At 42.1% G+C, this 144,179-nt stretch overlaps 3 protein-coding genes across 3 annotated transcripts; 1 reads left to right on the top strand and 2 right to left on the bottom strand.

The window, feature by feature from the left end:
* Positions 1-53,026: 53,026 nt before the first annotated feature.
* Positions 53,027-61,627, bottom strand: slc26a2 (solute carrier family 26 member 2). Its single transcript, XM_072663995.1, has 4 exons — positions 61,495-61,627; positions 59,263-59,876; positions 57,466-58,205; positions 53,027-56,875 (listed from the first exon to the last, which is right to left on the bottom strand). The coding sequence occupies exons 2-4, from the start codon at positions 59,854-59,856 to the stop codon at positions 56,098-56,100; spliced, it is 2,112 nt and encodes a 703-aa protein (XP_072520096.1). The 5' UTR covers positions 59,857-59,876; positions 61,495-61,627; the 3' UTR covers positions 53,027-56,097.
* A 2,404-nt stretch (positions 61,628-64,031) lies between these two features.
* pde6a (phosphodiesterase 6A, cGMP-specific, rod, alpha) lies at positions 64,032-86,681 on the top strand. The gene is made up of 22 exons (XM_072663412.1): positions 64,032-64,508; positions 68,270-68,422; positions 68,667-68,756; positions 69,925-70,065; positions 70,379-70,453; positions 70,572-70,636; positions 70,871-70,937; positions 71,160-71,207; positions 72,114-72,263; positions 72,511-72,654; positions 72,887-72,952; positions 73,064-73,210; positions 73,990-74,097; positions 74,905-75,014; positions 75,927-76,014; positions 76,203-76,303; positions 76,458-76,565; positions 77,955-78,018; positions 79,863-79,937; positions 80,352-80,435; positions 86,117-86,285; positions 86,635-86,681. Exons 1-22 carry the CDS (start codon positions 64,032-64,034, stop codon positions 86,679-86,681), a joined length of 2,577 nt encoding a protein of 858 aa, XP_072519513.1.
* A 3,152-nt stretch (positions 86,682-89,833) lies between these two features.
* On the bottom strand, positions 89,834-139,754 carry ppargc1b (peroxisome proliferator-activated receptor gamma, coactivator 1 beta). The gene is made up of 12 exons (XM_072663493.1): positions 139,638-139,754; positions 108,651-108,836; positions 106,723-106,932; positions 103,622-103,735; positions 101,576-102,533; positions 99,822-99,867; positions 99,249-99,313; positions 97,864-98,332; positions 96,512-96,581; positions 96,265-96,383; positions 96,037-96,161; positions 89,834-94,356 (listed from the first exon to the last, which is right to left on the bottom strand). Exons 1-12 carry the CDS (start codon positions 139,716-139,718, stop codon positions 94,265-94,267), a joined length of 2,535 nt encoding a protein of 844 aa, XP_072519594.1. The 5' UTR covers positions 139,719-139,754; the 3' UTR covers positions 89,834-94,264.
* Between the last annotated feature and the right edge of the window lie 4,425 nt (positions 139,755-144,179).

The raw sequence follows: 144,179 nt of genomic DNA, 5'->3' as shown, positions 1-144,179 counted from the left end.
GGGAGACATGCGCTCTATGAAACACTCCACGGTTGTGGCACACTGACATGATGATGCGAGAGGCCTGTTGTCAGTTTGAAGGCCTGTTCAGGGGAGTAACAAGAATTTTGTGGATCACTGTACAAAAATAAAAATACAAATAGGGAGTTCCATGTGAATATTTGACCCAGGCTTTGCCCTCAAACATGGCCTATTGTTGCAATTGTTGCAAAGTTAGATAGGCTTTACATAACACTGGCAAACATCCAATTCAACCTAATGAGAAAATATAATCCTAATTAGAAACTGAAATCAATTTCATATGGTGTCTATTTTACCTTAGGGGTGTACAGCAATGCAATGATCTGTATCTGTATTTGTTTGTGCTCAAAATATCTATCTGTATTCGGATTTGAGCTGCTTGAGGGCGTAGGTTGAAGACCTATTCACACCAAGAACAAATTTTTCAGACCAAATAAATGAATGAGTTTTTGCATTGTGGAACCTTCACAACACATATTATGTGTATTTCGTCTTCTGTGCTCTGTTAACAAGCTAGAAGCTCTAAATTCTGCTCATTAGCATGAGAAGCTATAGTCTGCGGGTCTCTGTGGACATGAACAGACTAAGATGCACCTAGACAAACGTAAAAAAAAAAAGAATGGCTACAAAAAAAGGCTGTTCTGTTGCCATCTTGATTCTTATCTGTTGGGCTTTCAACAATGATAACAGTGCTCTGATTAGTCAGCCTGTTTTAAAGGCCTAAAATAGGCTTGAAAAATGTACACAGCGACACAGTCTGTGGGTTTTGGACTCGATGTGTAAGACATCATTCATATGTTTGTTTATATGCAAACCTTGTGTGTGTTTTTTTGTTTGTGACAAAATGGATTCTGTGTGAATAGACCTTAAACCTGAAGTTTCCTTGTCTTCCTAAGTCTTTTAGGAGGCATTTCATTATGCCTGTATGATTGGACACACAGATGCATCACAGCTTTGAGCAAACATAGTTTTTTCGATGAATGTTATATATAAAATGTATTTTTTTAATGAACACGCTAGAAGAAATCTGCTATGTTTAGCACATGAGTTCTGCTGAGGAATGAAACTGGGTGTTAAATTAAAATTGTATTTTATGTGCTACATATTTCAAATGAGAATAAATGCGTATTTTTGTCCGTTTGTGTAGAAATATGATTCTGTCTTGGATCTCTGTCCGGAAGTATGTAGGTCAGGCAACTGGAGCAAACCAATAAAGGCCAGCTACATCCGAATACTTTACTGAAACATCCTTTCCTAAATCGTGCCTGATATGGTTACCATGTGGATCCTTATCCTAGTCAGCTCTGTCAGTATGTTTTCTGAAGCCACGTGATACAGATCATGCAAAAAAAATGAGAACAGAATTTCAGAAGAAGTTTCAGTAAACCATTTAGACACAGGGGAGTTTACAGTGAATCTCACAGTCATGTCTGGTGTGGAGTGGGATTGCATTACTTCTTTATATATCACACAGAATATATTGTGTCTAGTTTTGTTGTTATTTCATCGAGCTGACATTACCATGGTGGCAAATCTGATGTCATTTCTAACCTACCTTGTTTTGATTATGCTGGAAACTCAACATTAGCAGAGCATGGATAGGTCCCATTTTCAATATACCAGACAAATTGATGTAACTTGCTTGGTCGGTGCTCCATTGTGTGCTAATAGTTGACTTATCATAGTTACACTGATGTATACACTTGCATGAGAAGCACTATAAGGAGCTCAATAAAGACTCTGGGAAACCTGGGCACTATGGACCCACCTGTGTGATACCAGTGTGATTGCTTTGCCTGCTGCTGGTAGCTACTGGATGTGCTTGACTAAGTGTGCTCTAAAGAGAACTCAGCCTCTTTCAAGAGCTCCAGGGGAGGCCCTGTTATTGCCACCCACAGATGTGTCACAGCACCTTGACATTTCTAAGAGGGGCTTTGGGTAAAGCCCTATGCTGTTCACCACACGTTAGGTGCCAAATCTTCAGCGCAAGGAGAGAAACCTAGAAGTCAAGGGTCTCACTTTAAAGACTCTTCAGCAGCCCAGTACAACTGGCCCCACTTAGGGACAATTTGCATTACTCCAGTGGGGGAGGAACTTGGCACAGGGTCCTGTTAGCATCCAGTCTGACAGGCCAGGCCTGAACACTCATATCCAAGATCCAACCCTTTTGTTTGTCTTTGAGGGAAAAAAGAGGGAATACAGAGAAGACAATGGGGGCTGTGACAAGCGGTGGGTCTGAAAGGAGCGTTCATGAATTTACATGGTGTCCTGCAGTGCTACAGAGATGGGAACATAATTCGATTGCCAGAAGAACAATATAGCCACAGCTACAGGGAGGGGAGGGACTTGGCATGGGTGGCCCACTCATGTTTCAGACCTTTTACCCAGCCTGAAACAGCAACAGTGCTAAATAGATAGGAGGCTAGAACAGGAGGCTGTTAATTTGCCAGGAGCTAAGCAAACATGTTTCACTGGCTTTTAAATGTTGTGTTTAACTTCCTCGACCACTAAATACAGACATGGCTAAGCAAGCCAAGCGCTGTCAAATAAACAACGCATCTATGGTTGACCACATGATTGCTCTTAAAGCTGTTCCTGTATCAAAAATGGCGCCTAATTTGCCTCCTCTTAACCTTCTTCCCATGCTAGCTGAAGTGCAGTCTCCAGTGGGATGATGGAGCCTCTGTTGTCAGCTGAGGGTCAGGATAGTGGGAAGGTTCGCATCATTATACTAAGTGATTTACATACAAGAGTATGATCATTAGACTGTTGTCACAACTAAATGTTTGGCTGCCTGTCAAAGAGCTGCTGGTGGATCGTAACGGGAAGAGAATGGCTAATGTGGTTGCTAAATTTAAAGCTGCTGCACACTGTGTTAGGGATGGTTCACCACATTAATCATTTGTCTGGCCAAGCCTTCTGCAGCATGTTGACATGAAAGCGGCATGGCTAAGGCAATTAGGGGCGAACTTCAATTATGCTCGGGGATAACAGGTGGCGTAGTCAACAGATTATACTGTGTCATTTTTTTAATAAAGTTTAAAATTGGGAAAAATCCAATTTATTTTGTTCACTTATACGTCCTGATTGCAACATGATAATGTTAAGCATAGAAGCAGTTATTATAGAAGTGGGTTTAACAGTTCCGTTATGGCCTTAAAATGCATAAATGAAGAAATATAGGCCAAATCACAACAGGCAAAACAAGTAAACTACAACGAGTTTGAATAATCAAAAAGAAAAGCTTTAACCCAGCATGAAACCATGAAATCAGGGAAGTTTTAAGCTTTGCTTCGAGTGTTCAGTGTTATTATGGTCAGGCTGTAGTCGCATGTGCTCACATATCCACATTGTTTGCCTGTAATGACGCACACATAACTACACAAGCAAAGTGTCACATTTATGAGCTTAGATTGTGACGTCTGCCCTTACTTAATGACCTAATGATAACTAGCCAACAGAACAATCTAACACCACTGAACTTTTTTATCAACCATGAAAAGCCCCTAATAAGCCCATCTCAATCTAAGCAAGCATATACTTCAAAAGATATTTATACAATTTATTTAAATAATAATGACATAATGAACAGAGACGATGAAAACTCTAGACTGGGCTTAAATGAGCTTGATTGTGTTCCTAATAAGCCCACTTGTTGTTTTAGTCAGAATCCTTTTTTATTTGAATCATTTATAAGCTCATAAATAACAGATGTTCTCTTTTAAGAATGATTTACAGCATATATTTCAGCTTGGAACCATTATTTATAATCATTATCCACATTGTTTGGCATTTAAACTTGGGTTTTTTTACCCAATAAGTGACTTGCTGGCTACTTATAATCCTTTTAGTTGACTAAGATTTCCAGGATACCTCTAGCATAATCATATTTATTTTTATTTTATTTATCTATATTATATTATTGTGTTCATTTATTTGTTTAACCTCTTAATACAGTAAGGCTTCTTACACACCAATGTGTATTACTCAGTATCTACAGGGACTTCTGTACAAATGGATGGGCTTCTAGGAATTAAAAAGAACTTTGGACAATGTAGTTTGATCATCAGTTTATCTACACTGATCAGCCATAACATTGAAGCCATCTGCCTAATGTTGTGCAGGTCTCCTTCATGCCACCAAAACAGCTCTGACCTCTTGAGGTATGTACAGTTGCTTTAAAAGTGCTATACAAATAAATTTGACTTGACTTGACTTGACTCCAAAAGTGTCCGGTGTTATTTACCACCAAGACATTGGCAGCAGATCCTTTAAGTCCTGTAAGTTGTGAGGTGGAGCCTCCATGGATCACATGCATGAGCCTTGGCCACCCATGACCCTGTCACCAGTTCACCGATTGTCCTTTCTTGGACTACGTTTGGTGGGTACTGATCACTGCATACTGGGAACATCCCCCAATGCTCTGAGAGAGATGCTCTGACACAGTCTTCTAACCATCCCACAACTTGTCACTCAGATCTTTAAACTTCTTTGATCTTTAATTTAATGTGGTTTGTTGCCATTCAGTGGCATTCAGACCTAAGATAGTCTGTTCTGCTCAATTTAGATATGTTGAAAGATCTGTCTGAACAAAGCCCTAGTTAAACACAAAAGGTACATCATTCAAACCTGCACTGTGACTACAATACTTTATCCTTCAGAAGACAATTTTTTTTATTTGATCTGTGATTAAAATACCTTTTCATAGAATTTGATGCCACATAGATTTTGTTAAGCATAACCTATCCTCAATCTTATTTGTACTAAATTTGAGATAGAGTATCTGGCTTCTCACACAGACACATACAGCTCACCCTTTCTCCAAAAATATAGCCTCTTTCCACTGTTGCTGAAGGCTTCCTTGGGGAGCCTGCAAACTCGGCAAAACTTAAAAGCCGATGGCTGAGCAGCCGAACGAAATCAGTAGACAGCGTTTAGATGCCCCTGGGGCCTGATGCTTTCCGGATGTCTGCAGTCCCTAGCTTTGTTGACCTGGAATAGCTATGACAGCACTGTCTATAAGTCTATAACTCACTGGGCAGAGAAAAGGTAATATAAGCAGCTTTATGAGTATATGAGACGAGTTAATTTTCAGTGACCCTATGGCCAATATGTGCGGGTGCGTTTGCACATGAAACAACAAGGTGCTTGAGTGTGATTTTCTGCCCTGCTATCGCATGCATGACATGACTGAATGAAATCCAACCTGACTTCAAAACAGATAACAAGGCTAGCGAGGGGCTTAGGGATCACTGGGCCTGTTTGAAAGTGCAAGGAGGCCCTTTGAACATTCCTGCTGAGACAGAAGTACACAGAAAGATGTTTGCAGCGATCGCATTAATGTGCACTCATCCAGGTCCAAGCCTTCAGAAATTAGGCCACGGGTGACTTGTGATCAGGGTCTCATCATGCCATAAAACTTTAAATAAAATTTCCACTCCTGTGAAGCTTTGTTCAGTTCTGCACCAAGACACAGCGGTATAATCTTGTTACTATTATTATTATTATTATTATTAACAATCAGACCTCACTTGTTCTTGCTGCAATTAATCACAGCCCACTTATGGTCAAGTATTCAATACAGTCTGCAATAATTTAACTGAATGCCACAACTAATAGGACAGAAAACCTTGGGTGGATGTCAGGGGGACTAGTGAACAGTCCATCACTTTCTTTTCTATGGACTGTTTGTGTCGGCTGACCCCTGTTCAGTCTAACTGAAAGTATTCCATTCTACACCTGTATATCACTAACTAACTATATATATCTATAAGTAGGTGTATAGGTGTTGGCTGTAGAATCAGAATCAAAATTAATGTGGAAAATGTGATCTTAGTAATTTAGAGAGTGGCATGATTGTTGGTGCCAGAAGGCATAGTTGGAGTATTTCTAGAAAGTTCTACCAGGAGACACTAATGTTACGTCACCTTTACCTCGACCACTCACCAGCTTCAACCTGACTTTAAAAGTTTTCAGATGCTGAGTTTCATCTTTTCATCAGCGAGGTCCCATCTGGTTACCCGTGGGGCTTGGCTTTCCCTTGCTTTCCGTGTGTGGCAGGATCTGCGAGGGTCCAGATGTTACAGGACATATTTGCGTCTGGGGTCTTCTGGTAGAACTGCTGATTTCCTGCACAACAGACAGTCTTTAGAGTCAGAATGGTGCAATAAAGAAAAACATCCAGTGATTGGCAGTTCTACAGACAGTAACACCTTTGTTGATGAGAGAGGTCAATGGAGAACGGCTGACCTCCCCAACATCATCTGCTTTCAGTTATGTCATTACTTAAAGCCTCTCATTGTAATGCCAGCATAGTTATCAAAATGTGCAGTGATGTGACCAGAGGTAGTGACCCATAGGCCATTGCCTCCCACTGTTTCTGCCAATTGATTAAGTTTCCTTCATATTTTCTTTATTCATTATTTATTATACATAATCAATGTCCTGTATTTTGTTATTGCTCAGGTCGTAATTTTTCCTTTGCTATCCAATGTTCAACAGAGGAGGTTGGGTTTCAATTCTGAGTTATGCTCTGAGCGGGGGTTCCTTCTTGCCAATCTCAACCTTGGACTGCTCATTAGGGGCCTGGACCCAGATTTCTGTGAAGATATTGATGAGGGCTGAGGTCCAGATATTGACAAGAAGGGCAGGGGAACCTGGGCAAACAGTGGGCAAGGGCTCATTGGGCTCATTTTCAAACTAATTAAAAAATACCCAACTGTCAGTCAGAATTAATCAATACTGGCACACAGGGCATTACCTACGCAGAAAAAATAGCAAATGCCATTATATTAGAATTGGCTTCAGACTATCCTAAATTAACCCAGCTCAGGAGAATAGTCCAGACCCTGTAACATACGCACATTTGCTCATTCACATAGCCAACTATAACAGCACTAGCATTCAATAAGCTTAAGCGCAACTGAGGGCTGGGTTTTTTTCTGTGATTTTTTAAAGGCCTACAGTATGTTGCATCATCTTCAGCTGAGTTGCTTTATTAGTCCATTAGGTAAGTTCACTAATTCCACCTAAACTCATGTGGTATCCAGTAGCTGTGGTCTTTTATCTTTTAAAGCCTATAAATGCATGATGGCTTAGTAATAATGCTTAGCTAATAGGCCACCCTGCACAAACCAGTAGGGTAAAACATCCCTAAGATACAGTCAAAGAACACAGTGGTCCCAAATTATTAAAGAAATACATCAATACAGCTACTACTGCCAAATGTAAGTTACAGTGAAGACAAAACTGCACTGAAAGACTTTTTAAGGATTTCGCTGCAAAATGCATTAAAAGCCATAAATGATTTTTTTCACTAAAAACATTCTTAGGTGTTTAGTGTTTGTTTTATTTTAATTTATATGCAATAATCAATAACCATAATAAGAATTGTTCAGAATGTCCCTATCCAGGGATTTGGAATAAAACACTTCACACTGAAAAAAATCTGGTGTTTTAACTGAAAAGTGCCAAAAAATATATTGAGTATTTTAAGTTTTTCTTTGATGTATGAATAGTAATTGTCACACAATCATCACTGTCCAAAGAAAAACATTTGTCTCTGAAAGCACAACTTTACAGGAGAAGGTAAAAGCCTTCTTAACTTCCAAAGGAATTTAATGCAAAAAGATTGTATGTCAAGTCAATTTAAAGCATTTCTATTGATCCACTCATCCAGAATTATTCACACAGAGTACAGAGCAGCTACAGGGTTCAAAGCAATGAACAAACTTTAAAATGTACATACATGTTTTTCTTTGGACAGCAGTGCTATGCAGTTTCATTTTACATGCTGATTTTTATTTTATGGAGGGCTTGTAGAAAGCTCTACTTTTGTTGGCTGATTTATAGAATAGTCTAGCATGGTTTTCATTTTTATTTTTTTTTTTGTTCTTAATTGTGTGCATTTAGCTAGCTAAAGAGATTGTAGTAGAGTCTGGTATGGTTAAACTTCCTTCAGTCAGCTCTTCTCCCACTGGTGCCTCACACAGTCGGCTAGTGTTAGCTTTTAGCCTTTTTTAGCCTTGCTTCCATATTGTCCTGAAATAGCCATTGTGTTTAGCCTTGAAGGGATTTTACTAGGCAGCTGGATGTATGTAAATTATATAGTAATTATATAGTATATATATAAAATAGTCAAGACCTGAAAACACTCTGTTTTCCTAGCAGTGTTTGCAACTTCTATTTTTCAAACTCTCATTATTCAACTGTGACAAATTCTATTCCATTCTATGGCCCATTTTTCACTGAAGTTAAAGGGCACATTTTCTATATTTTTATTGTATTTCACTAATGATATTTAAATAGATTTATACACCAAACAAGATTCTATAATTTAGTTTAGATGAACATTATCCAACCTCTGTTCATCATTCACAAAGGTGTCTGGCGCAAAACACTGCATATAACGTCTGCATATAGCATATACGACAGCATATATAGATGGAGATAAACTGCAGTAGACTGTAGTACATTTTACATTTAATAGGGCATTTTGAACCCTTAACAACATTTACGTACTACATCAAACTCTCTTCTGATGAAAAAAAGTGTGGATGTTGTTTCTTGAAATAAGCTAGACCTGTAACAGGACATTGATCTCAGTGTTACGTTCTGTCTTGAACATATTCTTTGAATTTCAGCGAATTTCTCAGCCTGATTAGCGTAATAAGTGTATTAGGTTGAAACACCTCATTTGTACTGCGCAGTGTGTATTTCACATGGAACCAGTGTGCACATAACATACGACTTCAAAGCACCCCCCCTCTCCTCCTCGTGTTCCCTGAAGAGTTTAAGCCCAGCTCTAATCTAATACACCTGACTGACCCAAAGAAAGAGGTCAGAGGGAAGTGTGTTGAGCTAGAAGTAAACACTAGGACAAAAGGTCAACTGCTCTGCAATACAGTACATTACACTGCATTTTGGTCTTCAGTCAGCTGGCAAAACAAGGTTGGGCACTGAAATATCTAATCGCATCGTATAGTTGGCCCCAACAGCCAGATTGGAGAGTCAGACTGAATGCTAGCCATCATTTGGGTGCTCAACAGCAGCATGGCAGGTGTAATGAACTAGAAAGTAAAAATCTGCAGCTAAGACATTTATGTAAATAAGATGCTGCGCCGCTGAATTTCCATAATGTGATATAGATACTCATGACATTGAACAAATCGCAAGTAAATAACATATCCACTGTTGCATGCATTTTGTGCTGTTATATCCCACGTGTGTGTGTGTGTGTGTGTGTGTGTGTGTGTGTGTTTGTGTGTGCCGGTTCACTCATCCTCGAAAGCAAGCCATTTGGCTTACTTATCCAGGCCCTTGCTTTATAGATTGAATCCAGTCAAGGATGAACCAGTGCTCTGCAGCCTGGGGCAAGAAAAGAACCTGCTCTCTATCACAGAAACAACATCACAGTGAATTTTTCTATTACATTTAAAGCAACATTATTCAGCAATTTGACCTTAAAATAACAGCTTCAAATTCATGCTGATGGTATTCTCCTGTAATAGGGTGAATGGTGTCCCTTGCATTTCCGATATGTGCGGGACTGCTGCTACTGCAGGGTAACTTGCATGCTTGAGACATCTCACGAGAACCGAGCAACACTGCATAGTCATAGTGTGGTTGTATGTACGACAGTGGTGAAAAAGTGAATTACAGGAGTTAAAAAAAATCAATTCTCATATAATGATGCTTTAAATGGTGCATAATTGAAGATGAAGCCTATTATTAACAAAGCATGAACAACATTGATTTACAAATGATATCAATACATTTAATTAGTAAATATTGATATGGCATTTGCAATATCAATGACTTAATGGCATGAATAAATGAGTCCTGGTAGCACCCACAGGCTTAACAGTAAAGGTTTGATTAAATTTTTCATCTGATCTTTATCCTGCCCAGCTAACATGCTCATGTGGGGCTCACATGGGTGGAACGTGGTCTAGTTACAACCCACCTTAATCGCATATAGGTCCCATCTAGGCCTCATGTGCAGTGACCCTGATGGGCATCTATATGTGGGGTCAACATGAAGTGTTCTAGGCACCAGTTGGGTTACCCATACAGGCCTCACATGGACATGCCGCCTTGTATTGTGCATCATGATATGCACCTGACATTTGGAATTTATATATATAATTTCTTAATTTTCCCATATCAGTGTTTCTTAGTGCAGTCTTTGAGGCCCATCAGTTGGTTCCACCATTTTTACACTATACCAGTCCTCAAACTACTAGGTACGAGGGAAAATGTGAACTCTCTGGTGGGGTCCCGTTGAGGAATACTGTCCTGTGTGATTTGTACTTGGGTTTCCAGAACATGCACACAATGTAAGTCGATAATATGCAGCTCAATGTCATGCAGTGACAACATCTGGTTTTGCAACGTGACCACTTCTTATAGACCTGCCTTAGCAGCAAATAGGCTTTACAAGTGTGCTCAGAGTCCCTGGTGATGGTCCAATGCGTATTTGGAAGTTAATGAGTCAAATCTAGTGAAGTCAGGAAGCAAACAAGTTCATGCACTGGGTCGTGTTCTTCCAGTAAGACCACTGTACGCAAAGCCCGCAGCCCCCCAGACATGACCTTCTATTTGTTTGTTGCGAATGCGGGTATTTGCTCGAGCATCTTACTGAACCATAGATCACAAAGCTCTTTTGCACTGTTGCACTCGATATTTAACTAACCTTGTAGCATTTTTTTTCAGTCTCAGTCTTTTTCAGGGTAGCAGAGCAAGGACAAGCGAAGAGCTGACTAAAAAGCCATCAGGACTAAACTACTCTGCCTGAGTGGAAAAGGTTGTACACAGGCATCACATGGGACTGCATAAACGCTGGTGAGAAACACTGATGGACAATGTAGGATGGGGCGTAGGGACATGTTGCGGTCATGCTTCGCAGGTCATTAAGCCTAAGTATGTTTCCCATGTATTTCTGTGGATGATTTTCCGCAATGCGTGGTGCAGCTCTGCTCCGAGGCTGGTCTCTGAATGATGACTGCATGTGAGTCTGTAGGAGATCACAAGAGAATGGGGATCTGAGCGAGATTCTTTTTTTTTTTATGCACACAAACCACTATCTGTGCTACTTAATGAAAATGTAAACTCTGTTTCCAGCTCCTATCGACTGTAAACAACTCAGCCCAAAGCAGAGCGAGTGCAGATGTTACAGCTTATCCCATCAGCCATTAGTGAAAAGAAGCAAACATGGCAAATTATAATTTTCAACCATCTATAGTTTACCATTGACAAATCAGGGCATAAAAACATTCAAAATAATATTTAATAATACTAAAAATAATTTATTTGGAGGAATATTGACTTCTCCCATTGCAAATGCTTTTATTGGGAAGCATTGTTGCAACACTGCTGTAAAACTAACCTCGTCACGTGGAAGCTGTACTTTATCCTGGCTCGCTCTGAGCTGAACTGTGGCTGGCACAATGGTGCAGTGGGACTCCAGATATGCTAAATCAAACTGTTCTCAGTTGTTTCTGCATTAGAATGAATAACTGAACAATATGTCTTGGGTTCAAGACGTTAAACTATTGTTGCAGGAAAAACAGCAGTTCATACAAATGGAGTTACCATCACACCATTACACATGCAATTGCATGAGTGGAAATCTGCTTGTACACTTATAGCGATACACTTGTGCACTTACATGAGTATGAACTGAAGTTGATACACAGATGCTGTACTCACTAATCCATCTATAATGTCAAATACATCACCAGTGGTTACACTGTTGTTGCATGTATTGTTAATAAGTAACTGCAATTATTAGAGAATCTTAATGTAAATAAAGCTGGACCTGTTATCAGTCCTATACAGTTCCATAGGTCCTACAGTTTGCATTTAATGATAATTTGCATATTTGCAATATTTGCATATAATCTGTCATAAGGATATGATCTGGTGGATTGCTAGCAGCGCTCAAGAACCCTTTCCACCCTTTCCTAACAACTTGTCAACGCGCAGAATCTTGTGGGCTTCCATAAACATGATCACTGTTTACAAGTTTCTGCCTCTCCATAACGACAGAAGCGTCCACCAGTTTGCAAAGAGCTGGTCAAGGACTGCACAACATTGCTGCCTTCTCAGAATGCAGAGGGAGGATTAGCACAGTCAGCCTTGCAGACCTCGGCCTCATGCTGCTCATCCGAGCTTCTTCCTTCCTGTTATCTTTCAAGCACAGAGAAAGAACACGGTTTCTGGCAGGGCTAAATCCGACTCTGGGTGGGGAGAACACAGGAGAATGCGATTTGAAAAGCGGGTAGGTATTATTTTGCTTTGGACTGAACTTCACATCCAGACACTAGCGGTGGCTTGCAGTAACAGATAATCAAGTTGCGCGCTCACTTGTCGCTATGCAAATTCGTGCCGGCCGCCTCTTGACTCCTTCCTGCTGCGACGAGCGCTTGGACAGCCAGTGTGAGGCACTGATTGCATTATTATTGCTGGGCTGCTAATGGCATGAGTCACACGTGGTTAATGTGCTGAGTGGGTGTGCTAAGAGTCTCCCACAGTGGCTGTGCCGAATGAGAGGGAGAGAGGGACATAGAGAGAGAGAAAAGGAAAGAGAGAGAGAGAGAGAGAGAGAGAGAGAGAGAGAGAGAGAGAGAGAGAGAGAAAGAGACGGCACTGACGTGTTGTGAGGTCTCTGTTCCACCGTACTGGCCTGGTTAGCATCAGCCCACAGGCTGCCCCTTCGACGTCCTCTTCAATCACCGCCTCCTGCAAGACAGCTCGGGCTGCAGTGACAGCTGTCCTTGCTGGGGAGGAAGAGGAGGGACGAAGGAGGAAGAAGAGGGAGGAAAGAGAAGAGGGTTGAGTCCCGGCACTCTACGCACAGTCCCAGGCGGCTCCGCTCTGTCTGACTGGAGTCTGATGTCAGCTGTTAGGAACCCTCACACACCCCGCTCGCTGGTAGTCCCCTGGGAGCAGACCTCAAGATAAACCAGAGAGTCCTGGAGTAGCTTCATTAGGAAATTACCTGGTATAGAGATGAACAGGGTGGCTTGTAGCGCATGCCCTGTTCTGTCGACAATAAAGAGATTCTTTTCAGTAGGACATTTCTCCAGTCGTTCCCATGCGCTTCTGAGCAGAGCTTCCTTTTTACGTAACCTCCGCTCTTCCAAGTGTCACAACATCCTTGTGGTGATTTAGGGTTCAAGATAGTGAAAGAAAGCAAATACACCTCACACAACTCCGACTGTCAACTGAGTAAGGCCAACAGTGCTTAGAGATTCCTCACAGGCTGTCCATGAGCAAAGAATGGAGACAAGCTCATGGGGACTTAAAGGTTTTTCCAGGCTTCTGCATAATTAAAAAGCTTTCATCAAAGTCATTCGCTGTGATTTGAGGTGAAACTTCAGTCAGTCCGAGTAAAAGTCAGCTAAAACATACATAATTCTGAACTGCTTATGAATACATTACCTGATGCTTTAGATGTGATGTGAGACTCGAGACAGCAGTGAGATATTTAAATTAATAATTGCCTTTAAAAATGATGAAATACTATCTAAATAATAAAAACCTATAACAAATGAAATAAATTATAATTAGTTGCACAGATAAGACAATGAAATCATATACATTTTCAGCAGTTTTTTTTAATATTGGGATTAATTGGGCGGAGATCTTTGCTAAACTTTGAACATGATGCAACAATCAGTTTTTATTGCACTAATTCATCTGACCTGCCTCTCCCCCAACCCACAGCATAAAAATAAACCACACCAACACCTGTGATAATCAAGGTAAATTTGCCAGTCATACAGACCTAATGCTAGTTTAAGCTCCGTGTGCTCATTTAAACTCTAGTGTGCTAGTTTAAGATCTGTGTTCATTTAAACTCTGTGCCTACTTAAGCTATATGCTTGTTTAATCTCAGCGTGCTGGTTTAAACTCTGTGCTCATTTTAACTCTGTGCCCATTTAAGCTCTGTGCTTGTTTAATCTCAGTGTGCTAGTTTAAGCTCTGTGCTTGTTTAATCTCAGTGTGTTAGTTTAAGCTCTGTGCTTGTTTAATCTCAGTGTGTTAGTTTAAGCTCTGTGCTTGTTTAATCTCAGTGTGCTAGTTTAAGCTCTGTGCTTGTTTAATCTCAGTGTGCTAGTTTAAGCTCTGTGCTTGTTTAATCTCAGTGTGTTAGTTTAAGCTCTGTGCTTGTTTAATCTCAGTGTGTTAGTTTAAGCTCTGTGCTTGTTTAATCTCAGTGTGTTAGTTTAAGCTCTGTGCTTGTTTAATCTCAGTGTGTTAGTTTAAACTCTGTGCTTGTTTAATCTCAGTGTGTTAGTTTAAACTCTGTGCTTGTTTAATCTCAGTGTGTTAGTTTAAACTCTGTGCTTGTTTAATCTCAGTGTGTTAGTTTAAGATCTGTGCTTGTTTAATCTCAGTGTGTTAGTTTAAGCTCTGTGCTTGTTTATTCTCAGTGTGTTAGTTTAAGCTCTGTGCTTGTTTAATCTCAGTGTGTTAGTTTAAGCTCTGTGCTTGTTTATTCTCAGTGTGTTAGTTTAAACTCTGTGCTTGTTTATTCTCAGTGTGCTAGTTTAAGCTCTGTGCTTGTTTAATCTCAGTGTGTTAGTTTAAGCTCTGTGCTTGTGTATTCTCAGTGTGTTAGTTTAAACTCTGTGCTTGTTTAATCTCAGTGTGTTAGTTTAAGATCTGTGCTTGTTTAATCTCAGTGTGTTAGTTTAAGCTCTGTGCTTGTTTAATCTCAGTGTGCTAGTTTAAGCTCTGTGCTTGTTTAATCTCAGTGTGTTAGTTTAAGATCTGTGCTTGTTTAATCCTAGTGTGTTAGTTTAAGCTCTGTGCTTGTTTAAACTCTGTGCCTGTTAAAGATCTGTAAGCTCATTTAAACTCTTTACTCAGTATACACTACTGTGATGTCTTTGGCTTGTTATTTGCTAAAACAGCACAAAAATGTTTAGATGTTAACATTTCTACAAGCACAGATGCACCAACAAGGCTGGAATTATTCCCCAGCTTCTTACTAAAATGTTTATTTCCCTCATATATATATATAGTTGATTAATATTTCAAGCTTTAGATGATCTAAGGTCAAGAAGTTTCTTAAATAAATGTAGTAATAGATAGATAGATTCAACTTTTTTGTCATTGCTCTGGACAAGTGCAAAACAACGAAATCCAGTTTGGTACTGACCCAAGCAGGTTACCAGCCAACACTCTTCCTCGCTGGGGTAGGGGGGTACCTCCAGAGGCTTGACCTCAGAACTTTAAATTAGGGAACAGAACTGTGTCTTGGTCCTTTGCAGTTATAGTGCTTGGTCCTCTGTAGTTATATAAGTTGCTCCATATGCTCTATCCTGACTTCACTTTCCCCCCTTAAGGGTCATGCTGTACCTTTGAGGGTATGTATACATTGTACCTTGCGAGACAAACAATGTATCTGTACAGTACCTTTTTCTGACAGCGCAGTACATCAAGCCACTCTCAACAATTGAATCAGGATAAATGTTAAAAAAAGCATTAGATCCTTTACGGTAGTTCCTTAATTCTGCTCTAGCCAACACACAATACTCACTGAGGAAATGAATGACTGAAATAAAAGCCCTTTCACTTCATAATGAAGTCTTTTTGGCTGACAGGCTGTTATGACAGCAGGTGTCAGTCCTACCCCTTATTAATACGTGATTTTGAAAGAATTGAAAGAAACTTTGTGAAGCTTTAGAAATCGATGTGCGTGCCTTGCCTATAAATAAGATGAAAATTTTTTCTTGTGATATTACAAAAAATAAAGAGCATATCCAAAGAGTAGATCCGTCTCCTAGAACCCCTATATCTCACAAATCTCAATGGCCTGGTCATTATTAACTGTGCGTGATAAGGTCTGGGCATGCAGCATTGATAAATGAGGGCTACAGTTATTCTATACGCTATTGGACTGGAAATGTTTTTATTTTTTGTTCAGGCAGAAAACTCCCCCAACCACCACACAATGATGGAATTTGATAAAGAATGTAATGGACATTTTCCAGAGACCTTTGTGTGCCCTTGTGTATTAATTATGCATTCACAAAGAAACAGCAAAAGCTATCATTTGGTCAAAGCAGTGGTGTCACTCTGTAATGTTCACATGCTTCTCTGTTTAAAGATACTTTATATTTGAAACTATATATTTGTGGACATTCTGGCAGCTGAGAAATAGTACAACTTGATACTGGCCAACAAATATCTTAACCCCTAGAGGCAGCGGTGGCAATAAATAATCTCCTGAGAAAGAATAAGAAGAAACCCTAAAAGAAACCAAGCCTCCCAAAACAGACATGTGGTTCTAAGACAGTGAGCTCCAGAGTTGACAGAAAACCTTTCATACAGAAAAATGCAATTTAAAATGTTTTAAACACAGGATAAAAACCAGCCATCAGCAGCTGGAGCCCGAGAGAGCACAATTGGCTTTGCTCTCCAGGTGGGTCGATGGCACTCCCCACATCATCTCACTGTGTGCCGGCCAGTGTGATGCTCCAAACACATATGTCCTTATCATCCCAGTGTTGGTAGCAAGTGATAGGGGGACCAGTAAGCCTTAGGTGCCCATGACCCTGTTGCAAGTAGACTTTTCTTGGACCACTTCTGGTAGATGCTGACTACTGCGTACCAGAAAAAAACACAAGACCTGCTTGATGTTTTGGAAATGCTTGTCAGTCATCTAGTCATTACAATATAGCCCTTGTCAAAGTGTCTCAGATTCTTCTGCTTGCCCATTTTTTCCTATGTTTAACACATCAACTTTATGTCCACCCTGTGACAGATGCCACTGTAGATGAAGATAATGAATATTTTTCACTCCAATCCATAAACACTACTAATTATGAATGATACCCTGGTCCATTCATCTGAACACACTGTTATCAATGATGCCCACACACAGAGGGGGAAAATATATTGCATATATAAATATACATATACGTAAAATCTCAAAACTGAGCACTGAAGGAACAAGAACTTACATCCTTAAAGAAAACACATCCACATTGTTAACTTTTATTTTTTAAGACACACACTTTTGGGGGACAAAGTACCCACACCAGGTCCTACAGATATAATATATTCTTTAGACAGAAATGAAACCGGGTAGATCTATTGTACCACAGCGTTCTGTCTGTGGGCTGGGACCAAACTACTTCATCTACATCACATACAATATCTTTCCCAGCAAAACGATGCCTACAGTCTCCTGATGTGGTGGAAAGATAGTCTTCCACCACACATAGTTTTCAATTCGTTTCAAATTTATTTGTATAGCGCTTTTCACTACAGGCGTTGTCACCAACCAGCTTTACAGAAATCTTGGTCCAAGCCTCTATTTCATCCTTTATTTTACCTACTTTCTCTTACCTGCACTCATCATCTGGACCTTGCTTGTTGTTTGGCTTCTGTTTCACCACAAATACCATAGTATAGTGCTGAGAAGACCCGAAATAGCAGAAGCAGAATTTCACCATAGATAGTGCTGTTTGAATCATATTTTTGCATTACAGTTTTCTTATTGGTTGATTAACATCTTGTGTAACATTTACGGCTAACTGTGCGATGGAAGAGTGTTTAGAGCAATGGCTGTAGAAAACATGTACAGCACAACAGCTTTTTAGCAACTGTAGCAAGTGTAGCAACCACTGGTCTAGCGCCTCTGCTGGCTGGTTGCAGTATGATTTGTAGCTAAATTCTAAATTCCTCTAAATAGGACCTCAGGACCCATAGGGTGGGTCTACCAAATGAGTAGACGAGCCTGACTCTGCTACTGATGGCTACCGAGTAGACTCTGAGTAGACAGTTTTGGCTTACTTTTGCTTAATTGTTACACAAGCGAGACAAACCTAGGTAAGTAGGTATATGGTAGGCAGGTGCTAGGCTAACAGCTAACTTGGCTACTGTCTCTTCAGCTAGCAAACCACACACTGTGCTGAGAGGACACTGATGGTATACCAAGAAGATAAGAAGCCACATTATCTAAGACTCGAGAACCAAAAACAATTACAATGCTCTTGTTACTGGGTTAACAATAAGCTATGCTATGCTATGACACTCAATATCAATAAAACCAAAATTCCTAACTTTATCTTTCATTTGTGAAGCCAGATTTTCCAGTTTAGTTATGACCAATCAATGCTAAAGACAACCAATGATTATTGGCTGCTGGTAATTATGGAGGAAACTGATGAGATTGAGCTGATGCGTTAACTTGCGTTTAAATGGACTTGAAACCATTAATAACATGTGAAATGAACCCAGAGTATGTTTGGACGAATGAAGATGTAAGGTCAGCGGTCACCTTTGTTAGACATGGCCAGGAGGAAAGGAGGTAGTATACAAGCTCACACAGAGGTTCTAAGGTCATTGAAAAGTGAAGGCTGGCTACAGCAGGTTATTTGTCAGGGCTGCGTATCTGGACCCCGGGACAGGAACTGGGCTTGGGCTGGGAGACAATTAGAGATGAGACCTTAGTAATAGAAGGACAAAGTCAGGACATGGTAATGAGATGCAAATGGCAGAAGTTTAGTAAAGAGAGAAAGAGAGAGAGAGAGAACTTGCACGGTATGATGTAAGAGGCTCAGTGTGACCAGGGTGGTGTGGGTGTGCAAGTAGCTAAAACAAGATATTATCGCTGTCATAGGAAAGGAGGAGGACAATAAGAAATGTAAATGCTTTTTTAAAAAGTAGGTTATGCATATAATCAGCACCAAACCACCTCTCTAAACACTAAACAGACCTCCTGCAGCGCATCCACCGTCACAGGTAATTGGGAACACCAGATCTGTGAAAACCTTACAGAAAGGACAGATATATTTCACAATGGAAACGGGCTAAAAACCTCTGTCTAAAAACCAACCGATCACAGATAAACACACTAAAATCATGTTTATTATGTTTATTATCATCTCTTAGCTGGTGTAGCTCATGTATGTATTACAGGTGTGTCTGTGCGTGTATGTCACTGTGTGTGTGTGTGTGTGTGTGTGTGTAGGTTGGGTGTGTTTGTTACTTCTGTAATGTCAGTTATCGTGCACTGTGAGCTACTGTAACCAAAAACAAATTCCTCGTATGTGTAAGCATACTTGGCCAATAAAGTCAGATTCTGATTCTGATTCTGATGTGTTTTAATGTGATCATATAATTACATTTTCACATGCAAGCACACAATCACGGTTTTCGACACTATCACGATTTTCTACATGATCAAATTTTTTCTTAAGATCACATATTTTTCCATATGATCACGTTTTTCCACATGATCACTTTTTTAATATCATCATGTTTTTCTACAGAATCACATTTTTCGATATGATCACGTTTTCCTCAAGATCACACATTTTTCCACATGATCACGTCTTCCTCAAGATCACATGCTTTTCCACATGATCACGTTTTCCTCAAGATCACACACTTTTCCATATGATCATGTTTTCCTCAAGATCACACATTTTTCCACATGATCACGTCTTCCTCAAGATCACACACTTTTCCATATGATCATGTTTTCCTCAAGATCACACATTTTTCCACATGATCACGTCTTCCTCAAGATCACACGCTTTTCCACATGATCACGTTTTCCTCAAGATCACACGCTTTTTCACATGATCACCTTTTTTTCTCATTATCACATGATTTTCCACATGATCACGTTTTCCTCAAGATCACACACTTTTCCACATGATTATCTTTTTTTGTTTATCCACACAATCACGTTTTTTACATGGTCACATGCTTTCCCTCATGACATGTTATTATCATGTGTTTTCTTAGTGTGATCGTGCATTTTTTCATGATTGCATGTTTTTCTACAATTGTCTCTCAGGTGATCAGGTGTTTTCCCACTGTGATCATTTTTCACATGAGCACACACTTTTCACAGTTTGAGTTATAGCCAGATTGACATCCACAATATTTTTTACATCTAGTAATTATTGAAAAAAAATTAAAGAGGGATGCTTTTGAAGATTTTAGTTTCAACTGCTTAAAGTGTTTAAATAATGTAAAAGGCAACACCCCCCCCCCCCCCCACTCCACTCCACCCCAAAACAGTTAATTACAGAGTTTTATTTTGACCACAACAATATGCCCAAGCTTGAATGAACAAAGTGACACACGGGAAAGGCAGGGGTAAGTGAGCAGGCTTATGCACAGGCTTTGTGACAGGCTGTATAGGGTAGTAGATTCATGACAGATTCATTGTAGTTTGGTCCAGTGGACAGGACGTTGCAGACTTTGGAGCTAATGGCGCTTGTTAAACCTGGAATGAGTTGAGGCGCCTTTGTGAGCCAGACGTGTGCTGTTGCTATGACAGCAGGGACTGTCCCAAGAAGGTATCAAGGCTTCATGGGGGCCAGAAGGTCATTCTGTCCGGCCTGTGTCTACTGATTCAACCCACCTAGCATCACATCATGACACAGATTACACTCCTGGTTGCCCCCGGGAACATGGCGCTCTGAGGCGTATAACCCCCACACCCCCCCCATTACATGCGGCCAGTTGTTCTGATCTCCGCACCACCAGAGGTCCTGATCCCTCAGACGCCCCTGCAGGGAACTCTTAAGCGTGAATGCTCAGGCCTAACTGCTCAGCACATTGTCCAGCGTGATTCATCTTTCACACTCCACTCTCCACTGCGGCACATGACACACATCTGCGGCATGCAGTGAAATTAGAAAGCAGTGGTTTTGTGACCCTTCTTTAAAAGGATGTTCTCCTAGCATGAGGCATTCAGTGGGGAGGAGGCGATCGTGTTTGAGATAAACATTCAGCCCTTACTTGTGGAGATGCTTACAGTATTTCTCAGGGATGGTTAATTAAAATTCTGCTTCTGCTATTTCGGGTCTTTTCAAGTGGGCGTCATCAATCTCATAGTCGTATGACCGAACCACACCAAGCATATATTTTAAGCATTCCTCACTGCTGGATATTTTGTCTGGAGAAAGGCATCCAATTGTTCCTCAGTTAAAGAACCTGGATGAGAACTGCATGGCCCTCATATTAAGTGTTGACAGATGTCACCACTCAACAATAGGCTCTCAGCACAAATGTACATTCATCAAGTCAATCCAGCCGTGTGTACGTCTCTTTAGAGACAATTTTTACGAGGGGAAGAGCTATCTCACACTTTCCCAGAAATATCCTCAAGACAGGACATTACGTACTAGTAATCTCTCTCTGTGGAATGGCTTGCCTACAATAGTTCACTGCTGGAGAACATTTATCACTACAAAACTGCAGTTATTTTAATGATACTACACCAAGAGTTGGGTTGGGACATGTGTTGACTCACGTAAATGAATGAATGAATTAGTTACATTTAAAATTTCTAAAATATTTAAATAACAACATTCAATTATTCTAATCAAATCCTAATTCAATTCAAACCTGCACTTTTTAGTCCAGTTAAATCAGACTCTGGTGTATTTTCACCCTTGGTGCGATTCGTTTGGGCAGGTGTGATAACAGTAATCACACTCAGATGTGAACCAAAACAACCACCCCGACACCCTTGAGAAGAGATGGACTCAGTCTGGTTCTAAATGAACTTTTGCTCGGTTCGTTTGTGGTGAGAACATAATCTGACCTCGATCCGACCCAACCATCAGGTGTACTCCACCTGTTTAAGCTAAACCGTAGTTTAACCTTGTCTGTCCAGACATTTACTACAGCTATGAAAACATGCCATCTATGCTGTTACTCACATTCTTGCACTCAGCCTAGACAGGTTTGACCAATACGTGGAGAGAATGTTCTTATGTGATTTGTTGAGGCATATTTTAGTGCATTTGATTTTTTTTTCATGTGTAAAAACAAACCAAGGTGGAAAACGGCAGCTGATTCAGACCATAGCAAACCAACTATAAGTGTGAAAATGCGCTTTGTTAGTTAAAATAAGTACATTGAGTAAATTGCTGTGTGTGGTAACTTGTGATAAACTGCCACTCATCCCAGGGGCTATTCCTGCCTTGTGCCCAGTAAAAAGATGTTCCTAAAGATCTATCTTGATGTTTCCATTTTCAGTTTATTAAAGTGTTCAGCTCAAAAAAGCTCCATGAGCTAGCTATAGCATATTAGCCCTCAGGAGTAAAGAAGAGGAGTATGATGTTCCTACCTGGTCTCGATTTTTACAGAGTAAATTGGAGCAGGAGTGCCATATGTGGGGAGGGGCAAGATATTGCAATTCTGTGAGTGATAGGACCCCTAAAAAAGCTGATGCTGTAAAAGTACAATTTTATTACAGCATGGGTTTCAGTGGAGGCCTCAGAAATAATACCTGTTTAAGTGTACATTTATGCTTTGCTTTTATTTGGCATTAACATAAATGGGAATAAAGTGGTGTATTTTAACCTATCAATGCAAAATATAAACTAAAAGTGTATTATGATGAATTGGGACAGTATAGCAAAATCAGAACAGCAACTGTTGGCTAATAAAATGTTCAGGTGTAACAAGTGACAAGCAAATGCATTTCAATGTGAAAATAAATAAATAATAAATAAATAAACATTTTTTTGTGGGTAGTGTATGAAAAAACCCTCTCGCCAGCTTTGCAAACAGCTGTTTGCAGTGGTACAGACAGTCCTCCACTTAATTCAGATGGATGCATTCCACTTGAGGGCCCTGGCTACCAGATCGATGTGATATCGTTCTATTTCTGGCTCGCTTGACTCCAGGGCATTGTATCAATGATGCTAGCCCAAAAAGTGCCCCGGAAAATCAATACTTTACCCTATTACTAATATTGGGCATTAGCAAGGTTAGTCGGAGGTTATATGGCCTCAGGTGAATGGGTTATGGCACACAATTGAAAGTTAATTAAACTACATTGATATAAGAAAAAAAAATTCTCAACTGGATTTAAGAAGAAAATTAGCATTTAAATGACATCCCTGTATACACTCTGTTCCAGGCCTTACCCATTCTGAAAGCGTGGGGTCAGAGGCCTTCAAACGAAGTGTTTAATTGGAATGATATGGTTGTCACTGCACTATGTTAAAGTGTTGAGAAAACAGAGGGATCATATTTCTCACTTCACAGACCCTGGTGTCTTGTCCTTGTTGCCCAGTGTTGGACAACCAAGAGCAAACACCAGAAGTCAGGTTAAATCTATAGTTTGTGGGCAGGGTTTGATGTCAATATACAGTTGTCCTTACCATGTAGGTCATAGGATCAAAAGTCCATGAGGTTACTCTCTAACAGTAAGACAACTGTACCGAAATGCTGCATAGGAGATTGAATATTGATCAGTAATCCAACTTCATGTCACTTTCGCTGTCCTTTGGGAGACATCCCGTCAATTACAATTCACCTTTTCCACTACAGGCAAAATACTGGGCATCCAATGAGTAAATGAAATGCTACTGTCACTGTCATAGCACAGCCCTGTTACTCAAATTAACTTTATTGCTTCTCAGCTTGTTGGCCAAGATTAAGTGTGAAGTATTTGCTGGGTTGGAATTGACAGAATACAAGCATTCAGAGTAGATATTTAGAATACAGAAATAAAGTATAGGTGTTTAAGGAGAATAACTGCGGAGTAAATTAACAAAAAACATACATACATACATCTTTAAATTAATACATTGATTATTAAGAAACAGCTTCTTTACAAACGCTAAGGCAAGTGGAATATCAATCTCATAACACATGGTTTGCTCTCACATTGGTCGTTCACTTCATCCTATCATTTCTTCTACTGCTTTCGTGTTATCTGTTGTGCTATCCCACGTCGACCACAGGAGGATGTGTCCCCCTTTTGAGTCTTGAGGATTTTCTTGCCACTGTTGCCACTGGTTTGCTCAAGAGACGCTCGAACCAGAATGTTAACCCATTGCAAATTAGGTTTTAAGAAAACTGTACAAACTTTCAGCTGTTTGCAATAAACCAATCAAACAAGACACATTTAAATAGCTCAACCCAACTGATGGAACAAGTGCTTTCTCCAAATTCAACACAAAATGCACCTTTTACTGACTACTGCAGCCTGAGAATTATTCAACCCCCTCATTACAAGCGTCTTCAATACATACAGTAGAGCTGCTGCAAATGTAATGCAGAGCCAGAGACATCAGCTTCTGGCAGCGTTCCTGAATCTTAGGCCATTCCTCATAAACAGTGGCCTCTAGTTCTTTCATATTTCTGGGTTTGCTGCTGCAACTGCCTTCTTCAAATCCCATCAAAGATTTTCAAGTCAGGCGACTGTGACAGCCACTCTAGAATCTCCCAGGACGTCTGAAACCAAGTCTTGGTGGACTTTGAGGTAATTGGGATAATTGTTCTGTTGGAAGGTCCAATGACTTCTACGCCTCAGCTTCCTCACAGAAGGCATGATGTTTTCTCTTGGGATTTCCTGAAATGTGATTAAATCCATCTGGAACTGAATTGAATTACATGATACTGATAAATTACTGATAAATCACTGTAGTGGGCCAGTTTCCCAAAAAGCATCTTAGTTTTAAGATCATCTTAACTGATGTGTTCAGTGCGATGCTCACTCAGCCAATTAAGAATTATCGTTATGCAGAGATGCTTTCGGGAAACCCAGCTCTGATCAGTTATTTATCTCAGTGTTACTAAAAGAAAATAAAAAATGTAACTGAACAGTTTCCTCAATAGCAGACAATAATAGAGGACATTAATCACTGATAAGCTCAGTATAGATGTTTCATGGCATGATGATACATACTGCACGTCAGTACCAGAAAATCACTTCAAATATGCTAGATTTTGTTTTTGGAAGATGGTGGATTGTTTATAGAAAATGCTTTGAGTTGTTCTTGTTTGCTTTATGAAGATGTATTCTGAATGTATCCTATATATGTGGCTTTTTATGTATTGTACCAGAATACACATTGAAGTATTCTACCCAGCTGTTTAATCAGGTGGGTAGATATAGGGATCAAAGGGTACATCAGATATTAAAATTAATTTCACAACAGGGAGACTGAACAGGAGTTTGCTTCCTCTGCTGCACACATTGCCTTGGTTTTGCAGTTCCTTCAGGAATGGTGCAGCTCCTTTTTTATCATCCTCATTTGTACAGTGGACAGCATCTCTACCAACAACCGGGTTCAGTTCAATTTCATTGTGTGTGCCCTTGTTTTTCTATAACTTCATGAAACAGGACATTTTAGACTCTGGTTTCTACTGAAATATGTAAAATGTCATATGTAAGACAGTTGGTGTAAAAACTATAGAAACAAAAAAAAAAGGAATTCTCACTGCTGATGCAAGAGAGTTGGTCAAATTCATCAGTTAATCACAGGCTTCCTTTCAGTTTGATGTTGTGTAGTGATTGAGCTGAGAGACCCTTTTGAGTAGGCTGTAATACAAAATGCTACTCCAAGAGTTGCATTGGGGAAAGTGTAAAGAATGGAAAACATGCTGTCACGTCAAGCTTGATAACGAGAAAACACATGACATGGGGACATGGAGCAGAGAACGATGAACTAACAAACACAGGATTCTTACAACCGCCATGGCTTCAGTTTATTACTCTCGGCCCATAAGACTTTCGGTGTGCCAGTCAGTTGTAGAAGAGCAGACACATCGTTCACATTGTTCATGTTTTATTTCGACAACAATCTACTAAAGTCTAAATGAACGAAATTCTAAATGTCATACCAGTACCTTCAACTCAGAGTCAAGTGAAAGTTGTGTTACTTCAGTGAAAGACTGACTGACAGAAGTTCTTCAAGTACACAAACAAAGAACACATCACCAAGGACTTTATCTGGACCCTTACCACCACCTGCCAAAAAAGCCAAGAAAGAACAGCAGCAACTTCAACACTTTCTGTGGAGGATAAAGAGAGCACAGTTATCCTACCTTCTATACCAGCTGCTTCCTACATGGGGTCAATAGAGATTGTCCTGAGCAGCTGTCTCACTGTCTGGTATTGGAATTGCAGCACCTCGGCTTCAGGACACTGCTGTGGATTGCAAAGAATCTACAAAGAACTTTAGGGTCTCTCTACCCACTATCGCCAAGCAAATTCACTACATCTGGAAGGAAACCGGTGTTGTGATAAGCATAACACAGTGTAATAAGTTGTGATAATCTGTAATTATGCTTAGAAAAACAATGAATTCGGGATCGTAGTTATGTACCTTTTTGGTAAAATGTTTGTAAGATACCTGATAATACTCACATACATAATACGTAATTTACCAAATCATGTTGATAGTCCAATGATCTGTAATAGGGAGAATATCGCTAGAACTGCGTAACCCGGGTCACATTCATGTAAAACCATGTAAAAAGTGTGTAAATGGAACAAGCTACTACTCACAGCTGGTCCTCACACGGTAGATTTTGTGCAAGGGTCTGCCACACATTATCTACAGGTCTCTCTCTGCTCATAGCTACAGCTGTCTGTGAGAGAGCTCTCAGTCGGTAGTCCTCCAGGGGCCCCCAGCTGCAGGTCCGCTTTGGAGAGGAAGTGAAGGTGCCTTCTCCCATATGCTCCTTGTCACCATGAGTCACAGAGCTGCCATATTCATTACAATCCACTCACATACACGCACTCTCACACCACTGCATCATCACTGCCATCATCACTATGTGGAACATAAGTACAAGTACTTTCATATGCTGGATTTTTTCACCAGCTACTAAAGGATTTCTTTCACCAGAGAAAGTTCTGATCTTAAAGAAGGTAAGTGATTTACTTTACCTCTGGATGTGCATCCAGGAAGTTGATGGGTGGATGGATGTATGGACAAGGAAGACATTTGCTAGATTGCTTGATAGAATCTACGTAGTATGCTGACCTAAAAGGAGATGATTTTGTCATGTAGCCTATTAATTCATTGGTCATTGGTCAATTAATGTATTGGTCATATACTGATGCATATACTAGATGCATAGTTTAAGGGATATTTTCACCCTCACAAATACACACTGCCACAGCCCTACAACCTAGGTCTACTTGAAACCAGCCATGACATCCTATCTATGATGGATCCCTGTGTGTCCCCAGTGTCCTCTTTTTTGAAAATAAAAATATGGTCGCCCTAGCATTTGGATCAAATATTTTTAAGACAATGATCAGCAACTTTTGCCTAGTAATGTATAATGTACTCCACCTGGAAGGCATTGAACATACATGAATATTGAAGAATGCAGTCAGCAGAATGTGTTTTATGCTAAGGTAGAGCAAATGCTTAAAGGAGTTTTATATATATATAAAATATATATTTTATATATATATATCAATTGCAGGCTAAAAAATCTGAGCAGATGAATAGTCTTATATACCAGATTTCTGCTAATTCTATGTAATCTCATATAGACTTAGAAAGAAATGACAGGCATGATTTAATTAACAACTTCCTTTGTGCTGCGAACACTAAAGCCTTTTGACATTCTGAGCAGGAAGGATTGATTACCTTAGAGAGTGGTGATGAATAGATGAACGATGGTGCCGCTTCTCTACCTCTGCATGTGTGTGGGTGGTGACAGGCCCACGCATTGGCCAACTCCTGGGGCAGCTCGGCGGAAGTCAATCCGCGGATCCAGAGGGGTCACATGAGAAAAGGCCATTGCTGATATACCAGCAGCCTGGGTGCTTCGCTTTCCACATGCTGCAATGAGGCGCACCGGCTGCATGACAGCAGCATGCTTCTGGAAGAGCCAGATATCAACAGTGACTGGGCACGGCTATGAATCACGCGCAAATGACTTCGCCCCACCAAATGCCAGTGCAAATTGCCATAGCCCAAGCCCATACCTGCCCTATTCACTTCGGGATAATACCTTCAGCCGTGCACGGCAGGGAACATGTGATTGAGCGGTGGTCTCCCTTTCTCTCTCTCTCTCACTCTGGGAAGTTTTGGTGGCTCTGTTGCTTTTCAACCACCCCTACCCTCAATCGACCTCCCTCCCTTCAAGAGCTATTAATGGTCATCGTGAGAGAGAATGCCTGCTCATGCCTGATGAATACCTGAAGTGATCTTATCTGCCTGTTCCCCACCACTTCTCCCCAGCAGACGTTTTTTTCCCTCCCATTTGCCTTAGTCTCAAGCCTGGGTTGTCACGGAAACCAAGCCAAGCTGTCATTTCACAAAGTGGCATAATGCAAGGCCAATTCTTCTGTACTAGCGAAAAGGGACATGTTGATAGCTCACAGCAGCAAGAAGAGAGGCACTCATAAAATACGGTCTGCCACACATAAAATCTCTGACTCGCTGAGCATGAAGAAGTTTGAGAGGTGAAGAACATCACTGGGCTGATGATTTGTAGTGTTTTTTTCCCCTGAAGTTCTTCTTTTTGGGCTGTATGCCAGTGGGGAGCCAAATGCGCCCCAGTTAAGGCACTTAACGGGCCATTTAGGATAATAGCCAGCGTATTGTGAAGTGTATTCTAGCAGGCACATTTAAGGTTTGTCGTGGCATTGGAACTCTGGGATTAGACATTTCAGACCCAGAACTGTGCCATAACTCATTTTCTTTTATTTGCTCAGATATTTCCAGTCATACATGTAATTGTAACAGTATGACTGGATCCAGTAGGCCTAAGCTTACTCATTGTTGTCATGGGCCCACCCAAAATAACTGATCTTTATTTTTTAAATATAAAAGTATAAATAAATAAACAAAACCGAGAAAACTCTATAAAATATTCCAGATTTTAAAGCAGCATTATGCGAGAATTGGCATTTCTTGGATGCGGGCTCCCCCTTCCAGTCGGGAAGTGGAACCACTACATGACATGCTTTCACATGCATTTTTGCAAGCTGAGAGATTCAGAACTGGCATCTGAATTGAAAGAAGCATGTGGACAGAGGCAGTAAAGTAATATTACAAGATTTTACACAAATATGACTCGTTACACAGAGCATTTTCCTACTTCAGCAGAGCAACAACAGAGACACCATTCTCCTTATTACAGGTCAGTGTAGCATCAGTATGGTTTTGAAGCTGCTACTTTAATGTAAAAATGCTTCATAATGTTGCTTTAATTTTTCACATCTAGCAATCAAAAGGTATACGAGTAACAAATAACTATAACTGCTTAGCACTACTTCCTCCTGAGTTGAAAACACACTCTGACACACCCCAAGGGGTTTTAATGCTCAAACGGGCTCTTCTCCACTCTGGTACAAGAAGAGTGGGTTTTTCGAGACAGCATTTTAGGGATAACAATGTGAGGAACCAGTAAGTGGATTTGAGGGTTAGAAACATGTGTACACGGTTTCTTTTTAAGCACAAAAATACAGTAAAGTCAGTTATCCAAATCTGACAGTGGCTTATTGTTGTTGGTAGGATGGCTTGTGTGTTTCCAGAACTGATCTCCTGGAATTTTCACTACAGTCACTAGAGTTTATTGTAGAACGGTTACAATAAATAATGCAGATGGAAATGAATTTTAAGGAGGATGGCCTACAACAACAGAAGACCATGTGTAGTTCCAAGTTTATCAGCCAGGAACAGAAAGCTGAGGCTGCAGTGGGCACAGGCTCACCAAAACTGGACAGCTGAAGACTGAAAAATGAGTCCTGGTCCATGCTATTTTTGGTATATCCACCCAATGTCACCCAATATCATAAACCCACCCAATGTCATAAGCAGACCTCAGCAAAAATTAATAGAATTATGAACTTCTTATTTTTAACTGATATAACTGGCTGTTGGAAGGCACTGGATTGCACAGATGATAATTCAGAAAGGTTTTAAGACAGAACCAGTGTTAATGTTAATGTGTTGCGAGATAAACATTAAATCTGAGTATTCAAACTAAATAAAAAAGCATTCATCACAAAGTATACACACAACCATGGCAAAGGACATCTGTTGTTCACCATCTTTTAATTTCACAGAAATTATTTTCACAAGAAACATGCAACATGAAAGTAAGACACCATGGTGCAGTGGGAGAATTACACATGCATAGTTTCGCAAATTTTTCCAACACTCATACCACTATAAACTTTAATTTAATTGCACCCAAGGAATACGATGCTGCCAAACATGCCATTCCCATTGGAACACTGTCATTTCTGATTCATTCTAGGGATTGGACTGACGGTCAGGCGTGAAGGCCATGCTACGCTTGACCATATAAGGGTCTTGAGGGCGCGTGGTGCAGTCATGATGTTTGGAGTCACAGAACAGTTGGTTTACTTGCTCCCCAATGAGAGGAGGAGAAGAGTAGGAGGAGAGAAGACGTGTTAGCTGTAATGGAGAGTCACTTCACCCCAAAGCCTCTGCTGAGCTGCCGTAATGAGTTTGGTTGGAGAAGGCCGTTAATTAGCACTCTGCTGACTTTTCATTTGAGCTTTAACTAGACACATAATGGCCAGCACCAGCCAATTCACACAAAGCGCTGAAGGTTAAGGCCCGCAAAAGGACTGGCAAAAGCTCCAACAGCCTGCTAGCGAAACCCACAAGATGATCAGCACTAAACGGCAGTCACACATTTTTTGCATTCTTTCAGCAACAGACGGTCGGTCGGAACCTTAGCAGACGCCATTGACTTCCCTCAGCCCAAATGTCCTTCAAACTTTCCAAAAAAGAGAGTTTCTCTGGTAGCAGATTCATCTTTAAGCACAGGACTAAAATATTAGGACAAAAAAATATTTCACTAAACTGAAGAAGAAAAACATCTTGGACCTGATGGTTATCGGTTCATTTTTGGCTTGTCATTTCATAATGAGCTTCAATTTGTTTTTGCTTTGCGTGAAATTTACTGAGCAGTACATCAATTTCAGGAGGCTCCCTCTGATCGAATGGTAGTACACAAAGTCTATCATCTTATTTTTAGAACAGCTATCACATTGTGTGATAAAAACAGGGACGCAGCCCTGCTCTGGTGTTCTAGCCTGGGACAGGGCGCAGAGCAAGTAGCTTCTAGGCCAGAAATAGTGTACCAAATTATTCATTTCAAACTTATCTTGAAGGTCTACTCAATATTAAAAGCAACAAAGGGGCACTTCGGAACATTCAAGAACTACTTATGGCTTCCTAAAAACAACCCTTCCAATGCATGATTTGTTATTCTTTTCCCTGAGGTGCACTAATGACATTTGTGTACCAAAAATAGTCAGAATTTATTTTTTACATGACCTTTTTCCAACTCCCCTGTATCACTGAGAAAAACAACGCTCATTCATCTGCATTTAGTATTATTTTTCGACAGCCCTTAAACACAGCAGCTGCTCTTTACATTATGTGAGCATTTTCTGATGAATGGGCTAATAAAAACACTCCAAAATAACCTGTAATAAAATCACTAAACATTAACTTACCACTAAGCCCTTAACACTTCAAGGCTTGTTACACACTAAGGCGTATTTCTCAGTAACTACAGGGACTTCAGTAGAAACTGGGGCTATTCTCTGATAATAGGAGTTTGTAATAACACTTTCAGCTCGCTGACAGGCCCTAGGCTGCTTAAGGGGTTAACTAATATTTAACATGAGAAACATTCTTACCTTCTCCAATGAATTACAATTATGAACATTTGGACAGTGATGACATGCAAATGAACGCTGCTCTGATTGGCTACCCTATATTGGGCTTCTTTCAAAAAGCAGTCCAAGCTGAAAAACTCCTTATAACTTCTGTGTTAAAACAAAACAAAAGCTATTTTTAAAACCGAGCCGTGTATAAAGCTCCAAACAAAAAAACTGAATTCTGAATTATTGTTAAAAAAGCATTGTCTTGTCCATGGAATAATCTTTGACCATCATTTTGCGTTGCAACACAAGCCTGCTGTTATAGAACTTACCTAGAACGGTAACAATAAAGAAGTACTGCACATGGTAACGAACCTTGAGGAGGATGTGCTACAACAGCAGAAGACCATGTGTAGTTCCAAGTTTGTCAGCCAAGAACAGAAAGCTGAGGCTGCAGTGGGCACAGGCTCACCAGAACTGGACAATTGAAGAAAATGAGATCTAATGATCTCGGTTTCTGCTGAGGAACGCAGATGGTAGGGTCAGAATGTGGTGCTACAAGCATGAATTCATGGACCCAACCTGCCTTGTGACAGCAGCACTATTTTTGGTAAATAAATCCATCAAAGTATCATAAGCAGACCTCTTTAAAAGTTGAGTATCTCCTGATTTTGATATAACTGGCTGTTGGAAGGCACTGGAATGCACAGATGATGATACATTGGAAAAAATCTGTAAATCACAGCATCCAGTGGCTCACTATGACTATATATTAACTACAAATATTGTATGTTACACTGAATATATACAGAGTATACAGGTCATTTGTTATTTTCACCACTTGTCTAATACAATTTCAGTATATTTGACTGAGCTTCCCGACTAAACAGTATATTGAATTATATACTTTACATGTACATATACTTTACAAGTACACTCTAACATATGCTTAGTGTAGTATGTCATGTATTTCTAATATGCTTAGTGTAGCGTAAGTCAAATACTTATTTAGAAGTATTGTAATTCGTAATACTGTACATTATTGCTGTCAGACCAACTTGAAAAAAATATGTTGACTTAAAGTCACTAAAGGAAAACACACACTTTTGTAAAAGTATAGTTTTATCATGAAAAAAAGCACATTTATTAAGTATACATATATTTTTTATGAAGTTTATCACCAGTACCAAATTAGCACTTTCTTAGTATACAGAAATACAGATTAAATAAGTAGAAAGTTATTATTCTGCATTTAGTTCATGTGGACTATCATTATATTCAAACAAATTATTGTTTCTATTATTATACTATCCTATATTCAGATTAATTAATTATTTCAAAGGAGAGCAAATGTCATCGGATCCTTTTCATTCTACTGGCTGTTGCTTAGTAACAAAGCATTTTTGAGTCTTGCAAAGCATTTTGGTATACATTCTGCTCATGTAGTGAGCTGTGTTGTTCACTAAAAATTATAAACACATTGTTGGAGATTGCAATGCCCTCAAAATCCCATTCTAATCCCACTTTATGGTTCGGACACTCAGTACTCACGTATTTTGTAGTGCCCTTAAACCACTGTTTTTGCAACAGTATACTTTCAAATGGCTCATATCACAGGAAAACTTATTTGGTTTTTCTTGGTCCTGTAAAGGTATGCTGTAGGATTTCCGCAGCCTTTCTTCTGTCTGCTGTATCTGTAGCACACATTTGCTTATCATCTATCCTTGCATGTGGAAAAATAACAGAAAATCTATTGACTAGGGCAGCATAATTATTAGTGGTGTGTTGTGTTTTGTGGCCTCTCGAAAACAGCTGTTCAGGGAATGCTAACTATTTTTCTTATTGCCTTACAACTGACAAAAAATTTGCTAGCAGTCGTGATGTAAGTGACCATTCATTCATTGTGCACAATGAGTGGGACTTTGTAATGAAATGTAATTTTTTATGTTTAACATAAAAGTCAGATGTCTCTTCTTTCTTTAATGATCATCACTATTGTATGTGCATATTGTGCAGCCCTACTGCTGCCTAATGTAAATGGGCTTCACATTGACCAAAGCTACTTTGGTTCTTTAGGGAACCAAAAGTGGTTCATCAATAGCATCAGTCCAAAGAACTCATCATTTCTTTAGCTGCAACTACCCCCAGATGTATGCTCTGCTATCAGTACTTTCTGGCCAGATGTTGCAGCCATGTCATGCGATACATAAAAGAGTGGAGCTCACCGCCACATCTACACTCTTTCTTTTGAATACTTACTACTGTAGGCCTCGTCTCCAGTGTTCCTCACGCTGTATTTACATTCTAGACACTCAAACCTTTTATGATAAGTTTCGTCTGGGTAAGTTTTATCTTCACAAAAATTGAGTTTACATTCAGACAAACGTGTGTGCTGTAAAAGTCACACAAATTACTTTTTTAAATGCAAAAATGACTTGCTTGCTTTGATAAGGAGACAAAGTTTCTCAGTCACGCACTGTCTACTACACTGCTATCAACAAGAGACCGCATTTCATTCCCATCCAAAGCCATCGATTTTGTTGCTTCTTGCAGTGAGCAACATGATTGGCTAAACTCAAACCAGCAAGGAATTCAATCAGAAGAGAAGCAGAAATAAAAAAAAATGTTTCGTTTGAATTACATTAGTTTTGTAGACTCACAAGTTGACTCACCTTAAACTTAAGAGCCTTTTTTCACACAAGAAAACAGAAAAAAAAACATCATACAGAATGAAGATGAAGATGAAGAAATAAAAATGAGAAGTCAGAATGTGAAAATTTTTTCGGTTTTTCTTGGTGCCTGGTCTGCTGACCTGCATAATAAGATAGGATCATGAGGAAGAGGGCAGAGGGGGGAACAGGGTGCACTTTTGGGTCACAGCACACAGTAATAATAAAGCTGCTCAGTCAACTACAGATGCACTTTTTTAGGTACACTAAGGGCGTTTTCACACTTGTTGGGGGGGAGAGGGGTATGTGGGCTGGGAGCTCATTATCGCTGGTTTGCTTTCACACAGAATATGGCAGTGGATCGATCACACAGTTTCAAATGTCACTTTGACATGCACATTTCTGGAAAATTCCAGGACCTAAATTCACCCATTTATTGCTTTTGCTGATTTTCCTTGGATTCAAAAATTCAAACAGGGAAGAACTGCGCTTTTCCGCAGTCCTGCTGTTAACACCTGCTAACAAGGAGTCATTCTCTTAGATTTTTTTGCCATGCAGGCGATAAGTTGAAACAGTCATGTGACAAAATGAACCAATCACACAACCCCACACTCAGCAATGGGAGCGTAGAGCTTCCCCACCTGCAGCAGACCGCACCAGAGTGCACTTAAAAAGTACTGAATTGATTTCAGGACGACCAGAGATCGTTGCTCTGGGCCACTTATGAGCTTGATAACAGCTTTCGCACTTACCAAACGTACCGAACTCTCAAAGTAAGTGCTCCTGGGTCAGGAAAAAAAGGCTAACGTGAAAATGCCCTAAAGTTGTACTTGATCACAGAACTTATACAATATGTCAGTGATGCTGACAATAAAAATCTTCTTATACATGCAGCACAACAGAACGACATGTAAGCGAGCCATGGATAAGCATGCTCAAAAGCACTCCAAATAAGCCCAATTTGCACCATGTGTGTCAGTATACAGCAATTTCACTAATTTTTGTAGTAAACCCTTCCTGATTTCTTTGGATTGGCCACTATCATTTTGTGTGAAGTTCTGTGCATGCGTAGTCCAAATTGGGCAGGTGAGGCAGATCGGGAAGCAGTGCTTTTCTTTAACATAAAAAGCTGCATTGCGATGATATAACCGTGCTTGGCCTGGAGCGTTGAGCAAAATGTGAGTGCAGGCCTGCAGGGGGAATGGGGAGATGGGACAATCGTGCTCAGGCACAGTAAAAGGCAGCCGGGCCTAGTGTGAGTTCACCCATAGAGTGCAATACATGTGTAATTTCCTTAAGAGGTTTGTGCAAAGGTCACATTTACAGCTTCTACACAGCCTGACTCATTCGGCCATAGTTAAAGTTTAAATCAAATGCGAAGTGGAGCGTTACTGTGAGGCTATATAGTGGAGAGATGTTCCCGAAAGTGGCCCTGGATATTCCTAGAAGTGGAGATCACTTCACACTGTCATAAAAATATCAGAGGACGTTCCATTAATGGTTATACCATAAGTAGCATCCTAACCAGATATAAACTGAGCCCTTTACTAAGGGCAGGAATGCAGAATTTACTCTGGAGACCACTCTCAATAATCTACTCAGATTCTCCTGCTTGAGGTCAGATAATAGTTAGCTTTAGTAAGAGCTCTTGGAATAATTTTCTTCTTCTTGTGTAGAAGAACGTTCTTGTCTGTCTGACAGGAAGGTACCTGCAGTAACGGTAATGGAGAATACTCCAGAAGGGACTTCATTATGATCCGACAGCGGCGCCAGACTTCGTGTCAGGAACGGAAAAGACATTGTCGCGTGTATTTAATAGCCCAGACTAGGTCATTATTTTAAAATTGGAGGTACATTAAAACACCTAAGAAGATCAGGCTCCAGAAGCACTGAACAGGGAAGCAGATGGTGTGACATTTCAGATTCCAGCTAAAGGTTACGGTTCCGCTGAAAACTGAGCTTTTGAGCTTGATATTAATAATGTCTCTATTAGAACGCTAATTCCTTTGCTGTTGTTTTGACGTGTACTAAAATACAGCATTAAAGGAGAATTCCACTAGTTCTTTCCTTCATAACTCAGCTGTTGAGAAGAAGAATGACACCATTTATAGCCATTTTATTTGCTATCCAAAACCACCAGTGAACCTACAGGACAAGTCTTATAAGATTTATATGAAGTGGTGATGATAAAAGTGGTAAATATTAAAACAACCTTTTCTTTGGACACTATTTGTAGTGTTTACATAGTCGTCGGCAGTCACTTTTCCCTGATCTAAGCCAGTAAGGGTTAGCATGGGAATTCTACGGCCTTTACTCTCTACTCACTGACTAGTTTGAGTGGTTAAGGTGACATTACAGGCAATTTTCACAACCTAAGACATTATAGATGTTACAGACCAGTTATAGATCTTTCCCAGTGTAAACTTCAAGTCGCATGTCCAATAATGCCCGTGTTTCTTCTTGGTTAATTGTACTTTACAAACTTCTGAAAGAGCGAAGAACACTATTAAGCTGAGAATATGGTCTGAGCTGGAGTTCTCAAACAGGTCCTCAGGGACCCACAGATGTCCCACACTTCTGCTGTTCCCCAACTTGCAACACATAGCGCTAGAGGAACAATGTGGGCCTTCGGCAGGTCCGTGACAACTGGTTTGAGAACCACTGGTTTGAAATGTTTGGCCGCTGTGTGTTGTCCACCTAACGATCCACCTTGTCCACCTAAGTCAGGTGTGTGGCAGAGATAAGAGCTTAAGCTGTCGCATGATTTTTGTGAGCGTGTGTGGGTGTGTTGTCTCTGAATTGTTCTCAATTGAAAAATTGACATGTTTTGTGCCCTGTGTTTTACACGATAGTGAACTTTCTGGGCCAACATGAGCCAAAACACGTCCAAGTTTAACTGCATGACTGAGTAACAATTGGAAATCACCAGACCAACTCTCAAAGTTTAGAGGATACTTGTCTGCAATATTAGCTAGCAAGGTTTTTTGTGAGATGAACTCTCCTGTTGTTCAGACTAAGAAGGGTTATGGAAAGCTTCAGGTCAGAAAAAAGAAATCTTTGGAAATTACATCTTTGGGAAAGATGTCATTTCCAGGAGTGGCTGAGAAGGAAAGAGTCTAGAATTGCCCATGACGTCTGGTTCTAATCCCCCAAGTTTCTCTAGAGCAGAGCATTTCCCAGCAAACCACTCTGAGTTTAAGGATTAGGCAGACATTTGACAAAGTTGGATGGAATTCTGTTTTAATGGTGAGACCTCCAAGCAACAAAAGTCGATAAGGAAGTTGTGCTGTGTTGTGCACATAACACACACACACACACACACACACACATACACACACACACACACACACACACACACACACACACAGATGCTTCTTCACAACAAATCAAGAAGGCTGTAGCGAGGGCACTTTTGACAGATCACGGATCAAGACACGGTCTTATTGGGGGGAACAGAAAGTGAAATTTGTCATCCTGTTATTTTCACCTCGCTTTTAGAGCCATGAGGTGGACAGTGGGGTTTAGGGCACAATTTTTTCATGGTTATTTGCGGATCAAAGCCAGAGGTCTGTGTCGCTCTGCTTTTAGGGCTCCTTTAGAAGCTCCCTCTCCCCAACCCCACTGCCCCCTCCCCCCCCACTCCAGCAGCCCCGGACCACCTGTTGTCTGACTCATTCCGCAGGATGTGACATTAATGAAGTGGTGAGGTGCTGCACGCACACACACACACACACACACACACACACACTAAAGAGGGCTGCTGTACATCACTGTGTGCACTGCCTATAGAACACCTGCATGACTCACCCAATATTTGAAACGATGTGTGGCTTTGACTTTGACTGCGCAAGGAGGACTAATATGTGTGAGTCAGGCGCTAAATATACCACACCTGCTGATTTTCCTGTCCGTCTGATTAGCTCTCTAAAACCGCGTTCATTCATCCCTCACACAAATGCCTGACTGACCTTTTCAGACCTAAAATTGACGCCTACAAAGCTTTCAGAAATGAGGGCGGCGAGAGTGTCCTGAAATGAAAACAGGAATTACCCGGACAAGCGGTAAACAACATGAAATGAAGATGGTGTGGATGTGATGTGCAAAATGTACAACCACCCCTCCCCCCACACATACACACACAGACACCTGGATTTGAATTCAACTCAGTCCTTTATTGATGCATCAGCCAGGCTGTTGGGAATTGACTGAGGTACTCTGAAAAGACATGTGCAACCATAGGACCAAATGAGGACAGTACAGTAGGGGACAAAACACAGACAGGGTGGAAATTCAGTGCAGTAAAATGCATAATCCATTTTCATTTATGAACTCTAGGGAAATGTCCAGAGAATCAGGCCCGGTTATCTGGACGTAATCCGGATTTACCCCTTCACACTGTAGTGTACAAGGACAAGGGCCCTTCATTTTTTATAATTATAAAGAAATGAAAAGGCAATTGCATCACGCAGACTGTGCAATTTGTGTGACCAATAGGCTACTACTACCATGGACCCACCCTATCTCAGCTGTGGGGCAGTGGTGGCTCAGCGGTTAGAGCGCCGGGATATCGATAACAGGGTTGTGGGTTCGATTCCCGGGCTCGGCAAGCTGCCACTGTTGGGCCCTTGAGCAAGGCCCTTTACCCTCTCTGCTCCCCGGGCGCTGGAGTTGGCTGCCCACCGCTCTGGGTGTGTGTGTGTACTCACTGCCCCTAACACGTGTGTGTGTGTGTGAGTGTGTGTTCACTACCAGATGGGTTAAATGCGGAGGACACATTTCGCTGTACAGTCCACACTGTACAGTGACGAATACGTGCACCTTTATCCTTTACCTTTTAGCTGCAGCCTATTCTTTGGAAGCATGTGCAGGAGGCACGGCCCATCGAAGATCATCCATAATGATGTCATCAACACGTCCACTGTGACTTCTCCTGAACATTACCCAGACTTTGTCCTAGGAGGCAGGCAGGGTAAAGTCTGAGAAATGTCCTGTGCAATTGATCTGGACATTTGTGTGCACACATACAGCTCCTCCGAGTAATGTCTGAAAAAGTTATGAGTCAGCGTGAAAGTCTGAAAAAAGTGTGTTTGAGGGCCATATTTTGGTTATAAATTTGGTTATTTATGGTTATTTATTAAAAATCCTATATATGAATTCATATTTTCCTTTCTAACTTCCCTGTAGTATTTTGCATAGGATTATGTAAATAATGTTTTCTATAAATAAAATTAAAAATTATAACACAAATGCACTAATAATTTATATTAACAAAACATTTGTGGACATTTATTATTCATATATTATTTATTTATTTATTTATAATCCCCTTATTTATAAATTTATTTATCTCCAATCCCTTGGAAAACATGTAATTTGAGGGTTCCTTAGCAAAGACAATAGTTCTGTATATACAGTTGTGTTCAGTAGTGTACACACACTCACCATGGACATTAATGTCATGGCAGTATTGAGTTTTGGCTAACAGTTCTTTTTCTCGTGCAGAATGAGTCCAATGAGCTCAGTGAAGATCTGAGAAGGATGACTGCTGAGTTACAGAAGTGAGGAATGTCTTTGGTAGCCACTTCTAAACAGCTGCAGATTCCAAAATCATCAGTTCAAACAAGTTATTGGGTGGTGTAGACACTTTGCCAAAATCTAAAATAAGACCCAAACTGTCCCCCTCGGCTGAGAGACAATTGGTTCGGATGGTCAGGAATTACTCATGAACCACCAAGACACAGGCCTGCCATAAACTGGCAGCTGCTGGAACACCAGTGTCGCTGTCTACAGTCAAATGAGTTTTACATAAACATGGACTGAGAGGCTGCCTCTAAGAAAGAAGTTTTCAGCTGACATGGACAAAGAAGAAAAGTTATTTGGAATAAAGTCTTAGATGTTTGGAGTAGTAAAGGTGATGTATTCAACCACAAGAACACTATACCAACTGTTAAGCATGATGGTTGTAGCAACATGTCCTGGAGAACTACCTCAGAATTCTTCAGCATGACTTCAGACCCTCAACTAGATGGCTGAAACTTGGACACAATCGGGTGTTCTGTCTTAGACCAGGCCAATGACCTCAAACACACTTCAAAGGTAGTTGTGGAATGGATAAAGCAGGCTAACCTGAAGCTTTTGAAATGGCCTTCCAGAAGTACTGACCTCAAATATGTGCGCTGTGCTTGAAAGTTGTGTCTGTTCCGGGAAACCAACTAATCTAATTTAACTATTTTTGCCAAGGAGAGTGGTCAAATATCCAACCAGAATTCAGCCAGAAAGTTGCTGATACCAAAAGCATCTGGTCATGGTGGAACATGCTAAGGGACATTTAACCAAATATTCGTTGTGCTGTATGTGTACTTTTGACTCTGTCTTGATTTTAGAAAACAACAAATTAAGCTTGTGCATTAAATGCCAACTCAACAGACGTTTGAGTGTTTTTTCACCTGGTTAATTGCTTTTCTCTATGATGGAAGATTGTGTTGATTTTAGTTGGCTCTTTTAAGAAAAAAAATGAAACACTTTTTAAATAGTACACATGTATGTATGCATATGTATATATATATATATATATATATATATATATATATATATATATATACTGCTTAGAGTGCTTGAGAAACAAAAAACTAAGGAAGGTAAGGAAACTAGCCAGTAAATGAGATTTTAGAAGCTAGATTTGATCACATCAGTCTCACTATAGCTTACCAACCATTAAGAGATACAAAGGCTATACTGAAGTTATATGGGCTCTAATTAAATCTGTCAGAACATGGATTACTTACTGGGTGAGGCTACACATTAAAACAGAGCACACACACATCTGGAGCGATGCTAGTCTGCCAGCCATACTAAACTACCCCCCAAAAAATTACCCAATACGCTAAACGCAGTATTTGGTTTAAAGAAACAAAAATCAAAAACAAAGCTCACCATTTTGTTTAGTGTGCAGAATCATTAACACATTAACACATACCAAAAACTCTTTATGTCATCAGTCAGTCAGTTTTACCTGTATAAACAATAAATACCATTAGAACAGTTATAGATAAACACAAATCAATTAATGTAGCAATACATTCTCACTATCAGTTATTAACATGTTGGCTATAAGAACAGAATTAGAAGAACTCCATGTTTCATATTTGGTTCCCGACTTGTTTATGAACTCCAGACACTAGGAGTGCTGCCCATAGAATACATAGTGCATGCTATTAGGGTAAATACGGTAATTTCAAGCGCGTGTGCCAGTGGGAAAACTTAAGCTGTAAATTGTTGGATATGCATGGTATTGTGGGAACTATGGTAACTATTGCTATGGTAACAGTAGTCTTGTCCACCCCCCCAACCAGATTTATTGATTAGATAACTACAGTGGTGTTTGAAAGTTTGTGAGTTTCCTTTGGAATTGTTGTATAAATTTGACCTAAAAGTAAAAACAAAAAGAATTCAACAATTGAGACAAAATATTACACTTGATCATTTATTTATTGAGGACAATGATGTGTCGGACGATTACAGAGAGTTTTATGGAAAATGGTTAAGCTCACTTTCACACTTCAGACCACAATGTATTGTTTATTTGTATTTATTCTAATTCTAGTTGTTGTTGTTTTTTTTTTATTAACAAATAAACGCCGCTGTATAATAAAGACAGGGGGCTATAGCACAGTAGACCTGCAGGAGCACATGGCTTCAATTTTTAGACTTCAAAAACAAGTCACCTAATAAATGCCACTGACATGCACAACATGTTCAGATGTTTTACATAAATATCGTCTTGAAGTAGTCCCTCAGCAGTCAAACCCTGTAAAATAGTCCCACTAGTGCCAGTAAATGCTTCGTAACCTGGTGAAAATAAACTGTCCAATAAGTCCCGCCAGGCCTGAAGCTCAATAATATCTTTGCACAGCTGATAATGGCTAAAACATTGAGACCTCCTTAGTCACTGGCCAAGTGGCTGCCCAAAGCATGGCGTTAGTGGATCAGCATGGATGATTTTTCCAGGAAGATATGTGATGTACCGAGCAGCTGGATCTGCACCGTTCTAATAAAACCCTTTACTCTCCTCTGAATTTTAAAATGCACAAAAGCAACATGAAGTACACCAAGAGTGCACGCTGGGTTCAGGAAGGCCACACAGAAACATCATCTACCGTAACTGCCACAGAGAAGCACAGGTAGATGATGTTTCCCAAACAGCTTTTGGTTAGTGCTTTTTAAAAGTAACGTCCTGAAGTGTCAGCAATCATGGCGTGATCCCAGGCATTGCCAGTGGAAAAGAAGCTCTCCAGAAGTCTCTTCATTCTGGTCTGCTTTCAATAAAAGACCTGACACAACTGGGTCATTGTTGTAAAACAGGAAAGACACCTAATTCTTCGTTCTTCAGAATATGCTGTTTTTGCCCTCGCTTGGTCAAGGTGAGTGTGAGGAATTCTGCTTCAGGCCCTTTCCTTCCAGATCCACTCAGCTTTGTTCGGCTCCGTCTGACATGTTTTATGTGTGGGTTCATTTAATAAAGTCGATAAACGCTGTCCGAAACGTTCTCTTTCTCTTTTGAACACACTTTCTCTTTTGTCCTGTGTCTCGCTTCACTCCAACAAGTTCAAAATTCCTCTTCCATCATCACTCCATCACTCTGTTCCCTCAGCAGCTGTTCCAGTCCGGTCAACGCCAAAAGCAGGACAGCTGGAGACCATATAGAGCCTGGAGCACAGGGCACTGAGAGAGAGAGAGAGAGAGAGAGAGAGAGAGAGAGAGAGAGAGAGAGACAGACAAGACAGACAGACAGACAGATAGAGAGGGTAGGAGAGAGATAGGGAGATAGACAGACAGTGAGGAGAGAAAGAGACAGACAGACAGATAGAGAGGGCAGGAGAGAGATAGGGAGATAGACAGACAGTGAGGAGAGAAAGAGACAGACAGACAGATAGAGAGGGCAGGAGAGAGATAGGGAGATAGACAGACAGTGAGGAGAGAAAGAGACAGACAGACAGATAGAGAGGGCAGGAGAGAGATAGGGAGTTAGAGAGATAATGGGTAGAGTTAGAATTAGAGTGAGTGTGAAAGGCAGAGGGAGAGAGGGAGAGAGAGAGAGAGAGAGAGAGAGAGAGAGAGGGCAGGAGAGAGGGCAGGAGAGCGATAAGGAGATAGACAGTGAGGAGAAAGAGAGAGAGAGACAGACAAGACAGACAGACAGACAGATAGAGAGGGCAGGAGAGAGATAGGGAGATAGACAGACAGTGAGGAGAGAAAGAGACAGACAGACAGATAGAGAGGGCAGGAGAGAGATAGGGAGTTAGAGAGATAATGGGTAGAGTTAGAATTAGAGTGAGTGTGAAAGGCAGAGGGAGAGAGGGAGAGAGAGAGAGAGGGGGGGGAGAGAGAGGGCAGACAGAGACAAATAAAGAGATAAAGACAAAGGAAAAGAGACAGAGAGAGAAAGTGAGTGAGTCAGTGAGAGAAGTGGGAGAGAGAATGAGTGTAAAAGGTGTGGGGGGGCAAGACAAATACAGAGATAACGATTAAGGGAAAGAGACAGGGAGAGAGGGGGAGATAGACAGAGTGAGGGAGAGAGTGAGTCAGTGAGAGACAGAGAGGCAGAGACAGAGAGAGAGTAAGAAAGATAATGGGTAGAGTCATAAATATAGAGGGCGAGAGAGAGAAAGACATAGCGGGAGAACGGGGATAAATAGAGAGATAACGACAAAGAAAAAGAGAGAAAGTGATTAAGTGAGAGACAGAGAGAGAGAGAGAGAGAGAGAGAGAGAGTGTAGCTTGGCTTTCAGATGCATTTGTGCTGAGCACTGAGGAGCAGAGACAGACGGCGGCCAAGCCCTATAGGGAGAGAGAGGCGATGACCCTCCACTGACCAAGCAAAACTAGTTCATCATCTGGCCCTCACTGAGGAGAGAAATGGCATGATGTGGCAGTGGTCAGAGTCGGGCACCTGCTGCTATGAGCCTCCCAGTGCAGCAGGAGCACTACACAGAGAACTGCCAAACTATTTTGATTACTATTTGACTGACAGCTAGTATCCACACTGTTACACAACTGAACTAATGAGAATGGAGGGAAGAGTGTGACCTTAAATGCTGGTGTGGGTTAAGCAGTTCACTTAAACGTCCTGTCGGGTCAACTGTGGCCTATGGGCCACACTCCGGGCAACATTGTCTCTGTAAAGCTTGCTTTACAAAGCTGTATTAGTAAATTCAGTCAAATTCAAGTTACTAACTGCTGACATACAGATGAAAATTTGATATGATGCCTGAAAACAGTCATCGCTGTCCATGGACCATTGGTTCTTTAGTCATTTGAATGGATCGATGTTCAACTGCCCAACTGTGTAACTTGTTATGTTCCCGGTTTGGACATTTTCCCTAATAAACACAGCCGTGTTGCAGAACAATTTGCCACTCAGTCTGACTAAAGAGGATTAAAGTGGGAACGTGACATAAATGCATACTTTTTATTGGATTAAAAAGCTTATCCAGTTTTCTCATGATAATTAAAATTGTACTATTGACACATACTCTCCATGCTAATGACTGAAAAGGTAGTTTTAATAAACAAACAGTTTAAAGGCCACATTATGAGAGCAATAAAAGTAATGCACTTCCATTAATGGCTGAAGATATAGCTAGTTAGCTGGTACACACAGTAATGTAAAGCTTAGTTATTGCTTTAAAATAATAAATTTTCAAGCCTCTGCTTTAAGTGGTGGATGTCTATTCTGTGGCTCTTTTTGGGTGAATTTGTTGGTGCTCCCCCTTCATTAAGAACAATGCTAGCCAATGAGGGCTTATCTATTAGCTGATGTTACACACCTGGCAGTTAGTGTTCTCCTGCAAGCATGTTGAGCTGCCAAGTGGTGTTGCATTAGTATTGATTTGAAGAGATGCAGAGGCACTTCATGTACCTAAGTGGAAGCACATGTTCGCATTCGTTCTCCTAACCCGGTAGCATTGAGACATTGGCTACATTCCAATTGCATAATACACATTAATACTAATAGGAATAGACTATAAACTAACCTTAATAGTGCGGGTTTGACAGGTTTGTTCACTAAATACAAAAGAAATAACCATTATTTGCCCTAACATGAAGTGATGAACCTTGCTATGCCAACATATGTCAGTTCAAGTTTCTCCTGCCACTCTTTTTTCTCATTTTTCCAGACGTGAGTAGTGAGTTTCCTTTCTATTGCGCATTCTATTGTGGGATAATAGTGTCCATCGTAACCGCACTCAAAAAACAACAAGTTCTAAGTATGCATCCTGGATATTTGAGTACACTTAACTTTGACACGTCTATCTATAGTACATACTACATATTCAGAATATAGTTAGTCTTACTAATTAGTTAGCAATTGGGACACAATCTTATCTAGCGAGTGGAATTGGCAGTGGGCAATGAGATGTACAATTCCTGATCAGGATGAATGGAGTTTTTGTCAACACTATGTAAAGCTTGTCCACCCATGCAACTGTTGCTACCCGAAGGACACACTTGTGGGTGGAGCTTGTATGAGTCAATTGCATTAGACGGCATCATAAATAGAATGTACCTAATATCCCTCATCTCCACCACCAGGCGCATGATCATATTTCTGCATTGGGCTGTGTTGTATCTCCACCATTTGTGACACCTCGTAATGCTTACTCACCTTCTTCTCAGGCTCCATTCACTTCAACCAAGTTCCATTCACTTCTGCCACGAGGGCAGCAGAAGTTGCAGAAAAATGATTGATGAATGCGCTGCAACATCGCTCCCATTTCATCACCCTGCAGTTGCTTTGTTTTGATCTCAGTTCACTGCACAAAGCCACACTTATTTTTCAGAGGTGACAAGCAAAAAGGCAGCGAGGAAGCACCTTCTAGCTACTTTACGATAAAAAAGAAACACCGACAAAAGGATCGCGGCTCCATCGTTCTCATGAATATAAATCTAAGGCAGCTCACTGGAGAAGTTACGGCGCAAAGCGCTCCAGTGATTTTAAATGGCACTCCTCCAGTTTGGATTATGCAGATGCAGCGTAACTCGGAGGCAGAAGACAAATGGAGTTGCCAACAACCTGCCCTTATCGCTGCACGCTGCTTTAGAACGCTAGGCCCCGATACAAAAGCCACAGCACTACAATGCGCCCAGAATAGAAAACCTAGCACCAACACAAAGCTACGAGCACCAGAATGCGTTCATCAAATAGCGAGATGTTATTTTCAGACTCAGCCACATGCTGAGCTCTGAAACTGCTGGGAAAATGGACATTTTCCCGCTTTTTCCTTTCTTTTTTTTCCACCGCACCTCTACTTCTTTTTTTTTAGAACACATCGATTGGAAGCAATGAGGGAGTTTATATAAGAGCATAAGAGTGAATTATGCTGGAGAGAAGATTGCTGTCATGTGTGTTATCACTCAGAAGGCAGAGTGGGGAGTTTTAAAGGTTTTGATGACAACTGATGGTCAGCAATTAGCTCCACGCTTATGGAGCTATCTACACTATTATAAAATAATACCTGTAATCTGAAAAGGGCGGTCGACAAGAGATCTCAGAAACCCAGAGGGACACCAGCGGTGCTTTTATTGTCTCAGCAGTTTTTCACTTGTATTTTACAAACATAAATGCATCTCCTCTCACATCCACAATAGTGTTAAAAGTACATCCCATGTCAATTTCACATACACTACTCCTTCATTTCCTGCTTGAGGCCATTTCAGCATGTTTTCACTCAAGTAGCATGTCCTCTTCAGCAGACTGCATCAGCACCCACCAATCACCTTTCAGCTCTTTAAACTTATGCAGAAATGCCTGCTGACCTATAGCACTGGGAGTCCAGGAGTCCAGCACGGCTGGGTGATTTTTCAGCTCAGGTACACCTGATTCAACTCATCTGCTAATTGCCATGTTTAGAGGGTCAGTTTGAGCGGGGACTGTTCTGGACACCAGCCCTCCAAAACATAATAGGTTTATGTTTATCTGCTCCAGAGAGTCCTATTCTATTGGCAATACTTTTCTACAGTGACTAGACAAGCTGTGTGTGTGCGCATCTGTGTCAGCAATTGGCGCAACTTACAGAAGCTGAATGCATTCATTAGAAGGGGTGTCCACAAACATTTGAACATAGTGTGTGTGTGTTACTTAAATGCTAAAACAAATACTAAAAATAATTCCATGTTTTGATAGCCTCACACTTGTCTTGGATGGTAGGAGTTCAGAATATACCTCAGAATTAATTAAAGATTATCAAAGATTGTATAATTACAAAATAGTAAAGATTAAATTGTATAATTATTGTAATTACTGTAATTATATTCAAATTTGATTGCTTGCACTCTCGACTTCCTCTTTCTCAACTGCACATATTATATGTGCCTATTTCTTTTAATCATTTCTGCCACAGCCTCTGCTCGCCTCTCCCGTCCCTATCTGAGAATGATTGAGAATATCCAAGAACATTTCAGGATATCCAAGAATGTCTGAGAATGTCTGAGAATGTTTGCGAATGTCTGAGAATGTTTGCGAATGTCTGAGAATGTTTGAGAATGTCTGAGAATGTTTGAGAATGTCTGAGAATGTTTGAGAATGTCTGAGAATGTTTAAGAATGTCTGAGAATGTTTGTGAATGTCTGAGAATGTTTGCGAATGTCTGAGAATGTTTGCGAATGTCTGAGAATGTTTGCGAATGTCTGAGAATGTTTGAGAATGTCTGAGAATGTTTAAAAATGTCTGAGAATGTTTGCGAATGTCTGAGAATGTTTAAGAATGTCTGAGAATGTTTGAGAATGTCTGAGAATGTTTGAGGATATTTAAGAATATCCAAGAACATTTCAGGATATCCAAGAATGTTTGAGAATGTCTGAGAATGTTTGAGAATGTCTGAGAATGTTTGAAAATGTCTGAGAATGTTTGAAAATGTCTGAGAATGTTTGAGGATATTTAAGAATATCCAAGAACATTTCAGGATATCCAAGAATGTTTGAAAATGTCTGAGAATGTCTGAGAATGTTTGAAAATGTCTGAGAATGTTTGAAAATGTCTGAGAATGTTTGAAAATGTCTGAGAATGTTTGGAAATGTCTGAGAATGTTTGAGAATGTTTGAGAATGTCTGAGAATGTTTTAAAATGTCTGAGAATGTTTGAGAATGTCTGAGAATGTTTGGAAATGTCTGAGAATGTTTGAGAATGTCTGAGAATGTTTGGAAATGTCTGAGAATGTTTGAGAATGTCTGAGAATGTTTGAGGATATTCAAGAATGTCTGAGAATGTTAGAGAATACTTCCAAATGTTTGAGAATATCTGAGAATGCATGAGAATGTTTGCGAATTGCATTTAAGAATAAGAACATTCTTATGAACTGCTTTTATTTTAAGATTGTTCATACATTTGTTCTTAGGAACCTGGTTTTGTTAAATACTTTGATATTAAATAAAAAGGTTTATTCTCACGTTGCATTAGGGCTAACTTAGTTCAGCTGTTTTGGGGCACACAGTTCACATTCCAACACTATATGCAAATCCCACCGGTGGGAGCGTATTTTTTATGTACCAGCCACTGGAAATCCTATCGATGGGAATGTACCTGTCAAAGGGTCACATACAACTACATGGTATATCACAAAAAAAGAGGTTATAAGTAGTCCTGTTGAACTGGATTTTGTGAAACACTTCCTTATCATCACTGTCACAAAAAACTTGTATCTCCAAACATTTTACTTTACAGAAGGTTAAAAACTATTCTAACTTCCAATTAAAGTCAGTGTAAAGAGTCAGTATTCCGAGTCATTGTAGAGCATTTCTATTGGCCCATTGATCATGAAATTTTGACACAATATAAAGAACAACCAGTTCAAATGATCAATGATCAAAAAGTGCGTAACATTTATTAGTTGTCAGTTCTCTGGCTCTTCGATTCTGTGTTATTGACTTTTAATAATCTAAATCTTATGGATTATCAACATATATGAAAATACACATTTAAAACCCAGTTATATAATGTTCCCCATCTTTAACCAGCTCATGGACTGCAGGGGTACAGGTGGCCGTGAGCCCTATTGGACAAGTTAAAATCCATAAAACCAGTACAGCACAATGTGACACAGCAGAGTTCCCTCACAACTGATGTGGACTAGCATTACCACACACCAGCATCCAAAACTCCAAATACAGCACCAACGACGTCTCTGAACGCCATTCATCTCAACACTGAATTAGGAAGCCCTCTACCAGTCCACCCAAAGCCAAGCATGTAGAAAGCACATGATTAAGGCACTACACCTTCACAGATTAACAGATTAACAGGTTAGCCAAACACTGTTGATATACATCTTATAAAACACAAGGCATCGATAAATTTGCAGCAGGTTAGCAAGCCCTTTGGTGGTGCGGCATGAACAAGCAATTTTCTATTTTAAAAAATTATATTTGAGGTTATTAAAACATTTGTAATCCATTTTTTTTAAATCCATGCTTTTTGTTTTTTTAAATTGTTGGTATGTAAATTATATATAATCCCATATTATTGGGGATGCAATACAGAGGCTAAACTTATTCCAGGGAGAACTGCAGCACCCCTTTGAGCCCCTTGTGACTGATGAACTCATTAAATTACAATTAAAAACCTTGTTAGTTAATCCAGCCAATCAACAGTAAGATCATCACTAGTGTGTGTATGTGAGTACATGGGTGGATAAAGGGCAATCAAAGGCCTCTGGGTACTCTGGGCCCTTGGTTTAACCCCCCAGTAAGCCCCTGCATCGCCGCTGGTTCTACAGACTAGTCTGCAATGAAATCGGAAGTGTTTTCAGGCTCGATGCTGTAGTGAAAACACCGTGGGCTGTGAGACTAAAGTGTATTTAGATCCGATGTGGCGATTCGAGGCCCTGATACTTTGACAAATAGGCTGAATGAATTCATGGTGCTCGCCTGTCAAGTCTTTGCCTGAACTGATTTGCTGAGAGCAAAAGGACAGGAAGAGGGAGAGGGAGAGAGAAAGAGAGATGGTGAACAGAGAGGGAGAGCGAAATAGAGAAAGGGACCGAGGAAGAGCTGGGGGGGGGGGACAGACAGAGACAGAGATGCCTTTACTTCAACTATCTCAACACCTGCTAATGTCATTGGGACACAGAATGCCTTGGAGACAGCGGTGGCCCAGGCAGACTCAGAGATGAGGGGAAAATACAATTTTTCTTGACAGGAGACAAACTAGTGTGACAGTTTAAAGGCATCATGAAGCACAGATATGAAGCCGGCCAAAGCGCCTGCTCTGACTGCAGCCAAACCTCAAGATGACAGACTCTTCTGCCTTCACGGGTTCCAGTCTGCAGACCTGTCAGCAGTATCATAAAGCAGCAGAGCCTTTGAACGGTTCTCATGTGACTTTTTACTCTAAGCGCTGCATCATTGAGAAACCGGCTGTTGGCCACAGTAGAGCGCTGGATAGGACAGCACTGCCCCCTGGCGCTGAGTTTAGGGTAATGCGTGTTCAGGGACTGCGCGCTGGTAGAAGCTACGTGCGTAGTATTTGTGAGGAAACGTGTGTAATTATTGCAATAATCATTAAACTGTAGTTATTAATTCCACAGATTTTAATGGTTGAGCGTATGCATTGCTTTGCTGTTACTCGCATCTCTCACTGGAAGAGTAGCATTGTGTTTTAGATTCAGAGTGAATCCCCAGTATCATCAGTTTTTATTATATTTGTTCTTGAGAAAAATTCGTAAGATAAAGTCATGCATGCTGTGTTTTGTTTTAATAAACCGCATAACTGTTCATACCTGAGCTCTACTGTACTACTCCCGTTTCGCCATAACGGCACGGTCTTTTCACTAACACCGTATCACTCCGCTGAACGCCTTCAAACTAAGAAGTAACGCAAACGCCTGATTTATTTATTATTATTGAAACTAAAAGAATTAAGACAAGAATATACCCTAACAAAAAACACTCGGACAAAAAAATGGGAATGGGAAACTGGTTTGTCAGAAGCTGAAGAAAGTGGGTGAGGGGAGTTCGTTTCTGTGAACTATAATTTGGCGGAAGGAGATGCTACGCGCACGGCTCGATTTATTCATTTCGTAGTTTATTAATTTGTCGAACTGTTGTATAAAAGCAATAGGACACTAGAGGCCGTGTGTTGCCGTAAAATAACGCCACAGCAGCCGTGCTGTTAGATCACGATAACACACGACCTCCAGCGTTAGCTCCGGCCACGCAGGCTGATTGGTTAAGAAGCGGTCTAACCGCGCTGGGTTTTATCACAGACACCGTATCACTCCGCTGAACGCCGTCGCTATAGATCTAGAGCCAAGAAGTAAAGTAGCAAATAAAACAGGACCGACCTTAAGACGAAACTAAAAGGATTAACACAAGAATACACCATAACAAAACCACGACAAGAAAAAAAGGAGTGGGAAACTCTTTTTGGGATTTTAACTTGTTGGTCTATGTGAGGAGTCAGAGCTAGAGAAGGACCTCCTACTGCTGCAGGCTGCGCTGTGAGTGGAGTTCGTTACGTGGCGTAGAAACACGCTGCTGGGTAAGGGACTATACTTTGGCGGAAGGAAATGCTAGCTAGCTTTACAACTTATAAAAAGGTATGTCTATTTATGTCTAATTTTATTGCTGCGTAAAAGCAATAAAACACCTGAGTTTGCGTGTTATCGTCTTCGGTTTGTGTCTGATTCATCACAGTAGTGCTGTTATTTCAGGACAACACACTCCCTCTAATGATCTACTGCTTTAATAATCATGGATCCCTCTGTATTCGTAAATGTAACAAATTCCAAATAAAATATTGGTGAATATCTGATCTTTGTATAAACTGGGTAAGTGGGTTTTTAAGAATACATTTCTTCATAAGAACAGTTGGTGAATAAGGCCCACTCTTCTATAAAGGCAGACTGTGGATGTACTATGAACCCCTCACTGATGCACAATAGGGAACCTCAAGGAGCCCCAGACAGCAGATCATTTCCTATATCCCTGTTTGTCCTGAGTTGGAACAAATCTCTCAACATCCCGGGGTTTCCTGAGGACTGTTTTGAAAACCATTGATATAGAGGACTCCACACTCTTCCCATATTTTACCTGCTACTTTTGTAGACCTACTTCTACTCAGGTTTGCTTTGGAGAGGTCATCATTTTACTTACTAAAATAACAATACTTTTATTTGAGCGTGGGTTCATTCATTTACTGCAGGGATGGAACAGTCTGGTCCTGGAGGGCCAGATTTCTGCACAGTTTGGTGATTTTCCTGCTCAAACACATCTGATTCAGATCACCGGGTGATTGCCAGGTGTACTTAGCGTGTTCCAGCAGATAAATCAGTCAAACGGTTTTACTCTTTTACCTCGTCCCTCAGCTCTCCACTCGTGATCTACTGCCTAAAAACAGTATTAATGGTACAATAAACAGCCATTGTTGGAGTTGAAGTAAATCCTTCCACCAGCCAGGAAAAAAGCCAATCAATCCCAGGCCAAGAAAGATAACGCCACAGTACAGCACCTCTCAGTGGTAAGACTGAAGAACTCCTGCCGAGGCAGAAATGAATTAAGGAGCAGATAAGGCTGTGTTGTTTAATTAGTGGTCAGCCAGCAGGGCTTGGGGTTTGATCCAGGCTGTTTGGCATTCAAAGCCCTACACAGAGAGATAAGTCTGCCTTCCCACAGCAAGGGGACACACAGCTACAAAATAGGAATTCAGGCTGCGGCTGCGCTATCTGAATTTTCCTATCTTTTCTGCTAAAAAGAGATGGGGGAAAAGCTTATGTGTGGCAGCAGCACACAGGAAGTGGTGACAAGCTGTGGAACAAATTACCGAACACATACCGCAAGGACATTTTAGCACGGATGCACTAGAAGATGTATCGATTGTCCAACTCCAGCCCAGAACTAGACAAGGCAAGAAATGAGAGAAACCTGCAAGTCGTATAGATGCTCTGTTTATTAAGTACAAGCTATAAGATTCCTAAATGTGCTTACAGATATAAAACTTTCCCTTTATGAATACTCAAAGTGTCCAAAAAACTGGAACGATCACCAAAACCTTGTACAGTGATGGAACATTACATAGAATTAATGAATAACAATCATCTCCAACTAACCTCAGTGATGAACAAGAGAACAGAACTGATTAGAAAAAGAACCACAGAAAAGATCATGTGGAATATAGCTCTTAATTAAAGGGAAAGTCTACTGATTGTTCAAAATGTCTGCATAATTAAACAATTCCAGAGTAAATAAAGTCATGCTGAGCGCCTTGATGTGAAATGCTTCATTTCAGAAAAACTTGCCAAGTCAGAATCTATCACAGTGGTGGTGATAGGAACCAGACATCTAGACAAAGTTATTACACCAACTGGTTGTAAACACATGGCCCCAAAACCAACTTCAGAGTTGCCACTATTTCAGCGTTACATATAAACACTCAGAGGATGTGTAGTTCTACTGGTGATTGTAGATTTTAGTAAATAAGATGGCTATATACATAGAGATGTCACGATCCGAACTGTTATTAAAAACAAAGGGATTTTACTTTAGTATTAATCAGCAACTCATCTTATCTAAACTGTGGGGCAAATAACCCGACCAGAACATCACTGTTTTTTAGTTCTGGTTCTAATTACTATCACTGAAAGGGTTTATATGAATTTATATCAAACAACTCTTCAACAGCTTTGTTTACATTTCATGCAGGAATTTAGAAACTTCAGTAGAATTCTTAGCTTTTTAAAGCTCAGTTTAAAACCAGGCCTATGATACTTCATAACAAATCAAATGAGATTCATATTATTCATATAAATGCAGAGAAATACATATGCTACTGTGCTATAATAACAATCACTTGTATAAAAGCTATGCATTATAGGATGTTGAAGGCCTAGTGCATAACCCATTCTTCTGTTTCTCATACAGCTGCCAGGACAGTGGGGTTCTGCCAATAGAAGAAAAATCTATGTTTGAGTATGGGCTCACAGACAGACGTGAGTCCACTGACCGCGGTCACATGGTTGTCTACAGTTTAGGACCTGTCCAACAAGTCCATGTGAAAGCCATGTATTCTGTAAACTAACCACCACCTTAGTAACAAATCCTGGGGAAAGGAAACAGCAAAAACTTTCTCGATTACTTTCCCTTGTTAACACAGTAAACTCACAAAAACCCCTGCCTTTCTGCTGTTTACATAGCATATGCAGGTCTTATCCTGAATTTAACACAATTACTGTGCCAAGGCCTAGATGGGAGAGACCATGTGGTTCCATGTGGTTCTGCTTTGGCATCTAGGTAAAAAAAAAAAAAAAAAGCTGTTCTAATGTAAATGGAACATACAGAATACCTATAAAAGGTTGGTACTTAGGAAATGTCACAGACACACATAGAAATAATGCTTTGGACCCATTATCAGGGGGATATTTTACTGTCGTTCTAAAGAAATGCCCTATATTCATATAATGAATAGTCACTTGATAGCCCTGAATTACCAGAAATAACAATAAGTTCCTTATTCACATTCGATCATTAAATCATTAAATATGGCTAAAAATAAGCGATCATCCTATATTCTTTGGAAAGATTTGATCTGGATGATTTGTGCGCAGATATCTTTGCCACATACACAAAAAAAGCCTCCTCCTCTTAAGATCAGTAACGTTCTTCTTTTTTTTTTGCTTTTGTTTGACCCGCAAAAATGAGCACAAGCCCTGAGAGACACAACGTTTGAAATTGAAGAAAGAAAAATAAAAAAAAATAAACAAATTTAAAGTGCTGTAAAATACACAAACATGACTGATCTGTAACAGAGAACTGTTTGGTCTTTAACAGCAATCATTCTCCAGACCTCAGGGTCTTTGATGATGTCTCCTATTTCATAGAGAACAGACAGGCACTTAAATCCAGATTACATCCTTCCATTGTTTAACACACTTTAAGACTAAGAAATAGTCAAAGAAAAAGCTATTAAAAATAATAATTGTGCATTTAATTGATTGTCAATCAGAAATCACAGTAAGGCACAAAAGTTAGACTCCAAAATATAGTAAACATGGAGTTTAGATGGGGGGGGCGATATGTCAATGTGTTTTGTTTATTGTGACACATTAAGTCATGATATGGCTTTAAGCTGACGGATGGCAAATTGGACTACAGTCTAAACTAGACTGAAATGTCTAGTGTTGAAATTGGGGGCTGTAGTCAATATTTTTTATCCGCCAATGTGGATATAGACACATAAACGTTTAGAAAATCTACCTGGATTTATATACAGATTTAATTGGAGGGTTAAAACAAGCAGTAAAATCAATAAAATGCAGATAGTTAATCGACCTGAAACTACTGTTCCTTTAAATGCCAATATGTGCATCAAATATCATTTAAATTATCATTAATTGTCACATCTAACACCACTATTTTTTAGCGTTACGGTACACCATACGTTCAAATGTTTGTGGACACCCCCGTCAAATAAATGCATTCAGCTACTTAATGTTGCACCCATTGCTGACACAGATGTGCAAATGCACATGCAGGCATGGGCTAGAGGCTTTAAAGCTGCCCAGCATTTAGCTGTGGAGCGGAGAAACTGGGTTCTCTGGAATGATGGTTGGTGCTCCATTCGATACTCCATACGAGTTGGGGAATTAGAGATGAGGTGGGGTGGTGATTATCCAACATCTAACCTAACCTCACTAACCCTCTTGTCGCTGATTGCAACAAGGCTTGAAAACCTAATAGAAAAACCTACACAGAATAGTAGAGACTATCCAACAAAAGTAGGATAAACTATATATATTTTTTATATACCCTTGGTTTCAGTTGAATCAATGAATGAGGCAGTGTCCAAATACTTCTGTCCATATAGTGTTAGTATAGTCCTATAGTGTTTTTTTTTTTTTTGGCACTATTCCTTGGCTGGGGCATTTTATTGTGATATGCACTGTGTATTACGAGGATGTGTATTGCCACATTTCATTTATGCCATATCGCCCACCCCTAAGCTTAAAGCATCTTTTTGTATCAGCAGACAGTCTCACAGTCACCATTCTGTGACAGTAAGCTCTGGGAGTAACGCACTGCATCACTGATAGTGTGAAAAATAATCTCTGGGCTACCTGTTTTGGAGTCATAGTATCCACCTGTCCGCAGAGAATCCATAATTGAGGTATTACATTGTGCTAACAGCAAGCGCACCCCTAACTCCCTATAATCCTTATGCACCTCCTTTAGAGCACCAACACCTGCAGTGTCCAGAAACAGAACTGCACTACAGTCTATGACTAGCGTATGAAAGGCAGGACCTTGCTGCAGGAAAATATTCGTTGACACCTCGTGGTCTTGCTTGGCCGCGTCTTCCAGTGTTCCCTGCTTCCTCTTCTGCTTCTCCAGCTTCTTGCGCCGGGCTCTCTCCTTCACTGGGTCCAGACCCACGTTGCGATACAGAGACTTCTTAAACAGGGTCTGGTTGGCATAGTAGATTGGAGCTTCATAACGGAACACAGCCACCCCAGGATGTGTGTGAAGGCCCTTATATGAAGCCAGGTCCTCAAAAATCTCATAGTCTCCAGCTTGTCCCAGCTTGAAGGCCTGGGCCCGCTGGGTGCGTCCCAGCACACAAAACGCAGACACCAGCACCCCCACTAGAAGGCCCAGTTCAGTGTTCACCAGCGCCGATGTGGCCATGGTCACCAACCAGATAGCAGCATCCACACGGTTCGCCCGCCACATCTGGGGAACATCCCGGAATTTCCGGAGTGCTCCACGCAGGTTCACTACGATGATGACAGCCAGGACGCATCTGAAAGCAAGACAGACAGAGCATGGACTCCACAAGACCTCTAAACACATCCTGTGGAGTTCTGTCCACAAGTTGTCCTTGGTTGGAGCACTTTTAATGGTAGGCACTGACCAATGCATTCCAGAAAAAAAAGGAGGTCTGACCCAGTCATCTAACAATCACAAGTTGGCCATTGTTAATATATGCTCAGATTCTTATGCTTGTTCATTTTTACTGCTTTTAATAACATCTGTATATAAAAATGTTATGCTAACATAAACCCACTTTTAAGACAGCCACATTTATTAGACTTTGAGAAGATATTCATATTTACATTGGGGGCCATGAGGAGCTGGATTAACTAAATCTATTAGAAAAAAAAAAAATTCAGGGGCTTTAAGTGTGCTTCAGTGGTTTTTGTACTGTATACAAAAAGGAGCAAATATAAATTTGTTGAAACATGCAGTTGGAAACTATATGGAAAGCTATATGAAAACTCTCCATTCATGTGATGAATTACTGAATTAAAGTTACAAATATTAAAGCAACATCTATTCTATGTCCTGTCTCTTATATGATAGTGATTGTACTATATTACAATATGCACTTACTTCTGAAGTGAGTAGAAGAGAGGAGCAATGACAAGAAGCACCAACAGCAGCACTAGGGCAGTGACCAGGCTAGACAGTTGAGTCTGGCAGCCAGTGGACTCCTTCACCAGGGTCTTAGTCAAGGCAGCACTTGTGGTGAAGCAGCGGAAAAAAGAAGGTAGAATGTTACAGAACCCGATGGCATACATCTCCTGGTTGGGGTCCACCACATAACCATGCTTCTTAGCAAACATCTCGGATAAAGACACGGTGATGGCAAAGCCGACAATGGCTATGGAGAAGGCATCGACTGCTACGTTGGGGATGAGAGACCAAGCTGGCAGCTGAGGAGGCATGAAGCCAGTGGGAATGGCCCCAGCCACCTCTGATCCGTACGTCTCCTGAAACTGGCCAAAGTGGGAGGCCAGGGTTGCAATGATGACCACGAATAGCTCAAAGGGAATGGGAGCTTTGAGCTTGGATTTGAAACGATTATTGAGCTCTTTGGTGGGTACTAGCACTAGGAGGCAAAGGAGGCTGGTGATGAGGTCACAGATGTTGGTCTGGCCCAGGTTCATCAGCAGACTGATCCAGGTTTTGATCAGTGAGCCCCATCCCTGGGCACGGGGCAGCTTCAGGCCCAGCAGATACTTCAGCTGTGAGGTGAGTATGGTAAGAGAAGCACCAGTGGCAAATCCACTCAGGAGGGAGTCAGAGAGAAAAACCGAGACAAAGCCAACCTGAAGGAGACCCATCAACACCTGGAATCACAGGAAAACAGAAGAAGGTGCTTAATACCCTCATGTCCAGTCTATACAGCCCTTCAAATATTGATGTGCGTCCAGTCACCCCAGCACATTCATGTTTACTGGATATCTATTAATTGATGACAAACCTGTTATGATGAAGCTCATGTCTACTTAACTAGTAAAAGATGGAAAAGGCTCCCTGTATCATTGGTTCCACCCAGTTATGTATAGTGCTGTATTGCCGAATCGTTGTGAGGGTGTATTGGGACATCTGCTCATTCAGCATTTCTTCCAAAATCAAGGGTATTTACAGAGAGTTTATCCTGCTTTTGTTGGAGTAACTGTCTCTACTGTCCAGGGAAGGCTTTCTACTACTACTACTATTTTGGAGCACTGATGTGGTTTTCATTGCATTAATCGGCAAGAGTGGTAGTGAGGTCAAGTTGTTGGATGATCACCACCCTACCTCATCCCAAACGTATTGAATAGAGCATCATTCCAGAGAAACCTGTTCCACTGCTCCACAGATCAATGCTGGAGGTTTATACCCCCTATACCCCACGTATGGGGGGGGGGGGGGGGGGGGGGGGTTATGTGCATTTGCACATCTGTTTCCGCAATGGGTGCAGCTTAAAGTAACTGAATGCATTAATTAGAAGGGGAGTCCACAAACCTTTGGATATAGTGTAACTGCATGTGCATACTGGATGCCCAAGCAGTAATTCAAGCCAATTTTATATCGCTTTTCTGGGAATAAGGTTTTTAAGAGGTTTTTAGAACCTCATGTCCAAGCCAAGTAGCATTTAGGTGTTGGGATGTCCTTGTCATTCTTTTCATTTGTTTTTTGTTCTTGAGAAACTAAATGGATGTTTCATTAGTTTGTTTTCCCTTTTTTCTCATATAAACGCAATTCTATTATTTTTCAGTGTTCCTAGCCAAGTCCACAAAAAACATAGTCCATAAAGCAGTACCGTATTAATATATATGCCATAAATATCAAAAAGAAAAAGAAAATTTCATCATGTATATAAATTCCAACCCTTCCCAAACCCTCTACGCAGACACTTACCTGGTAAACTCCTGCTGTGAAGGTGACAGTGGCCCCTACTATGATGGCATAACAGCTGCGATCACAATAGGGAGCAGTGCTGTTCTCCAGGCTGCCCAGGCTTGTCAGGTTGCTCCGCTGATCAGTGAGATATCCAGCCACAGCCAACTCCCTGTCCACAACCTGGCCCACCAACAGACACAGCACTCCGAAGATCCCCACAGAGATGTGCCTGGATGTCCCCAGGAGAGTGTAGATGATGCTGGAGAAGAAGGATGTATAGAGACCATAGATTGGATCCTGACCTGCCAGCAGGGAGTAGGCAATGGATTGTGGCACCAGCAGTATGCCGACAATTACTCCAGACATCAAGTCACCTAGAAGCCAGTCTTTGACCTGATATCGTGGCAGCCATTTCAGAATGGGTATCGAGTCGAGGAGCAGGGCTTTGGCTCGAGCTGAGCTGCAAGAACATTGCTTTTTCAGCTTTCGACTCAGCGCCTCCTTCAGGGGTTCCTCCTCTCTCTCACGTTCCTCCAGAATGAAGGGAATGTGAAGGTCACACTCTGGCCCAGCTTCTGCTGCAGTCCCATTGCCCTCACCACCAGCCATCATGCACTGACCAAAAGCGCTCCCTTAGAGAAAGATAAGTATGTCTGTTAACGGCGATATCAAGGAATGTGTTACATAGAATGGAATCATAAATTTCACCATCAGTTTGACAAATTGGGACCCTGATACAAAGCCAAAGGAAACCATGCATATTAGTCTGTTTAATGTGGGGGATGTGATATGGCCTTTGAATGCAAATAAAAGAATTTTATCAAGGTCCAAGGATTCATTAGGGCAGGCCCAAGACAGTCAATATTTGTCACATGGCTCCACAATCAATGAGTCATCAAACAAACTTTATCTAAGCATAGCTCCAATTAAAGTAAAGGGTAATATACATATATTTCAGAGTTTAAAAACTAAAACTCATACTTAGTGTCACCGCAGTCAAATTCACTGCTGTAGATAGTAGAGTGTTTCATTACAGCAAGGTGGACATTGAAATGTAGCAAGCTGTATTGAAATGTAGCAAGCTGAATGTAAGTTCTTTCGTTACGTCAGTAAAAAAAATAAATGAATACAAAAACGACCACACAAGGTTAATCCACAGTCCTGCTGTACTGTAGGCCAGCTAAGACGGGGCTGAAATTCAGTCCAAATGCAGACCCACCCTCCCATGATTCAACAAGCAGCACTTTGTGCGAATGGGCCTGTGTCACGGCTGGCTTAACTTTCCACACTTTCTGAAATCTGCTTTTCACTGCCTAATACTGCCTAATAAAAAAGTTTGCATAATAACAGGGCATTTAAACAAATGAGTCAATTTCAGTGTAGAAAAGTATTTTAGGTGGGTGGTAACTAGTTATATATATATATATATATATATAGATGATTTATAGATTTGATATTTTTATTATAATGTATTTTTATAATTTATATAATATAATAAATAATAATATAATATAATAAATAATATAATAATAAAAAAGTTAGGGTTAGGGTACACGGTAATAGAAACAATCTGCCATAGTTAACCTACTTACACTGTTTGCTTTAATGTTTGACAGTCATACAAACCTAATCAGTTTCAATCAGTGACCAATGCTGAGCTTAGAGATGTGCTTATACCCCAGCAGACTGATGCATTTCAGTGTCATTTAAGTTGACACAAATCTATAGACTCATGCAAAGAAAAAAAGACAATAAGGCATCATTTATGAGGAATAATAACACAATTTCCCTTATTCACAACAAACGGTCTGCTGTCTAATGAGACTTAGATAGATGTGTCTGGCTGCTTTGTGTGTATGCACAGCTCAGAAGACTGCAGCTCAGCTTTTCACTGCATTGACTGCACACTGTGTATTTTCTCTTATGACAAGTAGCTGAGAGCTTTAAATAAAATCTGAAACTTGATCTAACCAAGTGCAAAACACACAGTTCTCAACTGAAACACTGGTAAAGTTACTGCAACTTTATTCGTATTTCGGTTAAGCATCAGATCTAGTAAGAACATCTGTAAGAATCTGCTGGCTTGTAAGTGCCACCATGTTTTTGATGAATGGGAGCATTGATGAGCAGCTGAGTTTCTGCAACGTGTAACTATCCTGCCTTCCCTCCTGAGACTCGCTCGGACTACGTGTACGTAAACAGCCCCCAGCGGAATTTACAGAGGCATAAAGTCAGCTCACCGCTACTCACCTTTTAACGCTGACCACAGTCCTTCAGAAGTGTCCTCATTTCAGTCATAGGCAGTGCAGAACAGCCCTCATCCTGGCCGCTCTTCGCTTTCGCGACACTTCTAAAAGTGTAACAGCAGTGTAACAAGCCACCATGGAGCTCCAGGGTCACGTGGTAAACTTCTGCAAAACACCCCGTGTCACGTGACTGGACAAAATAACCGCGTGTCTCCTTTCCGAGATAAAATAAGTCAAATGTGACTCTGTATCTCTCTCTGAATTTATGTTTACAAAAAATAATAAATATAATAATAAATAATAATAATATAATATATAAAATGTGGATGTGTGTGTGTGTGTGTGTGTGTAAAGTTTTTCATTTTCAATTTCATTGCTATTTTTTCACTGTCATTGTTAGGCCAAAATGCAGGAAATGTATTGTGTATTTGAATGAATTGCTGTACATATACTTTTTCCATATGGCTTAATATTTTTTATAGATGACAGATTAAAAGAAAATAGCTAAGATTCCTCAGGAATGCTGCCAGAAGCTGGTGTTTGCCCCATTTGCAGCCAAAAGGGTGCTCAACTTAGTACTAAAGACGCTTATCATGCAGGGGTTGAATAATTCTGACACTGTGGTCGTCATTAAAAGCAGCATTTAGTGTTAAACTTGGTGAACGCTCTTGTTCTATTAGTTGTGGTAAGATATTTAAATTGTTTTCTTGTTTGATTTATTTATTGCAAACAGCTTAAAGTTTGTACAATTTGCTTAGAAACCTAATTTGCAAAGGGGAGTCGGTAATTGCAAAGTTAAACTTTAGCCTTTTAAGAATAAGTGAAAATGCCTTAATCTAGAATATGGACCTGCACATTGTTCAGGAGGAGTTGTAGCCCTTTCTTCCTGGCAGAACTGCTTTATCTCTGTCATGGTCCATGTGCCTCGTGTGTACGGCTCTCTTCAAGTCAATTCATAGCATTGCTATAGGGTTGAGAATCTGGGCTCTGACTTGGCCTCTTGGTTTTTCATAAGTCATTCTGTTGTGGACTTGCTCCGGTGTGGTGGGTCATTGTCCTGTTGCATCACCCAACATATACAGAGTTTCAGCTGACGTACTGACACTCTCATCCTGTAGAATTTTGTCATACACTTGGAAGTTCATCTTTCCCCATATGATTGTAAGCTGGCCAGGCCCAAATCATGATGCTCTCTCCACCATACTTTACAGTTGGAATGATATTTTCAGGGTGATGTGCAGTGCCTTTTTTTACGCAAGATGTAGCGCTGCGGGTTCTTTCCAAAAAGTTCAATCTTAGTTTCATCTGTCCACAAAACATTTTCCAGTACTGTTGTGGAGTGTCAATGTGCTCTTTCTCAAACATCAGGCGTGCAGCAATGTTCTTTTTAGTAAGCAGCAGCTTCATTCGTGATGCCCACTTCTTGGCAGAGTAGCCACAGTGCCAATTGTCTCCATTTGTAGATTGTTTGCCTTACTGTAGACTGGTGAATTTCTATAGTCTCTAAAATAACTTTGTAACCCCTTCCAGATTTATGTAAATCAACACGTTTTGATCATATATCTTCTGAAAGCTCTCAGCTTTTTGGCGAGGCATGGCTCACATATACGTATCCTTCTTGTGCAGTGCAAACTCAAAAAGTTTGAATGTTTTTTATCAGTCAAAGTAGCTCTAGTCCAAACTCTTTTTTCTGAAGAAGACTCCAGGTATGCTAACACATGACTCCAATTAGCTTTTTTGAGATCATTAACTGAACGTTTACATACTTTATCCACTAGCACTATGAGGTTTTTATAATTGTTCTCAATGAAGACACGAATGATCAGAATTATTTTGTGTTATTATATTAGGCACATTATATTTGTCAATACGCTTGACTTGGATAAGGATCAGATCACATTTTCTCACAAATTAATGCAGAAAATTATTTAAAATTCCACATACGAGTTCACATACTTTTTCTTGTGTATAACATTTACAAGCTGTGATACTAGCCATAGAGGGAGTTACCAAGTGTGTATATATGGTATTCTGATGATCCAGCAAGCTTGGCAATATGGTATGTGGTGTCATATGTTCCTGTGAAGGTCAAAGACATTTTTATGACTAGTCCACACAGATACAGTGTAGAATACAGATACAAGTAGAATGGAAAGAATGCAGATTCACAGACTGGGGACATTTCTGTAACAAGTTGGCCATGTCTTATATATGTCTTACATGCCAAAGCAAATTGCTTTGTGGGTATCCCACAAGTAAATGGATTTGCTTTGCGATTTTCCGTTTCTGTCTAAAGAAAACTGCTGTTTATTGACGCTGTATCTGAGGTGTAAGCACCGTCGTGTGAATTTCATAATCCAAGTTATAATTGGATGCAGGATTAGGAGCACACACACCTCTTTAAAACAATCCCTATAATCCCCCAGTCTGTCTCTGCTCCCCTCAGCCTAGGTGCAGAAGACAGCACAGTCCACTCAGGTGTGGAGCTTGCAGTACCAGGAGGAAAGTCTTTAAAAATATCTTTTTCTCAAATAAGGCCAAATGGCTGCAGTGAACAAAGATGTGGCCGAGCAGTTTTTGGACAGCAATCCGGCCTTCGCTAAGGAATACTACGACAGTCACTTCAGAGCCCAGGTCATCTCAAACCTGCTGTCCACCTCAAAGAAGACAAATGTGGACATCAGCAAGCACCATAACCTGACCTCATTGGAGGAGAGCGAGGTGGTCTTCGACATGGTGAGGGACCTGCAGGAGAACTTGCAGATGGAAAAAGCCGTGTTCAACCTCATGCGCCACCTGTGCTTCGTCATGCGTGCGGACCGCATGAGCCTCTTCATGTATCGGCAGAGGAATGGCACAGCTGAGCTGGCCACGCGCATCTTTAATGTCACCAAGGATGCCACTCTGGAGGACTGTCTGGTGCCTCCGGACAGTGAAATCGTTTATCCACTGGACACAGGTATTATTGGTCATGTGGCCAGTGTCAAGAGGATGGTTAATGTACCTGATGTGACCAAGGTAGGCCTACCACTTAATCAGTTGTTTTAATATGTAGAACTGTCATCTCAGAGATCTCAGTTTGGTCGGTTCTAGGTTAAATCTAAGGTCTTGTTGTAGTCTAGGGTCGATAACTCTAAATGTTTTTTGGGAGGTTGAGGAAGGATTGGTGAAAGCTGCAGGCTGTTAATCTGTCTTCTCAGAGATCCAGTGCTGTGCTCCCCTTGTGGCATAAGTGTTCCACTTATGGCATTTGTGTGATAACTGATTTTTTACATGATCATTTTCCATCATCTGTTTAAATCTCTAATAATTAAACAGACTGCTTTTGTGTCTTTAAAACTTACATATAGTATAGGCTGCTTTGTACTAGGCCTCATTCAAAGCACAGGCCAGGCTGAAACGCTCCTTATAACTCAAGCAGGAATGGGCAGGGCTACCCTCCTGCAGGATGTGACATCACAAAAACAGTGAAATCAAAATGGGCTGTTATTTTTATTTATTATTTTTTTTGTAGATCAGTTTCCATATCTTCCCCACACTGACTGGACACTGATTAGTTCAATTAAAGGGGAGGAAATTTTGCTTTCCATGACACAAGTACTTAAAAACAGCAGAAATGCTAAAAATCTCTAGCATTATATTTTTATTAATTCCTTAACTTGTAATTCCAGATAAGAAAGAGTTCTCCCTTTAAGTTTTGCTTCCCCACAAAGAGTTTATTTCCCTAATGCATACATTTTTTAGTTGCACTATAGATTTGGACCAATAACTGCTGTATATGTGACACTGGCCTATGTAACACTGGCCTTAAGAGCCAGCAAATAAACTGAGTTTGATGCAACTGATCTGAATTTAGAGCTGAAACACTGTGACATGAGGAGGCAACATCCGGGGCTGTGTATTGCTGGGAACTGTGCTCTACTTACTGCATAAAATCAGTGTTAACACATCCACCGACCAGCAGAGGGCAGTGCAGGACTGCAAAAAAAGTCCTCTGTTGTGATTTTGAGCCGAGGACTGGCTGTGGCCAAAGGAACACCAGATGAAATACATGGGGTTCTCCAAAATACACTGTTGATATTATAACACACACACTCACACGTGCAATAATACGCAAGCAGCAAGCACAACAGTCTCAGTTTAGATCAAAATGACAGTAATGTGTGTAACACTCACTGATAATAGCTTGGAATGAGTTCAAGCTGAATCCGCTTGCTCGCAGAGTGTACAGAGTATTATGTGGCTGAAAGACAGCACAGGGCCCAATTTCTAAAGGATGTTATAACACTGCTCACAGGACCAATAGATTAATTTCAACCTGAATCACAGTGCTGCAGAAAAGAGTGCCTAGCCAGACGTGCATGACAATGGTCTGGGGTGAAAGCTGTGAAATTCTGCTCTCTATTTGATTAGCGGGGAGCAATCATTTTTCAAGGGAACAGACTGTCTTTCTCTCTCCGTCAGCATGAAAAGCAAAAACTCCTCAGCCTGGAAAACGGTTTCCTCTGTAGAACACGACCTCTCCACAGCACATAATCACTTGTAACAAATTGGCTTCCTTTATCTTTGTCGATGGTAATGTGTGACTGAAATACAAAGTCTGCAGAATGCAGAATGCAGTGACACTCCCTCATTGCTTAAAGGCATCCTCCATACAGATGGCCAGTAAAGAACATGGGGTAGATGTTCAACAGCTTCCGATGTGAGGACTGTTTGAGTCATCTAATAGTGGACTGCTATTTGTGATTTGTTCCACTTTCTAACCCTGATGCTGTTGCTCCATCCGAGAGAAAATAGACAGCTTTGAGATTGTAATGATGGAAAAATCACGCGAGTCTGTAGTTTTGCTTTTTTAAAGGTGAAACTTTTACAACATTTTAGTGCCAGTTGAAAGCCACAGTGCGATTACTCCATGTTCCTCTTTCCTTCCCCTGGCTATGGGTGTTACTGGGCACAGGGAATAAAGCTCTTTAATCTCACTTGAATTAGAGCGAGCCTGGATTAAATCTAAAGGTCAGTGCCTAAAGCCATGTTCTTCAAGTCAGCGGAATAGCAGCAGCTTACCTTGACTCCATCTCATTTGCCTTCTCTTTTTTTCATAGAAAATTGTAACTACCCATCATATGCAAGCAAGCCTTTGAATAGCTGTAGGCCGCTGGGTAAAGGCAAACATATTGGGCCTTGTATTTACCCCTGGATTTCCACAAGAATGAGACTTTTCATCAGATGTGTTTGACAGGAGTTGTTATTACCTGTCAGGAAAGACCAGCTGCAAATTGTGAGAAGCCTGTATAAATTCAAGGTCCATTGAGACGGCAGGCTGTAATGCTCAGCCAAATATTTTTTATATAATCTGATCCACATGTTTAGGCAGACCATTGGCAAGCGGTCAAATAACCCAAATAATTGCTTGTATATAAATGTAGTCCAAAAGTCTGGTCATATGATTTCTTTTGTTGTGGTTAGATGCAAAGATTAGATGCACATCAGATGCATATCAGACAGTAAGTGAGAAAAAAAATTGACTCCTTGTCTAAAATTATTTATATGATCAATTCGTTTGTTGAGTTTTTCCCTTTTTCTCCCAATTTGGTAGTGGCAATTAATCCACCCGTTTGTAGCTTCCCCTAGCACTAGCAATGGTTCTGACACTAGGAGGGTAAGGACTTCTGATTCATGGGAAGGCATGGAAGGAGGAAAATTCAAGGAAAATGTTATGGTGTGACACATATTAGTCACGGTTTGCATCTAGACATTGAACCTGTGACCCCTGGGCCATAGTGGCAGCACATTAGTCCGCTGAGCCACTTAGCCGTCTAAATAGAATAATTTATAATAAAATTATATAAATAGAAGAAAAATATTACACTGGAGAAAAATATCACGTTTGGTTTGAAGATAGTGTATCAGATATGGGTTGATTAGCCTAAACTCATACTCAAGTAAAAGTAGTGTTACTTTGACAAAATACTAACTGACTGAAAAAAAAGACAACTTGTGAAGAAGGATAAAACTAGCAGCTTAAAACGGCAATCAGTCACAGTGCATCACAGCTGCTCTCACCAATGTAAAAGAATGAAATTGAACTCATAACAGGGTCGAGTGTGGTATGAAAATAGGGGTGGCACTGTGTTGCAGTAGGTAGTGTATGCTCAGTAAGTGGCTGTTGGTTTTACATAATGCAAATATGCTGCTGTGACACATATCAATTACATTTAGCATGTTAACAGGAATGCATAGTGTTTTTTAACCCAAATAAATGAGCTGTTTGCAACACTTCATTAATTCTTGTAGACACAGCGTAATTTGTTTGCCTTCAATCTTCTGCTCACAAGGTACATTCTAGCACGGCCACGTCCACCACTAAATTCACTGGCCACTGATGCTTTGGGGCTTGAGAGTGCATTGCTGGACTTTGGGATAAATTTACGTGCTTTATGTTTGGGCAGTGCAACCTTAATTAGTAAAACTCAGACCTTTCCTATTGGCTCATGCCAACATCTATTTGCATACTGGGCGTGTCTTCCTCCCCTTACTCACCATCTGTGTGAGTATGTTTCTGTGTGAACCCCAAAGAGGCTTTTCTATGGCATCAGTCAACTATTTGAAGGTGCCCTGTCCATGTGCCATGTGCCCGGTGTTTCTGTGTGGTCTCTGGAACCCACTGCAGCCCTGAGGATGAATGTGGTTACTGCTCCTGTCTGCAGCTTTTTGGCCTAATAGGTGTACAGTCATCATTTTTAGTTCAGACGGTTTTAAAAGTGTGGTTCTTTCTTCAGAACCCCAACTTCAGTGACTTTGTGGACACACTGACCGAGTATGAGACCAAGAATGTGCTGGCCACTCCTGTCATGAACGGCAAGGATGTGGTGGCTGTCCTCATGGCAGTGAACAAGATTGATGGTCCGAGTTTCAACGCACAGGATGAGGAGGTGCCCCCTCTTTCTCTCTCTCTCTCCTTCTCTCTCTCTCTCTCTCTCTCTCTCTCTCTCTCTCTGATAGATAAATCATTCTATATTCTCTCTCTTTCAAGCTGACATGTAAAGTACTGAAAGATCTGGAAACTCAGCATGACTGTGGACGTTTCTGTGTCCATCTCATCAGCTGAGTTTCATCATGATGCTTCCATCATTGGTAACGGTAATTGTCTGTAATGCATCATCTGTTTTTTTCTAGATCCTGCAGAAATATCTGAACTTTGCCAACTTGATTCTCCGAGTGTTTCACCTCAGCTACTTGCACAACTGTGAAACCAGAAAAGGACAGGTGAGATGGAGACAAGACGTGCCATTTCTTTTGCACATAAATGCGTTATGTTGAGTTTGGCCTACACTCTTAATATTGGGCAGTGGTGTCTCAGTGCTTAGAGAACTGTGTTATTGATAACAGGGTTGTGGGTTAGTTTGCTCAGCCTCCAGCGTTGAGCAAAGAGGAGATTTTGTTGTAGTGTATGAGTATAATGTTAATAAAGGCACCTTCTTTTTTAAAGCAAAAAAAGGTGCCATAAATGGCAGAAAAGAGCCTCTTTCAATTCCACAGGGACCTCTGAAAAAAGATGTGTGGGTGTGAAAAAGCTTTTAAAGGTTTACAGAAGCTGTATAGTGTATAGTATTTTAGGGGTTCATCCCAAGATAAACTTCAGGTTTTTGTATTATTTTAAAAAGGTTCTTCACACATCCAGTTTATATAAAATGTTCTTCAAAGGATCATCTACTAAAATGTTTAAGTGAACCAAAGTGGTTCCTCTAACTTCTGTAACTGAACTTGTTGGCACCCTAAAAGGTTTTCTGATTGGCTATATGGTTGTAGGAAAAACCTTTAATTAGCATACAGATTCTTAATGATATAGAGATTCTTTAAACTATTTACATGTTCTTCATTAAATGTTCACATCCCATTAACAGATATGGTTCCTTAAAGATCCATTGGTTGAACGGTTTAAAAGCGGTTGTTCTGTGGCAACACTATGTTGGGTTTGGGTTCCTTAAGCAATGCCTTAGAAGATCCATATTCATTTCCCTGAAAGCCGTGTCTGAACATGAGATGTGTGGGTACGAAGAAACTCACAAACTTAAGACATAACACATAATCTAAAAGTTCTGCAATATTTTAAAGGTTCTTCAGAAGTTTTTTGTTACCACTTAAAGGCTTTAAGTGATTTTAAAGTGGTTCCTCTAAGGCATTGTGCAAGGAACCCAAATGGCATCTTAATTCTTAAGAGTGTTTCTAGGAATTGGTATAGAACTCATAAGTTATGTAGACGTTCTTTAAACTAGATAAAAAGGTTCTTTACACATCCCATTAACAGAGGTGGTTAAAGACCCATCAGTTGAAAGGTTCAAAAGCTGTTCTTCCAAGCCCTCACTCAAAAGAAGCCTTTCTTAACACCTTTATTTTTAGGAGTGTGATGGTCTCTGTTAAATCTGCCTTGCAGGTCTTGCTGTGGTCTGCCAGCAAAGTGTTTGAAGAGCTGACGGACATTGAGCGACAGTTCCACAAGGCCCTCTACACTGTGCGAGCCTTCCTCAACTGTGACCGCTACTCTGTGGGCCTTCTGGATATGACCAAAACAAAAGTGATTGTCCTGCAATGCGATGCATGCTTGTCTAGTGCTGTAGCATGACCTGACGTACACTTTCTTGGTACCTTTTTCTCCACCAGTAGAATATAGGCCAAACACATGGCTTTACAAACGCACTTCAGCTGGCATGACATTTAAACATGAAATGTGTTGCAAAAAAATTGACAATCCAAGCGTGTCGAGATGTAAGCAACACAGAGCTCTTCTAAGGTCTTAGGATTAAGCATTGAGAGATTGTGTCCCCCCTGGACAACTGCAAATCAATGGCAGCTGTCATGACTGAAAGCATCTCCTCTCATGCTTCTAGGAGTTCTTTGACCTTTGGCCAGTTCTGATGGGCGAGGTGCCTCCATATTCAGGACCAAGGACCCCCGACGGCAGAGTGAGTGTCAAAGAATAAGACCTAAACTGCCTCTCAGACCATCATTTATAGAGCCATGTCCTTTACAGCTAATACATCATGCATGTTGCTTCAGATATGATATTGCTTCTCCCCTCAGGAAATTATCTTCTACAAAGTGATTGATTACATATTGCATGGAAAGGAAGACATTAAAGTAATACCGTAAGTCCAGCATGTAATTACTTGGCCTTCTAAAGTCAAGCAAGTTGCTTCTGTCTTGAAGAAGCATTGGTTTGATTAAAATAGCCATCATGAAGCCATCATAACACAATGATAACCATGGTGTGAATATCCTGTTATAAATAAATATTCAAATATCCGATTATCTCAGATTTTAATCTTATCATTACCACTTTAATCTTATCAAAACCAGTGTGTTTTTACTCTGTTCTCCAGAAATCCTCCTGCTGACCACTGGGCTTTGGTCAGTGGACTGCCCACCTACGTGGCTGAAAATGGCCTGGTGAGAGCCCTCTGTATTTCCTGACAGCTGTGGTAGACGAGCAAAAAACCATTAAACATGAGACCATGTAGCTCTCATGTGCACAGCCGTGGGAAACGGGATGTGAAGGAAATGTTGGAGAATTGGGTTTGTGTGGACAGAGTAATGAATGAAACAGTGCTGCTCTGTACCAGTGAATCTCACTGCTGCTGCCTCTCTACCCTCTGCCTGTCTGTCTTTCAGATTTGTAACATAATGAACGCTGCCGAAGACGAATATTTTGAGTTTCAAGTAAGCTCATGTTTTAATGTTTCCATTCCGCAAACAGGAACAGACATAACATTACATTAAAAAGCAGTGTAAAAAATATTGATGATGATGATGATGCGGATTATTGTTCTTAATGCTGTTGTTGCTGTACATGTTAATAGAATTCAGCATTAATAAATTGTTCTGTCTTGCTAACACTTTGTATCTTGTGTACCTATGTAAGTCAATATAAACATTATTGTTCAAATATTTTGGAATATTGTCCAAAAAAGGGGGGGGTTCACAGTTTTTGTGTTACATTGACGATAGCTCCATTAAAATCCATATTATTATCTAATATATGCATCATACAACTCTTAAATCTAGTCTAATATCTAATATTTATATTTGTACAATTAGACAATGTGAATAAATATTTGATACTTAAGCTAGTTTTAAGATTTAGTTTTGAGAGTAAAATTTACACACACAAGACATTTCAGTGTTTCTGAAATAATTAATGCACTATTATCTTCTGTTAGAATAGAAAGTAAGATATTATTTTATCGTGTAAAATTGCAGTTATGTTTTTATTACAGTGTGAGCATTCCAATTGCACACTAATTAGTAATGCTAACTAGTAGAGTATGTATTGTGTAATATAAATAAAAGTGTCAAAGTTGAGTATACTCAAATATCCACATTGCATGCTTAGACCTATTAAGATTAGTATATGGTATACACCTTATAGTATTAGCATGTAGTATGCATTACTATATTGTGTAGTAACCTGCCAAATCCACACTATTAAGATTTGTATAAAGTATATATGTTATAGTGTGTATTACACATTTGGGACACAGTCAGTTTATGCCTAATACCTTTATGAGTTTGTGTCTGAGCTTGTTTTTTTTTAAAACTGCTGTTATTCTGTTTTGTTTTTTTTAGAAAGAGCCTCTGGACGTCACAGGCTGGACTATAAAAAATGTCCTGTCCATGCCCATCGTGAACAAAAAAGAGGAGATAGTTGGCGTGGCGACGTTCTATAACAGGAAAGATGGGAAGCCTTTCGATGAAATGGACGAAACACTAATGGAGGTATTTGTGGATTTGGTTTTGGCAGACATGGTGCGTGCAATGAGTCACAGCGGTATTATTATACACATGCTCCACATTATTTATTTATGAAGTCTTCATCTAGAGACTATCATATCCATGCAAAAGAAACCAGGGTCTAATAACTCGCAGGACGTCACTGTAGTCTACTGCAGTGGGGTGAACCTAGTTGAATCCTAGTGATCCACAAGTGAACCTTAACCACAGTTCTTGTTCTGTTTGGGCTCAGTCTCTTACCCAGTTCCTCGGCTGGTCAGTGCTCAACCCAGACACCTACGAAAAGATGAACAAGCTGGAAAATCGAAAGGACATCTTTCAGGACATGGTCCTCTATCATGTCAAGTGCAGGAAGGACGAGATCCAGAACATCTTGGTGGGTTCCTGTGCTGGAAAGGTTTAAGCATCTGCAGTAATGTACCTTGATGAGAATATGAAAATATATTACCTTTCCCCTTTTAGGAAGTGTCAAAATATTAACAGGCATATCAGTATTGTGTTTAAGTTTGGGGACCTGCTAGAACCACATTGCTTTCATCACTCTTCATAGGGTGTTAAAAAAGTACCAAAGTCACTAAAACCAGGCTGAACTGTGTGTTTCATGCTAGAATACACGCGAGTTGTATGGAAAAGAACCAGATGAATGCGACGAGGAGGAACTGGAAAACATTCTGGTAAAAGCCAATTAAAAGAGTGAAAACAATGATGCTCTTATTATGGCCTATGGTGGGTGGGGAAGGTGTGTATCCTGAAGCTGTTTTGTCTGGGTTTTGTCTGTCTGGTAGGTTGAGGTGCTGCCAGACTCAGAGAAGTGTGAGATCTTTGAGTTTCATTTCTGTGATTTCGAGCACTCGGAGATGGACCTGGTGAAATGTGGCATTTTGATGTACTATGAGCTGGGAGTGGTGGACAAGTTTCACATTCCTCGTGAGGTGAGTTGGAGATAACAAGCTGTCTGCTCGTTTGGTTTCAGAGTCATGCAGTCGGCTCAGAATAAGCTGGTTTGCAGTACCTTGATCCGTTCACTGTAAGGGGACAAAGCTCGAGATTCTTGATGATTCTTGATTGTTTTTAAAATATTGTTAAATTAATTAAGTTGAATCATTGGTTCAATTTCTGGTGATGCAAAAGAGTGGACTCCAAGAGTCCTCTCCCCATCACTTAGCGTGATGATAGCCACTGGGCTGAGCTGTCCAGTGTCATTTGGTAGCAGCAGTTGTCAAAATGTCATTAACTTTCTTCATACTTCATCTTAGATGCTCAGAGGCATGTGCTGGCCTTCACCCAATCAGCACTGGAGGCATTGTGTGAATCTTAGCATGATTGGTGGGAATTATCAATGGCAAAATTAGAGAGAAATGAGGAAGAACCCATCTAGAAAATGCCTTTAACCTAAAATTGTCTTTTACTGTATCCAATAGATGATCATACAGATTGGTAACCAATAACAACAGGCCTTATTTACCAACCGTTCTTATACGGTAATGTCTGCTTAAAACCCACTGACCCCATCCTCACAAAGATTCTGCCATTCAGCAACATTTTCTTCTTTGGGATTTGCTCAATTTACGAGGACAGTGGGATCCATCATTAAACACTTCTGCGGTTTAAAAACACATAATTAATTACTCATAGAACATATATATTTTTATTCTTAGGAAGATATTGATGTATAGAATTTAGTGGGTCAGTGGTGTTTTTTTGTCCACAGGCGCTGGTGAGGTTCGTGTACTCGCTTAGTAAGGGCTACCGAAGAATCACCTACCACAACTGGAGACATGGCTTCAATGTGGGCCAGACCATGTTCACATTGCTCATGGTGAGACTACACAAACTTGCTGTCCACTATTGTCATCAGCATTCCCTGGGTTCGTTTGGTTAACCCCTTCAAATCCTTAAAGGCTGTACTATTTATTAAGTCATTGTGAATGGGTGGGGCTGAACTGCTGTAGGCTGGATAGGTGGACGTATGCAAATGCTCTGTTTTTTAGTTTCTGTATCTACTGAGGACTGAAACCTAAACCGTGTTTAGGTATTACATCAGTCTCTTTCTTTCTCTTTCAAGTTATGTAGCTCCAAGTTTAAGGAATTGAGGTGTGGATCCACTTACAGGCCCTTGCATTTCAGTGTGTACATATCATGCCAGGGGCTAAGCATCTATGAATAGATTTCACTGCATGCATCTTAGCCTAGAAACAAACAAATGACCCCTGTCGCTACAGCGGTGGAAGCTTTGATGAATTCCTCCCATCTGTTTTGTGAAGATTTCAGAGTGGTGCCTAGTGCAGGTAGTGTGTACTGTTATAGGACCCTCCTCCAATATGTAGCCCTTAAAATGGAGAGTGTGCCAAGCTAATAAGGCAGCCGAGCATGAAACTGCTCCATGCTCCCTCATCAGTAATCACAGGGAACGAGTCGTATAAGTCAGGCAGGACGGAGGTGTGGAGTCGGCATGAGCGCGGGCCTTAATGAGCCATCCTCAGCACCGCTCCCAGGAGTCACGGAGCCTAATGAGCTCTCTGGAGTCAGCATGCTCCTCCACAACAGGCAGCCGTGGGGTGCGGGTGGGTCTCCTCACGTAGTTCCGCCAAGAGGCCCATTAACACCGACTCTAACATGCTCTCAGACAGGTGACCTGAAGCGCTACTACACGGACCTGGAGGCTATGGCCATGCTCACTGCCGGACTCTGCCACGATATCGACCACCGCGGGACCAACAACCTCTACCAGATGAAGTACAATCTGCTCACAGTCATTATTGCCACAAACTGCCACTGTCCTGCTGTTCTCCCAGCAGGCGAAACTACGGGTTGATGTTATAACTAGGGCATGACTGATATAAAAACAATAGCATTGATATTGATTTTATGGAGCTAAAACTGCAACTTTGTGGAAAAACTTGACATGATATTTTTGTAATACACTATATGGGCAAATGTATTTGGACACCTGCTCTTTCATTGTTCTGTTCATTCTTTTCAGAATCAGTGGTATTAAAACAGAGTTATTCCTGCTTTTGTTGGAGTAACTGTCTCTACTGTCCAGTGAACAAGGCTTTCTACTTGATTTCGGAGCATTGCTGTGAGGATTTGAGTGCATTCAGCAACAAGAGTGTCAGTAAGGCCAGGATGTTAGATGATCATCACTCCAGCTAATTCCCAACTTATCCTCAACTCTCCAAAAGTATTGTATGAGCACCATCGTTCCAGAAAACAGAGTTCCACTGATCCACAGCTCTGTGCTGGGGGGCTTTATATGCCTCTGGCCCACACCTGGCTGTGTGTGTGTGTGCATTTGCACATCTGTGTCAGCAATGGGTGTAACTTAAAGTAGCAATCATTAGAAGAGGTGTCCACAAACATTTGGACATATAGTGTATTATTAATGCCTTGTTTCATTGATACTGGTGAATCAGAGACATCTAAATATTGGCCAGTTTTACTGGTCAAACAATAAATCATTGGGCCTAGGGAACTAATATTTGGCCATTAGTTGGGTGTGTAGTTAGACGTCCAGTTAACAAAGTAAATATAATGTGTCGAGTTTTTTATTATTAGAAATATCAATCAAGCTCTGTCAATATGTTTCGGTGTGTTTATTAATTATGCATGTCTTGGATTGTCCCATCTCTGTAATTAATTTCTTAGGTCTGGGAATCCACTGGCAAAGCTACATGGCTCGTCCATCCTCGAGAGGCACCATCTGGAGTTTGGCAAAACTCTACTGAGAGATGACGTGAGCCTGAGATTCTAGATGCTTCTCAAACTTTCAGAGCTTCTTATAATATCTTAATGAAATAACAACTTCAAACAGTCCAGAAAGAGGCATTTCTGAACTAGCCCTGAAAATAGCTGCTTTGGTCGTCTTCTTGGCGATTCCCAGTTCTCAGTGTTCTTTCATCTCCTGTAATTTCATTTTTCCAGGCTTTGAACATCTACCAGAATCTTAACCGACGGCAACATGATATCGTGATCCATCTGATGGACATTGCTATAATAGCAACAGACTTGGCCTTGTATTTCAAGTGAGGATATTGCATGCATAGTGTGCCTATGGTATAAGAATGTTGGCTTGTTTTTTTTTTACTATATCTCCATAGATACTGCAAGAACAGTTCTGAGCTCTCAGTACTTTCTCACTGTGAATGACGTTGAGTTAATTATCATGTGCACCTGCAGAAAAAGGACCATGTTTCAGAAGATTGTGGATCAATCAAAAACCTACGAGAGCTGGAACGATTGGACCAAATACATGATGCTGGAGACGACCAGGAAAGAGATAGTCATGTATGTACTGGCCGGCTATGCACACCAGTGAAATCTGCTCAGCCCAACATCAAGAGAAATACAATTGTAGTGCAAATACTTATGCAAATGCTAGTGCAGATACAGTACATGACATTTCCTATTTGGTGACAATTACAGCTGTCACTATTGATCATTTAAGTCATTGAATAAGTAATTAAGTAATTTGATAACTAGTTCTTAAGAATGTTAATTAATGAGCGCTTCCCAAAATCTCTCTAACTAAAGTACTACTCGAACTTGCATGCAAATGAACAAGTAAACTGCTCTACTGGTTATACACAAATGGTTTTTAGGTGGGTTTTGGTGGCAGCTCAGCACCTAAAAGCCAGGGCCTGCTAATTCTCGGGGGGAGGGATCAGCATAAAAATGAAGGAATAATAATAAAATCTGTTTCAAACAAATTTAAATATCATAAATTTTATTTAAATATAATGTAAAATCTAAAAAAAAATGTCTCAATGTAACATATAGAAAAAAAATATAAATCATATTTACTGGCACCACTTGTTACCACATGTTACATTATTTATTTTATACTTTGTTGTATATTAAATTACTAAATATGCTTCACAATGTGAAAGTATGTTCTCTGCAGAGGATTAAGCTATTTTCAATTAGAAAAATGAACATATGTCATTTGACCGGGCACTTAAACATAATACTAATAATAATGCAATGCAATGCATTTCTAATAATCGGTGGCATTAACATAAGTTTAATTATTAACATAGAGTTTAGTTAATTTATGCAGGCATATATGTGTGTATGAATATTTTTACAACAGCTGAGAACATTCCTCAGTCAAGTTATATTGGTTTAAACACATTTAAAGATTTTCTGAGTTTAATAATAAAGTTTAAGAGTTCGACTGGCCATTACACTTTTCAGGAAGGAGTCAAAAAAGATGTTCTTTGCGCTCATTTGTTAAGTTTTGGTTTACAAAGCTTTGTGAAAAACTCTTGTTGCACTCATTCTTTTCTCACATCCTTCATTAGCTGGTTTGCTATTCACAAAGAATGGTTGCTTCTGAGGAACTCACCACAGAACAGTAACCTTTAAAATATTGTAATGTAAAAGGATCTACAAGGAAGCCTTTAAATGACTTCATTAAAAACGTCTGATCACACCATCAATATAATAATTGTAATTATTATTTATTTATGATTATTGTAAGACAGCAGATCAGTTGAAGAACTTGCATTAGAGCATGAATTACAATCATATAAACTGACGACTAATCACTGCGGCTTCATTGTGGAGATCAGTTTTATTGGAGTAGGCTAACTAACCTAATTGCTTCATGGTCATCATATGGATCCTGTTGACTTCAAGTCGAGTCACAGCATGGTGTTGATGATGTTTTCGCAGGGCGATGATGATGACTGCCTGTGATTTGTCTGCTATTGCAAAGCCCTGGGAGATCCAGAGTAAGGTATGGCATTCCGGTGCATAATGTCATAGAGGGCCAGATTCAATGGCCCCTGCTTTGGAAACAGGCCATGAGTGCACAAAAGAAATAGCTGTGCTCCCAGGCAATATACTGTAATGAGACTCGTGCTCTATTCAAATGGTAATGCAGTGTTTTGCTCACACTATGTTATTGTGTGCATTTAGGGGAGCACAGTTTTGTGGATGGTTCTATACACAATGCTGTCTACTGAAATATGTGGACAATTTGCGTTTTCCACCCTATTCCCTCTATGTATGTGGACAAGCTGGCAAGAATCAGATGAGAAATGCTAATGACTGAACATGATGTTTTGCTCCAGTTGAGATGTGCAATCTCCCCAGAAGATGAGCTTGTCTGAGGTCAAGCAATATTACTTCTGTCCTGTTGAGCTAATTAATTAGTTCTAGTTTGAAGTCTATGAAGTCTGTAGGCTAACAGATTATATTGAATACTTGGGAGTTCCTGAGGGCGTCGCTGTGCAAAAAGATAAAAGCAAGAGAATGACTTTGAGCTCTGTCTTCAACAGTTAACATCATCTTAGCTCTTAGCTCTAAGCTTTTGACAATTCTGCACAAGAAGTCTGAAATATTTGAAGCACTTGATGTTCTTGTGATGCTGAGAAATTGTTGGGGCTAACATCTCCCATACCTAACAAGTTATAGTCTTGTGCAAAACCTTGAGCACCCTTGGCCAATTTAAACCATGTTCTCCTCTATAGAGAACACACTTCTGCACACTGTAAACCATAATTAGTTTGGGTAGCTTAACCTCCTGAGAACCAGACTTTTGCTTGGTGTGTATTTTTTATTTCTCCTATTTTGGATTAGTAGGACCTAAAAAGTTTAGAAATTAAACTTTGTACAGGAAGTTGTTTTTGCCAAAAATAATGTCCTCGTATGATGCAAAAGGGTCAAAGTTAAAAAAAAAAAAAAGTATCATGGTGCAGGGAAGCAGAAATGTAATGTCCTCATATGAGGATTCAGGGTCATAAGAGGTTAATTTAACATATTATTAAAAAATATTAAACGTGCTGTGTGCTGAAGTAATTATCATTATGTTATGTTTTATATAATGTGCAGAAATATGTTAATTTATGTATAAAATTTTGTCTTGTAGAGACTTGATATTTCCTCCATATATTTTTTACTTCAAATCAATAAAAAGTTAATGTACATTATAATATCAGTCAGTTATCTCTACTTTACTGTTCTTTTGTGCATGATGCTGCCCTTAAATCATATGACTAAAGGTTTTGCTTATTCAGACAATAAAAGATGAGGGCTTGGAAAGTGAATTGAAAACAGCTTTCAGAACTTCTAAATGATGCAATCTTGCCCATATCAGTTATTGTGTTTTTTGTTTTCATTCAGTTTCTGCCTCATTTTTATTGTGTTAGTACTTTCCCCACTGTGTCTGTTCATGTACTGTTCCCTTAAATACAAACTACTGCATGTGTGGTCACGTGACTCCACCTTGTCCAATCTGTGACGTGGATGCAGCAATTAAACAAAAATTAAGCAAAGCTTAAACAGAGCAAGCTGAGCAACTCCCTTAATTAATCTTAAATAATCTTAATCTTAAATAATCTCCCTTATCTCCCTTAAGCATCTTAAATAATTGTTCATTGATTATAATCAAGGTAAAATATATTCATATTGCTCAGAAATAATATTTTATTCATAAAATCATTTCCTTTTTTTACTTGCCACTCACAAAGACTGTACAATCTCTCACCAGGATTTCCTGTCACGTTTCAATTATAGAGAAATAGATTCTAGAATTTTAGCATGGCTTTGTGATGGCTAGCAATGTGTTTTACCCTACAGGTGGCGCTGTCTGTGGCTGCAGAGTTCTGGGAGCAGGGTGACCTGGAGAGGACTGTTCTGGAGCAGCAACCCATTGTGAGACATTCACTGTAATGATGGGTCAGAGAGAGAGAGAGAGAGAGAGAGAGAGAGAGAGAGAGAGAGAGAAAGAGAGAGAGAGAAAGAAAAGAGAGAGAGAGTAAAAAAGAGGCAAATTTCCCATGGGCCACGTAATGATGTACTGCCTATTATGTGGTGCAGTGAATCAGAAAGATCGGTCGTAGTGGCCCAGTCAGCCGCACCATTCTCTAACTCCCCTATTTTACACAACTCTGACTCCAGATCCTTTAATGTCAAGTTTTTCAAATTGCCATCACATGACTACTAACTTCTTTTAAGTCCAACAATTCCTGCTGAAATCCCAGTGATCTGGCTTTTTTTATTTATTTATTTTTTGATGGCTTGGTTTCACTCTTACCCAAAGCTAACCGAGTTCTGTTTGCCCTCTAGCCCATGATGGACAGGAACAAGGCAGAAGAACTGCCCAAACTCCAGTGCGGTTTCATTGATTTCGTCTGCGCCTTTGTGTACAAGGTGAGATGCCACTTTTTGATGAGCCCATACATCACACACACGGCTTCACCTACAAACTCATTAACATATCCTGAGAAAATTACATGTAACCCTTGTATGTATCTGGGTAGTATATACAGTGGAACGAAAAAGCATGTGAACCCTTTGGCATTTTATGGTTTGCTGCAATAATTTGTCATAAAATGTGATCTGATCCTCATCAAAGTCAAGTGTATTGACAAATATAACGTGACTATACACAAACACAAAAAATAATTTATGTCTTCATTGAGAACAATCATAAAAACCTCATAGTGCTAGTGGATAAAGTATGTGAACCCTTGAGTTAAAGCTAATTGGAGTCATGTGTTAGCATACCTGGAGTCTTCTTCAGAAAAAGAGTTTGGAGGTGTGGATTAGAGCTGCTTTGGCTTTGAGTTTCCTCCACACAAGAAGGATATGTGTATGTGAGCCATGCCTCGACAAAAAGAGCTTTCAGAGGATCTAAAAATTGTTGATTTACATAAAGCTGGAAAGGACTTTAGAAATTTGCCACTCTACAGTGAGGCAAACGATCTAAAAATGGAGACAATTTGGGACTGTGGTTACTCTGCCAAGAAGTGGGCACCAAGTCAAAATGACCCCAAGAGCACAATGGAGACTCATCAATGAGGTAAAGAAACAACCTCAAGATTTGAAGGCGTCATAGGTCCAGGCTAACATCTGTATTCATGAGTCTACAGTCGGTAAAACCTTGAACAAGCAGGGTATCTATGGCAGGATGCCACAAAGGAAGCCGCTGATGCACACCTGAAGTTTACGAAAGAGCACATTGACACTCCACAACGGTACAGGAAAATGTTTTGTGGACAGATGAAACCAAGATTTAACTTTTTGGAAAGAACATGCAGCGTTACCTCTGGTGTAAAAAAAGGCACTGCACATCACCCTGAAAATATCCTTCCAACTGTAAAGTATGGTGGAGGGAGCATCATGATTTGGGTCTGGTCAGCTTATTATCATTGAGGGGATGATGAATTCCCAAGTGTATTAAAACATTCTACAGGATAATGTGAGAGGATAATTTATGACAAATATAATGCATAACATCATTAAATTCCACTGTATATATATAGTTAACATTAAAATAATGCATAGAATAAATACAAAAAACCTTAACCATTTCCAAAGCTCTCCTTTAGGAAGCCCAGTATTTACAGCTGCTACCCAATGCCTACTTTTTCAAATCAATCCTTCACTAACCCTCAGAGACCCACTGTTCCAAAAGTGCAAAAATTGTTTAAAGCACTCAATTTATGCCTGTGTCCAACTAAATGTCACAAGAAATGACATTTCCCAACAGTCCACCCTCTAAACTGCACCATAGGGAAGAAGTAATATGCCGTTCTTGACTACTTTCATCCAAGTAAATATATGATTTCTTTGCTTTCTTAAAAGTTTGATGGCTAAAAAAACAACAACACAATTCATTTAACATTAATTTTACATAATTTTATAATACAGTGTAAAATAATACATGTAATATACTGTACTATAATATACTATAATATAATAACATTCTACTGTTAAATAGTGTTTCTCACTGAGATAAAGTGTATCATCGTAAATAAATTGTAAATCGTCGCTGTCACTTCTCTTTACATTCTCTGAACATTTCAAGATGAAAAGACAAATAAAAAATGTCCACAATTATGCTGAATAAAAAGTCATTAGATGGGCTCCCGAATGGCACCGCTGTCTAAAGGCTGTTGCGCACCGGGGCAGTGGTGGCTCAGCGGTTAGAGCACCGGGCTATTGATAACATTGTTGTGGGTTCGATTTCTGGGCTCTGCAAGCTGCCACTGTTGGGCCCTTGAGCAAGGCCCTGCTCCCCAGGTGCTGGAGTTGGCTGTTCACTGCTCTGGCTGTGCGTGTACTCACTGCCCCTAGTTCACTAGTGTGTGTGTGTGTGTGTGTGTGTTCACTACCACAGATGGGTTAAATGCGAAGGACACATTTCGCTGTACATAGTACAGTGACAAATACGTGTACCTTTACTTTATACACCGTGGCAATGACGCTGCAAAGTGAGAGCTCCAAAGAACATTCTATACTCGAGCTCCTGTTCAAGCTGACTTCAGGCTCAAGTTCAAGATGGTTTGTGTTTGTCTTTACAAATCTGTGATTAATGGCATATAGTTCTGGGTATTTCCCCACTTCGTTGACCAGCTTCTCCTCATCCATCACCCCCAAGGAAGTTTCGTGATGTCATTAAGCTGTACAGGGCCGGCCTACTCCAAGTGTAAAAGGTCTTTCACAAAATTGGAATTCTTGTATTTCTGGTAAATTCCAATTCACAAGTCATTTATTATTATTTTTTGTGGTATCGCTCTAAAGGAAAAAAAAAGTGGTGTGCTGTGTTGTGCTGAGAAGTTGACCAGTGCTTGGAGGTTTGAGCACCGCCACATGTCGGCCCCAGTGTGCAAACCTTCTTTTTAAACAATAGTTTGAATTTTTGGGCTCTGCGCAGCACAGCACAGCACATCTGGCGTGTGATGACCTTAAGTGTAGCTGCTGTCATTGGGAAACCGCAGGTTTGATAAATTGTGATCCCACAGCCATCTGTGCCGGAGAATCCCAGAGAGAATAATTGGATTCGCTCTCTCTAGGTGGGTAGGCGAGTAGGCCTCCCTCTCGTGATTGAAGGACCAATGAAAATGGTGGAAACTTATGCTGAAAATAACCTCTTTACATGAGCACCTGAGTGGCCCTGCCATCTAAGCGCCTGTTTTAGGGATTGCAGGTTAGCCATCCATCGCCGGGAGTCCCAGAGAGCACAATTGGCCTCGATCTCTCTAGGTGTGTAGGCGGCTAGGCGGTTAGGCCTCAATCTCATGATGGACAGACCAATGAACATGATAGGTGGGTAGGCCTCCAAATCCCCCCCCCCACCCCCCCATCGTTGAGCATGATGCTAGATGTGACAGGACTAGCAGGTGCATTTCTCCTCCAGGTGTTTTTGCTGTGCAGTGACGTTGCATTAGTTGGTAAATATGTGGTTGGCTTTATGTGACTTGAAGGATTTGCATTCAAGCTAGATTGGGTGAATCATTTTGAAATGGAATTGGAAAATGGAAAATGACCAAACTGGGGAGAAAAATCTCAGTCATATTTTTCTCCTGTAAATTCCCAATGCATTCTAAAAATTATGTCCATTCTGTAAACATTGTTACAACCTTGATGAAAAAGAGAGGACTATTATTAGCTGTCTTGTTCAGTTAAATATTTATTAATGCTTACACGGTAAATAGCCCTTGCAGTTACTCAGAGAGGAGTGTAGAAACAGTGAAGGAATGTGAATTGCATTATTTATACAGAACTTTGGTTTTCAAAAGAAGGTGAATGACCCTAATGACTCAGCCAATATCAGGTCAAACTAAGTTGAGCCTGTCCTTTTACACTCAAGTATGCATGTCATGAAATCTTTCACCATTCTAGCTGTTTTCCATCACTTATTTCTAGATGCTGTGTGTCAGCTAATAAGGAGGTAATTGCGTAAATGTCCCCCACCACTATTTCAAAATCAAGATTTCTGTGACCAGCTACACTCTTAAAATAAAGGTGCCTCAACAAGTTATTTTTTTTCAAAATCCATTTACAGACATCTGTTATGTTCATTTTATTTGAAATATTATGCCAATAATTACAAATTACATTTATTTTGTCAGTTTTACAGAAAAAAGAAAAAATACGATATTATTTGTAGTACTTTTCTGCTTGTAATTGCAAATTTCAGCAACTATCTGTAATTAAATGTCTGGATAATTAAGGTTTAATTAATTGATAACTTAATAATTATAATTTTCTTTGCTATTTCAATTGGTCAAATATCTGGCAGCACAGGACATAAAAAAACTAAACCTAAAATTAAAGTAAAATATCTTGATTCAAACAGGAATAGTCAAATTTTTATTGAGTTCTATTGAAAAACACCAATAACTGCAGCTATTATCGTAATTACTACTTTAACAAAATAAAGCAACCAGTACACAAAAATCAGACAGTAATAGACCATCATTTGAAACATAAGGGTATACCCAAGAGAAGGTAGCCTTTGGGGAAATGGCAACACATTGACGGTGAATTTGGGGAAAGGACACACCCAATAACAAAAAGGTTGGTGTCAGGAGCCAGTAAGAAAGGTGTGATTCTTACTCAAAAATAGAAACTGCGCTGATGTTGGATTTAATCATTTCTTAACAAGTTCCTGTAACTGAGTCCGTTGTGCTGTTTTATTAAGGGAAACGGACCTGTAGAGTTTGTTTGTTGCAGTACAAACTCTGAGTAAAACGTACATCCCATTCCCATTGGCTGTGGGCACCATCTATTTACATACAGGGCGTGTCTCACTGACACTTACCATCAATGAGTTGACGTTTCCCCTGGGCTACTTTCTCTTGGGCGTCCTTAAATGTTTCATGGTGTTTGTTGCTTGGCAGCTTTCTGTGTAGTCAGCTGAAATAATGTTTTTCTGTAAAGGCTTGAAAAAGGTTTTATTGAATTTGATTTAAGATCGTTCTTTTTTTACTGTGTTTGTTTATCTGTTTAAAGGTTCTTCACTCTCACACGCGTTTCTTTTATACACATGGTTCTTCTATGGCATCGCTCTAAGATCCCTTTAAAGCACTGCTATTTTTAAGAGGCTAAAGCTGAACCTCTCTTTCCTTCTGTGAAGCACCCTATCAGCTCCATTACTGTGTTCTTATCCGCCATTAAGACAGACAGAGAGATAGATAGACCGATAGCAGCTTCATTAACCCTGAAGGAAATTGCAAGGGTACTACAGTAGCCATAAGGTGTATATACTAGAGAACAGTGAGAAACTACCCAGAGTCAAATGTGTTTTTGGAGACCAGTGAATATATATTGTACTGTATAATATTACTATAGATACAGACATTCACTTTATGTCCAAATGTTTGTGGACACCCCTTCTAATGAATGCATTCAGCTACTTTAAGTTGCATGCATTACTGACACAGATGTGTGAATGAACACACACACACACACAGCTTGTTTAGTCCCTGTAGAGAAGTATTGCCAATAGAATAGGACTCTCTAGAGCAGATAAACATGAACCTATTGGCACCATGCCTGACGTTGGCTTGAGGGGTATAAAGCCCCCCAGCACTGAGCTGTGGAGCTATGGAACTGTGTTCTCTGAAATAATGGTTGTTGCTCCATTCAATACTTATGGGATGAGTTGAGGAGTTAGGGATGAAGTGGGGTGGTGATCATCCAACGTCCTGACCTCACTAATGCTCTTGACGCTGAATGCAATCAAATTCTCACAGCAATGCGCCAAAATCTAGTAGAAAGCCTTCCCTGGGCAGCAGAAAAATTTACTACAGCAAAAGCAGGATATATTTGTTTTTAATACCCTTGATTTCAGAAGAAACAATGATAATAATAAGCATGTGTCCCAATACTTTTGTCCACATACTGTATGTATTGGCCCACCAGAGATAATGGGCAGAATAACATTATAGAGGTACTAAGGTAACTGCAGACTATCAGTGGCCAATAAAATGGCTTTGATATGCGACGATTTGGCATGAAGAACGTCAGTGCCTCCTGGCACTCAACGTTGACTCATTAAGCCCATCTCACTCAAGCTCGCTCTCCTCCATCTTTTCCTGCAGGAGTTCTCCCGTTTCCATGTGGAGATCACACCCATGCTGGAGAGACTACTGAACAACAGAAAGGAGTGGAACGCTCTTAAAGAAGTGCACGAGGCCAAGCTGGCACAGCTTGAGGAAGCCAAGAAGGCCAAGCAGGAGGCTGCAAATGCTTCTTCAGCTGGCCAGCCAGGTGAGAACTTTCAGAAGCATTAAAAGTGTGTCCTGTATCAAAGTAAACATCTAAAATCCCGTAGGTAAAAAAGCTAGTGATGCTTCACAGAGCATGTCACTGTTATCATCCTGGAGTAGCATGGCACACTGTAGATGTATAAGACCTAAATGGAATGGCAGGAGCAAGAGAGTCTTACACCGTACCTTGGTGGTTTCTTGCCATGGCCTTTCACAGAATGCTCTCTAAGCCCTTTAGCTAATGGGTGCAGACTTGACACAGATTTGACATTTTCTATCTGAGAGACAGTGACCTTAACCTGAGTGTGTCCAACTAACCCCTCCTCTCTCTCTGCTCTCTACTCCTACAGCGAGCGCTGCCCCAGCCTCCCAGTCCAAGACCTGTGTGCTCAGCTAGATCTCAGATGGTCCAGTGCAGAAGCATTCCATATGTCTGGCAATTTGCTCATTGATATTCAAGTGGTATTTCACTAAATGCACATCTAGGCTTTCAAAACTTCTCTTTAGATTAGAAGTTGTGGAAGATATCAGACCAGAGCTTAATGTGTGTGAAATGGACTGTTCCGTTTCAGACACTGGCAATACGCTGACGTACTGAACAGTAGTTTCTGAATGTTTAAAGTTTAAAGATCTTCATATAAATGAGCATAATGTACAGTACTGTGCAGAAATCAAAACGGCCATTAAGCACAACGTCTTCATTTTTCAGAAAAAAAACAAAACCCAGGAAACACATTTCACAGAACATTACACTGAAGCTGCAACAACTCAATAAATCACATGTATTTTAGTGTGTCCACACGCCACCTTCTCCACAGCGTCCACTCCTTTCACTCATTTCTGCATTTCAAGCTTAGATGGAGCATTTTCTGCTTCTCAAATTCAAGTAATCCCAAGCACATTGAATGATGTTGAGGTTGAGGTCTCAGTGGTGGAGTCAGACCATTATTATGAGAACACCAGCAGCTTCAGCAGTTGTATTGGTGGATAATTTTTTGTCCACAGCCCTGAGGGGTCTTCTCATAGTGGAGGCACAGACAGGCACGCCTGTGGAGTTTTCCCGGTCTGAACCGGGAGTGGAGCTTGAGTTTCTCCTCTGTATTAAAGCGGAAAGCTTTGAGTGCTGATGATGAAGCCAGTTTAGGCAGTCTACCAGGTCTTGCATGGTTGTTAGGGGGCCCATTTACTCTGTATAAATAAAAAAAATCTTGGATTTTTAAAATCCCTTTTAGGAAACGTTCTTTCCCCTTTTTGCGAATGCAAGTTGATTAGATAGAAGTAAATCACCCCAGATAAATCTCTTGCAAAAAATAGTACTTGAACTTAATGGCTGTTTCGAGTGGAAATTAAATAAATAAGTGTTTCACACTTTTGCCAGTACTGTATATAATATGTATATATTTTTTCAGTCCATATTGTTTTCACCATTTGAAAATGGAATAGAATAGCTGATAGGAATAAGGCAAAATTGCTTTGGAATAAAATCCTGCTACATTAAATTACATTGGGCTTAAGACTGTTTTTCACTTGTAACACCCAACCATCAACATGCAGCACCACAGCAACAACTTGGCAACACCTAAGCATCCACCTGAAATACCATAGCAATTGCCTAGCAACCACTTAGCAACACCCTATCATCCACTAAGCAACATCATGGCAATGATGTTGACGGAAATACCATTGGAATCACCTTGCCACACTGTAGCAGCCATCTAGCATCTATTTAGTAAAACCATAGCCAAAAAAAAGCAACCAACTAGCTACCACTTAACAACACTATCACAACCATCTGGGATACCATAGCAACCACTTGGGAAGACCACAGCAGCCAGCCTGGATACCATAGCAGCCCGCTTAGCAACACTATTGCAAGTACCTAGTAACAACTTAGCAACACAACAGCAACCACTTGATATGCCATCGCAACCACTGAACAATCACCTGGGAACACCTTTGCAATAAGCTAGCAACACTGCAGGAAACCACTTGGAAAACCATAGCAACCACCTAGCAACTGCTTAAAAGTGGAATCAGTGGTAGCTGTGCAACCATTCTGTGTTTTCTTCGGTAAATGCACTTTTCTACTTGGTGGTCTGCCTTCTGTCTACACTAACTGACCATTTTAACAGATCCCCCTACTAATTTGTAGATAAGTAATTTGTTTCAGCAACTGACTGTAAATAGACTATAAATGTAAATGGGACCTCTATAGGCTAAACACTGGCTAGACAATCATTGCTTGGTAAACTGTTCTCAGAATGGCAGTAATGACACTACTGTAGTTCCACAGCAGTGCGTCTTACACTGGTACAATAAGGCGCAGCAGCATGGCTGAGGGTTTAAACCTCAGAGTCACTGCTGTGACAAATTGTGGAGCAACAGCTGGCATACAGTCACTGACTGCATACCAAGTGCACCTGAAATAATGGCCAATATGGGCAGGCGCAAGGTAGGTGTTCCCAAAAAACGGACAACTGGTGACCGCTGTATTTATGCCTGGAACCGTGTAACTCTGTAAAACTGTACATATAGAGGCAGACATCTGCTTTTCTTTATTATTTGTTTTTGTGCTCTTCGTTCACATCATCGTGTTCATCCTGACACGTACTTGAGCGAGCCAAAAATAAACCCGACCAGCTGATGACCTTTTGCTCTTATTGGGGTTGGTGTAACTGAGCGGTGCTTTGTAGATTTTCTGCAACAGCGGCTCAGCCTAGAGGATGCTGCACACTCGGCTGAGCTTGTGTGCGTGCTAACTGTCCCACAGGGACCGTACATAATCATCAGACAAAAGCCAGGATGATGCCCAGAGGGGAGCGACATAATTGAGTGGGGAAGCAAGCGAGCCGACTGGCAGGGAACGATTGTGGAAGGGGGTTGGTGGTGGATGCGGCCACACCACTGACGTCACCAGAAACACGCAGGCGGTGCACGTCAGCAGAGCGTGATGTCATGGCTTGCTGTGCCTGCACCTACCTCACTGCTACAGAACTGCAGAGACAGGGCTATCTTGTGAGCCTTGTGATGTCAAGGCATTCAGACGCACACAATCACATGACTGATGCACTGAGTACACCGAGTGCAGAGCTGCCATTGGTTCTTCAGACTGCTGCATTGCTAGGGAGTTTTTTTTTTACATTACGCAGCTCAAGCTGGGCTTTCATCCTCCAATCCAGAGGCTGGATGTTCTGCCTGGATACTGAATTTCCAACACAGCAGCCAATCACACATTTCCTGTTTGCCCCACATTGGCCCAGCCAGAATGAGGATACGGGTGATGGTTTCAGATCAGAACAGCTGCTGCTGAGGTTTGGAGTTTTGACAATCAAACACCCCCCCTTCCTACCAAACCCCCCCTCCAATCTGCGCAATACTACTCCATAATACTCATTCCCAGAACCATTTCATAACACCGGCTCTCAGTTCTGGGGAAGGTATTGAACTCTCCCCGCTGCGTGCAGTCCTCAGTGCAACATATCTAAGTTACTAAGCTAGAACTGACTTCTTTTGGCTTTAGGGACAGTACAAATGCAGATAGCCAGCATGTGTTCATTAGGATTTTTTTTATTTTCTGGAGGCAAATCAATGAATATATGTACCTTTTACAGTATATGAGGATCAATTTCTACAGTTTAATAATGTAAACAATCTCAGAAGAGAAATGTATTCAGTTTAAAAGGAAGCCATCGTCTCTCTTGTTTGTTTTTTTAAACTATTTACATGAATTAAAATATAATTTATAACATCAGATAATTTTTCACTGTATAGATAATCTGTGAAACTAGATTTTAACAGTTCAAAAATACTGAAATGCATTTTGTCTCCATTCTCAAGACATATGAAATCACACAATACAAAAGAAAAAACAACAAAAAAACAAACAAAAAAAAACAACAACAAAAAAAACCCCACCATTAAAAGACATCCAATCTAAGTGGCATATAAATAAAAAAAGAAAAAACTCAATATATGTAAAAATATAAAATCTTACTAGCAGTATTTACCATATACCAAAACTAAGTTAAAAAAGGGAAGAAAACAAAAACAAATCAGTGAATTTCATAGTCATTAGATGTAAAGACTCAAAGACAATTGAAAAGAAATGAAACAACAAAAGAAATTAATGTATGCCCTTTGACGTTGATTTAGTTTCCACCAAAGACAAAGTCTCGAAGCAGCAAGACAACCACCATCACTGGCTTCATGGATACACGAAAAGACATCAGAGGCGCTCTGAAAGCCCAGGCTCTGGCACCGAAATGACACAAAATGGGAATTGAATTGTTTCCGATATTCATGATCATGGTATAGCACACACAGTAATAAACAGTTCCCCAATACGACGATTAGTGGGTGATTCAGTGGGCGAATTCTTTCCAATATTGCAATATACTTTGTGAAAGATGAGCTCAAAGGGTAATAACAGCTGTGACATGATTTAAAGTGACATGTTCTGTTTTTTTTTCTTTCTTCTTTAAGTTTATTACAATAACAATGAAAACGCAACACTCAAACCTCCCCCCCACCCCCACCCCCCGGCCACACACATACACATACATACACATACATACACACGCGCTCGTACAAACGTCCCGCACAAACAAAGAGGGCGAAGCAGGCGGATCATGACATTCATTCGTGAGATGGATTTGATGCGGTACTGCACTTTTTTCCTGTACAAACATCAAATATACTTTTTGGTCAAGTTTGTCTCAAGCTCATAGATTAGATAGTATTAGATAGCGATTGCTGAAATGAGGATGTATTGCATTTTGAAGAGGGTTCCCTTTGGAAGTTTATTTTTTATTATTCCCCTAAATTTGTTAACACAGTCTGTACATTCTCAATTGCCACTGAATGCTGAAATGTATTGAAGTGCTTTCAAATGCTGAATACAACGGTCAAAGTTCCTCATAAGAAATTATATCATCTATATATATATATCATCTATATATATTTATCTACATAAACTCAAATACAGACATACTTTATATATATATATATATATATATATATATATATATATATATATATATATATATGCACTCATACACACACTCACACACACATACTGTGTACACCGTTCATAATATGGCTGTATTGTAAAAGTACTTAAGAAAACAGATTGGAGTTTTAAAGGACAGTAGAAGCTATTAGTAAAAGCTAGATAGCTGTGTTTCCCCCATCATTTTTAAGGCTCTCCTTGTGAGATTGGGCTGTCAGTATATTCCTCGTTCGACCTAGTGCCGTCCGACAGTCCTACGCTTCAGCAGGTCTACAAGTGCACGCACACCCACACACACTCCCACACAAAACACACACTACTGTCTCACACCATAGTTCAGACACTTAAGTCATAGTCATTCGCGAATACTGCATGACAGTGCAGACGGATTCAGTCAAGTGAGTACCAGTAAAGAAAGTGGCAATACTATACAGAGTGTCAACAGAAAAGCCCCAACCACAAGCATACTTCACCTCTTAGCGCTGCGTGGATTGCTTTGAGTCGTTCGTTGCGTATTCTGCCGTTTTTCACTGCATCTAACAGTACAAGATCTCAGTTCAAGGATTGCCCAAAATAACTTTAAAACAACCAACCACTTAAATAAAACCTTCCATCTATGAGAAAGGCTCTGTTAGATTATATGTATTGCATCAATTCTGTAAAAAAAATAATAATTACAAGTATTTAAAAACAGAAAAAATGAAAAAAAATATTCTGACATTTTTCTAAAGGGATACTTTTTACAACAGCGTTTTTTTTTTCTTCTTTTTTTTTTCCTTTTTGACTTATGAAGCCACATCCATATAAAATTCCCTTCTGCACCTCCCTGTATTGCTCAACCTTGCTCACCGGACAACTTGCATCATCATCATCATCGTTGCTTCATCATTGCCCCAGTTGACGCCCTGTCACGCCTGCTTTTGAACACGAACTAGAACTCGTCGCTCTCGTGTTTACATTAGACACAGTGCTATGTACACGTTATATACCTACATATGTATATATATAGATCTATATAGAATTATGTAAACCAGCACATTCTTCCACTTTAGTAGTATACATACTAAGCACAAACACTCGTTCAGGTTTTGTTCAGGATTCGCGTGGGTTATTTTTTGTTTGTTGTCTGTTTTTTTTCCCTCTTTTCAGATGACATGACGCTCACTTTGGCGTGCAGATCAGTGTCCAGTGCCTCTAGGAGGGTAGGCCGTGAAGGCACGTCCAGACTGGGTCAGCCTTAACATTGAATAAGGCGTATTGTACTTAGTGTGCGCTCGAATAAAGTCAAAGGGAGGATTTCAGTGATGTAAACATTCAGTTTCCTGGTGTGTTGCTGCTGGGGAGGCGATAGGACAAAAGGGGATAGGCAGGGATAATGCATAAGAAACACATACATACGTGCACACACACACACACACACACACACACAAAAAAACACGTCTCAACTGTACAGGATCCACAGGCTAAGGCAAACGCCCCTATAGAAAAATAAGCCAAGGCCGGAGTGAAAAGACTTCAACTCTCAGCAGGCTTTGGGTGTGGGGGGGGGCAAGCCTGACCTCGGACCCAACAAAAGACAGAGACAGCACGCTTAGGTAGACAAGGATATACTTGTAGACTGCAAAAAACACACAGAGCACAATCAGAGTTTGATACTACGAGGCAAGAGCTAGAAAAACCCGCAGACGCTCCCCTATTAGAACAGGAGGGAGTAGAAAAACTGAGAGCGAGATATATATATATATAGAGAGAGAGAGAGAGAGAGAGAGAGAAAGAAAGAGAGAGAGAGAGAGAGAGAGAGAGAGAGTTTGTGAGAGAGGGAGATGTAAACAAGGTAGAGATACGCAAGTATCTCTTGGGAGATTGAGCTTTGGAAATATCGTCCTCCCAGATTCCCACCGCCCTTCTCTCGAGCACTAGCGCTAGCAACGCTAACCTCCAACAGCTTCTAGGCGCAAAAAAAAGTGTCACTCAGAGACACTAACTGGCTATGGGCTGTGCTGCTGGATGAGTCAAACCAAGACAGATCGACAGGGCAGACTACATTCAGATCTGTGAGGGATACATTCCATTTAGAAACAACGGAAAAGAAGCTTTCCGGTAGATTTTCAGATGAACCCAACGCTTAAGAACGTGCACCCAAGTGCCTTCTATTCCAATCCCAAACACGATGCATGTTCAAGGGTATTTTCCCGGGGTAACTATGAATAGTGCAGCTAAACTGGTCGAATCTCGGGGCTCCATTGCTTGATAATTTGTGGCAGCCAGCAGCAGAACCCAGCCAGAAGAGGGGGAGAGCGAGAAACCACAAGCTACTACCTCGTTTGAGTGCATAGATGAAATAAGGAAGCACTAAAATTACAAAAAAAGACAAAGATTTCTTTCTCCTTTCCTTTTTGATTTGTAAACTCTGTGTTTTTCAGGATTTTTTTGTGTTTTTTAAGCTGTTTTTTTTGTTTGTTATTGTAACACATACAGCTGAACATCCACAAAGGTTTACTAATTATTGTTTATATAGTTGTACGACAAAAACGGCGAAAGTTGCTCATTTCCACCGGAAAAACTGACAAAGGGTTACAAAAAGAAACAAATAAATGAAAAAAACAACACACACACGCATACACACATCACAACGACCAAACAGAGAGAGAGAGAGAGAGAGAGAGAGAGATAGAGAGAAGAGAGCAAGGGTTTGCTACAGAAGCCCGGGCCGCTCTGAGCCAGCGGCAGCCGCCTTGCGAACACACAAAAGGGGGGGGGGGGGTTCGCCGTTCCTCGTGGCTCTTTCTTGTTGTTGTTTCATTTCTTGATTCAGTCCTCACGCCCCAGCGGCCTTCTGTCCTCAGTAAGAAGAGACGAGGTCCTTTTTTTTTTCTTTAAACTGATTCCAATGTTCAAAATGTAAACATGAGGTGGAGTCTCTGCTGAGGTGGTGAGGCGCTGCGGGAGAGGGCGCGCTCTTGTAAGGCGTGTCAGCGATGCAGACTCCTTTGAGCCTCTTTCAGAAGAGTGTCAAAGTCCAGAGCGTCGTACTTGCTCTTCACTGGGCCTGGTCCCGCCTCATCTGCATAGATAAACACAGCACAGTCAGTCCCTGGCCCTGGAGTAGGATATTACTCTGCCAACATTTGTCTAACCCCTATGAATCACTCACTACTCTTATTCCCCAATCCTTATTTTACACTGTGGCTGCTGGAAATATACTGCAGTGAAGTAATTACTATGAAACCAATGTGTTACAAGTTATACCATATGCCCAAATGTTTGTGGACACCCCTGCCAATAAAGAGAGATATTGCCAATAGAATAAGACTCCCTGAAGCAAATAAACACAAACATATTGGCACCATGGCGTGGGCTAGAGGGGTATAAAGCCCCCCAGGCATTGACACAGCTCACTGAACTGTGTTCTTAGGAATGATGGTTGGTGCTCTAGCTAATACTTTTAGAATGACTTGTGGAGCTGTGGATGAGGTGTGGTGATGATCATCCAACATCCTGACCTCACTAACGCTCTTGTGATTGAATGGAAATCACAGCAATGATTGAAAATCAGATAGAAAACCCTCCCGTACAGACAGTAGAGACAGTTACTCCAACAAAAGCAGAATAAATTCTTTTTAAAAACCCTTGATATTAGAAGAAACAATGAATGAGCGGGTGTCCCAATACTTTTGACTGCTTATTGTATTAATGAACGCTTGTACACCATTGTAAGGGCATACATCCCAGGTCAGATTTGGAAACCACAGGCGTATTCCATCACTCAATTGGCTTTGTTTCACGCCTTGACCCCAAAGCTTATTATAATGTAAAATAAAGCTAATAACATTAGCCATATTCAGTTCATCACTATGGATTATCCATTAACTACTGTAAAACTAATCTGTCTGTTATTTAATTATACAAGTGAAGGATATACAGTAAGTGTTTTACCTCTCATTCAAGTCAAACTAACAAAAGAAATCTACAATTTTATTCTCATCACACAACTCCTCAGTTCTCGTAGCAGCTGTTACAGCCTGGTCTATGCCAAAAGCAGGCCAGATGGAGACCCCAGCGGCCCCAAATGTAGCTGATCAGCCAAGCCATGTTTAGTTTCCAAAGTTGCAAAGCTTCTGTAGTTACGCTACAAGGCTAATGCAGAAAGCTGCATGCCTCAATCATCATACACATGCCTAAACTTAGAAATTGCTTTAAATAAATATTCAGCAACAAAGAGACCAAAAACAGCAACAGCCAAGGGAAGGATTGCTGACTTTCTACATTGCTGTGAGGATTTGATTACATTCAGCGACAGGAGCGTTAGTGAGGTCAGGATGCTGGATGATCACCTCCTCCCTGAATCCCCAACTCATCCCAAAACATACTGGATGGAGCACCAACCATCATTTCAGAGAACACAGATCCGCTGCTCCACAGCTCAATGCTGGGGGGCTTTATATCCCTCTAGCCCACGCCTGGCATTAGGCACGGTGCCAATCAGTTAATGTTAGTCTGTTCCAGAGAGTCCTAATCTATTGACAATACTTCTCTACATGGACTAGATAAGTAAGCATGCACTTGCACATCTGTGTCAGTAATGGGTGCTGAATGCATTCATTAGAAGGGTGTCTGCAAACATCTGGACAAACAGTGTAAGGGTATATGTCAAATTTGTTCAAACTACATATTTAAATGAACACTACGTCATTTGCTCTAGCTCATGCCTCGTCAGCCGTGTTTGCCTGTTCTGTGCTCTTACCCAGATCTATGTAGCGCTTTCTGGCAAACCTCCGGCCACCGTTCCCTGCATGCTGACCCACAGAGTCCCGCCTGTGCTTCGGACTCAGCTCATTCTGCCTGAAAGTGATGACTCCGCAGCGCTCTCTACACACATACACACACACACAGACACAGAGGTTAGCTTTCGAGGGTCCTGTGCAGCCCTTGATTACTAGAACAGAAGAAACTGGGCAGGATTTGAACATACTCGTTCTTGACAAGAACTTGGCAGTCCTCAGGGTCACCGAAAGCTTCGAAGCGCTTGCGCAGCATGGCCTGTGTGACGCTGCTCGGCAAGTTGTGAATGTAGAACACTTGGCACTTGTCCTGCAAAATCAAAAGCAACGAAGATTGTTATATCATGTGTGAGCTACAGAACTGATTTTGAGCATATGACAGCTTTTTTACGCTGTCCGAAAGGATTCTAGCACATGCATCCTTAGAACACTACCTACCCCGTCCTCTTGTCCATGTTTAGTGTTATTCCTCTGCTTGTCTCGGCGGTACGTCTCGGAGCTCTCACAGCTACAAAGAGCAAAACAGAGGGAAAGGATTACAGACAGAATGAAGACAGGAATGGCCCAAGCCTGTCTAAATGATTAGATTGGACTAAGGCATATTTAATTAGCTAACTGATTAGCTACACTATATGGACCAAAGTATTGGGACACCTGCTCATTCATTGTTTCTACTAAAATCAAGGGTATTAAAAGGAGTTTTTCCTGCTTTTGTTGGAGTAACTGTCAGATTTTGAAGCATTGCTGTGAGGATTTGATTGCCTTTAGCAACAACAGCAGTAGTGAGGTCAGGATGTTGGATAATCACCACCCCTAACCTATCCCAAAACTCCCAACTTATCCTAAACATACTGGATGGAGCATCAGAGTGTTCCAGAGAGCACAGCAGTTCCACTGCTCCACAGCTCAATGCTGGGGGGCTTTATATCCCTCTAGCCCATTCCTGGCATTAGACATGGTGTCAATAGGTTCAGGTTTGTCTGCTCCTATCCTATTGGCAGCAGTTCTCTACATGGACTAGACAAGTTGTGTGTGTGCGTTTGCACATCTGTGTCAGCAATGGGTGCAATTTAACTTAAAGTAGCTTAATGCATTTATTAGAAGGGGAGAGGGTCCACAAACATTTGGACATATAGTGTATATTGAGCCAGAATTTAATCCATTGTTATTCATTTTTTTATTTGAAAAGTATATAACATGGTTTAATGTCTGTATTTACATTTATTTATTTATTTATTTATTCTTTCATCAAATGATGTTTAAGGAAAGCTGTTAGCTATCCTTTCTTAGCTGCATAGCTATTTGACCGCTGTTATACCCCCCACCCCAATTGCATCCCTGGGCTTCTGATCACCAGCTGCTTCTCACCCTCAACTACTACTAATCACAAGTGATCGCCACCGACTATTATATTAGAACACTTACAGGCTTGATGGTTTTGGTATGTGCATGTGTTTTCTTGGTATTGTCTCCATGGATTTAGCCTTAAACGTCTATACATTGACCTGCACTGTGTTTTATAGACCTGCTCATGAGTTTTACTGACTGGCTATTGAGTTCTGCATTTGCATCCATTTGCAGACAGGCTTTACAGCCACACTGTAAAAGCAGTAAAAGGTAGAGATTGGTTGTAAGTGTGTTTAAGGTTCAAGCTGATGGAAAATCTTACTTTTATTTTTCTGTATGTATTCCAACTTTGGAGTTGAGCCAGGTTAACTGTTCCTGTATGACTTTCAGTCTCAAATGATGATGAATCAGAACAACATTGGAGGCAAAAAGTCCGGAAGTACCTGAGGGTAAGCTGGTGGCAAGGTGAGGGTGGCTGACAGGAGCCTGGTGACTGGACTTCTGCCTCTGGAGTCGGGGAGCAGGCGGGCGAGGGCTGTCCCGACTCCTCCGGGTGGTGTGGGGATAAGGCTGGGGGTGAGTGGGCCTGCTGCTCCCCTCTTTTGTTTTCTGACCTCTCCTCCTGCCTGTCCTTCACCTCCTCCTCTCGGTCCTGGGCCTCTGCGGGCCTCTTGCAGCTGTGGCCCAGGTTCAGCAGGCAGTAGTCGTGGTCCCCATAGGTGCGTTTGGACTCGCCCTCGCCCGCCTGGCCCATGCGCCGCAGCTGCGCGTACAGCTCTGTCTGCTCCGGAAGTTTGCGTATGTGCCCCCGCGCAGGGCACAGGCCTTTGCTGGGTGGCTCGGGCTTACCCTCGGGCTTGAAGAGCTCCTCCTCTACGGGCTTGTGGGGGGGTGTGGTGGGGGGAGTGAGTCCTAGAAGACAGAACACAGCTCATGAATCACCTGCACACATGACCACCAGCTGGAATTTACCATCAATTTACCATAAGTGCTGAACATAAAGTAGGTGGCGCTATGCAGTGTTTTGGGATGATCAGCTCTTCTTTACACATGCTTTTGCATTTTAATGTTAGCTTAATGCTAATGGCTAATTTGATGCATTTTGTTGCTGTGGCAGAAAATGCTGGATATCTGAATAGAAAAAAAATATCTAAAATCAAAAATTTAATCCAATCTAGCCAGAAACAGCACACACACATTGTGTAAAGTGATACTGTTAGCTGTGTGTTTGTTCCTGTGGGGTAGCAGAGGGTTTGCCTAGTCTGCACATTATAGCCTACTGCTTTAGGTTAACACAAGCTTTATCACTCAGTTTTTAGTCCAAATGCTAAAACCATTAGAAATTATTTGGTAACTGTTTTGTGTAGCATATATTGTGGAGTCCCACAAGGTTCTGGTTTAGGGTTTGTGGTATTTGAATAACAAAGAAGGTGCGATTATCCCTAATTAAAATGTCTAAATCAACCACGTAACGCAGAAATTACTCAGGAATCACAAATGAAAGTGTATGCGGCTTATACTGACGACTACAGGACAAGTGTACATGAATGTTTCAAATGTCTATCAGATGTAAAAAAACTCCCCAGTCCTCCCTATGTACATGTAAATGTCATGACCTGAAACAGGCTAGCTAATTGAGTGTCGGTCATGTAAGAGAACACGCTGCTTCATTATTCATTTAGTTTGCTATCTTCCCCAGCACATGCTTAATCCTATGTACATCCCCCCACCCCCTGGCATGCTTTTGAACTTGGGGGTTGAGATGAGTGGCGAAGTCCCCCTAATGCCATGACAGTTCGAGTCCCACTGACTGAGAGCTCGACATTACCTGCTGTGCCACACAGCTCCACGCAGAGAGTCTGCTCAAAGGGCCTGCTGGTGTACTGGGTGTCTCTGATCATGACAAAGAGAGAGAGAGAGAGAGGGAGACGTTGCACAGTCAACATCAAGGCTTTTAAAAGAGAGAAAAAGAGAGAAAAAGAGAGAGAGAGAGAGAGAGAGAGAGAGAGAGGCAGAAAGAGATAGAGAGATAGATAGAGAGAGAGATAAAGTCTGAACAGCTGACTCAGAAGATAAATGCTGTCAGATTCACTGACTGAAGAGGTCCAGCTTTGGAAAGTGTTCAATACACCAAATTTACTTATCACCAGATCTGAACTCTGCATTACTGGCTGAGACTCACAACAATACGCTATAATTAGCAAAACAAACTGGCTCCAAGTTATTTATAGACCAGTGTTACCATGAGAGGCCAGTGGAGCGCTCTAGGATATTAAAGCAGTAGTATCACTACAAGGCTCCCAGAAGTCATTTGGGAAACGTCCAGGCGCGTTCTAAGGCTTTCGGCCTGGACTGCCTCCAGCGTTCTAAAGTAGATTAGGAGTGAGGGACACACACACACCCTGTGGATTTGGGAGTCAGCGGCAGACAGAGGCAGGCGCGTTTCTCTGCAATCAGAACAGAAAGAGAAAATCGCAAACATGGTCAGAGATCACCACAGATTATCAAGTAGTTCAACACACACACACAGACATACAGACACACACACACACACACATTCTACAAACACAGAGGGGATGTTCTTTTCTACTGTAGAGCTGGTGTTCCCAATCCTAGTCCGTTAGTACACTCTTAGCAAACATGGTACTGTATAGTACTAGATAACATGGTGTTCATATGTGCTATATATATATATATACACAAATATATTAAAGCCCAAGTTCATATATATATATATATATATATATATATATACCTAGTATTGTTCTATATGGCTTTTTTTTCTTTTACTGTTGAGCACTTGTTCTCAATCCTAATCCTGGAGTGCATTGTTAGCAAACAGGGTTTTTTATAGCACTGACGATGGGTTCTTTGACTCTTAAAAGCAGCAGAACCTTTGTTGGAACTATACAGAACCCTTTTTTAACACAAGAAACAAGACCAACATAAATTATACATAGTCTGTGCATTTTAAACCCAATTTCTATTATTGTTTCTGAATTATACATATTTACATATTTATAACATTATAACGCGTTCATTTAAAAAAAAATTAAAATCACATGCTACATTTTTTTGAATATATTAAATTAAGCTACTAGACCGTAATTATGCTTTTAAACATTTTTGTGAGAGTGTATGCCCACTCATGCAAGTTTTGATGCATCCCCCCTGCTACTCTAATTAGCTCCAGAAATACAGAAACCTGGTCTTCCAAAACTTTTGCCAAAATCAAGAGTCCTAATAAGCAGTTTGCCCTATTCCTCACTTCAATAAAAGAGATGCAACAATTCAAGTTAGATTTGCCTTTATAATGCACCACATTTGTTTCAGATATTGTACTTTCATAAGGTTGGAGGCTTTCTATTGTTTATTTATGTTAAAAGTTAGGTAAGCTGTTGCAAACTGGAGTTAATATCAGTGGCCTCATGTACAAGGTTTGATTTCTTATTTACAGATTCTCAGGCCATACAAGGAAGTTCCTTAACTGAATTTGGCTGAATTTCAAATTTAGAAGTACCAACTTCTGCTTTTCTGGGAAAGAATTCCCCTAGATGTTGGAACGCTGTTGCGTAAATTCAATTCTCTTCAGCCACAGTGAAGTTAGTGAGGTCAAGCAACAGTACTCCAACCCATCCCAAAGACGTTCAAGGGTGCTCCATTACTCCAGAGAACATATTGCCACTCAAGAATGTAATGCCAGTGAGCTTTACACCACTCAGTATTGCACATAGTGACCTTGGGCTTGAGTGTGGCTGCTCCAGAGCAACCTGTTCTGCTGCCAGTGCTTTTCTGTAGAGGTTACACAGCTGTATGTGTGTGTAATATAAAACCTGTGTCAATAAGGGGTGTGCCTAAAATTGGCCAACTCTTTCACTTGAAGCAGGATTTGGATTCTTTTGGGTTTATATGCTCATAAAAGGTTCCTAAATAGTTCTTGGCTTTAACAGATGATTGTAGAAACAACAACTTTTAAAGAGTGTAGTTAAGCTCTTCAGAAGTTAAAGTGGATGTGTTAAATAATAGAAAGCACTAAAATATGTAGGACTGGTGTTCTTCAGAACCCAGGCTGAGTGTTGCAGAGAGAGTAAGAGCTGAGGAAGAGGTTTGCTCCTCACACATTTCAGGCAATTAGCGAAGCATCCTGTCCCTTACCATCATTGCAGCAGGGGTTAGGGGTTTCAGTGTTCTTCGGGGGGTTCTTCTTTTGGGCGCTGTTGTCAACGAGACACATAGAAGCAGGAGGGTGTTTGACCAAGCCATCTTCATCCTCACTGGAGTGTCCGGCGGGCTCCGAACGGCTCGGTCGCGGCTTTTTGGCGTAGCGGCTAGGAAAGGAAGCCAGGCGGCGGGAACGGCGAACAGAAAAGGATCCCTCCTCCTCGGGCTCAGGGCTTTTGGCCCGCTTGGCGGCAGTCTGCGAGCCCTCGCTGCTAGACTCTTTGGGCTCGGCTTTGGGCCGCTGGTATACTGCGGCGGCCCCTCTGCTGTGGCTGTAGGGCGGGCTGTGCAGTCTGTAAGGCTTGCTCACGTCAAAAGAGGTCACGGCCTCCAGCAGCTCCTTGAGCAGCGAATGGGCTTTGATTTCCCTCTTGCGGGCAAAGGGGTTTCTGGGCTTGGTTCCACTGCTGCTGGCTGCAGGTGTGGCGCACTGGGCAGCAGGTTTTAGGCTGTTTGAGGGGCCGTTGCGGGGGGCTGGAGGATTGTCGGCCTTGGCCCTGCGTGCCTCGCGCTCTCTGCGGTCCCAGCTGGCCTGTTTGCGCGTGGGCAGGCAGTACGTGTGCATATATTTGATCAGCTGCACCACTGAGTGCAGCTCCTTCTCGGAGGTGAACTGGGGCTTGGGTGGTTCGGAGCACGCCTGGCTCTCCACCTCACTGCTGGATCCTGACTCCACTTCTTCCTCCTCTTCCTCCTCTTCCTCCTCGTCCTCCTCCGAGTCACTGTCCTCTTCCTCATCCTCCTCTTCTTCGTCTTCCTCTGTGTCGGCTGAGGGTGCTTCCTCAGTCTCAGCCTCCTTGGTGGTGGTGAGGTGGCGGTGCAGTTCAGTGCAGAGGCGGCCCGCAGACCTGACCACCCGTGGCTTTCTCTCCGCCGGACACATCCTATCACTCTGTAGAAACACAAGAGCAAGGACATTTGGTTTGATTTGAGGATATAGCTTTGAGTAGTCAGCTATGGTAACCACTAAGTTTAAGGGGTTAATGCAATTAACCTTTTAAAACTGGATGTGGTGCTGCATATTATGAATATGCTTCATAAATCCAGGGATGATAAACTTTCTGACGATGTGTATTATTGTGTCATACATCTTTGCAATATCACACTAGACTGTTTGCCCACTAGATCACTGTATCAGTGGCGATCAGAACCGATCAGAAGCGCAATCACTAGGTATTTATGTACATTTGCTAAAGTCACTGTAGTCACTATCCCAGTCATTTGTCCATGACTGTACTCTATATGTGTTGAACCAACTCAATATAAGCAACTTGAAACCCCAACACATGCTCTCCGTCTCCAAACCATCTAAATAATTCACTTACACAGAGAATTATTCTGCATTGCTGTGGAACTACAGTGACGGATGTGCCAAGGTTGGGAGCAGGCTATGAGGAACTAGATGGTGAATCAGGCTTTATGTAAGCTCTCGCTTTGAGGCAGGGTTGCCCTTTAGCCCGCTGGGGGCCGTGGCTTTGCCGTGACAGATGGCCACAGTCAGCGCTAATGCCGTGCTCGCCTTGGCCACACTACAATATGAACACGGCAAGGAGTGGAGACGTGGTGGAGATATTCTGCAGCTTCAGATGGTGCATGGGTGCGACATTATGCTGCTACAGCGTTTACATTGGAGCCACATCTGCTAGGCACCTTTAAGTGTCAAGTGTGTGAGGTTCTGTCCACCCTGCCTTCCTGAGTGTGGGGTATTTAGGAGGCCCGGCTGCAATGATAAGCGGCGGCACGGATTGTGGAAAATCTGTGCTTTATTCAAAAACGAAAGGGCCGGACATGGGGGTCTGGATGTGTCAGGAGTTGTGGCTTGGTTCCATCTGCAGCACAGACTGGTGAATGACAGTGGTGCTATAATGACAGCAATGTTTGAAGAAACCCCACAAGGCCTAACAGTTCAATGTATCAATTAACAGTCAATCGATTCATCAATATTACAAAGCTATTATTCATTTCCGCCCAACTGCTCACCTTTAGGACAGGCCGGGCAGGCTTGTAGTGCTGTGTCTTGCGGAGCGTGGTGCTCTCTCTGTGTGAGTCCAGACCCACAGGCACATTTGGAGGGGACAGCAGGAGCTTTTTCAGCTGTGGAGTGAGAGTGAGCGAAGGAGAGAGAGAGATAGAGAGATAGAGAGAGAGAGCAGGAGAGAGAAGGGGACAACTAATTAGCAGGCATGCCACTCAGTACATCCATGCAACACAACATGAACACATGGTGTGTTCACTGCCTGATTCCTGCCAAACAAGCCCGGCATCATAAACACAGCATCGAAATGCAAGGAGGCACGGAGGAGGGGAAATTATATCAAACAGCAATGTTAATGCCTAGCTCCACTGGGCATCCAGCGCGTTTGAGCTGCTGTGTGTTGGTGGAATTTTTATGTTATTTTTTTTTCCCTCAGTATTTCATCACTGAAACATAACACTGCATATGAATCAACAGCTGACACAAATCCGCTCCCGGCAGCAATCCCCTTCGAGCAGGCCTAGCGTGCGAGCAGGAGGGAGGAGAAAACACAGGGGAGAGGGGTGGAACGCAGGTTAACGACCGCTCGCTTTCTGAATGGGTCTCGCCCTAGGATCCGGGATGCTGCACACTGCTGAAAAAGGATGATGAAACCGGTGTGGCAGAGGGGAGGAAACAACCCCCCCCCGAGCTGCCCGAGTTGCCGTAGTTGCGGCTAACGCGCCAGTTTGGCAGCTTTGCCTGCGATGCCTCTCTCAGCAGGGCTCATTGAAAGAACTGAAGGGGCACCAGAGGCTTCCAGCTCGCCATACAAAACGCTACCGGCGTGCCACAGCCATCTATGCCATGAAAACATGTGCCCGGCTCTCTCCCTCCCAGCGCTGCCCCTAAATCCTCAATGCACCCCTTGTTCCCAAAACTGAGGCTGGCCTCACTGAAGGGGTCGAGCCTCAGTTACAGCTCAGGCCAGCAGAGGGTGCTCTGAATCCTACTAGGTGGTTCAGAAGGTATTCAGGAGAACATAGAGGAAAGCTCCATCAGCGACAGGGCATCAGTAGTCCCCCATGGTTTTAATATATGGCTTTTTTTTAATGAGGTTCCCAACCCCTGCCCTGCTCTGCTTTAACGCACCCACTTCAACTAGGGATGGGCTTTTTAGTTAGTTGATTAGCAGCATCAGGGAACCACTATCTCCTCAGCAGGGGGTTTTATGCAGGACCAGAGTTAAACGACTGAACCAACAAAATGCAGTTTGGAGCTGTGATGTTAAATATGGGGAAGCATCTGTTTTGCATCTTTATGACACAGCCAAAACTAATCCTCAGTTTTTCAGGATCCAAACTGCAAATGAATCATGTAGACAAAGTATGAAGGGGAGAATACACACTGATAGTATACAGATTAAACAATTGTGGGTGCTGGATTCGAACGTTTCACCTTCAAAAACATGCTCATGAGTCCAACAAGCACATAGAAAACTAATGGTGTTGCCAATATGATGATGGTGATTTGATCAATTTAAATAATAACATTTGCAAGAACACACAGGGCAACAAAACAGTTGGAAAAGACTTTTAAAAAGCTGATAAAAGCAATTTTTATATCAGTTTTGGGACAGGATCCCTATCCACTCGGCTCCTCTTACTTAAGGTACTTTGCTCCAATTTCCATCCTGTAATTTAGTCCAATTTTGCTCAGAACCAAATAGCGGCGGTGGCCAAGGTACCAGGCATTCAGTTAGCCGCTTTCATTGAGGCAACAATAAGACCTTTGTAACCTTCAACAAAGCGAGTCCTCTTTAGGCCTTTTAATAAAGTCTGAATCCAGCGGTTGATTTGGACTCCTGCTTTGAGAAATTAAAGCTTTTATGCCAGCTTCAATGAAACGAGAGGCAATAAAGAAGCAAAATGTAGCAGGTATTCGACTGTGAGATCATCATTCATTTAATGGACTGAAAAAGATGTCTTAATGTTGCTCGGTAGAGTGTAACATCATGCTGATTCAAACACACAGAAATGGAACAGGAACAAAATGGGTCCGGAAAGCTCCTTAATGCACTCAAAGCAGACAGGCAGGCTGGAGTACACTGTAGGGAGCAGTAAGAATGAGGGTGAAAAAAAGTTTTTTTTTTCCTGGAAGTGGCATTTTACAGAAAAGACAATGGAGACTCTCACAAACAGGTGTGAAAGCTGCGGGGGGAGACCGGACAGGGGAGAAAAAGTGGGAGGGGGGTGTTGATTGAAGCGAAGAGGTGGAAAGAGTGTAGGAGTGCATGATATTGATATCGGTGGACAATATATTATTCACTGATAATTAGTATATTTGTTTTGATAGTGGAATTGCAGTCGGCACAACTAATAAGAGAACTGATCACTGCTGCCATATGTTTAGCTCTTTCAATGAAAGTCAATGCAAAATGCTTCCATTCCAAGTCATTCTGGAGCATTTCTCCTGGTCCATTTGTCATGAAATTGTGACCCAACGTATCCAGATTCACATTACGCCAAAAAGTGAGAAACGGCAAAAATGGAGATAAAAGGTTTTTGAGCCCCAGTCTGCTGTGTGGAGGACCACAGTGTTTCTCACTATGCTGTACCAACTGCGAAACTGTTGTATATGTAATTCAACAAGTTCAGATGGATATAGATAAACATATGGCCCACATATGAAAGACTAAAGGTTTGATTCCCTGTCCTTTTTGTTAACGTAGATGTTTACAATAACTGTCACGTCCAATTTTAGCTCTATAGTATCTATAAAATATTCCATGTGATCCATCTGAGTTGTCCTGCACCTTTTTTTTTCAAACATAAATTATATAAAGATTGATTATCTGTCCAGAAACTCTATATCGTGCATCCCTAACAGAGAAAGACAGGGGAGAAAAAAGAAGGCAGAAAGACAGTCTATGGACTACAGCAGTAAGTTGTGGCTGTGGCTCCGACTCCCTGCCTGTGAAGAGTATTCTTATTAAAGCGGTTGCTAAAGAGAATTGAAAAGCCCAAAATGAGAAAAATTCAGACCTGTTTCTGCCTATCATACCCATGCTGAGGGGTAGTCAGAGGCCCATCCAAATCCACCTTAAACAGGAAGGAAGGGTTCTTACTAGAGACGTGTCTTCAGTCTCTGGGCTCAACGAGCCTGGGATTGGCTCACTGTCCAGTAGGAGGTCATCTTCCTCCTCCGCCTCTTCCTCATCCTCATCAGGGTCTTCCCCCAGCGAGGGGAACACAGACAGCCCCCCTACCCCATCCTCCACTATGCCGTCCAGGCTGTCTGTGAGTGCAGCGAGCAGCGCCGCATTCTCCTCTTCTATCTGTAGGGGGCACAAGAGACAGGGCAGATATGAGATGCTCTGCTGGTGGTGACCTCTAACTGAAGAGCCACAGAGACTTGTCCATCTGCACATTCCACTCTGGGGAGAGTGCGGCAGATATCGTATCACCATTGACCGGATCGATCTCCCCCACCCTCAAAAAAAAAAAATCTTCTTTTGAGTTAAACTCATGTCTGCAGCTACTCATAACTCCCATGTAGGCATGCCCAGGGTAGTGCTGTGCTGAAGAAGCCCACAGGAAATGGGAAGGTTTCATCTTACAGAGTTTTGCCCCACCTGAAGGTTAATTGAACCTGGCCCGGAGATCAATGGCTTCCCTAGCATCTCAAAATAAACCTCTATAGGGAACTTCTCTGCTCACTGCCTAAAAAATCAATCGCAGCACAGAATTACATGAAGTGATGAGTGAATTAGCGCCGGATACAACAAACGTGGGATCAATCGCTGTCTAAAGAAACAGATGTGCACTTGGACACGACCTCTATCATTACACATTTCAGATTCAAAGCTTGACTTTAGAGATGGCATGATGGCACCATGCCACTATTCCTGGAGAAAGTGGACCACTGTTAGCACAGGGGAAGCTAATATAAACTTCTGGCTCTTCACTGTTCATTCCAGTGATTGACTTCCAGTGTAAATAACCACAAACATTTCAACCTTTTATTTTTTGTGCAATTTTGTTGTCCTTCCCTACAACAAAAATACAGTCTTCTGGAATTTCGGCCCCTCCAGGCAGAGGAGAATACAGAAAACATTTAAAATTCTATTTTCTATTTTTATTATTTTTATTTTGACAAATTTTCTCATTCCTGAACACCCTGCCTTAGATGTTGGCTTAATATTTAAAAATATTAATAAAAGTAGTGGGACACCTGCTCATTTATTGTTTCTTCCAAAAATCAAGGGTATTGTTGGAGTAACTGCCTTCACTGTGCAGGGAAGGCTTTCTACAAGATCTTGGAGCATTGCTGTGAGGATTTGACTGCATTCAGCAACAATAGCGTTAGTGATGTCAGGATGTTGGATGATCGTCACACGCCTAATCGCTACCCCCTCAACTCGCCCCAGAGGTACTGGATGGAGCACCATCATTCCAGAGAAAACCAGAGTTTCACTGCTTCACAGCTCACTTTTGGCTGGCATTAGGCATGGTGCCAATAGGTTCATGTTTATTTGTTTATTCGAGTCCTATTCTATTGCCAATACTTACAATACTTCTACACAAGGACTAGACAAGCAGTGTGTGCATTTGGCTATCTGTGCCTGCAATGGGTGCTACTTAAAGTAGCTGAATGCATTCTTTAGAAGGGATGTCCACAAACATTTGGACATACAGTGTATCTGCTAGGTGATTTGGATCTTTTGGAAAAATAAGTGGCTTATTTTCTCATGTTTTAAATCTAATTAATAGCTTGGATATCTCAAGGACAGTGTCTTGATATTTGACTGATTGTTTATATTTATCATATTCAACATATTTGACCACAGTTTTTACCAAAGTATTGACTTATTTTTCACTTATTATATTGAGAAGACCCCCCCCCATTAAGCACAATCAAGCACCATTCGTTTCCCATATCAACAGCAGTATGACCAATCAAATCTCCTTCCGGTGGGAATAGTTATGAAGCTTGCTAGAATTAGATCAGAGCTTTTTGGTTATTGGCTAGAGGACTGACAGTGTGGGGTCTGACCTCAAAAAGCTCGGGGTCCCCTGCGCTGTACTGGATGGAGGCGGGGGAGCTGTCTGACTGGTCATTGCACCAGTGCAGCTCACTGAGGCAGTTCACTGAGTCAAAGTCGCTGGCGTCCAGCTGAGAGAGGTCGAAGTCAGGGAAGTCGGTGTCCAGGCGGTCGGAGCAGACCTCCTCCTCCCCATACTGAGAAAGAGACACAGAGAGACAGAGAGAGAATCAGTAAGGTCACAGGCCTACATCAAAAGGGCCTTTTTCCCTTAAGACCACATCTAATAATATACCTCGGCCTTTGAATGCTAAGAGGAATCAATAAGCAGGCTCGCTGGTGAGCTAACTGCATCTCTGTTGTCTTGAGTAACGACTATGCTGAGGGTATCAGCACCACTGAAGAGTCATATGAGTCAGCCCACTCTCTTAGCGCAACTTCATTACCGTTAATGAAGCGAGGCTTGTACTAGACTAAAACATGTCCACGAAAATTAGCCAAGCGGCACTTCCGTCTGAAAGCCATACCATGTGCAGAGCTAGAAAACGCAGTAAAAGAAGACCGGGTGTGCATGAGTAGGAGTGTGTGTGTGTGTGTGTGTTTGTATGTGAGGGAGTAAGTACTGTGAGAAGGGAAGTGCTTCAAACCCCAAGGGGTGGACGAGAAAAACCACACATCTCCTCTCACTATATCTTGACGGGTACAGTGCATGCTTTGCTATCCCCACTTTCATCATGCAAGCCACTCTTTCGGACGGTGGGGTCACCCTCCAACCACTTTTGTCTTACCAGAGGTCAAGGCATGAATATTCTACAGGGCCACTCGGATGCATTCTCGATGAGCTTTTGCGCTACGTGAGCTCCTCTCTGTTTTCACGGAGGCCGGCAACAGAGCAAATCCAATTCCATTCAATTCCCTGAACTAGCCCTGGTTAGGGAGTTAAGTGGTTAGGGAGTCAAACAGAGGCAGTCAATGTTAGTGTCTGGTTACCTCTTGAAAATGCAATGAGCCCTGTGGAATCAATAGGTACGCATGCTAGCGGCATATCTGGCATCTGGCAAGCTAACATATAAGCACTTTATAACACATGCATACACAGCAGTTTTGTAAACAATGACTTAGGTTTAAGGCCTCCTGTATTAACACAACGCCATTTTATTCATTAAACATCTTACGTCGTATTGTGACTGCTAATAAAAGCTGTTTACAAATATTAAAATATTGCTTTATAACCATGTTATTCAACCTTTTTGCACGTGTTATCGGATCCCTTTGTAGGTAGCCTTTAAACAGTTATTAATTAAATACGGTTACGCCTTTTATTACACAGATTTGTGGTGCAATCCTGTATACTAATCACGACTGTTGCTGTTTTTAATCTGCCATCCGTCGTTATTGTTGCACCATCAGTCTGTTTGAACCTGACACCAGTACAATGAGTTGATATGGTTAATGATAATCTAAGATGCAGCCATGACCTAATAGAATGTCTGGATAAATGTCTGCAATTAATGACAATTGAGAGAGAGAGAGAGAGAGAGAGAGAGAGAGAAAAAGGCCTGCCGTCCTGGTAACTGGGCTTTGCAGAAGCCCAGGCTGTGTGTCTGTGAGCATGAGGAGGTTGCAGGTGCTCATCCAGCATCCAGAGGCTCTGCACACTCTCACAAACCATTGCTCCGGCTGCTGCTGCTGCTTTTAGCACTCTCCTCACATCCTCCTCACGTGCCCCTGAGTCATCCCTGTCCACACCCCCCCCCCCCCCCCCCCCCTTATCCCCATCTCACAGGAACGGGAGTGGACGAGCTCTGGCTAATCAATCTCAACATAACCTCGGAGCCTCACATTTCCACACATGCCTTTGTCTTTTTTTTTTAACTTTTTTTTTCCCTTCACCCCCTTCCTCCTTCCTCTTCTTTCCACCCCCCCACCCACCACACACACACACATCTGTTATGGAGAGCCTCAATATCAATCAATAAAAAGCTCCTTGGGCTCTGAAGGTTTAAGGTCGCTCACTGAGCATGCATACGCACACTGGCACATACATGCATATACACACCTGCCTGCACAGGGCCCGCTCAACATACAAAGCTCCTCAGCGTCTCCTGCATATCAGACGAGCTGGCATAAGCCACATGCCACGGGAGAGCTGGCTGGCAAGGTGTGACTCACATACCAATAGCAGCGCCTGACCTTCTTTGCGGAGGCTGTGAATTCCCTCCCATTTTGCCCATTAACTGATAGGCTAACCGGCCGATAAAGCCCACTATCTCACCACAAAAACCCAACAGGCTTCGTGGCTTTGTCTGGACCTACCGGTGGGGTTTTTGCAGCGTGGCAATTCCTCTTAGGTCCAGAGATGTAATTTATATAACTACGGTCAAAATACATGTAGACAAATGGAGTTTTCCCATTTGGATTTTGCCAAAATGCATGGGCCCGTTTAAAAAAAATTCCATTAAGGGGTACTTACCTTCTTATCTTTCCCTTGTTTCTGTGCTGCCTAGTCAGGCAGAAAGTGGGATTCAGAATTAGTCGTAAGGAAGAAAAGCACGGGATGACTGACAAAAGAAATGCATTATTTATCTGTCTCTGTCTCCGATGGCTCTAATGATGACCTTTAGCTCCTGCCCTAACTAAACAGGGAAAATGCAGAACGCCGTCTGTGTTTTGTCATTAACATTTGGAGCCTGAGGCTGTTAAAAGCTACCAGTTAGTGAGGGCCTCTCCTCTTCTGAGTGTGTACATTAAGCAACACTTAACTGAAGGGTATCAAGATAAGGGGACACACAAACAACCTGCCGTATGACCTCTGAGGTCATTCACACTCATGTCAGCTAAACTGCCCCTTGAACAATGTCTAGAAAGGTGCAGCAAAGTCACTGACTTTGACTTCAAGGAGTTCCGCTCTAGCCCTCCAAGACACAACCATACAAGGAAGAGCGGTAGCTGACCAGTGGCAAGGTTGCAGGACTGCCAGAGGACGTGAGCAGGAAAGGAGGCCGACCTGAACCATGTGAAGGTGCCATCAGAAAATTCTGATAAAGAACAGTAATCCGAGACACGAGCGGCGGCTCAAACACCATGAGCGACTTCAAGGGGGGGAACTCTTGGAGTCTCTTACTTTTGGGATTTCTGTCACTGAAGAAAAGGAGAGGAGAGAAAAGCACTGATTGACTAAACGTATAACCCGTTCATTCATCACCTGCTCCTGTGAGTTAATAAGCGCTTATCTAGGTGCCCTGTTCCCTTTGAGCCTAGAGCTATCTGAGGTATGTTATATATAGCCGTTATCCTTGGTCTTATGACTGGCTCTTACACAAGCTGCTTGTGACGGGCCAGGCTTTAAATGCTGCCCATGCCAAATGCAGATGGGCCAAGGCTGAGTGCCTCTCCCTCACACACACACACACAAACTCTCCCACTCACAAAGCCCTCCAGCTTACTCCCAGACATGTCCTGCCGCTACTGCTAAATGGATTCCCTCTCAGCCTGCTCCAGAAAAAGCCGGCCCTGTACCGGCCAGCCAGACCGGACAGGAAGGCTTCTACAGCACTTCCTCAGGAGCTAGACATTTCCAGGAGATACATGTCCAAGAGCCACACAGTGCCAGCCAACGTTTCAGCAGCAAAGCCGTGAGGTGCTGCTCATCCTGTCCGTCAACTTGCCCCCGACCGCATGAACTCTGACCACATGACAGCAAATGAGGAAAAGACGTTAGACTGTCTTAAGCCCAGGCAGCTCAGGCCAATGCATTTCTACTGGACAAAACTGGACTAAATGGGCGGCACATGCCATTACCTGCTTTAAGTGAGAGCTAACTGATTAAATTTGCTCGTCTCGGGTAGGTTCGCAAGGAGTTCTCCACCGTAGCAGCGGAAGGAAGTCTAAATTAACTGCAAACGGTTGGAAGTAGGGCAGTTAAAGGAAGATCTGGGCCAGTCACATACAGTGGAGCCGTGATCCTGTCTGTCATAACTTTGAATAAGATTGATAAAATGCTCCCGCTGGCCACGGCTGCCGGCAGGCAGGTACAAACCCTTCTTTTAGGTCGCTTCATTTCGAAACCAGGCATTGGCACACAATCAGGAGGGTACTTCTTTATCTTCCTCATCTAAACCCAGGCTGGGGATTTCAAGTACGTCTACTCCTGAGCCTATTGATCGAGTCAGACAGTTCCAAGGCAGTAAATTTTTGAACACTCCAGAACAAAACAACTGGCAACTGCAATTCTGAGGCACAGTGGGTTAAGATTCATCTGTTGCAGCCAAACCGTGGATGAATCCCCTTCGAGAGCTTCGTTGTCATATAATTGGTTTTCCTGCCTATTGTACCAGATTGCAAATAAATCAGGGCAAGTCACTGGTGTTTGGGCTGGCCGGCCTGCTCTGACCTCTATTCACCCCATAACCTAGATCCTGTAGGTCAAAGCCACAGAGCTTCATGATCGATCTGCTCTACTGTAAGGATCACTGTACTGTACCACACCAACTCTGACTCTCTATCACTCATCATTAAGCTTCTGAAAGACATTTCAATAACATCGCTGATCAATCTGACATGTGAGGTTCAAGAAGTCCCATTTTAATCCCTCTTAACTGTTGTCAGATTAGCAGTCAAATTAAGCAGTCTGCGTCTTCCATGTTAAGAGGTCTGCTGTGTATGACTGAAGGACATGAATAGTGGCTTGAAGGCAGGGGAGGGAGGGTGTTAAGATGGAAGATGGCTGAGCCCTAGTGCCCTCAAACATACCAGGACAGTAATGGGATCTGATTAGAAGGCGGATTCATCTCTTAGGATCTTTGATACACTGCCAATTCACTGTAGGCCTCATATTTGGAAAGAAAAAAGAGGTCATAGGCTGTTCAGTAAAGAGAAACGGATTAGAGGGAATGGCCATCTTCCCATTCATGAAGTTTAAATCCCAGAAGTCTCTTACTATGTATCCATTCTGGCAGAGAATCACTTTAAATGATGTCCTTGATGATTATACCTTGATTTACTTCACAATAAAGTACACAGTCAGCTGCTGCGATTAACTAGTCATTCAATCACTGATCTGGTGCGAGGCAACACTCTTCACTGATCTGACTCCCAAGGGGAAACAGTCAGTGAAACATTCCGAGCCAGGAGCTGGAAGCCAACCAATTTGGCTCGATTTTATTTCATTCTCTGTTTCTAAGCTCTTCACCACTCTACACAACTCTTGTCACTACATCCTTCCTGTCACATGTCTAAGGCATGATAGTCCTTACCGCAGTCTAATTATTTTAAACCATTCTGACAATCTACAGGCACTTCAGCCATGTTTTAAGTGCATAACCAGATTCAGCAGAGTAATGAAGACAAGGCCAAGGATCACAGAGGTTAATGAGAAAAAATCCAGCTTCACAAGAAAGTAGATTTTCCGCTGCAGCACAACTTTCAGAGGGGTAATGTACGACCACTGTGAAACACCTTTTATTAAGTTACTGCAGATATTACCACCAACGCCGTCCGACATGATTCAGAGTGAAATCGGGAGACAGGTCCAGTGAAGGTGTTGTGCCCTCAATTTTGACTCAGCTGAAGTTAATACATCTTCATAACGTTTCGAGCCCGGCCTGCCTTTTCTACCCTGGTTCATGAATTCAGCGAAAATCCATCGCCATGTCTGTTTAGCTCCTGTCCGAGTCTCTATGCGGTTCTAATAAACACACCAGCTTCACCTGACTCATACATCAGCTCAGAGACCGGGCAACATTAGTCACATACTGATAACATCTAATTAATTAGGTGTCATTATGGTATTTTCTGGGGTGTGAAGATCACGAGAAAGACATCGGCAGATAACAGACATCCCTTGAAGTCACCAAAAAGTCCTTCAGAGGAAGAAAACAGCAGTGCTGCCTCCATAGAAAAGACAAGCACATGCTCCACTGAAACAGCTTCTACCAGCCTCTAATGCATGGAGCATTCAGGGAAGTGCTGAGGGTAAATCCTCAGAGGATGTTCTCAAATGCGTAACATGCAATCTTGCTGGCATTACCTTCACTGCACATCAGCTCTAATGTCTAATTAATTTAGGATTATGCCTGCTTATCTAAAAATAGCTCCTTTTGTTGTGGACACTGCCAATAGGAAGGATCTCACGCACACAGCGCCTCTCTTTGTGCGTGATAAATGCTTTCACTGAGATCTTCAGGAGATGTGATAATGCTGAGGGTTACCTGAGGAGAATATCAGATGGGGACAAATCAGTAGACAAAAAAAAACGTCAGTAACTGTTATTAATTCATAATTCCTCTCATGCTGGGCAAGGGCTTGGTTCTCATCGTATCTGAGGAGAGGTCTGTCGAGGCCTACTGATGTGCTCCATGGGATGGAGCTGTCTACAGAACCGGCAAAAGAGCAAGCCAGACATGCTAGCTAATGAGATGAGGAAGGTGTGTGTTTTCTTGTCAAGTTCTGAATGCCAGTCTTGTTTGTTGGCCTAGTGAGCTGTGGCAACAGTTTAACAGTCTAGGAGCCTTAAATACACCACATCCTTAAAGGAACAGCATTCAGTCTCTTCAAAAACACCATCCCAAGGTCACTCACACCTCTGCAGACAGCAGCAAGTATACGACAGAGTACTGAGAGTAACGCCGGCAGTCAGTCTTGGTCGGCAGGTTACTTAAAGATGGAGGGGACGAAGGATCAGCGGGAGATCTGAAAGGTTGTCAGCACTCCTGAGCTTCCCAGGCCAGATCCGTTTCAGCGGAGCTACACTAGAGCCCGTCTCCGGTTTCAGAGCCTCGTGTAAGGTTGTTGGCTGGCCTCTGCGCGTCACATGCTTCTTGCACAACGCTGCCGACCTGGCACACGAGCTGTGGCCCAAGTCCCAAATCATCACCATCGGGGGCCCGCGGCTCCTAGGAGGTGCTGAGGTAATTGTACCTGCTGCAGTCACGACTACAGCAGAAGGGGGGAGTCGCAGGACAATGCAGGTGCTGTCTCTGGGCAGAAACAAGGCTGCCGTCTCTGAGGAGATTCAAATGGTCTGGGAAGAACGTCTCAACTGCACCAATCTTAAATGGCGTGCAATGTTACGATGAATCAACGCGAGAGAATTAAATGTGGCAAAACTATAGCACAGAACTCCTCATGCTAAATAAGCAGTCGAGTGGTCCTCATTACATTTAGAGGCAGCTCTGGCTGATGGAATAGCTACAAGAAAGAAAAGGAAAATAGGGAGATGGCTCGGGATGTGAAACGAGCGGTTTCACATTGGGGTGATTGCAGACGTATTGCAAGGCACGGTGGCCAAGCAAGAAGGCACCAGCCCAGCTCAGTCTAATTCACATGCTAGAGTCAGCGTCCGTCTGCGCGCTTGCTCTTCGGCAACGAGGACGGCCGTAATTAAATCAAAATGCTTTTGTTGCCGGCTCCCCTCAAGTGGTGGGGCAGAAGGCCCTGTTCAGAGTTTTTCGTAAATGACCATTCTCCAGTGAGCTGACAGCGAGTTTCACCTGAGGGTGCAGTGCCCTTGTGCTGCGCTCTATGAGCTATATCCCAGGATGCTCCGCTGGGGCTGGAGGTGGGTTTTGGCATTAGCACAACACAGAGCCAGGAACAGGCTTGCAAGGACACTGGAACAGCAGCTGACTAGACATAACATTTGTGGCCTGAGAAGTGTGAGATTGGGGCAATAGGATTAGAGACCCCAGTTTCCATCTGTCGTCCAGGTCATGGTGTCTGGGATTCACCAACATTAACCACTGGTTCCACTGTCAAAGACCACCACAAGGGGTCAGTCGAGACTCCAACGTTCCTGCAATAGACACAGCCTAACCTCCACAGAGCCCCGTAGGTCATGCATTCTTTGGCGTGATGAGTTTTAAGAGCAGTTACTATATTTAGGTGCCAAGTATTCATAAACTACATAAACCTGCATGCGGTGTCAAAGGGGGAACCGCGGGTCACGGTCAGAAGCACTTCCTTGTGGGTCTCTGCTGATGCCTGCCCATCAAAAAAGAGTTGGGCTCTTTCCCTCCTAGACTGGCCTATTGAAACAGAACCTTTGTCTAAATATGGAAAGGTTTCTACTGCTACTGGTATTGTGCTTTAAAGCCAGCTATCATTTAGGGTAATGCTACAGTGCCATGAACATTGCTAGCCAGTCAAGGTCAGGCTAAATGCTAAGTTGAGGATATTTCAAGTGAGAGAATGGTAGAGAGTCAGGGGACTTCAGGACAGTCATGCACAGTGTCACAGAGACCATTGTTTATCTTCACTTACGGTTCTTTGGCTGTTTAACCGCGGCCAAGATTTCGAGGCTCACAATATTTCGCTTCTATTTTAGGGGTGCTGTGAGAGAGCGGGGTTTGTTTTGAAACCTGAGAGTTGACTGAAGTGCCGAACTGACCTTTGCATCGAGAAAGGTTGAAAGGACAGTTGCGCTCGGACACAGCTGTTCAAGCTGCATGCAAAGCTGAGTGGCAGCAGGCTACTGCAGGAGACATTTAGAACTGCACATGCTAAAATACTTGCAGCAGCACCACATGCTGTGGCTACAAATAAAACTGATACATGTACAACGGTGCACATGAACGCTGCGGCACCCTTCTCCACATTACTACTAAGGTGGGGAACCCTCAGGTCCTTCCAGGCCTTCAGAGGCCTACAGCATACATCTGTTTAGGCCATTTAAATCAATACAAAAATACTTGATTCGAATCTCTAAAAGTCTTATTTCTAAGTTTAAGTTTTGGTGGGCAGCAAAAGGTTTAACGTTTTAAAACGCTAAATAAAAAATTGTCCGATCAGGATTTTTGGCTCAGTAATATCTTGGGTGCTACAGCTAAATAAGCTCTTCAATTGGAGGGGCTTTACTGGTAGAACTGAAGGCCTGATGTGTTTAATGCAATTAACCACCAACACAATTAGAAACTGACAGAGGATTCAACCAATTACATCCCAATTTCCAACTGCTGGTACCTGTTTCTTCTGGACAAACAGGAATTCTGGGCCTCCTGGAAATCATATGTATGATTATGTACGATTATGAGTGGTAGTCTAACCAAGATTTCACAACCTTTACATGTGTATTTTGTATGCCGCTTTGCCATCAGTAGCCAGAGTATGAGAGAGCACAACTGGTCTTGCTCTCTCAGGTTCTTTCTGTGGGTTGATGACACTTCCTCCCCACATCACGTCCAGTCCACGTCCATTTAACATGAACAGGGATTGGGTAATTGGCCTTCCAAATGTAACCAATAAACTTTTTTTTTTGAAGCATCTTGCTAAGAACTGGCTATTTGGAAAATTTCCTTCACTGACCAAACGCTGCAGTACCACTAACACATGACCCTTGAAAGACCTCAAGAGGATCTTGTGAAAATCTCTAAATCCTTGCCAAGAGAAATGTCACAGACACCTCTTCTCTCACTTCCCCTTGTGATCTCGATGAGGAAACCTCGTTTCTGCATAACCTTTTCCCTGAATACCTATTTCTACCCCAGGAAACAAGCCGAAGTGATTTCTGAGTCAGCACTGTTTTAGGTCTGGAGCAAACCATGAGTGATCCACAGGGCAATCGGTTTTCTGGGTGAGCTCTGAAGCAGAGAGATGACTAACCCTGAATTCCTAATGCTCAAACAGACGGCAGTGCCATCTGCCAGGCCTCATCTTCAAGCCATTGCTGTGGAGAGCGTAACTGTAGGGTGTTCCAACACAAAATGTAACCAAGTCATAGAGTTTCTGGCCTTCACATGCCCTCCATCTCCAGCTGCCTTGTCAATGAAGCCTGTATTCATCAGCCCTCCGCTTGTGCTAGGACTCTTCTTCTTCTCCAGTGGTGATTAGCTGATAATGCCATGGCCTCTGACTGTTTCGGTGTCTCAAGTTATTTAAAGAGCGCTTACCCGGTTCAGAATGGCGGTGTTGCTGCCAACGCCCCAGCTATTTGCCACATCGGGAAAGGGTGAGCAGTCACAACAACCTGTACTTGGCTCTTAATGAATCTTCCAGGATAAGCCAACGGTTAAAGTCATTAGGAGTAATTAAGGTAGGGGTGATTTCTTTTCCACGTCAGTTTCCCACCCAGACTATGGAGGGAGCTGTCATGTCAAAGACATCGCAGCAGCTTAGACCTTGTGCTCAGCGCAAAGCCCAGACAATTGGAGGGAACTGAAGGTCATGGCAGAGTAGCTGCATTGCTGGGAATTAGCCCATAGGAAGATCACTGGCTGCTTCCATTTTTTTTTTGTCTCACTAGGTGAAAGGGTATATTCTCCATCCAGGACCCCCTTGGTGGCGCAAGGCTAAGTGGTTTCTTAAAGCCACCTCAGAACCATTTACACATTTACACTATTCCTTTACGCTAAATACACGCCAATTTCCCTTCTTAACCTGTAATCTGCTTTACAGGTGAAAATAATGACACTCGAAATAGTCTACTTCCTCACATTTTACCCTCCTGTATTACAGTACAAGCCCAAAACATGTCCTTTGATCTCTAGATCAACCTAAAGACGTGGCAAACATTGTCTGCTCCATGCAAGGCAGCCGCAGACAGTGCAAAGATTTATTTGCATCCTTTATATTTACCAGAGCTGCAGCAGATGCTGGATATTGAAACAGTCTGCTCCCATTCCTCGAGATCCAAGTTTATTTGCCAAGCCCAGTAAACAGAGAGTCTGCTCAGATACACCTCAGAGCATTTACACTCCGCCTGCCCAAACCATACCAGTACCATACCCAAAGGCACAGTAGTTTCAAATGGCACTTTCCAACAAATTGTTGCGATCGCCGCTTTGGGCATCCCACCAGACAAATCCTGTCCCTCTGCATGCAGCGCTGTTCTTCTGGAGGCTCTGGGCCTACAGCATGGGGTTTTTCATTTTCATTTACGGAATTGCTTTAGTTGACGGTTATTACAGACCCATTTTATCAGTCAGGTTTGGCTATCCCAGTCCTCACATAACCTTTTAATAAGTCTCTCCAGGATTTGAACCGAACCGCAACCACAACAACAACAACGTTAATTAGTGCCAACTGCCTCTCAGGCTCCGAATGGTTGCATCAAAAGTCACTCAGCATCACTTGATGCCAGACTGTCGGTTTGCCACCCACATGGTCTCCTCAGTGTGAGTGGGTGAAGATCGGATGTGTGTCCCACATCCCAGGACTACCTGTAGGGTAAATCCCAGCACCCTTCGCTTCCCAAAAAGGTCAGGCCTTTTTGGTGCAAATATCAGGAGCTTCATCATGGGACACGTTGGGTAACAGAACTCCCCAATTCCCTCTGCGTGGTCCTGAGATCAGTTGCAGCACTGGAGAAGCAGTACCTGCCCTCAACTGCCCCGAGCCACTCAGCTACATTTTTAAGTCCGTTCCGGGAAGGATCGAATTTACGTCGTCATCTCACACTCTAGCAGGACCCATTAATAATAAAGACTGGAACAGCAGGGGAACGGCTGCTTGTTTCAATTGATTTAAGACTGTTTCTTGAGCCTTTAGAAACGACAAGATGCTGCTAATTAATTAAAGCAATTAAGAGAAACTCTTAGTCTATGCATCTTAGCATTTGTGGAAAGTTTCATATTCATGAGCAAGGACTGCAATCTACGAGAGGCATTCAGTAATCATGCAGGATTCAACGCACCACCTCACCAGAAGATTCAGTGCACTTCTAAACGAAGTACAATGGATTTCCAATGGCACTCAGGCCACTCCCCTACATGTTCACACACACTAACAAAAGCACTTCAGCCTGTCAGTCAAAGCTGACTAGCCACTTAGAGTCCAGTACCACTCGGGATCACTATAATTACAAAACTGTATGTAAGGTTAGGTCTCAGTGTCTTAGGTCACAGTGGAAACAGGAACACTAAGGGCCCTATCTTACACCCTGTGCAAGGCGCGTTGCGATGCTCATTGCTGTCTTACACCTCGCCAACAGTGTATTTTCACGCTGTGCGTCTGCGTCATTTAAATAGCGACGTTGCCTGCGAATATATCTACGCCGCTGGGCGTGGTGGTCTCAAAATGAGGTGTGTTCAGGTCAATTCCTGGCGTATTGCTGTCTTGGCAACGGAAAACACAGGTGCACCACTGACTGAAAACACTGACTGTCAACAGTCAGACGTTCATTGCTATCTTGGCAGTGAATTGTCAAGACAGACGCATGCCCAACACCCGTACACAACCCCCCCCCCCCCCCACCCCACCCCTTTTGTGCCACTGAAGTCGGACCACACCTGGCTCTTTACGGGAACGGCAAGTGACACGCTGATTGGTTTATTGCATGTAACGCCAAAACACACCTATGATTAATTAAGAGACTTTGCACATGCCTTTCGCGCGTTTCGAGCCGTGCAAGGCGCACTTTTTCCATCGTTATGATAGCAAAAACGCACTGACACGCCCTAAATCAAGCTGCACTGTTGTTAGGTTGAAAGCTCACCAAAAGATTACTAAAAAATGGGCCCTAAATATCTGCCATTCATCACTGAGATTTAATGAGATGTAGTCTGAGTCATTAGCTTCACTCTCTGTTTCAGATTCGTTCTCTTCACTGGTTGATTATGCTTGCACGGGTGAGCGACGTAAAAATACAGGAGCAACCTGTTTATCTGCGATTCTTCACTGAACAACAGAAGCCCATAATAGGAAGCCAAGGAAAGAATAAAAAAAAACTTGTAATTGGCTTTAATTGTTAGCTTTGAGCTTCCTTGGCAGCCATTCAAACTGGATAGCTTGGCTGTACTGCAGTGCGAAGTGTAACTAAGACCTCCTATGTGCTCTACCCTCACCTTGCCAAAGCACCTTGACCACTTTCATTGTCTGATGGTCTTTCAATGAGGTGTTGTGTGTGCAGCTATAGAAATGCAGCTCCTCGTTGCTGAGAAACAGGAATCCCACGCCAAGCCTGATGACAGATTTACAGACTGAATCAATAAAAGTTCAAGAGTGTGGTCAACTGAGCATGAAATAAACACACATCAGCCTCCAGTGATTCTTTGTTCATTAAGGGGTCATTAAAGGATGTAAAAAAGCATACCATGAGTATGGTATCTGATTTGGTCAGTAAGTCTGTTCAGTTGCATCTCTTCCCAAATAGGCAGATGGGCACAGCGTCTGGGATCTGAAACGGGCTCCATCCGCTGTTTCGCCAGCACCAGACCAACTGAACTGTGGGAAGAAGAAGTGCTGCTTGCTTCAGTGGTCAACCAAACGCTGCATCTTTTGAACGTCGGCTTGAATAATTTTAGCAGGGCAAAAAAAACAAAAAAGGGCTAAAGACTGCGCCCGTGTCCTCAGCCAACCCGTGTGCACGTGACTGAAGCACCAACCAAGCATAAGATGAAGTGAGAGAGCGAGAGAGCAAGCGAGAAAGATAGAGAGATAGATAGATGCACTGTAGAAATGTTGCCAGCATAACAGACGAGAGGCGAGGGCCTAAGAGATGGGGAGGAAAAGGAAAGGCGCCTGGTTTCTAAGGCTATTCTCTTAGCAGTCTCCGAGTGTTGCTGAGCACCATTGGAAGGTGCATCACGTTTGTTCTTTCACAGCTCACTGCTCCTGCTGCCTGGCCTTTCCTCCCTCCTCAGCAGCACTAACACACCGCTCCCATCCTCCTCCCCTCGCCTCTGTATCACAGCCGTGGCCACGTGCCTGTGTGTGTGGAGAGCGTCTTTAACTGGCAGCCATTTCCCATGGTTCCCCTCAGCCACACACTCTCACACACCTGCCTCAAAGAGGCAGGCTTCAGGTTTAGGCTTGTAGAGCCACTCCGGCCCAAATCTGCAGATGTCCGTAAAGTAAAAGGCAAGAGCAAGGTGAACCTCAGGAAGCAGCAAAGATGCTGGAAAGGGTTGCTGGTAAAAGCAGGACCACCCATGCCACCATTCCCCCTCAGGAAGGTGACTGAAAAGCTAAGAAAGTGGTCCTTGTCCCTCAAGGCCTCTTACACTTGCATGGCCCAGATTTGCTGCTTGGGAATCCTGCAGATGCATCACCAGTTCTCTATGGTAACCCTTACATGTCAGAGCTATTGATGATGACAAACCTCGTAGCTCGCTGAAACAAGAGGTTGTAAACGGTCAGTCAGTGCTTTGTGGTCATCATCAAATCTTCTAAATACATTGAGGTGGTTTAGCAAAAAAAAAAAATCAGGTTAACACACATTTTATCAAACCAAAGACATCAGCTCTTAGGGGGCAACTGTGGCCTACAGGTTAGAGAAGCAGGCTAGGGACTGGAAGGTTGCCAGTTTGATCCTCTGGACCAGCAGGAAGTGCTTTCTTCTCAAGATGTCCAAGGCACCTGCCCTGGGTGCTGAGTTGGCTGCACACTGCTCTAGGTGTGTTTTCTCACTGCACCACTTCACTGGAGTTGTCGATAAGTTGGTGAATGGTGACTTCATCAAGGGTGTTTCTGGGAACAGTTCAGCCATAGGGGTGTGGTGTACAGGTTTACTGCCGCTGTTATCTTAAGGCAGAGCAGAACAGGGCATGGGGGTAAACTGTTACGGAGCTATACGGAAACAAGGTCACACATCACTCGGGTGCAAGTGGAGAGCAGAGTTTTATTATAAATGAGGGGATGGTTACTGATTGAAATTTGAATAGAAGTTCTAGTAATGCTCAACATGGCGTCCGCTCACGTAGGAAGTCCCGCCCTTCAACAAAAAGAGCCGATCAGTTTGCTGGTTACGCTGCGAATGAGGGTCGACAATATTGTAGCTCCAGTCTGACCATGTCAAATTAAAACTCACTAATACAAACAAAGTTAAAAATACCATCTCCCAGTTTTCTCCTTTTTGTTTGCTTTTTGCTTATCTAAAGAATTGTGGGAAAATGTTTTTTTAAAAATGGTTTGGTTTTGTTTTCATTTATTTACTATTATAATTAGTTGTACTTATCTTGTATATGAGCAGGAAAGTTCATTAAAACAGAATTCTTTTAAATGTATTTTTCTTTATTCTTAGTTAGCAAATGCATAAAACCACCTCACACTACATTTAAAAGCTGATGGCTACATAAGAGTTATTTGCCAATTAAGTCACTAATAATCCAAATAATCAATATATTATTTTACTATCAAAATAGTGGTTTGTTGCAGCCCTTGTGTGTATATGTTTACTGCCATAGAGTGGTAAACAGGAAGGTTGGAATCCGCTGTACCGACGTGCATTAGCGTGAAGCGTGTTCCTAATTCTAACTGCTATAGTTTCAGGGCTCTGTACATTTAACACGCTTTTCCATCACCTTCTGCCCAACCTATGATGACTAGGAAGCCACCAAAAGTGTGAATAACCTTCACCCATAGCATCACCTAAAACACTATGCTAACCAAGATAGTCGGGTGGATGGAGAACGCTCGGAGAGCCCTCGAAGGCACTCATGAGAACAGAACTTTGCCACAAGAAAAATCCCTGACTGTCAAAGTCTAACTACAGCTATACCATGCACACTTTCCACTTTAATCATAATGTACATACATGATCAAGCAACTTGAAATATTTAAAGACTTGAAGGTTTCATGAAATATTTTTCAATTTTCCACGTAACTCTGACCGTACATTACCACCGATTACTCTAGGCAGTTATCATTTTTGCTACCGATGCAATTAATTAGCTGAAGTGCTCCTACAAGCCTCGAGGCAAGAAGATATCCTCGTCCCTCGCCAGTGCTGTCTCATACCTTTCTATTCATGACTAGTTTCCCCAAAAGCCGGGGGTGAATGCCATTACTTCATCGGCCTCTGAGCTGGAACTCTCTGGCTTAAGTACAGGCTTTGCTCGCTTTGACCACAAGGAGACCCTTCCTCGTCCAAACCACAGTATCAACCTTCAGCATGCTCTTATCAAATGTCTAATGGGGAAACGAATGTTCCAAGCTTGCCCTTAGCAAGGACGCGAGCAGTACATGAACTCGTCTAAAGCACTGCTGCTATATCATTAGCCGTTTCTTGACAGGAGATCTTTATAGGAGGAGACACAAACATTCACAACTTTTAAGGCAAGTTAATGTGGAGAGATCTGAGTCCATTGTTGGAGTTCTGGAGGGCTTCTGTTCGTCCAATCATCAGCAAACGCTCACCGAAAATAAAGGGTAGAAGATCAGTCCCAAAAAAATCTAATTATTTATCTATTTAGTACTTCCTTTCACTTTCTATCTACAGTGTGTAAATGCTCAGGAGGACTTGGCCCATGCTCTATCAGTGTCTTCAAAGTTGGGAATTGCGGCCATAAATGCAGTAGTGTAGTAGGGTCAGTAGGGTCAGCGATTTCCGATCACCAAAACAAAAAGGTCCATATTAGCGCTCTACTGCCATTCAAACATACTGTAGATAATGGTAGAGCAGAGCACACACACTCACAGACACACACATCTCCCTCCCTCCCACACACATACACACAAACAGTGGTGAGCGTGAGTGCCTGGGGTGTTATAAATCCAAGGGGAGCCATCTTTGGAGAGTGTTGCGAGGTCACGGCAAATGCCGTTCCTTCTTTCCAAGTGCTTCCTTTTTATGTCTGTCAAGGTCTGTTCCACTGAAAGGAGGCATCAGCCATCACTCTAGCCAACCACCCACTCCCTGGCTCCCTGTCACTCACACAATAGCAATCTGCATAGCTAATCCCCTCCCAATCCATAACTGCCGTTTTGGGGATCCCAGTGTCTGTTTCAAATCAGTACTTATTAGCCGAGAGCTGTAATTACCAACATTTCGCTCTCCGTGAACTAAGTCTTCGGGCTCTTCGGTTTCTGCTCATAATTATGCAGCTTCTCCAGTCTCTGCGTGGGAAACGATCACATGTCTGTTACCCTTGCCTCCGCGCAACTCAGAAGCATCAGTCACGTGAGCCCCCGTACACATGCCGGCTTCCCACTCGCCACGGAGCGTTAGCCGACTGCATTTCAAACACGGATTTCAAATTGACATGCGAGAAACGGTATAAACATACACTCCACCTCCCAACCCAACCAATCCTGTGCTGCTGTGCATCCTGAAAATTGCAAGCCTCAAACAACAGCTCTGACAGAGCTGCTAGCCGATGGCCAGTCTCTGTCTGGGGCTTCTGCCAATGTAATCAGCGGAGGGATGTCCTTGAGGGGCAGACACAGACTACTCCTGTGACACATCATCGCTACTCTGCTGCCCCATCACTCAACTGCACCGCCGCTGCAGCCGTCAAAACCCGACCCTGCTCAAACACCACCTGTGTGAAACCCACACAACGGCAGACCCCGTGCTTCCCACGCTGGCATACCACAGCCTTCCGGTCGGAGGCTCAAGCCAAAGTGTGAACAAATCCACCAAGATTTACACCAAGCCAGTGGGGCTGACTTACAGCCATGAGATTCCATCCCTGGGCTACAGTGAGTCCTGCCTGCAGCGTCTGGAATGACTGATAAGAGAAGAGAGAGGATGCTGGCTGACAATCTTGACGGCTTCGGGAGGCACCTGAGCCCAGCTCGACAGCTACCACGGTTGCGTTCGTTCTTTTCTCGCCTGACATTCGGGCTCTTTTCATCACAGAGATGCACTGCCTTTAACGGCAGAAACATCCGAGAGGGGTGAGGAAGAGAGGGGGACCACCGGCCGCCTGTTCACCTTAAGCGACTCTGCCACAAACTCTGCCACTTCCACTGTGACACCGTGAAAGATATACAGCAAAATCAGCAGTTAAACTTACTCCTGCAGAGTCGGCAGCACTCAATTTTAACTCCGACGACTCCTGTTGTGATTTAGCTGCAGAAACGTGGTAGACAGAACATGCATTATTAATGCAGCAAATAAGCTAAGGCCGGGGCTGCTGCTCCGCCCTTTTTGTACATCTGTAATACAAATATAACATTGGACACTATGGATAATCAACCATAACATCAACACCACCTGCCTAATACTGAGTAGGTCCCCCTTGTGCCCCCACAAGGCATGGACTTCACAAGACCTCTGAAGGCATCCTGTGGTATCTCACATCAAGTCATTAGTAGCAGGTCCTGTAAGTTGCGAGGTCCCAGCCAACAATGTGGGCTAGGTGGGTTCCAGGTGGGCTTTGGCTCCGAGTGGGTTTGTAAATGCTTTGTTACTGGGACCCATTTGGGACCCAATATTACAGCCCACCTTAATATCACATGGGGATCTATGCTCCAATGTGCAGATGAAGCCCATGCTTTATTCCCTCTGGTCCCATCACTGACCTTGGTGGGCATCCACATGTGGGGCCAACATGGACATGTTAGCTGGGGTGGGACCTGCCTGATGTTTTGAAGATGTTCTGACCCAGTAGTCTAGCCTTCACAATGATGTCCTTGTCAAAGTCGCTCAACATCCTTATAACATCCTTATAACTGACGGTTTACTTGCTGCTTAATATATCCCAGCCCTGGCCTCAGAAAGACTGGCTGCATGTGATGTACTGTGGCTTTCTGTGGTCTGATATGGCTTCACATTAATGTAGTACTACAAAAATGCAGCATGGCGCATTGGGGCATGCTGGATATAAAAAAAGTGTCATGGAGCGCCTGTGTGCATCTTTCTTCTCTCCTCTCTCTTGATTTCACTTCCTGTTTCAAATTAAAATCCCTCTGCACATTGCTGTAGAGGCAATTTCATGCATTTCATAAAATGAATTTTTAAAAATATGGAACGCGCTTGAATGACCAATGTTGTTACTGGTCTCAGAATTTCATTGTTTTAGTATGCAAATTTTGTAGACTACATTTTAGAACTGTTTATTATGCATATTATGTTTTAATTTATTGTCAGCTAATTCTTTTGTAATTTTTTTTTATTATTATTATTTCTTTTAGCTTTTGGCTAGGTGTGTCCAAACTGCCTGTGTTTCCATTTCGGTGCATCACTAGTTTACTGTAAAGTCACTGACAAGGCAGGTGGGAGTCAGTCAAAATAGCAGCCGTAAAGGAAGATTAACCAAATGTGAGCAGATAACCCGCGCTTAGGGGTTTAAGCCCTGGCTGCTCCCCGGGTTAGGAAACGCTCGGAATTACACTACTGTTTACCTGACTTGGCCTTCACTGTGTCATTATCCTTTCAGGGGGGTTTGGAAAGGGGGGTCGGCACTAGCTCCACAGAACTTTGTCAAATGCTCCAAAATGAATCAAAAAAGAGGCTGCAGAGCTGAATGCAAATCTTAATCTGATAGTGATATTTTTGTCACTTACAAACAAAACAGGAAAAAAAGGAACCTACAGAAGAAGAAAACAGTCCGTGCCTCTGCAGTAACAAAAACTCTGAACCATCTGACTCCATATACGCTCTTTTTCCTCCCTACGGAAGCGATGGGAAGAGATTAGCGCAGCACACTTGTTTACACAGTAGAATAACCCTGTAGAAGCAGCAGCAACTATGAGAATCATGTCACAGATCTGTGTGGTCGCACTGCACGTGACTGCGCAGTTCACACAGCACCACGGCCATATTTGGAATAAAAGCTGGATTCAGGCGAACGGAGACAAAAGAGCATTAGCGGAAGCTTTAAGCCAAGTTTCTTGGTGTAACGCGACACAAACCTCTCCAGAGCATAAGAACAGGGACAATCTGACGAGTCATTCCTCCGTCTGCCTAACAGAAGGTAACACGGACGAGAAGTAACCTATCGTATCAACGAGCTGCTGTCTGACAGGACATAAATTGGGTCTACAAAAGCACATGTGCTCTTCTGAACAAGCAGGCTACTTTGAACTTCACAGCTGTCAGATCAAAGGGGGATGTTCCTTTGAGTTTTCCACAAACAAACAATCCTCGCTCTGTCAGCTCAATACTCGCCGTGTTCAAATGCGATCGCGCCAGGTTCCACCTTCATATCGAGAACCAAATCCATGTAAATGGTAATCAGCTGCACAAAGGTAAAACAGCTACGAAACACCTGTCCTTTCTGATGAACCCTAGCTGTATTCAGGCAGGAGACAGAAATGTGTCCTTTCTACCCAGGACAAATACTGATCATTCTGGCCTTCAATGAAGCTGACCCCGGGCCAGATGGAGAATGCATGCTAATGATTTTGGTCTGCATCCACCTTCACTCCTTAAAACCAATGAAAGCAGGTAAGCGAACCTCCATGCAGTAAAGCTCAGACAGTCAGGTTCAAACCAGATCCAGCTGCCTCCAGCAAAACGTGCCTACCTGGACTGCACTAAATAATACATGTCTGCAAAGCAGAAAGATCACTCCATCTCACAATTGACCTTGCATCTTCATTGCACTGTGGACTGTGGACCGAGTATCTCCATGATCTCCTGACTGGCAAAAATCCCCACTGCATGTGTCTTTTTTCGCAAGAGAATCAAGACTGCAGACTGGCTGGAATCACATGCTGGGGCAATCGTTTGACCAGGATGTGTCAGGGTCTTGAGTGAGAGACCCGCAGGACTGAAAATTTTCAGCGGATGGGACCCAATATTTTGCCCAACATTTCCATGTAATCCTCATTCCTTGAGCAGCTTTTCACAGCATGCGCTCGGACACTGAGTCACCGGACCGCATGGCTTGATTCCCATGTCCATATCAAGGATGAGGAAAGTTGTACAGAGTTGTGAAAGTCCTTTGGGACATTGTGCCAAACGCCATAGAGTAGAAGGCGCTGGCAGGTAATCCATCTTTGTCCCTTCTCACCCCACTCATCAGCAGATTACCAGACCCAGCTGGAGGTCCCTGTGTCACTGCCTGTCCTCTGAGCGCAACCTCTGTTCCAGTCAGGCCCGGTACAGACAGGCAGGGAGAGAGAGAGATAGGCCTACAGGGGACAAAGTAACTCCTCTGCCGCTAACAGCCGAGTCACTCCACTAATGGCTGCCTCAGGCAACCTCCATTGACAGCCATGCACCATGCATGTGTGCTCCCTGCAATGGCCTTGGATTCAGAAACTCACTATTACTTCACTACAGAGCGAGGGTTCAAATGTTAATGAACCACGGAGCTGAGAAGTACCTGGAGCTGTCCCTTTCAAACTCCCTTGCATGTAAAGACGGCATGTCGCCATAAGCACAGCCAGCCAGTATTTCTGGTAGTGAGTGGGAGTTTACACCTTTAGGGCTTCTGCCAGTGTGAATTAGTGGGTGTTTGCCAGGGGATGTGGGAACCACTTATGCAAGTCGTGAGCTTGCTAGTGGAGAAAAAAAAATGACTTACTCATTCATTATCCTCAATACTTCCTCTCCTAGCTGTTTCCTGTCTGTACAGCTATGCGTAAAGGATACACCAGGCCTCTAAGTTATGGAGATGAAGCTATTGTTTTCACTGTAACGTACAATAGCATAGTGTCTGGAGTTCATTTCCTTGAGTTTTGGAGAATAAAGACAGGAACCTGTCCTCAGTGTTGCTGGTTAATATATTAGCAATTGTCAGAGACTTGAATCTCTCGGCAGAGACACCCAGAACAAGAGGTTTACACAAAACGCATTCAGTAGATCCTAACAATTCTCCCTTTATTTAGCCTTTGTGCCGACCCCCATCTATTGGAAAGACACAAACACTTCTAGTATGCCTCTCCCATTTTAATGACCCTTCAGTAAGTGACATCCCCAATGCCTTTCACTCCACTCGCTAGATCAACGGGGAGTACTGTGGTGGTGCCACCAAAACAAAGCCATGCTCTGCACATGAAAGACCAACCTCGCATTCATCATGCCCCGACTTCTAAACAGGCGGACTTTAAACCACAACACTAGCTGGCAACCTGTGACTGGTCTTTCTGAAAGGGTGATTCCCCATTTAAACGAAGGACTTCAACATGATCCGCATAACTTTTCTCATCAGGCCAACTGCCCGAAAATTCCATTATGGTACATTTTTTGGAGCACCTGTCAAGAAAGCTCGGGAGGTGTAAAAGTCGCAAACAGCTCCATTCTTTAGAAATAATGTAACCCACTCAAAGCCCAAAACAAACCTTCAAGGAACTGTCAAGAAAGTGTGTCGGGGTGCAAATTGTTTTCCTTCTGCGAAATAACCTCGAGAGAAATACATCCAAAGAAATCAATAAGCCATCACAGCCAGGTAGGATCCCTATCTGAATCTCCACCAATGTTTGTCTTCCTCACCGGTGTGTGCCTGAAGAGACTGATCCCCCATACGTCCCCTATATCTGTCGGCACGTGCTGCACATGGAAGATAAGTAATACCGTAATGCAAAATGCTACGTTCCCATGGGGCTTTCGCTATTAACGACGCCCGCCGATTTCAGACCCTGGCAAGACAAGCTCGTTTTTGAGCTTCGAGTTTGATATCAATTATGAGAAGAGGGTAACGAAATGCTGTCTGTGTGATCGTGGGGAAGACAAATATTTAAATTTATGCAGTGAAAATGCTAATACGACCCAATGAGATTCCTCCTGCTCTCTCACAGGCAGAGTGCGGCTGGAAATAGGGTCACGCACAGCCTAGCTGCACGAGGGAGCCACTGAAAAGCACAAGGAGTGCTGAGAGAGTACATGAAAGGACTAATGGAGGGATAGGGGGGAAAAAATACATTCTGTAGAGTGTGCAGAATTCAAGCCTTTGACGGGGAATAAAATCGACTCCGGAACTTTCTCTTGTGATTGCTAAAATTCTGCCTGGTGGCAAAGAACATCAACTGAAACCAAAGCCTGTCTTGGAGGATTTAGCTCACCCCCCTGGTCTGAAGAGGGCTGTTAAGGGCATGGGATAGTGCACTATGAGTGAAAATTCAGACCTCCTGTGCATCTGTATGGAGGAATCTGAATTTGCCATAGTTAACTGAGAACCATCTTGCTATTTATAAACGCTCCAGCAAAGCAGGTCAAACTGAGACGTGATGTATGTCTTTATATGGTCAACGTTAGGCTTCTTTCAGAGTCTGCTTCTCTCATCACTCCAATGCCGGATTTGAACAAGTGAAATCACCTAGAAAGCACAGGCCATTCTTGACGGGCGGTTCGTTTTTATCAAATGCTCTTCAGCAAGTGTGAAGATCCTAATCACTGCCATAACAGTGTTGTGAAATTTTACCGGTTTGTAGGTGAATGTCCTACAGCCTCATCCACAAGCACGGCATGTGGGTGGTGTTTCCGGGTCTGTTATGCCACTCCTAGTTTCTACATTTCTGGCATGCTTTCGGAGTGGAAAACACATACACACAGGTACATGCTGATTCATTCAGAGCTGGCAGGTCTGTACCGGTAAATGGCATGTTACTGTTTCAAAACTACAGTGATGTAAACCTTACATATAATCAGAATCAGGCCTGGTCATGTGACCCCGTCCTACTTCAGGCTATAGTAGGGGAGAAAAGGTGGGAAGAAACCTCACACATTTGCCAGTGTCATTCCAGTCAGCACATTCTGAAGCTGAATGCAATATAATTATGGCTAAAAAAGATGGGTGGATGGGAGGAACGGGGCAGGGGGTGAGAAACACAGTAGGGGACTGGATTTGCAGGTAATTTCATGACTTGCAGGAAAACCTTGGGACCTTTTTTTCTCCATCCAGCTCGAATAACATGGGACCGTTTCTCTTGCCTGCACAAAGCTCAGGTGTTTGTCTGAGCGGTCGCTGGCATTATTTAATTAACAGAAGGGACATCAAGTAAGAGTAGCGCATGGGTAAAGCCAGTCCAGACTGGCTAAGAAAGTGACAAACTGCAGGGCTGTAGTCACGCTACTATTAGCTAAGCCTGCCAAGCAAGAAGTTCACTGCTGAATTAGGTCACAGGCATCAAGGCAGAGGAGCAGAGAAAGAGATTCCATTCACCTGTAATAGTGCCGATCTGGTGAACAACCTTTATCCAGCCGGGCCACCTCAATGATGATAATGGAATTGTACAGGTTTTTCGCAAGGCTTGGCAAAAGGCCCAGCCAGTCGGGAGCTCTACTAGTGGAGGAAAGAGAGACCCCACTAAAAGACCTCCCAGGATTAGCCGTTTTACCCTCAACCAGAACACTGTGTAAGAACACTGTGGTGCTTTGTTGCTCTGAGAGGCGCCGGGCCCCCGGCCTGTGCCGTCACTTGCTCTCCTTTGGGGTGGATGGAAAGTTTCTAGAAGGTGCGAGCAGTGGCCTGCACCCTTATGAATGCTGCCAGTTTCCATAAACTCTGCGCAGCGTTTACTAAATCCCTGTAGCCCACAGCAACATGTTTATCTGCCAACTCATGATCTTCACTCCCTGTTCCTGCTTGGGTGTGAAACCTGTTGTTCATAATTTGCTGGCTGAGCCTGCCCACAGCACTTCCTAAAAGGGCAATAGTGAACTGAACCCTAAGGAAGTGCCTTATCGTGCTCATACTATTTTTTGAGGAGGGGATAAAGGGTCAATTTGCTTTGTGATAAAAGAAATAGGCTTGTACTGTAGGCTTGATGAGATGCACAGAATCCATGTGGAACACTGGCCTATGGGACAACTTACTAGCATTTCACCATCAGCTCTAAGCTGAATTCTAGGTACGACGTCAGGTGTAGCTGCTGGATGTGCCAGACGTCCACCATGCATTCAGAACACATGCAGAGCGTGCACTCCAGTTCTATTTATGTCTGAACATAGCTTTGAAAAATGCATTAAGCACCACTCTGCACTAAAGATAGACTTTTTCTAGTTTTCTAGGTGCACGTTATCCCGCTGATTGCTGATCTGAGATTTGCCTGTCATGATTGATCAGTTTCAAGATGCTTCTTGGCAACAGCTGTACGCTGTTTTAACAGCTGTCACTGACCAAATCATACATAAAACATTAGCAACAACAGCAAAATGGAGCTACAGTGTACTCAAGTCTTCTCCCCTTGCTTGTGTTCCATCAGCCAATCAAATATAGCATCATCATAATCAGACAATCATAACACATCATGATCAAAACAGGGTCAATAGGGTTCACATCCCATACTAGTAAGAGTAGAGCAACAACTACTCCCCCTAAATTGTGTGTTAAGGGGCTTCACAGATGATTTTTTTTGTCTCACATGAAATCTTTACCAGTCTGAGCTTGCCCTCCCCTGATGTTAGATGCCTGTTGCTATGGTGGGGCTTTGTGCACGTAGCTCCTCTACCATTCCAAAACATGCGAAAATGTCCCCCTACTTTGCATCTTTTAAAAGCCTCCAGCTAAATCAGTGACTTTCCTCAAGTCACAAAACAGCACAAAACATCATCATCATCATCATCATCATCACCATCATGATGACTAGCAGGTTTTGGCATCCCAGGTTATGGACATTACTTGATCTGCTTTTATGTTTGAGTATTATGAACAGCCCTTTCCATAATCCCACATGGAGTCCTCACTGTTCCTCAGTTGCCAAACTTTGACTCATATTTTGTCATATTTTAGAGGCAGTGGGGCTCATGAGTGGTGCAACTGTCTAAGCATTGGCCCCATCTTCAGGATGGTCAACAGCCAACTTTGGCCAGAAGTCCCTGAAAGCACAACTGACCTCATTTTATCTGTGAGGGTACGATGCCCCCCCCCAATAAAATAGTTCTCCTCAGTGAAAGAAAAGCTCTTGTAAGAATCTTTAAAAATGCTTGTGAACCCTGGAGGTCGCAAGTTTGAGCCCTGAGCCAAGTCGCTTTGCCATCAGCAGCCGGAGTGCAGGAGAGCACAATTGGCCGTGCTCTCTCTCCCCTCATCTCTCTAAGAGCAATGTTGGCTGGCACAGGTGTCTGTTAGCTGGTGTGGTGGAGCTAGGGACGAATCGGCTGCCTAGCAATGCCACGTCGGTGGCAGTTCGAAAAAGAGGCAGTGGCTGGCTTTGCATGTATCAGAGGAGACATGTGTTATGCCCTTACCCTTCTAGATGTTAGGAGCATTGCTAATGTTGAGGGGGAAAGGGGGGGCTACAAATGTAAGGGTTTGATAGACAACATTTATATGAAAGAATGCTTGTGAAATGATTTGTCCAGTACTTTAAAAATATTTTTGCCTTGAGATCAAAAGACAACCGGTTCCAGGTACAAAATGAGTCTGAGGATATTTGGCTTTCAGGTAAATACAGCATATTCGATGTGGACACTCAATTGCACCTTAACTGCCCAGAGACATGCTGAATCCTACACAATGTATTTTGCTCATTTTTCCCTCACACAACCACTCAGGTGGTGAGCTCTACTGTCAGGGGATGACACACCTGTGACCTTGTTCCAATTGCAAATGTGCTGTCCCAAGCCAGCCTGTTCTTGCAAATGATGACCACTGCAAACAATGACCTCAACACCCTGGCTAACCTCAGGCAGGTTCAACTCAGCTTTATTGGTACAGGCGTGCTGAGGAAGGCGTAACACTAATAATTTGCACAAATGAAGAATGCATCTGTCAAATACAAACAGCACACCAACACTGGAACCTTACAGAACTGCAAGACGGTTCCAGGAGAACAGAGTTACTTACATCACTGCTGCATCTCGCCTTACAAACAGCACAAATAGGCTCTGCTATGTACCTGACCATTTGCGGAAGGATGAGAAATATTCATGAAGGCGCAACCCAAGGCCAGGTCAGCCGACCAGCAAAAAAGGACTAGCCATCTATTATAGGCCAAACAGCCTCTCACATGACTTATACATCGTTCACTGAGATGAGCGCAGCCTACCTGAATACTAATGTGGCTAACACAAGCTTAGGAATGCCAGAGCACATGCTAAAAGGTACAAGGATATTCAGATCATCTCTGGGAATGTGATAAGGGTGCCTAATGACCGCAGCATATGATGCAAAGAAGATGTTTCCCGCTCCTTTTGTGGCTAGGGATGCAAGCCTGGGGATTCAAAGCAAAGGTTAACCTTTGATGCCAATTGTGCATCAGCTGATGATGGATTAGACTGTATTAATTATTGATATCTGATCCCCACCCCAGTCCACAGTTTCCCCTTTGCAGTCGGAAATGGATACAGATCTGTGACAGTGTATCCGCACATGCCTCCTCTTCTCCCCAGAGGCGCTCCTCAAAGCTGCATGACAGGCCTCTGGGGCACTGATGGAGGAAGTAGCCATTCTAATAATCGTTAAGGTTGTGTATGGGCAAGACCCTGGCGATACAGGGGTTATGATCCATATATATATATATATATATATATATATATATATATATATATATATATATATATATATCATATATATATATCATAGTATAAAAAACACACCATCCTTTGTATGAAATCTGGCTACAAGAAAAGTTTACACAATCAAAGACACAAAGCTGCTAACTGCTATCAACAGAAAATGAACCACTGTCTGACACCAATCTAAGCATGTAATCTAGTAATTATCGATACTGTGTTTATGAGAGTTGATACAGTATTATAAAACATAATATACTGATACTCAAGTGTATTGATATTTCCTTACATCCTTAATAATCTCACTGAACGAGGCAACTTGTGTGTGAGAACATGCTGGTGAGGAACTGGGGTGAGTCCAAAGGATCCAACAGATGAGGTAGAAAATCAGTCTTGCGAGATGCCTTGCAACTGTAAGGCCCCGTCCACACGTGTCTGGATATTTTTTAAAACAGAGATTTCCCTACCTCCGTTTTTGAAAAATATTTCCCACACATGAGCATGCTAGCCCTGTACCTCATAGACAGAGACATCAAAACACCAAGAAGAAGGAAGAAACATAGAGGTTTAATCTCAAATGACACACTACTCCCTATGTAGTGTACTACGCAAGTCACAAAATGAATCTAAATCTAAACAGAGCGTTACTCTACATCTGTAATAGAACCGTATTTACATTCATCCTTATGTAGAAATCTAAAATCTAGTGCTATCTGCATGTAGTTTAATGATTTATGTAGTTCACTATTTAGGAACTAAGGAGGTATTTGAGATTCAGCCAGAAACATGAATGCGTTGGGATGTCGGCGTTTTCATAAAGCTCCGTTTTCAGTGACCAAAATAGGTGTGGATGAGAGGCCAACACACAAGGCATTTTTTTTAATATCTAGATGCAGGCCTGAAAGCCCTGCGATGTGGTCCAAACAAAATTCCACGTGGTCAAGTACTCAATAACACACTCGTTATCGCTGCATTACGAGTGAATACACTCAGGGATACTGGATTTCTTAAAAATGAAAATCAAAGCAAAATTAGATGTAATGAGCCCGCTTCCCGACATCATATCGAACCCAGCATCTTAAGCGTGCGCATCTCTTTGGCCGTTTCATTGAAGTGGCTTTGATTTTCCTCAGCTAAATGCTGCTGCGAGGGAGAGTAAGATATGGAAGTGCTTAAGTAAACAAGCATACACAGAGACCATTGTCTGACCCCTTCATAAAGAGCATGTCAGCTCTGCATATTTCTGGTGGCAAATTAGCATAAAATTATCAGTGGCCGCGCAGCGAGGGAACAGTTGGGTGACACCGAGCCGTGTGGGCAGAAAGATTTTACCATGTAAATACATTTGCCTGTCTCTGTCAAGACAGGTGACTCAGCCTGTATCACGGACGCAGAACACATAGCACTGCAGTGCTGCACATCACGACAACTCTCCCTGTCGAGTGAGCCTGAGAGCCGGCGCAGTATAATGTCCACCTAAATCTGCCTCTTGCAGACTCTCTGCAGTCATTTCATCAAAGCTTACACAACATCATAGGTACAAATCACATGCAAGGTGAATGCAGGTATAATCAAACTATGTGGGTCGTATGGTGCATGCATGCCAGAGGCCCTGAATGATAAATGATCTTTTTGCCCAATAACCTATTCAGAATGACTGGAATAACTGTGTGCTCCTTAAAGGACCCATATCATGGAAAACTGCATGTTCCTCACTGTTCTGAAATGAAGGTCTTATAATGTAGCATGCAAACAAATATCAGTCAGATAGTGCATGTATGAAGCATAAGCTGCAAAACCAGACCCTTGAACCCTTGAATTCAATACATCCATATATCCGTCTAATTAGGTTACAGCAGTTTAGCCCCGCCCACTCAATGTGAGTATAAATTAGGACTTCTTTTTGGATAAGCCAATCATTTCAGCGGCTTCATTTACATATTATATACATTAGTCTTAAAGGCACAGTATAAGCACCAGTCCATTTAATTCTAAGAGAAAATAATAATAATAATCAGGAATATTAAGTGCATAAATGCACACAGACCTCATAAATGGAACAATAAAAAAAACATGAGACAAAATATAGAATATGGGTCATTTAAAGAGTCTCCTTTTACATAATGTGCCACTGCAAAGTCAACGTATATTACCATTACAATAAGGCTCAAGACTACTCTAAGGCAGATTAGTGTGTGTGAGAGAGAGTGGGGGGGTGTTTTTAACTAACCCCGAATGTAGATGGGTTTTGGATTAGCCTGTGTTAATTATTCCATCAGGGATCTGATTAAGAGGAGGAAAATAATCGAAGCTGTTAAGATGAGTAGCAGGCAGCACTTCTCTCCGTCTCTCTCCGGCGTAAATGGTGAATTATGAGTCGTGATGTAAGGAGCTGGGCTGCGCGCAGGCGCCCTCCCGCGCAGCTCGAAGGAGGGCGAGCGCGCGTCACCGGCACCGCCCCCTTCCTGCTACGACGTGGAGCGGCAGCAGCGAGCACATGACTGCAGCAGCGGCGCGCGCTCGGGCTCCGGTCACGAGGACGGAGTACTATTACACTGACCAGACGGAGGCGGTCAACCTAATAACCCCTGCGACGAGCGCGAGGACATCAGATAAAGCCACCACCTGAGCTTTATCGTATAGCACAGTGCACTCCTGCACCTTCATCACGATCACCACCACCATCATCATCATCATCATCCTCTTCATCCTCTTCTTTGTGGTCATAATCATCGCGTTCAGTCACAACACATCTGACATCACTTTTTGTTAAGAATTCATGCACGCACGCGCACCCTTACTGTACTCATTTGAAAAAAAAAAAAAAACAAGTTATGTGATAGCCATAATTAGTCACGTGACTGTTTGTGTAACCGTGTTTGTATAACGCACGCACTCTTTATTTATTTTGAATTAAAAATCAATCATAAATAATAGATCAGCTCATAAAACGATGTTGCCCCCCCTCCAAAACCCCCCCATGACCCATAATCCAGCACCGTGCAGTAAAAGTAGAAAGCAGAGCTCCACGAGACGTTCAACTCTCGCCCTGTTACCAAACTCTTTCATCAGTTACGCAAACGTAACTCGTCGTCGGTTACGCAAACAAGTTATATGTAATTACAGCTCTACACCTCTTCCCAGGCAGTCCCACACGGAGCTACAGGACACAGCAGCAGCACCACATAGCCCCGATCCACGCGCTCAGGCCACAACAGCATCAAAAGTTGTTACAACTTCATTTATTAGTCACGCGCGCTGTGCTGGAGAAACGAAGCCCACGCTATATAGCAGTAAAGCAGCGCAGTAGGTCTGGGTTCACGCTAAAGTGCACGGTGCACGAGCATACAACATTAAATCAGCCTAATCCGCTACAATACACCTTTCCTCCGCATATCGAAGCAGGCTAGTTGCACGCGAGCGCATACATGCATAATAAATTTTTTAAAAACGAGGCTCATCCAGAGTCTGCTGGAGACTAGTGAATGCCTGACTAAACAAAAGCCCCTGCTGCAAAGTCTGGCTGTATTATTTCTATTCATTTTCGCTCTCATCTTCTCGCTTTCACGCGCTGCATGAATATATTACCGAGCGAGTTCAAGTTCACGCGGCCAGCACCCACGTGTCAGACTCGCCGGGCAATCGCCTGTGATTTTTGGCAAACGATCCGCTCCTTTCCAAGTTCTACTGTCACAACAATCTGCCCGAATATCTAAACTGCCCCTCTCTAGTCTCGAATATCCAAAAAGCGATGCGCAAAGAGCCGCTATTAAGTGAGTGATTCAATGGTGAAACACTGTTCCGCCAATTCCTCCAAACTCCACGTGAAGCCCAGACGTCAGGGCTTCAAGACACCGGCTGCACGGAGCGGAGACTGTCCCAGCATCGAGCACCCCGCACACACAAGCCGCTGCACCGAGCCACGGGGGGAAACGTGCAAAAACACCGCCCGGGTGCCAGAGCCCCGGCCCCGGCCTGCCGGGAAATGAGCATCCCTTACCTGGCTCCCAGAGTTTTCTGTCAGGTAATTGAAGACAAAGGACGAGAGCTCCTCATCTAACAGGGAAACGCAGTCCGCCATCTTCTAGAGAATGAGATCCGAGAAGTCAGAGGAGGGGGTATACAGGTTGGCTTGCTCGCAGTACCCTCGTCCCGCCGCCTGGGGGCAGCACACGGGCCGCGCACGCTTACTGTTACAAAACTGTTACCAAACGCTGCCTCTTTCAACGTGGCTGAATCGCGCTTTCTGTGCGTGGATTATCCAAAGAGCGCGGGAGATACGAGCTGAAGCCGTGGGAAAAACTGCGCAAACTGCACGATGGACAACGATGGGCTGCCCACCAAACCCATTCCTAAAGCACTGAGCTCTGTCTGTCTCTGCAGGGAGTCAAACTGCTGGTGCTGCTTCAAACAGCTCACGGCCTATGACTCATTTCTACGGCAAGCTTCACCTGTCTCTTATATCCACATCAATGCCAACCAGCTTTAGACTAGGGATATATTCCTCACACACACCTGCAGGATTTAGACATTTCACACACTCTCCAGCGTTTATAAGCATTTACGACTCCCTCATTAGCCCTCTTAATATCTGAAGCTCTAAAGGAGAGTCACCCACATGATCAAGCAGCTGAGATGTTAACACAGTCACTCAGGATGGCTTCATCTCTAATGCCAGAGCACAGAAACGCACGGAGTGAAAGCTGTACACAGTGGTGGTGTGAACCACTTAAAACCTCCAAAAAAAAAAAAACCTCACAAAGTTCCTATGTGGTTACTAATCCACTGTCTGATGACTGAGATTCCTTTTTCTCTTTTTTTGTTAAGTTGTGGGAAAAAGTTTTAGCCTAAAACATTAAAAAATATTTTATAGGCCTATTATAGTGGAGTGGTACATGCAGGCCCTAATATAGCACACTAGTCCCCTAAACTTTTTTTTTTTTTTAAATTTTTCAGATTTACCATAATTTAATTTATTCACGATTATATAGAGCAGCTCAAATGTAAATAACCTGGTTCTGTTTATAGTACATAAAACAGCTCAGTTTGTGTTGTAGGCATCATGACCCCTGGTTCATGACCCCTGGTTCTGGTTTCTCTACAGCGTGCCGTTTACACCAACCCCCTGCAAAGTATGCTGAAATAGTGGAGAACATGGTGGAGTCCCTCTATCAAATTCTTTTGGTCCATATTTTCTCTGTGCTGTCAGCAGCAGCCGGACGACTATATGGCTAAAGGTGAATTTATATCACCTAATTTGTACTATGAAATCTTCTGGTCACATGAGACTACTGATTATTAATCCATCTACTTATTCGGTACTTCCTGGTCAGGGTGACAGCGGGTCCAGAGCCTGCCCTGAATCAAGCCAAAAGCACAAGACAGGGGGTACACCCATGCACTCACACACTCACACATAGAGGCAGTATAGCACAACCAGTTCACCTACCATGTGTTTTTGGAAGGTAGGAGGAAATCAGTGCACCCACATAAAAGTATATAAAATTATATATTGATTTTGTATATAAATATGACAATTACATACAATTAAAACATTACATGGATACGATTTCATGTGCATGCAATGTATAACTAGTCAAATTACTCCACAATAGTGGCGTTAACCTTTTAGGAGCTTTGTGGACAAATTAGAATGTGTTGTTGTGCTTTTATGAGTGAAAGCATAGTAGCCAAAACCCATATTAAAGGCTAATGTGTCATATGTACACATGTTCCCGCACTGCATGGTATTTATTAGACAAAATTGTTCTGTCCATGTCATCTGGGAGTCAGTAGTATGTGGGAGTTGCTGAAAGGCTTTCAGTAATGACGCTGAAGCATGCTGGCTTTTTTCTCATTGCCTGTTATTTACAGATTTTAAGGATCTTGAGGCATGCTGTTGATCTACTCATTGTAATCAAAGTGACTCACTTGTTTACTCCAGCGCTTGCTTCAGCGCAGACCAAAACAAACTGTTCCATCTCTGTCAGAACTGCAGAACCTACTCCGCCGCAGAAACTGACACCAAATCAACGAGAAACACGATGAAAATAATAAATGGGAAAAGACTGTATGAGGTGGAATGTAATAGATCTGAATCAACAGGCCTTTAAAGGAGTAATACATCGTCTCAGCCAAATCAGAAGTGCCCTCAGGCCAATAGTCTATTGAACGACACTCTGACAATCCAGCTATCGACCAAACCAGTGCTGTTTTAATGTTTGAGGTCAGAGGGAGCGATTCAAAGACATGCCTGGCATAGTAGAAAAGGCTAAACAGCACTGAATTAAGGCCCTGTCAGCCCAGCGACTGAAAACAATTGCTTCTGCTTGGCAAATTGAGTGCAATGCGTCCTTTTAGATAATGTGTTGTGCAATAAATAAATACTTGATTTACATATCTAAACAGATGGCTTTGGAGATAGGCTTAAAGGGCCCATATTATGGAAAAAATCATATTTTTTATGATATGATTTTTTAATGAATCTCATATAGTACTTACGTTTTAAAATAAATATATAAATCATTAGAAAATTAAATGAAACCATTTGAATAAATTATTAAGAATGAGAAAATAAGCTGCAAAAACCAATGTATGTACATACTATATTTACTTCTTAAGCACCTCATGAGTTTAGCCCCGCCCATTCACACTAAAGTTATAAGCCCAGGCCGCTTTGCAAATGAGGCCCAATGCAGGGTATCCAATCAAAGGCAATTTATTTACATGTATCAGCCTTAAAAGCACAGAATCAAAAACAGTCACTAACTCTAAGAGATGAAGAACAGCTGGAAAATGGTCCTAGTAAACCTGTTTTAGTACATAGGAGCATGCAAAATCAGGCCAAAAACTGAATAAATATAGGATATCTATATAGTATACCCTTTAATATTGTATGTTCTCTTTTGTTTATTCTTTTACACTGTGCATTAAAACCAGTTCAAACACTGGCACCATATTTAAATACCTGACCTGATGGCTTTTGGCCTCCAAATGTTGCATGTGAACTTTGAGCCTCTTCATGAGAACTGCTGGTCCTAGAGCTAAAGAGAAACAATAATAAAGATCAATGATAAGAGTTTAGGGATTGAATGACATTGTTTAGCTGATGCAACAGCATTAAAGAGTACAAAAGGCCAGTTATACACAGGACTTCAAGACCATTTTTACAACCCACTGCACCACAACCACCCTATATGTTGTGTGTTACTTATAGCGTGGGCGTTCATGCCACCTGCTACTAGTGTGTTAAAGGTTACTCGAGTGAGGTGCTGGCCCTTTCAGACAGCTGTCGGAGTAGAGGACTCTGCAGTGACTGTACGTATCAATCAGTAGAATACCCCATTTCATCAGTCACATTATCTTATTGATTAGCCCAGGAGGCCTTGGCCCGTTGAGGGTCAATAGGGTTGTGGCCCAGCCCTGGTTGTCCATAGGCGACAGTCGATACAGTTCACACTTTGTTTTCCGAAGTTGATGTCCACACACTAAGTGAGGCACGTGGTTTGTTTTTTACCTTATGGTCAAGGGGGGAGGGGAGGGGGGTGGCTTTTAATGAACGTGCTTTGTTGCTTTGGCGAACCCTTTCCCAGCCAATTTTAGACCCCATTCAACTAGAAAAGTGCTTGTCAGTTTGAGAAGGTTTAATGGAGGCTCTGCTGTGAAAGAACAGGCGCAGGGAGACGACATCTATCAAAGAGAAGTTTCCGTCCTTCCCTATCAACGTAACAGAAGTACTAATTTGCCAAGTCCAGCACTGGAGGCTAATTTAGGTGATATATGCCAAAGCTGCTGCTTCACGGAGAAAAATAGGAAATGTTAGATCTTCTTTCAGAATAAAAACAACTGGTTGCAAAAGTGCAGAAGTTCCCTGGGCTTTTCCTGCTCACAAGACTATTCAATTAAGACACTGATGAGAAAAAGAAAGCCACGGGTTTTGTTCTGCCCATTTCATTTGCCCATTTGGAAATCCACGGTGACCATTTCTGGCTGCTGCATGTATCATATAGACTGTCTGTATTTCTGTCTCTAGAGGATGCAGCTGACCATTAAAGCTATTTTTGGAGATATCCATTCATGTCAATGTCGTCACATCTTCTAGCTGGAGGCGGGTAAACTACAATTTACAAAGAACGTGATGATAAACCATCCTGCAGCTTCCCTAAAAAGTCTCACATAATCTCACATAACATCAAAAACACCCCCCCCCCTTCCCATACACCCACCGGCCCCACACCACCCACCCAACAATGAAACTGCACCAGTGAATGGTGCTTTCATTACAGGAGACCTAAAGTAAACAGGTGCCTGCTCTCAGCTGTTTCTTGGACAGCTGTGTGCCATTGTATCATTGATCCATGCACAGCGGAACCAACCGAAGGTTTAGAATGATTCTGCAGGTGGTATCTGCATCTGGAACCTCTTGCTACAAACCATCACAAGACTGAGAAATCCGAACAAATGAAAGATGCAGAGCCAAAACTGAGTTTCCAATATTGTTGAGAGCATGAGATCATAAATGGCCTGGCAGCCAGTGGTAGAT

This window comes from Salminus brasiliensis, chromosome 19, assembly GCF_030463535.1.
Source record: "Salminus brasiliensis chromosome 19, fSalBra1.hap2, whole genome shotgun sequence".
In the NCBI taxonomy this organism is placed as follows: Eukaryota; Metazoa; Chordata; class Actinopteri; order Characiformes; family Bryconidae; genus Salminus; species Salminus brasiliensis.
The sequence above is the reverse complement of the archived record's forward strand: the minus strand, read 5'-3'. Positions and strand labels throughout refer to the sequence as shown.

Bases quoted from the DNA above. Each gene is read 5' to 3' on its own strand.
- slc26a2 (XM_072663995.1), bottom strand. From the start codon at position 59,856: ATGATGGCTGGTGGTGAGGGCAATGGGACTGCAGCAGAAGCTGGGCCA. The intron at 58,206-59,262 runs GTAAGTGTCTGC...CTGTGATTCCAG, and splicing joins TCACAGCAGGAGTTTACCAG to GTGTTGATGGGTCTCCTTCA. The intron at 56,876-57,465 runs GTAAGTGCATAT...TCTTGCTTTCAG, and splicing joins CTCTTCTACTCACTTCAGAA to ATGCGTCCTGGCTGTCATCA.
- pde6a (XM_072663412.1), top strand. From the start codon at position 64,032: ATGGCTGCAGTGAACAAAGATGTGGCCGAGCAGTTTTTGGACAGCAAT. The intron at 74,098-74,904 runs GTGAGACTACAC...ACATGCTCTCAG, and splicing joins CCATGTTCACATTGCTCATG to ACAGGTGACCTGAAGCGCTA. The intron at 76,015-76,202 runs GTGAGCCTGAGA...TCATTTTTCCAG, and splicing joins AAACTCTACTGAGAGATGAC to GCTTTGAACATCTACCAGAA.
- ppargc1b (XM_072663493.1), bottom strand. From the start codon at position 139,718: ATGGCGGACTGCGTTTCCCTGTTAGATGAGGAGCTCTCGTCCTTTGTC. The intron at 103,736-106,722 runs GTAAGAACCCTT...CTCACTCCACAG, and splicing joins AGACTGAAGACACGTCTCTA to CTGAAAAAGCTCCTGCTGTC. The intron at 96,582-97,863 runs GTACTTCCGGAC...TGCTCTTTGTAG, and splicing joins TGCCACCAGCTTACCCTCAG to CTGTGAGAGCTCCGAGACGT.